This window comes from Zootoca vivipara, chromosome 16 (assembly GCF_963506605.1).
Source record: "Zootoca vivipara chromosome 16, rZooViv1.1, whole genome shotgun sequence".
NCBI lineage: Eukaryota > Metazoa > Chordata > Lepidosauria > Squamata > Lacertidae > Zootoca > Zootoca vivipara.
In genome coordinates, this window is record NC_083291.1 from 38,843,858 (window position 1) to 38,988,036 (window position 144,179).

A 144,179-nucleotide genomic window follows, 5' to 3' on the forward strand; every position below is an offset into this window, starting at 1 on the left:
TCTAAGCAGGGAGGGGAGAAGTTTGTCTGGTTGGTCTGGGATGGGACCAGAGATGGGGCAGGGTGGGGGGGGTGGCGGAGACATGGCAAGGGCGACCTCAAGAATGGGAAACACATGAGTAGGTTACTTAATACAGGATTATATAAGCAGAGAAGGGGGGGGTGGATGCTTAGTTACTGGAGCTAACCATGGTCCTTGTGGAGAAAGCTAAAGACAAAGCTAAATTATGGAGGAAGCTAACTTTCCAAGGCTGGAAAATTCCTGGAGGTCATTAAGCTCTCCCTTAAAACAGCATCTATCATAAGTACAAGGTCTAAGTAGAGAAGATGGATGCGACACAGATTTCCCCACATTTTAACAGTGAAGAGCGATGGGGTTCCCTGCAGATCTGAAGGAGATTCCACACACCATATAATTTGCTGTGTCGAAGATAGATGTGTGTAGAAAATAACAAGCATGAGGAACATTCAAGATGGCTGGATGAATGAACCCAGGCACAGCTCCGTGGGCACCACAGACCCGTGTGAGCAGGTGAGGGGAAATAGATGGATCGGCTAAGAAGAGCTGTGTAAATATTGTGAAGTGTGGGTACATGGTTGGATAAGCAGAATTTCTGAAAGCGAGTTATACACAGTGTCAATGACAGAAGCAAAGAAGAAGATAGATATATATAGCAAGGAGGAGAAAGGCAGCAAATAGAGGCTGACTTGCACGCCGACTGAACTGACGGAGGAGACTCCAGCCCACCAAAGCTGCTGCCACATTAAATTTCTCAGCCTCCCAGGGGCCATTTGACTCTGCTGCAGCAAACTCAGTTACATCTCTGGAAGTTGTCACCAGGCTGACTATCACTCCTCTCCACCACACAAGCATAAAATTGGTGTGTGTGTGGGGGGGGGTGTATTCATATGTCCAACTTGTTTGAGGGTGTTGTTTGTGCATTGCGAGAGTTGGGTCTCCCCCTGGAACACCCAACATATGTGGGGTTGAGGGGACCCTGCTTTTTCCCACCAAACAAGAAGGGATGCCTGCCTGGGAAGGGCATGAACCAAGGGAGAGTAAGGCAAGGCCGCTTTTAGGCCGTAGTAGTGGACATCACCCTTCCAAAATCCAGGACTCACTTTAAACTGCGCCGTGGGATCCATGCTTTTTTTATCTTACATAGTTACGGCACTGTAAGCTTTACTTGCTCGGATATTTTCTCTCTTCCCTTCTTTTGTCCTATTTCTCTGCCAGGCTTTCTCCTTCTCTTTATCTATTTTCTCTTTCCCTTTCTTTCTCATGTTTTACTCTTTCCCTCCTCATCTCCAAGAGATGGTTATGGCACCATCTTGCCCAAACATCCTCTTTCCCACAGTGGCAATACAGACACCTCGGGGAAGCAGAGCACAGGCGACCCTTGGATCCTTCGTTGCTTGTTCTCACAACATATGGTACCCAAAGGTATTCTGCTTCTGAACGTGGAGGCTGCAACCTAGCTACAAGCCACTGGGAGACCTCTCATCCTTCGTGCCTTTGTCCAACCCCCTTCTGCAGCCACCTTAGCAGCAGCCAGGGGCAGGGCCCCATACATCTTGTGCGGGTAGCGAATTCCACCAGTTCATCCTGCACAGAGTGCAGAAGTGCCAGTCACTCCGTTTCACGGAGGGGTCGTGAAGTCCTGGCAGCAGAGGCAGAAGGAGGGAGACAAGTGGATGAACCTCAAAGGAAAGGAGTTCCCTCCCCAAACCGGGAAGGAAAGGCAAAGGCCAGGGAGGACTGCAGGGGGCATCCCGGTCTTGCCCACCTTCCTGCCGCCCCCGCCCCCATTTGCCACCTGCTGCCGGGCCCAGAGATTCCTGCGCTTCCGCCCCCCGCGTGGGAGCCCACAGCCCAGCCCCTTCCCCGCCAATGCCCCCTCGCCCTGCCCGCCCCGCCTCCGCCAGACTCCCCCCCCCACGCGCTGCCAATCAGGCCTGCTCGGCCAATCAGAAACAGAGAAAGCCAGCCCCGGCAGCCTGTGGAGCCCGCCCCCTCCCCTGCAGTTGCCTTGAAAAAAGCAAGCGCCGGAGCGCGCCCGCCTTGCCATCCCGAGCAATGCGCCAAAGGAGAGCGCGGAGAAGGCGCTCGCTCGGTGCCCTTGGCGAGCTGCCGGAGGACTCGGCGGCCGCGCAGGCAGGCTCTCCTCCCCCACCCCGTCTCCTTCCAAAGGCTCTCCTCCACCGCCCCGTCTCCTTCCAAAGACGTCCTTCTCCGGGGCCGTCCGCCCTCGCAACGAGCGGGGGTCGCCCTGAGGCCCATTTGATGGCCCGAGAGAAGGCGAAGAAAGACAGGGAGCCTCCAGGACAAGAAGCGGTGTATCTCGATGGGAGAAACCCCAAAGGGATGCTCACATCCCCTTGCATCCTTACAGCCCCGCTTTTGCGCTACCATGGGGTGTCTGGCTAGGCTGGCTCGCCTCTCCCGGGACCGGACCGAAGGGACCTTGGAGCTGAGCGAGATCAGCCGGGCTCTGAGATGGAATACCCCGCAGAATACCTCGCCTTAACACCCCCTCCCCCAATTCATCTCCCTGCTGTCTCGGGCCTTTCTCGATCCATCCCCGCGTACTTCACCCCCCACCTTTGCCCTCGGTTTTGTCTCTCGCCATCCCGCCAAGTGATATAGCGATCATTTTTTCCCCTTTCTTCGTTCGCAGTCTCCCTATCCAATCCCTCGGCCTTTCATTATCCAGCCATCCATCTACGGCCCAAGCCACTGAAAGAAGCTACCCCCAAAGGATACCGAGAGATTCGTTCCCACATTCACATGTTCTTCCATCAACCAATACATTTGGGAGGGAGAAGGAGCAAGAGGAGGAGTATTCCCCTCCCCCACATACGACAGCAGGGATGGGGGAGGCTGGGAGCTGTCAGAAGCTTAAGTGGCTCCCCCCCCCTCCTGCCCTCTGTTTAATGCAGGTACATCGCTGCAGTGGGTGGGTGGGTGGGAGATCCCTATTGGGTTTGAAGTACGCCCCCACCCACACCCCCTTTGCTGATCTGGCCAGGTACGTCACCGGCGCTGCCTCCTCTCTCGCGTTCCCTTTTCGCTCCGTGTGTGTGTGCGCGCGCAGCGCTCTCTCTCTCTCTCTCTCTCTCTCTCTCTCTCTCTCTCTCTCTCTCTCTCTCTCACACACACACACACACACACACACACACACACACACGGTCACCCCAGAAACACGTCTCTGTCACCTTGAGATGCAGGCAGGCATTGCAAGGTGCACCGGCGGAAAAATAGACGCCAAGGCGAAAACGATGGGAAGGAGCAGTAGAGGAGGTGGGAGCCGGGCCACGCGCAAGACACAGGACGCTCTCCCCCCCCCCGCCCTCCCCATCATGCTCATTTTTGCCACTTCTCCCTCTCTAAAGCTAGAGCCGCTTTCGAATTCCTCCTCCTCCTCCTCCTCCTCCTCCTCCTCCTCCTCCTCCTCCTCCTCCTCCTCCTCCTCCAGGTCTTCTGCTCAACGCCTCTCCTCTCCTCCCTCATCCCTAAATTAAAGGTTGCAGGGAAAGTCTAGTAAGGTTTTTTTAATATATATAAATCCCACCCGACTACTCAGCCTTCTTTTCTGCAGTGACTTGTCCGCACGCCATCCCGACCGCATTGCCCTCCCTCCCCGCGCACCCACCCCCAGCTCCGCGCATCTCTGCATTACAGATGACGGAGGCTGCCCGGATTCCCCTCTGCAAAAGGAGGAAGGGGGCGTCTTTCATTGATATCCCCCCTCCGAAAAAAACAACCCAGGCTCTTTTATTTTATTTTTTTTGACCGACCGTCTTTTCTATCTCTCTTTATTCCCTCAACTCCCCTCCAAAATAGAAAGTCTCCTCAAGAGGAGGTACTTACCAGGCCATGCTAGAACCGAGGGGAGATTGACGTGAGGAGCAGGGAGGCAGGTGAGGGAATCCGCTGCGGGGAGAAGATGAAGCGTGGGGTGGAACTGCGGCGCTCTCTCTCTCTCTCTCTCTCTCTCTCTCTCTCGGCCCGGATCCAGTCGAGAGGAGGAGAAGGAGGGGGAGCTTCCTCGGCCTGATTTGCCCCCCTCAAGAGGGGATCGGAGGGAAGGGGAGGGTCAGGGCAAGGGTGGGGGGAGCCGGTTGTCTACAGCCCCGGGGATGCTGCGGCTGGCATCGCAGCGGCTACATCCTGCAAGGATGGAGAGAGCTCGCTGAGCGCTGGTCCAGCTGCAAATCTCAGCAGAGCGGGGAGGGGGAGACGAGGGGGAGGAGGGGAACTGTGGTGCAAGCGGGAAGGGGAGGGAGATGTGACTGGAGGCCGAGAACCAATCGCAGATCTCAGCCTCCTGCACTCCCCTCCCCCACTTCACGCAGCCAGGTCCATCCCCCCAACTCCTCCTTGTTCTCTACACCTCCCCAAATCAAGAGACACCCATAGATGTATGCTGGAACTCACAGATGGCTGCTTCCTCCCCCCCACTCCAGTCCCGGTGATGGTACGTTCCAAGCAGCCTATCCGTCACTGATGGAAATGATGCAGGGATGCAGCGATGGAAGGACCATCTGCTTGGTGCAGATCGTACCTGCCCCTGTAGCATCCCAGCAGCCACAGCCACAGAGTCATTGGCCAAGTGGGCAGCTCCGGATACATGAGTGGTGCTGCTGGTGGTGGATGGGCTGAGAATGAGTGACTTTCCCAAGGCCATCCACTGAGTTTCATAGCCAAGTGGTGATTTGAACTTGGGCCTGCCACAGCCAAGCCTCAAACTCTTAACCATTAACCATTCTAGCGACACAGACACAGAGTGGGAGGACCTAAGGGTGCCACACACAACAGAAGACAGGGCTTTTTCAGCCATTTCGGCAGGGTGCTGTGGAGAATCGGGGAAAACTATCACTACTATGATAGAGGGTAAAAAGGAGGAGCCCTTTGCCCCTTTCCTCTACTCAGAGCCTATTGCACTTGCGCCTGATGCTTATGCTGGATCCTGCAGCTATCAAACAGAAAGACACCTGGGTGAATTTGGCTCAATCTAGCTGATCTCCTGTGCCTATCTTCTTTCTATCCTCTTGTCTGTGCAGTGCTATAATCCCTGCCAGGTTTTGGATCATTACAACTGTCTGTGATCTCTCTTCCACTCAACTATTCTCATTTTTTTTTCCTCCTCCTGACTGCTGGAAACTTCATGAACAGGGCCACAATCCACCTCAGTGCTTGGTTACGCATGTTCAAGCCCATCTAAATAATGAAGTGGCTGAAAACAAACATTCCTGATGTTCAGCTGCCTTTCCGTACTGCCTGATGAAGCATTCTGTAACTTGAAGCTCGCATACTCTGATGACAGAATAAACTAGTCAGCCAGATTACATCTGTCACTAAAACTAATTTGTGTTAGAACTGAACAGAAATGTATCAGAAGACTAATCCCATCCTTTTCTCTTACTGTCCCCTAGAAAAAGTAGGCCACACTGTTTCTCGTGTGTGTGTGTGTGTGTGTGTGGTGCCATTGCACCCTCCTCAATGCCCTGGAAGGACTCCAAGTCGGTGTATTGAGAAGAATGCAAAAGAGTGACCAGGTACACAGTTGCTGCTGTTGGCACTTGCAAGAGCTACAATAACCAATCACAGGGTGGGCCGGGGGGGGGGGGGATAAAGCTATGCTACTGTCACTGCCTGTAATAGGTCTCACCTCTGAGAAACTGCAAGAGAATTTCACCCCACCTAGGAAGAATTTGGTGAAATGGTCTTCAGCTTCCACCTCCAATTTCTTTGTCCACAAATAAGAGGTGATTCCCTTCACCAGGCACACAGATTTGCCCCCAAAATTGACACTCTGAGCAGCTATCTTCTGCAAAACAGAAATCTAAGAGATCAACATTTGCTACCCTAGAAATATTACTGTCCTTCGTTTTGTACAAGTTTATGTTGCCACACCTAGCATGTTATGACCCATTGAGATGAACACAGGTCTTTCAGATGCTTGAGAAACAGGTCCCTATCCTGAGTGTTGCTGTTACGGTTTATGGAGCAGTTTGCAGTTCTAGGCCGGTAATGAAAACAGGAGGTTTATCAAGTTCTTCTTCATGGACACTCATACGGTACAAAGCAATTGGTTTGGTGGGTGTGGTGGTGTAAACATTGCACTTACCAAGGGTTACTGTGGAGCTATTGATGAAGGCTGCAACTGATGCAATTCTTTTATTTAATAAACTTTATTAAGATTAAAATACTAAAACAGAAATACAAAAATATACAAAAATACAAAAAGAAAAAAACAGAAATAAAAAGAAAAAATACAATATACAAAAAGTACAAGAATACAAAAAAACCTAATAATACAAAAGGAAATAGTAATAATAGTAACAATAATAATATATTGCCATAAAGATAATAAGCAAACTGAATTATAAATTAGAACTTCAACTCAGATCTTAAATCCTATCATTAAAAATGTAAATCAAAATCTCAATCAAAAATAAGTCAAAATCAAAACATAATCAAAACTTAAATAAACCCAAGTTGCTATCTCCTATATCTTTCTGTATTGCCTGTATTTCGTGAACACTAGATTCGTAATCAATAAATTCCTATATATACATTCTTCCTTTACAGACCGACTTCCCCTTGTCTTTGTTCATTCCAGGTGGCTCCATGGTTTTAAGCTTGCTAATGAGTTGCAATTCAGCAACTTCTCTTTCCAGTCTGTTTCTGAAATTTTTCTGTAATAAAACAGGAATGAACAAAGACATAGGATTCTTATCTCATTATACATGATCAAGCTTTCCTTAGCACCTCAGCCCTTGCTTCCCCCCCCCCCCCGAAAGACCAATTGCAGTCATTAACAGTCGTTAACAGTCATCAACAGGTTTACCACTCCTATCAGCCCATCACCCATTCCCATCACCCCCACCCTCTGAATATACATAAGGGTCTGGTGGTTTCTGTTTCAGTGTATCTGACGAAGTGTGCATGCACACGAAAGCTCATACCAAAATAAAAACTTAGTTAGTCTTTAAGGTGCTACTGAAGGATTTTTTTTATTTTGTTTCGACTCAGACCAACACGGCTACCTACCTGTAACCAAACATGGGGTTTGTACTTAACATTGACTATGAACCCTAAAATTTGAGGTCCCCTCCAAACCTTCCTACAAACTGTTGCCTGGTGATGGTGTTGGCATATAAATACATAGAGCCCATATTTTCATTCCTTTGAGACAACCAGTGGTCTCAGGCTGGACATCACGACAGCCTTTCTAGCCACACACCCAAGGAAAGTCCAAAAATGCAGACAGATATGTTGATCTGCGTATTTGGATCAGGTTCGAAATCTATCATACTCCAGCATCCTGTTCCCACTGTGACCAGCCAGGTGCCAGTGGGAAGTGTGCAAGCAGACCAGAGTGCAACAGCGCTCTGCACTTCTGCTACCCAGCAGCTGCTGTTCAGAGGGATGCTCAAACCCCTTCATCAACTTGGTTACTCTTTTCTTATCCCCCACCCCACCCAGCTTTCTGAGAACCTTATTGAGATGAGGCACCCAGAACTGTACTCAGTGCCCAGCTTCAGTCTCACCACAGATTTGTATTATGACATTATAATATTGACACTTTTATTTTCAATGCTTTTCCTAGGGATTCCTAACATGGAATTTGCTTTTTTCACAACTGCTCAATTCCTGCTCAGTCACTGTCAGTTCAGACCCCTAGCTATGGGAAGTTGTATATTTTTGCCCTGATGTACTTTACTTTAAACTTGTTTACACCGAATTCCATCTGTCATATTACTGTCTATTTACCCAATTTGGAGAGGTCCTTTTGGCGTTCTTTGCAATCCCGCTTTGTTTTTATCTACCCTGCAGAGGTTGGCATCATCTGCAAACTTTGCTATCTCACTGGTTACCTCTAGATCTAGAAAATTAATAAACAAGTTAAAAATTGCTGGCTCCAGCACTGATCCTTGGTGGACTCTGCTTTCCACAGCCCTTTGAAATACTGTCCATTTCTCCTCTCTGCATAGCTGCCAAGTTATCCCTTTTTTAAGGGATTTTCCCTTATGCTGAATAGGCTTCCTTGCGAGGAAAGGGAAAACTTGGCAGCTATGCCTCTCTGCTTCCTGTTTCTTAACCAGGACCTCTCCTCTTCTCCCATGACTGTTAAGTTTAATCACGAGTCTTCAGTGAGGTACTTTATTAAAAGTGTTTTGAAAGCTGAAGTACACATTGTCAGCTGGATTGGTTGTGTGGATGCCATTCAGACCCAGTAATTTGACAATCTTCAATTCTCGATGAGGCCTAGAAATTCATCACTTGTCACTATTTGTTGTTGTTTAGTCGTTTAGTCGTGTCCGACTTCGTGACCCCATGGACCAGAGCACACCAGGCACTCCTGTCTTCCACTGCCTCCCGCAGTTTGGTCAAACTCATGTTCGTAGCTTCGAGAACACTGTCCAACCATCTTGTCCTCTGTCGTCCCCTTCTCCTTGTGCCCTCCATCTTTCCAACATCAGGGTCTTTTCCAGGGAGTCTTCTCTTCTCATGAGGTGGCCAAAGTATTGGAGCCTCAGCTTCAGGATCTGTCCTTCCAGTGAGCACTCAGGGCTGATTTCCTTAAGAATGGATAGGTTTGATCTTCTTGCAGTCCATGGGACTCTCAAGAGTCTCCTTCAGCACCATAATTCAAAAGCAGCACTTCTTCGGCGATCAGCCTTCTTTATGGTCCGCCTCTCACTTCCATACATCACTACTGGGAAAACCATAGCTTTAACTCTACTATAAGGTGATGTCTCTGCAGACTTCAAAGGTTCAACTTTCAAAGCATATGGAGCTTTCCTTACCGAAGGATCTTCAGTGAGTTGAAATGCAGCCTTTTGCTTTTAATTCAAAAGGCAAGCAATCTTGTAAAGAAGTGTTACCTTCAAAATTGCCTCAAAGAAAAGGAAAGAAGTATCCAGACTCTGCTTTATTTACTTTCCTGATTATCTGACTTCTACTGTGCTAATCTTTTAGAAACAAACTGGAAAGACTCATTATCCTCTCATTCAAGACTTGCCAGAGCCAAGAAAGGTTAGTCAGTTATCCCTTCACTCTGCAAAGAATTTGTCTTTTCCTTCCTTCCTTCCTTCCTTCCTTCCTTCCTTCCTTCCTTCCTTCCTTCCTTCCTTCCTTCCTTCCTTCCTCCTTCCTCCACACCAGTTAATAATTTTTCTGCAATTCCATTGTGATGTCTACGGGCTCTTGAGAGAACCTTGTGTGTGTTAGCAAAGTCAAAGGAAGGTGCATTCTAGGTGCTATTTCCCCAAACTAAAAAGCCCCCCCCCCCGCTATGGAGATCCACCCAATGGAGCCCCCCCCCGGTTAATGTAATAAGAAAAGTCACCCTGAGCATGGAAATCAAATTGTCATTTTTGTCCTAAAAGATGGCCTTAAAATGTCTAAATAAACATATAATTAAAATAATATATTAATGTCTATCCCGTGTTTCAGCTTAAAAATTGCCCCCAAAGGTGACTAACAAAATCACATAAACCATTAAAGTCATTAGCCTGTATTATCAAGTAGACATTCACACCACATGTCTGAAACACATTGAAAATGCCAGGAAACTGTGTTTTCTTATGGGTGCTGGGAATTGTAGGTTTGTAAGGGAGTGAACTACAGTTCCCATGATTCTTTGGGTAGGTGCACCGTGCAATGCGCTTTAAATGTTGCATGTGTCTTGCAGGGGAGGTCATTCTTTAACACACCGGCCACCACAAGTGGCAAGCAAACTTCCACATAGCATTAATATAAAGGCAAACGTAAAGGGACCCCTGACCATTAGGTCCAGTCGTGACCGACTCTGGGGTTGTGCGCTCATCTTGCATTATTGGCCGAGGGAGCCGGCGTATAGCTTCCAGGTCATGTGGCCAGCATGACAAAGCCACTTCTGGAGAACCAGAGCAGCACACAGAAACGCCATTTACCTTCCTGCTGTAGCAGTTCCTACTTATCTACTTGCATTTTGACGTGCTTTCGAACTGCTAGGTTGGCAGGAGCTGGGACCGAGCAACGGCAGCTCACCCCGTCACAGGGATTCGAACCGCCGACCTTCTGATCAGCAAGCCCTAGGCTCAGTGGTATAACCCACAGCGCCACCTGGGTCCCTAGCACTGATATAGGCTTAGGTAAATGAGAGAAGGCGGCCAGCAGTCTCTAGCTTACCTGATGATAGATAGATGATAGATGATAGATAGATAGATAGATAGATAGATAGATAGATAGATAGATAGATAGATAGATATAGATAGATGATAGATAGATGATAGATAGATGATAGATAGATAGATAGATAGATAGATAGATAGATAGATAGATAGATAGATAGATAGATAGATGGATACTTTGGGCAGCTCCACACGACGTCCCTCAAAGCAGGCTGGCAAGTGCTCAAGCAGGAGTGCTTCCTCCAGCCCCCAAAGCATAATGATTTATTAATTTTTTGCCTTGCCAAGCAGGTTGTTTTGAGCAAAGCTATCAGCTAATGGGCACTGCTGGCCAGCTGGCAAGGCAAGCATGATCCCTGCTCCAAGAGCCCACCGTCAGCAGCACTTACTTGCGCCATGAATTATGCATGCGCCCCTGGTTTCCGCTCTTTGGAGTTCCCAACCGGCAGAGACCACACTTGTCTTCGCCAGCCTTCCCCAACCTCGTGCCCTCCAGATGTTTTGAACGACAACTGCTGCCAGCCCCACCCAGTGCAGCCAGCAGCTGGGGATGATGGGAGTTGTGCTCCAACAATGTTTGGGGGCACCATGTTGGGAAAGGTTTGACTCAGAATACTTTTCCAGCAGCAGAGCAGAGACAAAGCAGCTGGAGGGGGCACTGCAATGGATGGGGGTGTTTGCTGGAAGCTCAGAAAATGGCACTTTCTCACCTGTCAGCCAATGCCTCAGGATGGCACAAGGCAGGCCTACAGCTAAGTAGGGAGTGGGGTGGGTAACTGCCTTCCTGGGTACATTTAATTCCCACCCCCGTGTAAAAATAAGGTGTGCATGATTCTGCCTGCATATGTTTCTTAGTTTGAGGTTTTTGTGGTTGCGTGGAAACTCTCAAGGAGTAGTACAATGTCTGTCAAATATGTATCTTGCTTTTTCCTCAATTAAGGAAAAAAGCACTTTAGAAAAGCCTTTTGATTGAGTAGAGGTTTTTTTTAATCCCAAGTGCCAATGAAGACAAATACAGTTGTGCCCCTTATTGCCAGCCTGCTCTGCCTCCCCCTTGCTGATATCCTAGCAACGGCCCTGACACAAGTTACTGGTAGGGAGCAGTATGGAACTTCAGTGTGAGATGTGTGTGTGTGTTTCAATTTAGTCTTGAAACATATATAAGAGCAGGCCTTTAACCTTTGCTGTGAAGCTCAGCCCCGAGATCACCTTTTCCTACCCCCCCCCAATAAATTGGATCATAAACTGAGTTGCCACCTGTCTGGGTTTCACCTGCTCCAAATGCTTAAAATCTGGGAATTGCCTCATCTCCAAGCACCTTCTCTCACACATAAACACAGCAAGTCCTGTGCTCTTGAGGGCCTGGGAGATGACAAGAGAGGTGGCTCTGGAAGAAGGGAATAGATTGGTTTAGGTCAGGCATCCCCAAACTTCGGCCCTCCAGATGTTTTGGACTACAATTCCCATCATCCCTGACCACTGGTCCTGTTAGCTAGGGATCATGGGAGTTGTAGGCCAAAACATCTGGAGGGCCGCAGTTTGGGGATCCCTGGTTTAGGTTCTCCCTGCCTTCTGCCATCAATTGGGTCATTTTTACGCTGTTGCACACGGGAGTTTAGATCACATCCACATCATACTCTTAAAGAGCACTGCTTTTCCCAAAGAAACCTGGAAACCGTAGTTTGTTGAGGGTGCTGTAAATTGTACAGTAGCTCTGTGAGTGGGTAAACTACAGTTCCAAGGGCTGTTTGGAGAGAGCCTTGCCTGTTAAGGTGGTATAAATGTGATTTAAAGGTGTGCGCTAGATGTGACTTTAGATCTGTCGAGAGCAAGGAAAAGATGAGCCATGCCGGCGCAAACCCTGTGACTCAAGTCACACCCACACCAAACAATTAAAGCACTCTTGTGCTACTTTAACAGTCAAAGAATCCTGAGAACCGTAGTCTGCCTAGGATGCAGAGAGTTGGTAAGAGGACCCCCCCCAACAGAGCTGTGGTTTCAGCACCCTTAACAAACTACAGTTCCCAGGATTCTTTGGGGGAAAGCGTGACTCTTAAACAGCTGCCTTCCCCAGACAAGTCTACCCCTTCTTCAGGATTGGTGGAAGGTTAAGAATAAGGAATGAGTCCTGCTAGGTCAGACCAAAGAGTCAGAATAAGGTGAGTCCTGCTAGGTCAGACCAAAGAGCCACCTAGACATGAGCGAAGCCAAGGGGGGGGGAGCTGCCCCCCATAATCAATAAAAGCAATACAAGTCTGAGGTTCTGCACCCCCTAACAAAAGCCTGCCCCCTAATAAGAATCCTGGCTATGCTCATGCATTGCAGACGACAGCAAATTGGAAGCGGTGGCTAATACCCCAGAGGACAGGATCACACTTCAAAATGACCTTAACAGATTAGACAACTGGGCCAAAGCAAACAAGATGAATTTTAACAAGTGGAAATGTAAGGTACTACACTTGGGCAAAAAAAAAAATGAAAGGCACAAATACGGGATGGGAGACACCTGGCTTGAGAGCAGTACATGTGAAAAGGATCTAGGAGTCTTGGTAGACCACAAACTTGACATGAGTCAGCAGTGTGATGCAGCAGCTAAAAAAGCCAAAGCAATTCTGGGCTGCATCAATAGGAGTATAGCATCTAGATCTAGGGAAGCCACTAATCAAAACAAGATCAACAACATTGTCAATCTTTCACAGCAAACACTCAGCCCAGCTGAGGAATCCGTCCTCTCACGGGGTCTATCATTCTGCCCTGCTAAATCCCCACACATGATTCAGTTCTGCGGGGACCTGGAAGCATTTTTCCGCCGTTTACGCCTGAAGGAGTATTTTCACCACAAACAAGAACAAGACAAAGTAGAACAAACTACATCCCCACAACACAACACCTCTCAACTTACTGGGGAACAACCATCACCCTCCAAACGCATTAATGAACAGAACATCGACCACCAACCACCACCGAAAAGATGTTACACAAAAAGGGACTCCACGTGGACCCCTCCTGATGGACGCAATACCACACTAGATCTGTACATCGACTGCTTCCGCCACAGAATCCAAACGGATGTGACCAGAAAACACCATCACTTACAACAAAATCTAAACCATGCTGAAAGGAGAGCCATAGAAAATCTCAGGAACAACCCAGACATTATAATTAAAGAGGCAGACAAGGGTGGAGCTGTCGTCATCATGAACAAAACTGATTACATCCAGGAGGCCCACAGACAACTTTCCAATACTGCCTTTTACATGAAATTGGACTCAGACCCCACACAAGCATACAAAAAAGAACTGAACAAGATTGTCAAGGAGCTACCCCTACACATCCAAGAACAGATCCTCACAAACACACCAGCGGAACCTCGACCAGGAACTTTCTAACTTCTACCTAAAATACACAAACCAGGAAATCCAGGACGCCCCATCATCTCAGGTATTGGCACCATTACAGTGGGTGTTTTCCGGCTATCCGGGTGTTCTGAAACCATATGCTATCAGTGCTCCCAGCTACGTACGTGACACCACAGATTTTCTGAGGAAAATACAATCTTTGAACAATCTTCCTAACAATACTATACTAGCCACTATGGATGTGGAATCTCTATACACCAACATCCCACACAATGATGGTTTACAAGCCATAAGGAACACCATTTCAGATAAAACCACAGTGGACTTTGCTACCAAACTCTGCCACTTTGTCCTTACCCACAACCACTTCAAATTTGGTGATGACCTGTTCCTCCAGATCAGCGGCACAGCCATGGGCACCCGCATGGCCCCACAGTATGCCAACATCTTCATGGCAGACTTAGAACATCGTTTCCTAGACTCCTACCCACTCAAACCTCTCTTGTACCTACGATACATTGACGATATCTTTATTATCTGGACACATGGACAACAGACCCTGGAAACCTTCCACCAGACATTCAATGACTTTCACCCCACCATCAACCTAACAATGAACCAATCTATGCAAGAAATACATTTTTTGGACACTACTATAAAAATACAGGATGGACGTATAGACACCACCTTATACAGAAAACCAACTGACCGACAAACATATCTACATGCTTCTAGCTACCATCCCAAACATACCAAACAATCCATCGTATACAGCCAGGCCCTACGTTACAACCGTATCTGTTCCAACTCTACAGACAGAGAATCTCACCTAAGAGATCTACAGCAAACCTTTTTAGAACTAAAATATCCACCTGATGAAGTTAAACAACAGATCAACAGAGCCAGACTGATACCTAGGGAGAACCTGCTGCAAGACAGACCCAAAAAAGAAAATAACAGAACACCACTAGTCATCACATACAGCTCCCAAGTTAAAACAGTACAACGCATCATCAGAGATCTACAGCCTCTCCTGGACAATGACAGCTCCCTTTCTCAAGCTCTGGGAGGAAGACCTTTCATTGCCTACAGACAGCCACCCAATCTTAAACAACTCCTCACCCACAATAATACAACCACCAGACTTAACATGGACACTGGTACCAGAGCCTGCAATAAACCCAGATGCCAACTTTGCTGCCACATACACCCGGACAACATCATTACTGGCCCCAACAACATCCAACATACCATCTCAGGACTATTTAATTGCTCATCTTCTCACATTGTGTATGCCATCAAATGCCAACGGTGCCCTTCATCTCTCTATATTGGACAAACAGGCCAAACCCTACGCCAAAGGATAAATGGACATAAATCTGACATCAGGAACCATAAGACTGAAAAACCAGTAGGAGAACACTTCAATCTCCCAGGACATTCTATACAAGATCTCAAAGCAGCTGTTTTATTACAGAGAAATTTCAGGAACAGACTGGAAAGGGAAGTTGCTGAATTGGAAATCATTACCAAGCTTAAAACCATGGAAGCACCTGGGATGAATAGAGATATCGGATTCTTATCTCATTATGCATGATCAAGCTTTCTTTAGCACCTCAGCCCAGGACTAATTGCAGCCATCAGCAGCCATTAACACCCATCTACAGGTTTACCACTCCCATCAGCCCATCTCCCATTCCCACCCACCCCCACCACCCTCTGTATATATATAGGGTCTGACACTTCTGTTTCTAGTGTATCTGAAGAAGTGTGCATGCACACGAAAGCTCATACCAAAATGTAAACTTGGTTGGTCTTTGAGGTGCTACTGAAGGAATTTTTTTATTTTGCTTCGACTCAGACCAACACGGCTACCTACCTGTAACTAGATCTAGGGAAGTAATAGTACCACTGTATTCTGCTCTGGTCAGACCTCACCTGGAGTACTGTGTCCAGTTCTGGGCACCACAGTTCAAGAAGGATACTGACAAGCTGGAACGTGTCCAGAAGAGGGCAACCAAAATGGTCAAAGGCCTGGAAACGATGCCTTATGAGGAACGGCTTAGGGAGCTGGGTATGTTTAGCCTGGAGAAGAGAAGGTTAAGGGGTGATATGATAGCCATGTTCAAATATATGAAAGGATGTCATATGGAGGAGGGAGAAAGATTGTTTTCTGCTGCTCCAGAGAAGCGGACACGGAGCAATGGATTCAAACTTCAAGAAAGAAGATTCCACCTAAACATTAGGAAGAACTTCCTGACAGTAAGAGCTGTTCGGCAGTGGAATTTGCTGCCAAGGAGTGTGGTGGAGTCTCCTTCTTTGGAGATCTTTAAGAAGAGGCTTGACAGCCATGTCAAGAATGCTTTGATGGTGTTTCCTGCTTGGCAGGGGGTTGGACTAGATGGCCCTTGTGGTCTCTTCCAACTCTATGATTCTATGATTCTATGAAATGAGGCTTCTTGTAATGTAAAGGCAGGTGAACGAAGCTATTCTTTGTCTAATGTTGAGCTAACTCCATACCAAACCTTTACCAGGTTGTGCAGTGCGTATAACAACAGTTTCAGTTAGCAGGTGCTCTATGGAGGCCTGCGTTCTCTGCAGAGGACAATATTTGGACAAATGAGTGAGATTATGCTGATGCTCGATGACACTGATGTGCTAAAAGCGGCAGAGACTCAGTACAAGTTGCATCGTGACAAGACTGGCAGTACCTTTCTCGAGCACTTAATCCAGGATTACTTGGGGCAGCTTTCTCAAACACACACATAATATGTATATACATTCAAATACAAATGTTATGGAACAAAGACTGTAAAATGACGGGGCAACTTGACATTTTAAAAATTTATTCAAAGGTAAGGGGACCCCTGGCCGTTAAGTCCAAGGGCAGACGACTCTGGGGTTGCGACACTCATCTCGCTTTACTGGCCGAGGGAACCAGCGTTTGTCCGCAGACAATTTTTCCAGGTCACGTGGCCAGCATGACAAAGCCGCATCTGGCAAACCAGAGCAGCGCACGGATATGCCGTTTATCTTCTTGCCAGAGCGGTACCTATTTCTCTGCTTGCACTTTGATGTGCTTTCGAACTGCTAGGTTAGCAGGAGCAGGGACCGAGCAACGGGAGCTCACCCCGTCGCAGGGATTCGAACCACCAACCTTCTGATTGGCAAGCCCTAGGCACTATGGTTTAGACCACAGCGCCACCCGCGTCCCTTATTTATTTATTTACTGGCTATTTAAAAAACCATCCTCCAGATGACTGGAGGAAAATATTGCGAGTGAAGGTGTAGAGCGGGCACGTCCAACAGGTAGATCACGATCTACCTGTAGATCACTGGACGTTTGAGATCACTGGCTCCCCCCCCCAAAGAAGCTCAACAAGTTTGTCTCCCCTAAAAAAAAAGCTCAACATTTTTGTCCTGAACCCCGAAAAGGGGGGTAGATCACTGCCAGTCTAACTCTGTGAGTAGATCGCAGTCTACTGAGAGTTGGCCATCCCTGGTGTATAGGAAGAAAGGAAGCTGGAAGGAAAATTGATTTCCAGGACAGGGCAACTCCCTCCTCTGCCTCTCCAACAGCACCCAGCTGTCACTCAGCACGCAGCTCCCATTCACACAACCTGTTTTCTGCTAGCCTCGTTGTGCTTGACCAAAGTTGTGGGCCGAAGGGAGGAGGAGAGTGTCTTCCTGCATTAGCTAATCCCATTGCTTTGCAACATTCTCCCTCCACCCGCTGCCACACCTTCACTCCTGGCTTCTGCACCCTGCTGAGGGGAAGCTGGCTCTTGAAATCTGTTCTGTGCCTACACTTGTTTTCATTTTAAATGCATGACACCCCAGTCGACCCTGGGCATGCTTTTGAAAGGTCTTTGCATGTGACCAGTCGTGCCACATGTAACATGTGGGTGGGGACCGACTGCTGGGATATGCATGCAGAAATGCACGTCCCATTTAAAAAACACAGTGCAGGCCTGCAGCATTTGCAGCACTTGGGTGCACATCCAGGTTTTTATGCTCATGGCTCCTGATCACCACTTAGGTGCATTCATTGGGGTGGATGGCTGGGAAGGCCTGGCCACAAATACATGTACATGCATTTGAAAAATATATAAATGTGTCATTACAGAGATTTAAGGTGGCACCCCAAAATGAAGCTTATCTTGGGAGTGGGGAAGCTCCACCGCTGTTGCTGTTAAAATCGTTGAACCTGGAACGATGCAGATCTGTGAAATCCACACTCAACCACAAAGCTCCCTGGATAATGTGATCTTGGGCGATTCACAAGGCACTTGGGCTAATGGACCTCCCAGGGTTGTTCCAATAAAAAATGGGATAAGCCCACATAAGTCCAGCAGGAGTTCCTTGGAGGAAGGTCAAGATAATAATAAAAAGTGATAAATAAATTACGATTTTCAAGTGCTTAAAATGCTACTAAGTGTTGTACAGAGAATGAAACACAGACAGGTCCCTGCCAGGATGGGGGGTGATTTATTACCATTAATCTAATGGCAGTGAGCAGGCCCGGCTCTAGGTAGACCCCCGGTGGCGCAGGGCACCATGGCGCCGGCCTGCCAGAAAGGCGCCGCGAGCTGCGCCTGCCCGCTGGCCGGCCGGTCCGCCGGTCCGCAACGCAGCTGCGCCTGTGGGAGCCGTGCTGCGCGCTGCGCCCACCCGCCCACCACACTGGGAAACGGGGCGGGAGGGCGCCAGAGAGATCACGCTGTGCCTGCCCGCCCGCCGCTGCGCCCACCCGCCCACCGCGCTGGGAAACGGGGCGGGAGGGCACCGGAGAGATCTGGCGCACCACAGCGGCAGGGGCGTTTAAGACGGCCCTGGCAGTGAGACACACTATGTGCTCAGTCAAAAAAAATGTCCAGTATGAAATATGCTTTTGTGCAATTGACTATATGGGATTTAATGAAGAACTAGGTACATTCTAAAAAAGAAATGAATGAGAAATGATAAAAGAAATAGAAAATGAAGATGAGTACAACTTCATAACCATTTATATTATGGGATTGATTACTTTATTAGGTAAAGGGGCCCCTGACCATCAGGTCCAGTCGTGTCCGACTCTGGGGTTGCGGCGCTCATCTTGCTCTATAGGCCGAGGGAGCCAGCGTTTGTCCACAGACAGCTTCCGGGTCATGTGGCCAGCATGACAAAGCCGCGGAAACGCCGTTTACCTTCCCACCAGAGTGGTCCCTATTTATCTACTTGCATTTTGATGTGCTTTCGAACTGCTAGGTGGGCAGGAGCTGGGACCGAGCAACAGGAGCTCACCCCGTTGCAGGGATTCGAACCGCCGACCTTCTGACCAGCAAGCTCTAGACTCTGTGGTTTAACCCACAGCGCCACAAAGAAACACAGAACAGAAGATCACACAGTTGTGCCATTGTGCCTCCTCTCACATTATGATGAGCACATTCACATTTCTTCTGTTTCAAAACGGTCAGATTGCCACGATCTGGGTCTGGGTGTTATGGGCAGTTTTGCTTGCAAGCCTCTTGGGGGGGGGGAAACCCCTTAAACCACACCTGCTCTCTTAAATGTGTCTTTGGTTTTGTGCTTTGTGCTTTTGTGTTTTGCAATTTTTTTATTGAAACTTTTTAATATGTTAAAACTTTTCAACATACAATGCAATAAAAAACAAAGAAATCTAAATAAGAAAAAAGAAAAAAGAAAACAAAAGAGAAAGAGGGGAAAAGGGAAAAAAAGAAGGAAAAAAATACAAAGCCCCCCCCCATCAGAGGTAATCTTAACTCTTGTCTCACACAAAAGTGGATAAACCCTTTCAGTTCTCACCTTTCTTCCTCTAGCCTCCAACCCTGGAAGATCTTCCCTGCCTCTCACACAGGGTCCTTCAGCAACCATCCATCACCTCCTGTGCTTACCCTCATTAACCCAGAACAGAGAACATCAAAAAACAAAACATAGGCAAGAGTAAAGTGAATAGAAGAAGAAAGAAAAAGAGGAAAACAGGAAATAAAGATAATAAAAAGTAAGAGAGACTTCCAATTCTCCGTCTGTCAATTATGTATACTGTATAAAGATGATTCAAAATATTCAGTGTTCACTCTAGGGTGGTATCCAGCTATATTCCAGGGTAATACCGTAGCCAGCTGTTCCTCAAAATGCTAAATGGTGTTTTTTTCCAAATCTTAAACCCCAGATATCTCAAGAGTTTTGTTCTTTTCCACACGAAAGGTCCAAAAGGGGCTCTTCAATTGTTATTATCAGTAAATGTCAAGAATAGTTTTTCTCTGGTCTGGTATAGCAACTTTATCTCCAGGGAATTCCAACATCCATTATTAGAATTGATCCAGTGTTTACTTGTTGTATATCCATTAATTCATTCCCAGCTCCATATCTTATGATCCCATTTCCTGTTGTCCATGATTTTCCATCCAAATTTAGAAAGGAAGTTTCTTCCATTTCTGCTTCTTACATTCTTTCCCCAGAAGAATCACTAGGGACTTGGTGGCTTTCCCCTCTGAATTCACTCCAACTTGTAAACAGGATCATTTATCTCTCACCTCCATCTCTGCCATCTCAATATGTTTCTTAATGTCTCCATCAATGGTTTCATTCCACTCCTCCAACATCACAACTCCATCATTTGTCTGTTTCACTCCTCCAGGCACCTGTGTAGAAGTCTTCTCCATTCCATCATCTGTTGCCTCCCGCTTTACCGTTCCACTCTCATATTCAGGCAGATCTTGAAGAGTATTTCCCCCAAAAGTTCCTGTGTATTCTTTGGTTTGATCTTTCTTTGATCCATTTTTATTCACCATTTTACATCTCTCAGTTTATGTATCTCCTTTAATTGCTCATTCAATAATTGCTGCTTGATACCAACTGCCAGTGGGGTGTTCAGCAGTGCCTTTGCCGTATTGGGTTCTGTTAGTCTCCCCCTTAACAGTCTCTGCCTTGAGTAAGTCTGTCGCTTTAAGAAAAAAGTGCATTCCTTTCCCAGTTTCATTTTAAAGCCAGCACTTCTCAAGCATGGTGGAGAGTTAAAAGTAATTAATGAAGATTCTTAACAACCAGAGCGTTCTTATCTTATCCATAACCTTTCTTAATCACAAGTAACTAAGATACACTTTTTAAAAATTCTTTATTCTTCAGTCTTGCTTTATTCTTCAGTCTGTTAGTTAATGCTTCTTCTGCTGCCAGCAATCAATTTGCATTCTAGGTGAAAATTAATTGGCAGACAGAGCACATGAATTGTAATTCGTCCCAATCTTAAAAGTAATTAAAATAAGGGCGGTTTAGCTGACCTGATGTCCTAAGGGCAAACCTTCAGGGCTATTATGTGGGCATGATGGCAGTTCCTCACTCCAAGACGCCCCTCTGGTATGAAGAGCATTTGAGATTAATTCATTGATCTTTCTGTCTTCAAAAAGAGAGTGTAACAACCAAGATTTACATCTTGACTATCATTAATCACCGCACAGTTATCTCTGTTGATGGAGTTTCAGCAGTCAATGGTTATCCAACTATCTTTCCTTCCAGAAGTTTTGTGCTCTCATTTTTTAAAAAAATCATTGATGCCTTAGAATTCTGTACAATGCATTATGACACATAGTGATAGTTATATATGTATTTCTTTTGTGAATCAACTGAGAATCTGTTTCTGTTAACTGACTTCACGGTGATGCTTGTGCTGATGGGGCTCAGCTGCCAGAAGACAACCATACACATTGTGACCTTTCTGTATACATCAGATAATGCAAGAAAGTAAACCAAAAGGGGTGATATCATATTGTGAACATCACTAATGTTGTCAAGCTGAAGTATCCCCCTATTATCTTCCTGTGGCCTCTACTGGATCTCCAGACCAGGACCTGCCAGCTGCTGTGCTAGGAGGACAAGGGCCAGGACCCTGGGCAGACAGTCAGCACTGGAAACACCTGCTGCTCCAGCCAGGCATGCACCAGTTGCTGGGGCAGCTCTATAAAGCCTGCCTGCCCTAAGGGTGGGATCTCCCCTTTGAGAGTGGTACTCTTGGGGGTGGAACAAGGATGTGGGCCATCCCCCTTGTGCTAAAATTATGGTTTGAATGAGGATGGGGTTTTAACTTGGGTGAGAGTTGCTTCTTTGTGAGGTGTGTGGGGTTGTTTTAAATTGTTCTGAAGTGTCATATGTTAATTTGTATTTTGTATTTGTATCCTTGGCTTTATAAGGCTGATTAATATTCTACAGCCTTTTAAATGTGTTTGTGGTGGGGGGGGAGTTATTGTTTTGTTGTTTTTGTTTTAACTATTGTATTTTTACCTTGTATTTTTATCCTGTGAACCACCCTGATATCTTGTGATGAAGTGCAGTATACAATTCTAATTGATAATAATATAATCTAGAGAAAGTTCTGTCGGATCAAGGTCTGCATCTAGCACCTTGTGAACCTCTTCCAGGTTTACTGAAGTTTGCAAAGTGGCAAAAGGCTTCATAGGCTGAACAACAGTTCAGCATCAACTTCAAAATGTTGATTCAAGAACTCAACAGGAGTCAACCACTTCATTACAGGCAACACCAACACCTCTCCTTTCAGATACCTACTGGTGGTGTCCCTTGCATTAGTTTGTTTGTTTTCTCAGGAGCTGAATTCCTTGAAGCATTGAGCATTTTCTCATGAGCTTCATCATTGAAAGCATTGATCCAGCAACTGTTCTTTCAGTGCTGAGAGCTTTGATTTTACTGATGTAGCTTCTCTGTATCAAGGATGGTGATCCCATCTCCTTGTAGATGCTTCTGGTACCTACTAAAGATCACAAGTAGAAAAGACCTAAGTATGAGCTTTTCCTAATGCCTTTGACTGGACTTTACCATCCAGAGGTCCTTTACCTAATCAAAGACAAATGCAAGAAACCCACTTGCTGCCTCCTCCCCAGACTTCTTTAAGAATGATAAAAATGCCCAGGCTCTAGTACTGAACTCACTAGAGAGAAGGAAACCTGTCAGGAGTATGGGCAGGATACCTGTAGTGCTGGGGCCTGTAGTGCTTTGCAGGACTGGGGCCTGCCTCAGCTGGTGCTGGAGAAGCAAGGAGTGGCCACTCAGGTGAGGCCACTTGATAACTCACTGCACCTGTGGGCAAGAGCTGGGAGGGATAAAAGCTCAGCATTTCCCTTCAGCTCTTTGCCACAGCAACGCGATCCCTGCCTTGTTGCATCTGGCCTCCTGTTCCTTGATCCTTCGCCTTGCTCCTTGGACCTTCGCCTTGCCGACGCCTTGCTCCTCAACTCCCAGACCTTCGCCTCTGCCTTGCTCCTTGACCCTCGGGCCCTTGCCTCTGTGACGCCCTGCTTCCCAACCTTTGGTTCCTTGACCCTGCGACTGCTTGCTGCTGGACCTTCAGCCCTGCACCATCCGGACCCTGTTCCTGCTTCCACACCATCATCTTGCCCCTGGTCCTGACGTCCTCAGGCGGGCCTGCTACCTCCCGCCAACCAGACCATGACAAAACCTCCACCCACCTGACCTTTAAAAGCTTCGGGAATACAGTGGGAGGGCAGTGGCTGGCTTCTGCAAGGTCTTGATGGTCTCTGGACCTGAGGGCTGATGTGCTCAGCCCTACAAGCTGCTGGAGCATGTACTCGGCTTCACTGGCTGAGATGTGTTCATCGCTATGTAAGATTAGATCTGTGGACTCCACATCAGATCGTCAACAGGGGGACAGAAAATTATTGATCATCACCCCTGATTTTGGAGAGGAAGATAACTCTCACCTGACTTTTCTCCCACATTGATGGATGCTCTGTCTGTGACCAAGGACGATGCATGCATGAAGATACTGCAGATCCAACTGTCTTGCTGTAGGGATCTTTGGCCACCCCCAGCATTCATTTTGCACCATGGCTGCAGGGTTCATTGGCACATAGAAAGTACAGCTTCTCATCATCAGAGTTTGTGATGAGTTTTGCCATTACATAAATGGTATAATTTCTGGTTTGCTCCACACTATCACATCTCGTGGACAATGCCAAAGTGCCAGCAATTAAGTGCACTGCATAAATTCTTTGTGGGCAGCTAGAGTCAAGTACTGAAAGTCCATCTTGGGCCCACATACTGACTGTGTGTTGTTTAAAGAAAAATAATATGCTACTTTATTCAAAACCACTATTGCAGGAAATGAGCAGGCACTCACAGTCCGCTTCTTTGCATCTGCATCTGCAGAGGCTGTGAACTTTGCAGAGTTTTCATTTGCCTTGGATATTGCTTTTCCCATAGAAGAAGTCAGCAGTTTCCACAGTTTGTCAGTCAAAGTTCTCTAATACTTTCATAGCATCATAGAATCATAAAATTGTAGTTTTGGAAGGGACTCCAAGAGTCCCTAGTAGTCCAACCCCCTGCAATGCAGGAATATCAACTTAAAGTACTGTATTTCACCACATAATGGTCACCACTGCATAATAGTTGCACCCCCTTTCTACGGTCCTTAAAACCAGTCCCAAAGCATTCACCACAAAGTAATCGCAGGCATTCTCTGTACCAGATGAATGGCCATCCCACCTCTGCTTAAAAACCGCCAAGGAAGGAGAGTCCACCACCTTCTGATGGAATCCATTCCACTGTCAAACAGCTCTTACTCTTAGAAGATTCTTCCTGTTGTTTAGTTGGAATCTCCTTTCTTGTAACTTGAAGCCATTGGTTTGAGTCCTACCCTCCAGAACAGGAGAAAACAAGCTTGCTCCATTTTCCTTGTGGGAGCCCCTTAGATATTGGAAGATGGCTATTATATCTCCTCTCAGTTCACTCCCTCAGCTGTTCCTCATAAGGCTTGGTTTCCAGACTCTTGATCATTTTGGTCTCCCTCCTTTGCACATGTTCCAGCTTGTCAATATTCTTCTTAAATTGTGGTGCCCAGAACTGGACACAGTATTTCAGGTGTATAATAGAGTGGGACACTATACTTCTGCTGATGCAGCCTAGAACAGCTTTAGCATTTTCATCCCTTCCACCCCACATCACAATGTTGGTGCATTTTCAGCTTGTGGTCTACTAAGACCTCTAGATCCTTTTCATATGTGCTAATGGCAAGCCAGGTGCCGCCCCCCCCCCCCGGTCTTATATTTGTGCAGCTGGTTCTTCTTGCCTATTTGCAGAATCTTACATTTGCCCTATTGAAATTCATTTTGTTCTCCAATCTCTTAAGGTCATTTTGAATCCTGATTCTGTCTTCTGCAGCATTAGCTACCAGTCCTAGTTTGGTGTCATCTGCAAAATTGTTGAGCACCCCCTCAATACCTTCATCCAAGTCATTTATAAAGACATTGAACAACAACAGGCCCAGGACAGTACAGGATGGCACCCCACTTGTCACTTTTCCCCGGGATGACAAGGAACCAGCTACAAATTCACCCAACAACTACCTCATCCAGCCCCTATTTCACCAGCTTCTCTACAATAATATAATGGGGGACTTCGTCAAAAGTCTTACTGAAATCAAGATACACCATGTCCACAGCATCTCACCTGATCCAGCAAGCTTGCAATGCTATCAAAAAAAGAGATCAAAGTTTTCTAGCATGACTTGTTTTTGAGAAACCTAGGCTGGGTCTTAGTAAACCACAGCATCCTTTTCTAAGTGCTCACAGACTGACTGTTCAAGTATCTGTTCTAGGACCTTTCCTGGTATCAATGTCAAGCTGACCGGTTGGTAGTTGCCTGGGTCTTCTTCTCTCTCTCCCCCCCCCCCCTTGAAGCTGGATACATCTGCCCACCTCCAGTCTGCAAGGACCTCATCTCTTCTTCAAGAATTCTCATATATTATAGACAGAGGCTCCGAGTACACCCACGAGCTCCATTAGCCCCCTTGGGTGCAGCTCATCAGGCCCTGGAGATTTGAATTCAATTAAAGTAGCTAAGTGATCCCTTACCACCTCTTTTTCTATCCTGGGCTGCAGCTTGCTCCTTGCATCATTTATTCTATTATCACAAGGCTGGGCATTGAAGGCAGAGGCAAAGTAGGTGTTGAGTAGTTCCCCCAATAGCATGTCTACAGTGAAAGGATTGCTCCAAATGCGTCTCATTTGGCTTTTTCCAGTAAATAGTTCTACATTCTTTTGCCGTAGGGGGCACTTTAGTAATAGCTGAAAATATCCTGGAAACATAAAACATGCTCTACGTTTAACATATTGTCAGCCATTTTGATGAAAATGTTCTAAGTCGTTGTCATTTGGGTCATGGTTTATGAACTTGGAAGCAACTTTCATAAAGTCCTGATGTCCTGATGTTCTACCAGATGTGGTTGACTTGGACATAGTGCTTTCAGTGTCTTCAACTTCCTCCCGATTGCTGATGGGGGAAGACTCATATTTGATCATTAGTGGTGCAACAATAGATTCTTTAGCAGGTGCAGATGATAACATAGCTGCAAATATTGTGTTAGCAGCTTGTACATGATATACATTGGTGAGCGCAACCACTGTAGGTGGCGGTAGTGAATTAGAATCATAGAATCATAGAATTGTTGAATGCTACTAGCCAGTGCTGCAGGAGAGTTGGCAAAGTGAACTTTTAGGTTGAAATGATTTACAAAAGACACAGAGACACCAGCACTGGTGTACACAGTCCTTGCCTAGCCAGCCTGCTGGAAAGGAGTGTCTGTTTGCTCGCCCAGTCTGGAGACTGTAGCCACTTGCCACACTAAATGCTGTGCCCAACCCATGCTTCAAAAGGAAGGTGCACGGAGGGAAGGCTTGTTAGTTCTAAACTTGTACCTCGCCATACCTTTGACCTCTCATGTAACTGCTGATCCTTGCAACCAGTGACTTGCCTTATATACCATTCCAATCTGGCAGACAATAAAAGCCTTTGGCAAAACTGGAGTCATGAGTTCTACTTCCTCACTGGACAGGGAGAGCCTGGACACAAAGGGATCCAGAACCACGGGTGTACAACATGACCAGACATTTTAAGCTGTGTGGTGAAGGGTAGCATACTTCTTGTTAATGAATTGCCTCCCAGGAGAAATATGCATATGTCCCTGATATGCATATGTCCTAATGGGTCCATTGCCTAATGTTGCACCACATTCCTTTGCCTACTGCTGTGACTTTGAAGGGCACTTGCGAGGATGGCTCAGATTTAGCACTGTTTTAATTCTGCACCAATATCTGTGCACTCCGTGAGAGATCCTGTTGAGCTATGACATCTATACTCTTTGCTTTAGCATGTGTCAGCTTTGCTCAAGTTTTGAGTCTTGTTTCGTGTGTGTGTGTGTGTGTGTGTGTGTGTAGAATTTGGGATATTGTTCTGGCAAATATAGGATGGTAACAGGAAGGACAGTGACGTGGGTGGCGCTGTGGGTTAAATCACAGAGCCTAGGGCTTGCCGATCAGAAGGTCAGCGGTTCAAATCCCCGTGACGGGGTGAGCTCCCGTTGCTCGGTCCCTGCTCCTGCCAACCTAGCACGTCAAAGTGCAAGTAGATAAATAGGTACAGCTCCAGCAGGAAGGTAAACGGCGTTTCTGTGCGCTGCTCTGGTTAGTCAAAAGCGGCTTAGTCATGCTGGCCACATGACCTGAAAGCTGTTTGCGGACAAACACTGGCTCCCTTGGCCAATAAAGTGAGATGAGCACCACAACCTCAGAGTCATCCGCGACTGGACTTACGGTCAGGGTCCCTTTGCCTTTACCTAACAGGAAGGACAGTAGTGTCAAATGATGAGTAGTAGAGTTGTGTGCACTTGGATTCATATTCTGGGGCCACAAGGAAGAGACTGGTAGTTATAGGGATCCATAAATGTTTTTGCCTGAACACTGAAGCCTTTTCCCGACACTATTAGCATTTTAGCTTTAAATGGCCTCCCCATCAAATAAGAGGGCCAGCAAGAGGGCCCCCCCCACTGTATATAAAATATGATACACATGCAATTTAAAGTCTGAAGAATCAATGTTTTGTACTAGGTATATTGTTCCACATGGCTTCTGCATGAATTGCATTGCACACAGATCACAGTTAGGTGAAGAGAAGGCCATCCTGTCCACATATCACTAGTGTGCAAGAGTTGCAAATGGTCCAGAAAACAATAGCATGCCCTGCTCTTGTGCTTTTAGACAGCAGTGTTTAAGTGCAGAAAGCAGCGAGCAACCCTTTTCACATCGTGAAGAGGAACACCTCTTGCTAATGTTTGCAGCTTCTGTCAAAGGCCCAGTTACAGAAGAAAACAGGGACATGGGAACCTGTCCTATTGCTCTATCGCCCCACCTAGTCCAGTGTTGCCTGCCACAGTGGCTGCCTCTCCAGGGTTTTGGGAGAGGGTCTTTCTTAGCCCTACCTGGAGATGCTGGGGATTGAACCTTGGACCTTTTGCATGTGAGCTACAGCTGTTCCTTCTTAGGGTAGCTGCCCTACCCTTCTCAGTAGCAAAGGCACAAGCAGCCACCCCAGCAGAACCTGACGGCCTCTCATGTTCGCTCTGCTTGCTGCACTGTGTCAGAGGGGGCAGGGAAGCAGGGAGACACGCACATCTAAATTTAAAACAGCTCCTAAGGCAGATGGAGACTTGAGTAGTTGGGTCACGTTGCCATGGCAACGAAAGTTTTCTAGTTTGGGATGGTGGGATGGACTGGAGAGATAAGTGATGAAGAGAGAAAGAAAGACAGGAAGGAGGCTGATGTGGCACCAAGGAAGCTTATCACAAACTTATCACCAGGGCTGTGTGGATGCTGTGATTCTGTGAGAGGCTCAGATTTCCTTCCTTTGTCAGATGGGGAAGATGGTAAAATTGTTGCAGGTCAAATGGTTCTTAAAAGCACAGCTAAAGGGACCAGTTCAAAAGTTTGACAACCCAGTGCAGATGACTGTGGTTATTCCTTAAGAACATTATTCGTATAGCCATCACAAGACTTTGCACACCGAGAGATATTGTAAGAAGTGTTTACATGCTTATAGATACAGTTTCATTTCCTTTCTAATAAAGTAAGTAGTTGGTTCTATGTTGATGGCAGCGCTTCAGTTTTTATTTTATTTATTTATTTGTCACCATCCTAAGTTTGTCTTTTTGCAATTAGCCTATCTTGAATGTGGAAGCAGACCTTTGAACCTTGCTGAGTGTCTTGCTCTGAGCCCCTTTATGTGCAGCGTGAAGAAGCACTTTCTGGTCTGTCCTGAATCTCCTGCCTACCACCCTCAGGGATGCCACACAAGCATCTCTCTTCTAGCCACTTTACTCAAACCATGCCTCGTTTTATACACACCACATACACACTGACTCCCACTCCCCCACTATAATAACTGAAACACCGTAGCCTTCCTAATAGGGTGGTTGCTCAAAAAGCCTTTTTACATTTTGTTGCCCCGTCTCCCTTCTCACATGCCTGGTGGCCTGATGACCTGGAGAAAAAGGTGTCTGGTGTCACCTGCGGCACTGAGACTTCCCAGGCAGTCTCCTTTCCAGGGACCTGCTTGGATTGCCAGATCAGGCAGGATGGGGTCCACTCAGAGCTGCAGGTGCTAGAGAATGGACCTCCTCCTGTCACAAAGGTCAGTGGACCAAGTCACATCCCTTGACCTTGACCTTTATATTTGCCTGCCTCTAGGGAACTCGTGATGCCCTTCTTCAAGCTCCCAAAATCAAAAGGAATTCTGGAACAGGTGTTTTTTGGGGGGAAATAATGTGCTTTTACTGTTTGGTATGGATTCAGCCTAAGTCCTCCTATCTCTCTCTAAAGAAACGTTGGAGAATCTTTTGCCCTCTAGATGTTGTTGGACTCCAACTCACATTAACCCCAGCAAACATGTCCAATGGTCAGGAATGATGGGAGTTGTAGTTCTGGAGGGCCACATGGCCTCCCCCCCATGATGTAAGGTAAAGGGGCCCCTGACCATCAGGTCCAGTCGTGTCCGACTCTGGGGTTGCAGCGCTCATCTCGCTCTATAGGCCAAGGGAGCCAGCATTTGTCCGCAGACAGCTTCCGGGTCATGTGGCCAGCATGGCAAAGCTGCTTCTGGCGAACCAGAGCAGCGTACGGAAATGCCGTTTACCTTCCCACCGGAGCAGTCCCTATTTATCTACTTGCACTTTTGATGTGCTTTCGAACTGCTTGGTGGGCAGGAGCAGGGACCGAACAACGGGAGCTCACCCCGTTGCAGGGATTCGAACCGCCGACCTTCTGATCAGCAAGCCCTAGACTCTGTGGTTTAACCCGCAGCACCACCTGGGTCCCCACAATACCTTTCTTTGTTCTTCATCCTGTGAGTGGGCATATCAACACTTACCTTTCCTCTCACGTTACAGGCACAGTCTGTGCTTTAAAGCACCCTTTTATTTTGCTCCCAAAATGTTGTTTAAAGAGCAGGTTTTCCAGGGCAAAAAGAGTGCTCAGACATGAAGCTTTAAAGCATGGATCCAAGGCCGGATTTTGGGAGTGACGGTGGTTCCCTTGCACAGGATGCTGAGTTGAGGGGGTGCAAAATTGTGAAGATCCAGTTTGGGGCAGCAAATTTTGTCCTCACTCAGGGTGCCACACTACCAAAGATTACGAAAGTCTGTCCCTGGTAAGAGCAGAGCAGAAGGTAGGTGTGAATTAATGGCTCGGGAATTGCCAAAATAACCTTGATGCTTCTTCTTAATGCCCCTGGGGAGTTTCCTGCAGAGGTGGAGCCTGAGCGCTTATTCCCCCCCCCCTCCCCGCTTCCTCTTCTCCTGATGTGCTCAATTGGAGCAAGTGGAAACTGGGTTTTCTGCTGCCTCTTTTTAGGAGACTGCTTCCTCGTGTATTTGAAAATTATAAAGGCAGCATGATTAAATAAACGGCAAGCCCTCTCTCTCCTCCCTCTCATATCCAAACTGTAGCCTTCTCCCTGGAACATTTCACCGCTCAGAGAAGTGGGCAGTGTGTACTGAAATTCTGCGATGCCCTTTGAAAACTGAGATGCTGCAGTGATAATAAGTCCTGCAGCTTGGCTGCCCCCTCTCCTCTGCACAGAATTCACACAAGGCATTAGAGGTCCTGTTCCACACCCTTGCTGTAATTTTACACACACACACACACACACACACACACACACACACACACACACACACACCCTCCTGAATGGCGTCCTGGACCCACATTCCTCCCACCGCTTCATGTCAACATCACCACCAGCTCCATCACTTACTGCTGCTGCTGCTGTCTTTCTTGGTGAAGCTGTTAGAGTCAGTTTGAGTCCAGGGAGGGGGAGGGGAAAAAACAATTATCCTCTCTCTATCCTAGAATGGACTGCTCCCAACAATGCTTTCCCCTTTGGCAGGCAATAAAAATTCCCTTCCCCACATAGCTGCCAAGTTATCCCCTTTTTAAAGGGATTTTCCCTTATGCTGAATAGGCTTCCTCGCGAGAAAAGGGGAAACTTGGCAGCTATGCTTCCCCAGGCCTGTGAAGGCCTTGGCTCAAATCCTTCCACTTGCTTCTGTCTAAAAAGCACCCTGGAAGGCATTATCTACATGTTTTAAATTATAGACTCCTCTTCTCGTAAAAGGGAATGTTGGACCAAGTGGACTCACACCGGCAAATTCAGGTTGCAATATTCTAGTGGACTGTAAAGACTAGAGATATTTCTCGTGTGCAAATGTATCTTCAGTCTCTGAGTCTGCCCCCTTGTGACAGACACTACCCAAGCTTTTTGTCTCTTAGGGCCTGAGCCCCAGGATACTAGGCAATAATTCAAGCCTTATCCCATCCTAGTCTAGCTAATTTCCCTATCGCAGCTGACATAGCAGAGGCTTTCCTAACTGGGAGCAAGAAAGAGCCAACCTATAGGGCGTGCTGGCACATTCTCTTGCACAAACCCCACTGGAACAAAAGAGGAGCTGAGCAGATCAAGAGCCCTGCTGTGGACTCTAGTCTTTGATAATGCCAGGGCCAGCCCAAGACATTTTGGCTCCTGAGGCAAACCACAAAATGGTACCTTCCTCCCTGCCAGGGAAGAAGGGATGAGCAAACCCTCCAACATTTATTCGATGGAAATAGGGATGCCCCCATTACATAATGATAATTTTTCTATTTATACCCCACACATCTTACTGGGTTGCCCCAGCCACTCTAGGCAGCTTCTAACATACATAAAATATAATAAAACATGGGCATTGCCATTCAAATAGTGTGCACGCACTGTGTCATGTGATTGATTATGCCGGGCAGGGCTTACCTGCCACCCTCGCCTCCAATTTTATTCAGCTTGGCACCCCTGCCTGGAAATCATTTGTTAGGCAATTGTTCACATAACGAGTTGACAATTTCCATTGATTCCTATGGGGAAATTTCTAATGCGTTTCTGACTGTGGCATTTTGACCCTGACAAGTCTTCCCAACCCAAGAAAACTCAGGGGGGGAAATGCTCATTTGTCCAATCCCTCCCTCCATTCCTCAACCAACCAGCAAAAAGCAAATAAGAAAGGAAAATAATGCTCTCTGTTTGCATATCTGAATCTATGGTTAGTACCCTGAGGTTTGGGTACTAATTCCTCATGTTTGGATAGGTGAATTTTTGCATAGAAAAAGTTTGTAAAGAGGGACCTGTGTGTACAAAAGAAGCAGGTGTAACAGATTTGCTTCTAATAAGGAAATGAATACACATATACACATTTTTATAAGAAAACGCTTAAATATTTGATATTGAGATTTTAGTAATAATTTGTACATTTATGGAAGAAAATAGATTTGCACTTAGCAATAATTGTGAAGTCAAAGGTTTTCTATTACGATACCACATAAATATTGAATGGTTTCTATAATAGGAGGTGTTACATTAAACATCAGTAAGAACTTTCTGATAGTTGTTTAACAGTGGATCGGACTCCCTCAGAAGGTGGTGATCTGTACCCAATTCAGTCCAGAAGAGATGTTTCCAAGTAGGAAAGACTCTATTCGCCTCCACAAAACGATCCACAGCCATTAAAGGTTCAATGATCACTAACTTTATTGGACACCTTTACAGAAGTTAATATTGCACATGGTTTAAGAGAGCATTTAAAAAACAACAATCCAAAGAGAGCAAAGGCAGTCTTACAAAGACATTCCCTACATCCAGATAGAGAGCCAAAGGCTTAGAAGTCAAATTCACAAGAAGGCCAGAGGTTCCAGCCTCAGGATTCTGAAGGAAATGGGTACCATTATCCATTAAAACCATTTTTATTTTCTAAATAGGTCACTGTGGGAATGCAAGTTATCTGTAATAGCAACCACCTTCCCTACCTTCCAAGTTTTGTCCCCCCTCCTCACTTTAACCAAAAGGCCTTGTACTGAATGGCTAAGCAAAGCAACAGATCCACCTGCTGACAGTTTAAGAAATGCAATCAAAGGCATTGTGGTGGCGCTAAGTTAATTTTAAGGCACTAGGGAAGAAGCCACAGGGATTGCCAGGTGCTGTTTAAATGGCTGCCAAGTGGCTGTGCATAGAAGAGGCACTGCAGTACACAGGGAGAGCAAGTGGAACCAAAACTGGAGTTCCTTTAATTAAAGAGAGAATTCCACCATGCAATACTGGACTAAAGGAAGTGAGTATAAACTGGGGTTTTCATCTCCAAAATTGTTCCTCTGCAGCCCCAATCAACTGTAATCTGTCCTTCTTTGTATACACAGGCATCACTTTTGCTGGGTCATAAACAGATATAAGAAGCCATGCAAAAAAGGTAGCTGTGACATAAGTTCCTTCATTGGAGGGGCATGCATATATATATATATATATATATATATATATATATATATATATATATGCACACCCACCCCGACCTCCACCCCCTTTCCCTCCTATTCCGGAGGTGCTGGATCTTGCATTAAAATCTCACTCTTCTAAGAACATTCCTTCTATATATATTTTAAAATACAAATAGCTTCAGACAAGCTTCGTTGCAACATCCCCCTTTTTTCCAGGGGGTGTCATTTGTTCTCCCACATTGATTTCCTCCCACCCCCTGCAGAACTTGGTTGGGGAAATTCATTTGTTTTATTTGTTATCTCCAGTCGTCCCAAGCCAACTTCAGCATCATCTCCAGGGGTGCCTAGGCCATATCCGGCAGCGATTAGTGCTTGGGCCTGAAATCTGTGCTCTGTATCTGGTTTGGGGTTGCTTGGTCGTCTGAGAGTTGACTTGAAATGTCAGGGTCTCCAGCTTCCTTCTCTGGGTCTCGGGGAGAAGAGACAGTATTCAGAGAGGGAGGTGGGCTATCCCCCACCCCCTTCCCCCTTGTCCTTCAGGCTTCCCTCCTGAGGCACCAGGACTGCACAGACAAGTGCTGTTGTCCTCTCTCTGTGGCCCCAGCAAGCACTACTAGGCCTCACCTCTATCTTACCAGGCTACACCCACCTCCGTCTACCTGGCACCACCCTCTGAGCCTCAGGGAACCTAGCAACTGTCATTGGGCTTTGGGCTTTCAAGGCGATCAGCACTGCCAGCTCCTGCATTTTGGAATGGCTCAGGGAAGTTGGCCTTGGGGAGCCCCTCAGGTACCCAGGTCAGCAAAGACATGGTTGAGGAGGGGTTGGGAACTGAGGGAACACCTCCCTGCCCCCTGCCCCAGACCCTTGGGACCCTCCCCAGGCCACAGAGTCTTGGTCTGGCTGAAATGTGCCCTGGCTGTAACGGCTCTCATTTGCCTGGATGGTGGCTGGAGGATGTGTCTATAGTCTAGCCTACTATGCAAAGGAAACATTTACATTCGTTGCTTGGCCGGTTTTTGCCTCTGGCCCCGACTGGCACTGGCATGTGGCCCCCAGAATGGGAAGGCAGCCCCTGGGTTAAAAGGTTCCCTGCTCCTGCCCTATCCCACCGCAGGGGACTCCAGGGCAGCCTCCCCCTCCATGCAGAGCCTGGCCAGGTTGGAGGCAGCACATGCTGTCACTCACTTGGCTGGGCTTTCCTCATTGCAAAAGGGAGTAAAAATGGGAGCGGTGATGCTCAGCCGCTGGCTCCCAGCATCTGCCCAACCCTACCACAAATGCGGGGACAGATGTGGCAGTTAGGAGCTAGACTGGAGGAGGAGCGGCGGGTTGGAGCTGAAATGATGCTCTGTGGTCGCACGGGGTTGGGGGGCTGTGTTCACACTTGCGTTATCCTTTGAATGTTCACATAGGGCCAAGAAACCCGCAGAAGGTTTGTTCCGATCTTACCATTCTCGTACACCCGCCATTTTCAGGTGCCATGTGCACCCAGCAGAATAGCCCTACTGTAGACATTTTCCTACAATAAAGATCTCAATGGGAGCAGAATAACGGGGGTCTCGGATCAGTCTGATTTGGAAGCCAAATTGCTAGGGGCTGCCACTCAGATTAAAAATGGCTACACTACAGTCTGAAACTGATTTTATGGTCATTTCCTCTCCCCAGAATACCCTGGGAAATGTATAGGAGGAGGGAGCAGAGAATTTTCAGTTTTGCTCACCAAACTTCACTTTCCAGGATTGCGTCAGATGAAACCACCGTGACTAAGCTGGTATAAAATTGGTATACATTTGTAACGCCAGCATTGTTTCCCTCTTCTTTCTTTTTTAATACACAGAGGCTGCTTTTGAATTTTGAGCAAATGCCGTAAAAGATATGCAGAATTCACATAGGCACTCAGTTTTCAGCACTTCCTATAATGTGCAAGGCTGCCCAGATCTAGAGGTTGGAGTCTGGAAAATGGCATCCCCTCTGGAAACTGGATGGTACAACTGCTTTACAGGGGCGGGGAATATTCTCACGTAGATATTTGCCAAGAGCACCCACAGCCATTTGGGTAGTCGGCAAAGGACTAAATCTGTGCATGAAATTCAGGCATCATTCCCATGTTACATTATTGTGCACATACAGGCCTACACTTGCAAGTTGAGATGCATGCACCTCTGTAATGTAGGAATGGATGTAGTGGATTGGGAAAGGTTCACCTAAATGTATGGGGTGTGGGGAATGCACTGATGTGGCCATTGTCTTGTTTACCATGGACTCATGGACTTGAGCGTAAAAAGCAGTAATTTGTGAATCTTCCTTAAGAGCGTCTGATAGAAAGAAGCACAGGAAAGTGCCATATACCGAACCAGACCACTGATCCATCTAGCCAGTGTTGTCTGCACTGACTGGCAGTGGCTCTCCAGTATTTCAGACAGGGGACATGCCTAAACCTACATGGAAGTGCCAGGGATTGAACCAGGGGTCTTCTGGACACAGAGCATGGGCCCTAAAACCAAGCTGCAGCCCTTCTCCAATGACGGCAACTTCTGGTAGTGGAGAATCCTCACATCCTGCCCCACCCCAGGGCAGCAGTAGTGATCCTTCCCACAGGAACAACAAAGTTTGTCTATCACAGCGAATTCATTGAAAATGCAGTGTTATTGTATGGTCTGAAGCTGGTCAAGTTGTAAGATCTGTACCTCTTTCCCTCCACATGTCAACTCTGTGCTTCCTTCCCTTCCCATCCCATCCTTTTCTCTTCCTTGGGCATTGGCTGGTATTCTGCCAGGTCTCTTTAATTACCCCGACTGGGTCCTCCCCACTGGCTCCCTCCTCCCCAGAATGGCCTTTGCTTTTCCACATTCCCTTGCTCACCCCCCCCCCACCCCTACCCCCAGTTTTCCCATTGGCTTTCTCTGTCCCTTCATCCCACCCTCCCTCCCCATCACCCTCCTCTGACTTTTTTATTTCTTGTAGTTTCCGAACTGGATAGCCAAGCGATTCGTAGCGCAGCGGAAAGCAGCTGGTTGGACCTCCCAGTAGGGCACAGGGTTGGCAAAGAGGCTGATGCCGTGGTACGAAGCCCGCTTTACCCCAAAGCCTACGGGACAGAAGTCGTTCACACCAATGTGAGTGATGTTGTTGGAGTGAAGGTACACAACCTGTGGAGGGAGAAGTGAGACTTGGTTACGCAGAGGTGGAAGATTTGCTGAGTTTGCGTTTGTCATAGGACTGCAGACAATATGCTAAATGAGCTGTTGGCCTACATTTTTTAGCATCATGGGAATCTCTACTGTTGATTTTCTTTTCTTTTTAAAAAAGTGAATGTGTTTAACTTCAGGACAGCAAAAGCAACCCCCATTTTATTTACCTAGCCATGACGGTGCTGTGATTTACCATAAATGCAAAACTTCACATGCTCAGAAGGTGTTTTTTAAAAAATATAATTATCAGGGTTGGCAAGCTGTATTTGTTTTGAAACCTCTTGCCTTCAGGCCTACGTTAGACCCACATTTGCCTGTTCTTACCAAGCCATGCTTGCTTGCCTGACACCATTTTTACATCAGTTGTGGGGCAGGTAAAGATGCAGTTAGCCCAAAGGGAGCCCCAGTGCAGGGACTGATGATTGATCTGCAGTCCCTGTAAAGCCTTGTGCATTGCACTTAGCTGATGCGCAGCTGATGTGCAGTGCTGTGGCTTGCATAGCTCTGTACAAGACACTTTGTGCCAACTTTGTGTCTGCACGGGCAGAAATAGTTCTCCAGATGTCATTGTGAGATCAAGTGATTTAGCTGATGGGTGGCCTCGCCCACTGATCAAACTTGACCCACGGGCAGTTGGGAAGAAAAGGATCTGGCCACTTCACCCCTACTGTTAATATATCAGGAATGCAAAGCATGAAATGATGATTGGGGAGGAGAAAAATGTTAATTGTTTGTTTCACAACTCAAGCAAAACACATGCCAGCCTAAAGAGGAAGCTGCAAGATGACCTGTCTGAAACACTGATGGTCCTGGTTCTCAGTTGCTGGATACCTTCATGAATGTAGGGTCCTACCAGCTGCCCAAACTTGCCTACTCCTGGAACTGGTCCTGCATTTGTTCACCTCTGCCACAAACTACCCCTGACCCCTCTGGTACCTGCAGAAACTTGAGGCCAGGCAGTCCTGGAGGAACTCGTGACAGCTTGTTGTTATCCAAGTGCAGCTCGCGTAGGCTAGGCAGGAAAGCCAGACTGCCGTTCTCAATCATGCGGATGTTGTTGTGTCCCAGGCCCAGCCTAGCGGGACGAAAGGAAGGGGAGGTAACAAAGAAAACAAAAGGAAAACAACAGCGGCTTCCAAATATCACAAAGGTTAAGTGGATCAAAATCTGTCTCTTGGGCAGGAGTTTGATGTAGGCTGGACTCTTGAAGAGTAATGGGGGAGATGGGAGGGTGTTCTTCAGGGCTACAGCCAAAATTAGGATGGCCAGCTGCCCTCCTTTACACAGGGTGGTCCTCTTTTCTGTAGGGTTGCCAGAGGACAGTCCTCTATTTGAAAGGACCCTCTGTTTCGAGGGCTGACCTGAGTCTGTTTAAAAAATTAAGGAATCATAAAACAGGAGGGGGTGGATGGGAGTTTCTATCAACAGTTAGCAGCACCTGGTCAACAGACCAAGTAGGCGTACAATCCACCTCTTGTCATTCCCAATACGGTAAGAAGCATTGTATTTCTACTTAATAATTATTTCTAGTTTTGCATCTATACCTATAAATTACCATATGCACATTGTAGGCAAATTGATATCCTTTCTGCCCTCCTTTTTTGGTGATGCATAACTGGCCGCCCTAGCCCAAAGCCCCGTGCATCTGTGACTCAGAAGGTGGGACCCAGCAGAGTCCCATTCAAGCCTCAAAGCGTATGGCTGTGCAACACTGGGTCCCTGTGGTTGGCAGAGAGGCAGCACAAAACCTCTAGCATAGCCAGGCCTCCTTTCATTGAACAGTATCTTCCGTTTGGCGTAGGGGCCTGGGGTTGGGAAGCCCCCATTGCTAAGTCTGGATTTGCAATATGGATGCCTGTCACTCTGCCTCTTTTCTGCTTCCTTAATGCCCTTCCTCCAATTCTTTCTCTGATTGCTGGAAGCTTCACATTTCAGGTATGTGGAGAAGAGGAGAAATGTGTTGCTGATATAAAATGGGGGCTTAAACAGTTGCAGCTACAAACCATTACAGCTACATGCAGCATTCAGCCAGTGTCCACCTAACTGTAAAATAGCAGAGGACGAGGTAAAGAGGGATCAGGGAATAGCAAGCCATCTTGTTTATTGAGCATCCATCCTCTTTTGTTTGCATTTGTGGTTTAGGCCAGCAAATTCAAGGCTCAACAGTCCAGTCAGAGACAGAGTTTGCCCCTGGCAGCATTCCTTTAAGTGTGGAAGGTGGAGATAAAGCTGTCGTGGGACCTCTACAGTTCCTCCTGCCCGATCCCTCCCGCCACCTACCCTGTTCCTACGCCTGCTGTGGCAAGCAGGTCTCCAGGTGTGGTGATCAGGAGGGAAGTGGCTATAACTAGGCCAGGGCGAGAACAGACAGGAGGACGTGTGACTGCCTGGTCTCTCTTCCTGCTCTGGCCTCCACAGAGTCCTCTGACTGAGAGTGCCCCATGGGAAAGAGCCTCGGGTGCAAGGGCCTGATCTAGAGGGTCTGGTGGCTTTTGGGTAAACAGTGTGGTTCATGGAGCATCTGTTGTGTGAGAGCCACTTTCAGGATGGTAGTAGAAAAGCAGGATAGAAATGGGCTTAATAAGCAACCAACCAACCAAAAGAAGGAAGGAAGGTGTATGAGGAGCATTACATTGAAAAGTGGCCTAGGAATCAGGACTAATAAGAATGGCTCTTTCTCCCTCTACTGGCTGAGGCTTGAAATGGCAGGACTATTTAGGAGTTGATGGTTCTGAAGGCAAGTCAATGCTACAAACTCATACCAGCTTCAAACCTGCTTTACAAAAAGCTCCAGCTGCCTCTATTTTCTTTACAAAGAACTATACATGCCCTGTTTATATATTTTTTAAAAAACGGGCAAGGGTTTACATTGGGAAAGAGGTGAACCCTGTCTACTCCTCCTACTCTGTTTTTGAATGCATGAATAGGGCTCCCATTTTGTTCCTGTTCTATCTTTTGGAGGAAATATTAGATATCTGAAAGCTAAATGAGTTGGGAAAGTCATCTATCTGCATGATGTCATGAACAAAGCATTTGCCTCAGATGTTTTCTCTTGTTGATTTCTGTCCTCCTTGCATTCCCTGCCCCCCACCCCCACATTTTTTAAAAAAGAAAGCTTTGGAAACTTAACACAATAGTTGTGAAATTTCCACAGGTGCAGATGGCTTATATTATGCAGCTATTCTGGCTCCAACCTAGAAGCTCAAAAGCACCTCAAAGTGCAAGTAGATAAATAGGTAAATGCCGTTTCCGTGTGCTGCTCTGGTTTGCCAGAAGCGGCTTTGTCATGCTGGCCACGTGACCTGGAAGCTGTACGCTGGCTTCCTTGGCCAAGTAAAGCGAGATGAGCGCTGCAACCCCAGAGTCAGACACGACTGGACCTAATGGTCAGGGGTCCCTTTACCTTTACCTTTATTCTGGCTCTTAATGGTCTGTGCATGTTGTTCTAGCCAAGGAGTCATAAACATAGTGCTTACAGGGACACAGGTGCCCACACCCAGCTCTAAGACCCAGTTTGGCATACACCTCCATGCACATTTGCGTACATGCACATGGGAGCCTCCATGGTGCTCCTCTAGAGGCTTCGCCTAGGGCAAAAGAAACCCTGGCTAGCCCCCCCCCCTGTGCACCTGGTGGGGTGCATGTGATTTTTGCCAGTTTGCAAATGTGCCTGGGGGCTCAAAAAACCTGGTGACTCTATTTCCTAGGTTGCTCTAACTTTATTTCTCTATAGCCTGTTTCTCCTCTCTAGAAATCATTCTACTGGTATCACCTTTCCTAATACAGTTGCCTTTATTTTCACCACCCTCTCCCCAAAATTCAGTGGGGAAGGGAACACTCTGGACTGGGAGTGCAGTGAAGGGGGAGGGAATATTTAACAAAAAGCCCCCCCCCCATTTACACTTGCCCCCATCTAACACTTGGGGCTAAGGAAACGAGGCTATGCTGTGCTAGAAGTCTAGAAGTAGAGTTGCTATTTCACCTCCGACTTAAAGCAGAACAGCAGGCAACAGCTGCTTCCAATTGTCCACCTCTGGAAGAAGAGTAGTTTGGATTTGATATCCCGCTTTATCACTACCCGAAGGAGTCTCAAAGCGGCTAACAATCTCCTTTCCCCTCCTCCCCCACAACAGACACCCTGTGAGGTGAGTGGGGCTGAGAGACTTCAGAGAAGTGTGACTAGCCCAAGGTCACCCAGCAGCTGCATGTGGAGGAGCGGAGACACGAACCCGGTTCCCCAGATTAGGAGTCTACCGCTCTTAACCATTACACCACACTGGCTCTCTCCTTGCCTTTGGCATCCTAGGCTGGTGCCCTCCCAACCTTTGGCCCACCTTCCCTTGTTGAGTACAGTATACGAACTATTAGCTCCCTCTAGTACAAATGGCAAGGAGCAAAATACATTTTGGAAATGTTAAACTTCACTATGAATATTTCCCTGTCTTTGTGCTGCCTATAGATGCATCTTTACCCACACCTGTTGCCTCTCACAGTGCAAACTTAGCTCCAAGACAATATATTGTTGGCATCAATCCATCTTGAGAGACAATGGAGTGCACCTCCAGGGGTAGAGTCAAACTGCTGGATTAGCAGCACCAAAGTGACTTCCCTTGGGGACAGGCCTGGGCAGTGCGTATGGAGGTCCTGGGCTACCCAGATGACAAGGCCACACCTTGGCTTGCTGATGTAGCCCAAAGGAAAGCAGAGTGATATGTTTGGCATCAGCTTGGCTGCAGGAGTTGCCAGAAGGAGGCGTACAAGGTGCCATCCAACCACCTTAGGAATTCCACTCCAGATTTGCGTAGGGTTTACTCCTTAGCCATTTCTTCTCCCAAAGAAGACAGCAGAGGTTCAGGACCAGAGTTTTCCTTCTCCTAGATGGGCTACCTTCCATCTGCCCCACACTTCCCTCTTTTGGCCCCAAGGGCTGCACGTGGCAACGACTTGAGGGATACACACACATGTGTGTGCACAAACACACATGTACCTCCTGCCCCTCTCTCATGCACAGACAAAAACATACACACAGAATGTTTTTGTCTGTGCATCTTCCACCTGCTCTCTTGTCACACATGCAAACTCACGCAGCCTTCCAGGTCCCACTCACTCTTCTGGTGCATTGGGAACCCATTGTGCCTCCCCAGCTGGTTGGCGCTGGGAACAACTGGGCAGCAGGCATGTCTGTGCCCTCCTCACCTGTTCCTAGTGTCAGTCAGCTGGGGAGGGGAGTTGTGCGATGAGACTGCTGAGGAGAGCGGAGGAGCAACCTGGTCAGCACACACCTCAGCTATTCCCAGAGCAAATCATCTGGGCAGGACAGGGAAGGCTGCGAGGAGACAGCCGAGTGGCGGGATGCGATTGCTGGTTGGTGCTGGCCTTTGTGTTTCCTCCCAACCTCCAAACAGCTGTTTAGCAGACTGAGGGGGATGCAGTTGTGGCAGGGAAGAAGGTGCACAGGTACAGATGTACCAATGTGGCTTTCCATCTAAAACAGACTCCATGTAAGCCTTCATGCAGCCGTTTATCTAACTGAGGACAGAGAATTGCCAGGGTGGGGGCAGAGTGTGAATTGTTAACCTGTGACAGGCTGCAGAGAAGGCTTGTGAGGGCCACATATGTCCTGCAGGCATCTTGGTGGTCTTGGCTTGGCAATGGACTGGATGAGAGCCAACAAACTGAAGCTCAATCCAGAGAAGGCTGAGGCCCTGTTAGTGGACCAGATAGATGGGAGGCCGCTTGCTTTCCCTCTGAAGCAGTGAATACATAACTCGGGGATACTTCTGGATCCATTGCTGTCATCTGAGGTTCAGGTAACCTCAGTGGCACAGAGTGAATGCTGAATAAACTGGTTGGATGCTGAATAAACTGTCTACACAGTAAGCCTGCAAGTTGCACACATTTAACTTGTGTGCATTTGGCTTTACATGCATGGAAGAAAAGAAATAAATAAATAAAATTGGGGTGAAGTTCCGAGAAAAATTAGCGTACTTTGGCAATCTCACCCACCACTGAACCCAATCTGTTTTGGCTATCCATGGTTTTGGCTTTAGGCATGATTCCCGGAACGCAACTCTTGCGTAAGTCGTGGACCTACCATGCTGTAAACTGTCCTGTGATCCTTGGATGAAGGGTGGTATATAAATTTAATCTACATATATAAAAATGTAAACTGGCCATGTCCGTTAGTATCCATGTTTCACCAAAACCGCTTGACCGATTGCGCTCAAATTTTGACACAATGTCGCATGCGAATATGAGAGCAAAGACAGGTGTCACACCTGTGCCACGTAAACCCCCCAAAACCCTGTGTTTCAAAACACACCACTCAGACGAAAATGCATTCTGGGAAAAGAACCAGGTTGCAAACCAGCGCCCTCTAGCGACGGCTACACTGGTACTACACCTATAGAACCTACAGAACAGTGATGGGCAACCTTTTGAGCTTGGTGTGTCAAAATTCGCCAAAAACCCGAGCATAACTCGGGTGGTGTGTCACTTCGAGAGAAAAAACTGTAATTTTGCAATATTTATAGTTTTAATAACAAAAATGTATAATTGTTTCCCCTTTTAAAAAAGGAAAAGGGGGAGGGAAAAAATATTAAACTTTTTATAAAAAATTTTTTTAAAAAGGGGGGGAAAATAAGGCAACCCAGAGGTCTTTCCCAGTGGGACTCTGGGCTCAGGCCTTCCTCCAACGGGTCTGCCACTGGGGAGGTGGACTCGGGTTGGGCCTGTGCCTCCTCGTGGCCCTCTTCAGCCCACCTCTCACCTCACTCGGCTATGCTTGTGCGGCGGAAGTCCACAAGGTCCCCAGAGATGCGCCGCCTGCGGCATTCTGCCGCCTGTCGGAAGTGAGGTCTCAGCATGTGGCCACGTGTCACCAAAAATGGCTATGCGCGTCAGTGCTGACACGCATGTCATAGGTTCGCCATCACTGCTATAGAACCTTCCCTCTCAACAGCACCTCAGCTGCCATTTACATACTAGGCCGAAGCCTTTACAGACTAGGCCGAATGGAGGTACTAACTCGCCTGGATGGGGGTTGGGGGGAGGAGGGGATGGGATAGTTCAGGACACGGTGGGACCAGTCACAGGGATGACCCGGGGTGGGGGGAGGAGGGGGCGGGATCATAGCTGTCAAGTTCTCCCTTTTTTAAAGGGAAATTCCCTTATGCTGAATAGGCTTCCTCGCGAGAAAAGGGAAAACTTGACAGCTATGGGCGGGATACGTCATGGATCAACACAGGGTGGTGGCAGTCACAGGGATTAGCCATGGCAACGCGTGGCAGGGCCAGCTAGTAAATGATAAAATAAATAATAAACACAGGTCATCTGGAGGAGCCCATCATTACTTTCCAGCTCACCCTACCTGTAGACTTTGGAGTACCGGATCAGATCTTCTAATTCAATTGCCTGGATCTTGTTGTGGTCCAGATGTAGCTCATTTAGGGTTTCAGGAAGATCTGGTTGTGGAGGCGGAGAGAGATTATTTTTATATATCTATGTATTATATAGAAAGATTGATAGGATTACATTTCTGTACCACTTGCCCATCCCCACAACCAGTGCTTTTTTTCTGGGGGCGGGGGACGCAGGGGTACGCATAGCCCTAAACATTTTGTGAATCTCAGTTTGTCCTCATTGAGGGACAGTATTTAAATATGAGTAGGAAAATGAAAGTACCCCTAAACATATTTTTTTAGTAAAAAAGCACTGCCCGCAACACAAATCAATGTTTTTTAATGAAATCATGTCCTAAAGCCAGGAGTGTGCATTGGTCTTATAGAGCAATTGGCTACCAGAAAATTACATTAATAACAGCCAAGTAAAGCTGTGGCTAAGCATTGCTGTAAGGAGGTAGCTATGAGAAAGAAGTCACACACATTACCTTTAGGTACCCCCGTGAGCTTTGCTTCTGAGATCCTCAAGTAGTTCAGCTTCAGACCATCAAAGGCACCGGGTTCAAATCCACTGTTCTCCAGGGGATTCCCTCCCATCTCTGTGAGGAGAGAAAACATGTCAGCTAGAACAAGAGCGTCCCATTCTTATCAGGCCCACATTTAATGCCAACATTTAGCATATTTTTAATTGTTTTATGTCCATTTCTCTCTCTACGGTGGCCAGATGCACAGGCGTATTGTTAAGCGACCTGCTGGTAAGCTTTATGCTCACATAATCTTTTCTGATATATTTAAAAGGAATTCTTGGATTCTTAGTGTTGCATTTTAGTTATAATACAATTTTTATTTCATATGGTTGCTGTACTATTGAATGCAAACACATTATTTTCTGCTTTGAACATAAATGCATCTGTTGAAAATAAACTGATATCAACCTGGTTTGCAGGTAATGCTAAAGCCAAAACTGTGGCTTAGTGAGAACTAGTGAAAGTGCAGACTCCCAGAGGGAAGATCGTGGCCATGGTGCTCTCCCCCTGATCTGCTGGTGCTACGCTGCTTGGGCTAAGCCATGGCTTGATTTAAGAAAGAGTCTAAACCTGGGCTCGACATAAGCCTCGCCATAGCTGCCAAGTCTCCTGTTTTCTCCAGGAAATCCCTGTTTTTCCAGCTGTTCCTAGCTGAAAAAACGGATTTTTTTGTTTTTTCCCGGTTTATTCTGGCGCGGCGGCCATTTTGGAACTGGGCGGAGCATGATCAGAAGCGACTTTTGATGCTGCTCTGCCCAGTTCCAAAATGGCTGCAGTGTGATTTCTGGCGCGGCAGCCATTTTGGAACTGGGCAAAGCAGCATCAAAAGTCGCTTCTGAGCATGCTCCGCCCAGTTCCAAAATGGCGGCAGCGCTACTTCCGGTCTGCTATTTCCGGCCCGGTCCCTTATTTCTCTGACAGCAACTTGGCAGGTATGTGCCTTGCTCCTCTATACAAACCATGAACTGTAACTAGGGATGGGGGAGAAATCCATTTCAGATCACATGTAAAGGCACATGTATCCAATCCACACTTTCCAAAACAGTATGAGAACCTAAACCCAGCCAACCTTCAACATTTGCACTTATCTGAATTTTGCAATGTAGTTCTCTAACCAACCAATCAACCATCCCACCAACCAACCAGTGTTTACAAAAATGCACATATCAGGGGAAAGTGTGTGTAAAAATGAATATATTGATGAAAACAGCATTAAAATGCACCCTATTAGCAGAAACAGCTTGCAAAAATGTGTACATTGGTAAAAACTGCATACAGAATATATTTATCAAGAGAAATTTGTACTAAAATGCTGGCAAATTTTCATGAGGATAAAATAAAATGAAACTGCAAATTGCTGCAGAAACATAGAATCATAGAGTTGGAAGAGACCACAAGGGCCATCCAGTCCAACCCCCTGCCGAGCAGGAAACACCATCAAAGCATTCTTGACATATGCCTGTCAAGCCTCTGCTTAAAGACCTCCAAAGAAGGAGACTCTACCACACTTCTTGGCAGCAAATTCCACTGTCGAACAGCTCTTACTGTCAGGAAGTTCCTCCTAATGTTTAGGTGGAATCTTCTTTCTTGTAAGAAAGAAGTAACATGGAGGATTGAATTTAAGATTGGGAAAAGAACAAGAACCTGGTAGAGTCAGGTACTTCCATCCCTAGCAGTAACCACTGCTTATTCTGACCAGCTTCTGACGTTCCTCAGAAAACTCATGGAATGGGACAGCTCACAAAGCATGTCTAGGGAGGAACGGCCCAGTGGGCATCAGTCTAGTAGAGCACCCATGTCTCACCAATGCAATTCATGTTGTTGAGCCCATTGAAGACATCCTTGGAGACCTTCTTGATCTTGTTATCATGGATGCGGAGTTCAACCAAGGAGCTGGGCAGGTTAGGAGGGATCTCCACCAGGTTGTTCTTGGAGATGTAGAGTTTCTGCAGCTTGTGCAGCGGGCTAAAGGCCTTTGGGTGTATCTTGGAGATCTTATTGTTCACCAGGACCAAGGCCTGCATCCACAGAAAGAAACTGCATGAGGGACAGGGTGGGTGGGTGGGTGGGCATAGAACAGGGAATGGAATCCATCCTCCAGGTAACTTTGCCAGTGGCCATGAACGGGGCAGTGAGAAAGGAAGAAACCTTCCACCATTTCAGTCCAGAAAGGGGTGTATTAGGGAAGGGAAACCCGGACTTAGAAATCATAGAAACATAGAGTTGAAAGAGACCACAAGGGCCATCCAGTCCAACCCCCTGCCAAGCAGGAAACACCATCAAAGCATTCCTGACAGATGGCTGTCAAGCCTCTGCTTAAAGATCTCCAAAGAAGGAGACTCCTCCACACTCCTTGGAAGGAAATTTCACTGCTGAACAGCTCTTACTGTCAGGAAGTTCTTCCTACTGTTTAGGTGGAATCTTCTTTTTTGTCGTTTGAATCCATTGCTCCGTGTCCGCTTCTCTGGAGCAGCAGGAAACAACCTTTCTCCCTCCTCTATATGACATCCTGTTATATATTTGAACATGGCTATCATATCACCCCTTAACCTTCTCTTCTCCAGGCTAAACATACCCAGCTCCCTAAGCCGTTCCTCATAAGGCATCGTTTCCAGGCCTTTGACCATTTTGGTTGCCCTCCTCTGGACACGTTCCAACTCGTCAGTATCCTTCTTGAACTGTGGTGCCCAGAACTGGACACAGTACTCCAGGTGAGGTCTGACCAGAGCAGAATACAGTGGTACTATTACTTCCCTTGATCTAGACGCTATACTGCTATTGATGCAGCCCAGAATTGCATTGGCTTTTTTAGCTGCTGCATCACACTGTTGACTCATGTCAAGTTTGACATGGCTTGCATATCAGAAGTTCCAGTCTCAATCCCTTGAATTTCACGTTCAAAAATCTTGGGGAAGGGTCCTTGCCTGAGACCTTGGAGAATGGTTACCAGTCAAAATAAACAGTACTAGTGGCCCAGGGGACTTGCTCAGTGCAAGGCAGCTTTTTATATCCTTAAGAGTGGGTGCTTATGTGAGGAGATCCTGACTTCGATTCTCACAATGAGGGATAAATGCAGGAGGATTGCAATAGTACTACTGACCTGTTTGTTGAGCATTCATCCTGATTTATTTGTGGGGAAGATAGATTATGTTGCATTGAAGCAAGTGTTGTCCCACACTTTCTAGTGCATTTCCCCACCAGCACTTTCCCACACTTACCTTTCCTCCGCTTTTCCCAGGCACACATCCACACTTTAAAGCTTCGTGTCCGAGTGCCCTTTTATTTCCTCCAGAGCTTCCCTTGCAAAAACCTACTTCTTTAAAGCTGAATTTAAAACTGGAATTGCTGTTAGCTCTGATTCAGCTTTAAAGAGCAGATTTTTGTGAGGAAAGCTCCGGAGGAAAAACCAAAAAAGGGGGTTTGGACAAGCGCAAACCATGCTTGGAAAGAGTGGAGGAGTGTAAGTGTGGCTAAGCCCCGTGTTGACAAGGGTGAAAAAATGCAGGTGCACACCCTAATTCTACCAGCAGAGGGTAGTGCACAGATAAGGTGAGGAGGAGGAGATGGGGGATCCATTGTATCTCTTTTAATATGTGCTTTAAGGCAGAGCAGAGACAGGGGCTCAAAGCCTCTTTTACAATAAAGGCTGAGGTAATAGGTTGAGGAGAGGAAGCTTTTGCCATACTTACATACAAGTGATGCAGCCCCTTAAAGTCATCTTTGCGTAGCTCAGTAATGTGGTTGTTCTGCAGATCCAGCAATTTTGTATCTGGCGAGATCTCCCTAGGCACTTCCTTAAGACCTGGATGAAGCAGGTGAAGAGGGATGGATAGAGGGGTTAAGAAAATTTAACAGGGCAGGTTAAATCATTGTGGCAGTTGCTAAGCAGCCCAGAAAGACAGAGCCAGGACTGGCTCAAGATAATTTACTGCCCAAAGGGATAGAGAGTGGTGCAAACCAAACAGGCATGTCCCAGAATGCTTTGCACTGTTGCAGAGGATTCTGGGAGTGAAACTCTTGCACCACAGAGATAAATTAATGACCAATTTAAAGGTAAAGTTGAAGGGACTCATGACAGTTAAGTCCAGTCACAGACGACTCTGGGGTTGCAGCGCTCATCTCGCTTTACATGCTGAGGGAGCCAGCGTTTGTCTGCTCTGCAGACAGTTTCTCCAGGTCATGTGGCTAGCATGACTAAGCCACTTCTGGCTCAACAGAACACTGACACCAGAGCAGCGCACGGAAACGCTGTTTACCTTCCCGCCGGAGTGGTACCTATTTATCTACTGGCACTTTGACATGCTTTCGAACTGGTGGGTTGGCAGAAGCTGGGACCAAGCAACGGGAGCTCACCCCATCATGGGGATTCGAACCACCAACCCTCTGATCGGCAAGCCCAAGGCTCAGTGGTTTAGACCACAGCACCTCCCGTGTCCCATTATGACCAAGCAAAAGCAAGAGCGATGCCATCTTTGCAGCAAACAGGATTCTGAGGTGTGTTGCCACTGCAGGAGGGGAACTGACTAGTCTGGATGCATGTGCTACCTCTCATCTAGCCACACCCTCCCCTTGAAGTAAAAATGCAACGTCCCCTCGTGCTGCGCTGCCAGCTCCTCCTACTAAGACGGCATGCTTTTATAAGCATTGCTGGACTGGGAGATGAGGGAGCCACAGTTTCTCCTCCTCTCTTTCACCTGCCATGCAAAACACCTGTAGAACATCTATGGAGTGTGGGATGGGAGGTTGACAAAAGAGCCATTGTATGTGTATAGAAGGTGGGAGGAACTGCCTCATATTTCAATTCAGTGGCAGATTTGAGAGTGTGGGCTGATCTCCAGGCCTGCAGAACCATGCCCAGAATCTGTTGAGCTATCAGAGCCACTAATCCTTTGAGGTATGTGGGGTTCCAGAAGGCTGTGCAGGGTGAGGATGCTGTGTCCACCCATCATGTCCTGCCTGGAAACCCAACAATACCTAGAACCACTTTTGGGTTAAACATGAGTTTGTTAGGCATGGATTGGGAACGCTGCTCTAACTTGTATCCTCCTTCCTGTCACTTCTGCCAACCTAGCAGTTCAAAAGCACGCCAATGCAAGTAGATAAATAGGTACAGCTGCAGCGGGAAGATAAATGGCATTTCTGTGCGCTTTGGCTTCCTTTACGATGTTCCGTTGCGCCAGAAGCAGTTTACTCATGCTGGCCACATGACCCGGAAAGCTGTCTGCGGACAAACGCCAGCTCCCTCAGCCTGAAGCGAGATGAGTGCTGCAACCCCATAGTTGCCTTTGACTGGACTTAACCGCTCAGCGGTCCTTTACCTTTTACCTTCACCTCCTTCCTGTTAAAACGCACATGGAGTTTCAAACACACACACACACACTGGTGCTCTCCAGGTTTGCACCAATATGGGTTGCTAGAAATAATCTGGACCAAAGCCAAGCGCATAGGTCTCTCTCAAGCATATAATACTGTCATATTCTGACACACAAGTTTGAGAAGAACCCTCAAGTCCAAAACCATAGTCACTCCTGATAAATGGGGCCATCAACACACAGCTTCCAAACAATGTCAGCTCAGTTCCTTTTTTCTTTTCTTTTTTTCCACAATGATTGATCAGTTAAAAAGGATATCTTTATTTACCTTTATTTTATATGTCTTTTTTATACAAGACCTTGCATTTTACTCTTAGTTGGCCTCCTAACTGCTATTTTGCATAACAACCAACAGAGGGGGATAGAGCACCATTAAGGCCAGGCATGTATTGCAAAATATAGGGGTCGCCTAAGAGGGTGGAAGCGAAGACTGCAAAGTGGGGGCAGGCAGAAAACCTGTGGCCCTTCAGTATGGTGTAGTGGAATAAGATCTGGGAAACCAGAGTTAAAATCCCTACTCAGCCATGAAGCTCACTGGACCAGTCACTGCTTCTCAGCCTAACCTACCTCTCAGGGTTATTGTGGGGGTTGAATGAGGAGCCAGAGAAGCACATATGCCTCCTTCAGCTCATTGGAAGAAAAGGTGGGCTTTTAAATGCAATGAATGAGTAAAATACAATACAATTTGACCACAACGCACACCATCCCTGACCATGCTAGCCGGGGCTGATGGAAGTTGGAGTCCAATGGGATTTGTTGACGCTCCTTTCCTTGTGTATAAGAGGCAGTTGGGCCCTGAGTGTGTGATTGAAACTTGGGCCGTGATAGCGGGCTCCATGCACTTCAAGTTCCCCAACACTAGTTTTCAGAGTAATATGTTGAGCCCTTTTGTTAGCTCTGTCTACCTCATCCAGTGGCACACCACCCACTCCCTGTTTGCAACAGAACTGAGGCCCCCAGAATCCTTGGCCGCTGTTTTGCTCCCATGCGCCAACTCACCCAGGTCAGAGCATTGCACCACCCTGAGGTGGCAGTGGCATCCGAAGGGGCAGAGGCCTGGATAGAAGGGCACGGTGTCCTCAGCCTCAGCCCCTCCTGACGTAGGGAAGATGCCCGATGCCTCTTCCTCTTCTTGGACATTAGGATCATCCATGGAAAAGTCCCAGAAGCCTCTCTGCACAAACGGCAAGTCACCGCTCACCAGACCCAAGAGGGGCATCAGCAGAAGGAGGTGTTCCATGGTGGGAGCTGCTAGGCAAGAATATGAGAGAGAGAGAGAGAGAATGACAGGAGTCAGATTGTGCTGTGAGGGACTGAAGATGTGAGATCCACAAGACCTTTAGAATCACAGAGCGCCTTAGTGTTCATAATCGGCAGGGCCAGAATGGCATTGTCTGGCACCTGCTGTTCACTTACCTCATTGCCCACTGCAATTCTGCCCCTCCCTCCTGAAACTCTGGCCCTCTGTCACCTCAGACTGGGCTTCCCCCATTTTCTGTCTGGCCCAGAGAGTCTCTGTTAATGACTTTCTTAATGGGTTAATGGCTTGGCCATTCCCGTCATGGTTCTTCTGTCAGGCGGTTTCCAGGACACAGGAAAACTGGCTTAAAATCCAACCCCCACTAGACTCATGAATTGAGGGGTTTGCTTAAATTCCTACCCTTTACTGAATCAAGATATTTTAGGGGAGCCTTGCCTCCCCAACTTATAATAATATTGTCCTCCATATAACTGTCCTTAAACTATGTCAACATGTGGAGAGCTGTGCCCTCGCCTGCCTTATCTCCCTTTGGTCTTTTGTACAGGCACTTCCTGTTCTGGTACTGGAAGTGAGAGGGGCAGGGGATGTCTCAAGAAGTAACAGATGGTATGGATGCAAAGATGAGAGAGAACGGGCTCATCAAGACTTTCTTTTGTGCCGCGTTTCTAGGCACAGCTCCATGCTTGAAAGTTCTGGGTCCGAGCCGTGGAAAACCTGAATTGCCTAGAAAGCGCGGAGTATGGATGTGCCCAGAAAAGAGCATTCAGCTCCTCTCCTGTTTGCATAGGATGTAAGTCAACCTCCTGCTCTGTTTTACATGGAAGCAGCACATCACATCTACGTAAATTTGGCCATTTCCTAACCTACTTTACAAGGTTGTGGTGAAGATAAAAACGTAGAAAGTACTACTGTACATATCAACCTGCAAACTGCTTGGAGGAAGGATGGGATGTATACAGGCCCGCCCTAGCCATAGAGGCTAGTGGCGCGGAGAACCACGGCACCGGGCGCTGGAAGGGCGCCAAGTGAGCGCAGGGTTCCGGCGATCTGGCCAGGACTGCGCTCCACGAGCTGAGAGGCTGTGTCGCGTCTCTCTCCTTCTCCGAGGACTCCACACTGGGTTCCGCTCAGTCGAGCTTCGCCACCAGTGCGCACACAGCGCCTAAGCAGCTCTTGCTGGCCCCGCGGTGCGCACGCTGGTGGCGAAGCCTGACTGAGCAGAACCCAGTGCTGGGGAAACGAGAAGGAGGCGCAGCGCGGAGTCCTCGGAGGTGGCCTCCCGCTGCTGCTGCGGTCCACTTGGCACTCCCGGGTCCTTGGAGAGGCTCTGGAGCCAGGTCTGGCCGCTCAGGAGCTGGTTTGGGCAGCAAGGCGGGAGGGGGCTGCCTGTAGCCCACCAGCTCATAGAAGGGTGGCTGCCTCAGCATGATCGCTTTGGTGCTGCACTTTCAGAGGGGGGCGCTGGAGGGATCTTAGCGCCAGGGCGCTGGATGGGCTTAAGACGGCGCTGGATGTATACATGTCTGTATACATGTGTGTGTACGTGGGTGTGGGTGTGTTCATGCCTGCATGTCTGTGTTTCCAGATGGGGGTGTGTATATATATATATATATGTATATATATATATATATGTATATATATATATATATGTATATATATATATATATATATATATATATATATATATATATATGTATGTAGGCATTGCGCGCGTAGATGTAACAACCTTTCTCCGTAACTCCTGAACCGTAATGTAACAAATTTGGCCACAACGTTCCATGCCCATCAGTGAGGGATCTGGCATAATTTTCCCCCCCAAAAAGCAAACCTTTAATACATAAAATAATGATTAAACACAAAAAGTGGCGCCCAAATTAGACGTCACCAGCAGAAGCTCGGAAGACTCCAGCAGCATCCAATAGAAAGGCAGATTGCCCACTGCTGCCTCAAAAGCTGCGCCAACAGATGGCATCTTAAAATTCCACAGCAACTGTCAGGGGGTTTCCTTACAGAGAGCCCCCACCCATCATTTTCACCAGCTCATCACCCAGCGTCAGCACCAGTAGCGAGTCAGAGGAGAGGAATAAGGGAGTGAGCGGAGTGGAGAGAGGGCTCTCGTATGCTACAGCTAGGGGAGGAGGAGCTGAGACAGCCACAGGGCATCCGTTTTCCCCGACACCTGAATTGAGACGTGCTAGCACCTGTAGGGCGAGGGGGGGGCGTTTTGGGGTCCCCAAGCTCTTATGCTGGGTGAAGGCCAGGAAGAAGCCGTTGCGAGGTTCTGATATGGACTGAGCAGTCATGTTTCCCGATACTCTTGCACTGTAAATAGCATGCACAATAAAACTCTGAAAGAAACGACGGAGTGGAGCGTCTTTACTCATGAGTAGCTGCAACCCTCTCTTACAGCAACCAACTAAAAGCAGGCCTTTTGCAGCAACAAGGCCCAACATTGCCAAGTGGAGGTAGGGGCCTGCCTGTGGGGGGATGGGGGCGAATAGGGGGCAGGGATAGGTAATGGATCAGAACAGGGTGGGGGGGGGAACACAGGGATGAAACCTGCCCTCTCTACAGTATCTCACCTCGGCTTTGCAGACTAGGCTGAGTGGATTTAGGGGCCTGCCTGGGCGGGGGATGGGGGGCGAATAGGCCGCAGCATAGAATAACTGAATATGGGCCTTTTACACGTGGGTAGGGGAGTCAGGGTTGGGACAGGGCAAAATTTTACAGAACACGCGCAATGGGGAAATGATTGTGTGCAAAATGAATGGGTCACAGGGATAACCGGGGGGGGGGGGTTGGACAGAGGAGAGGAGGGAAATCACAGGGGTAAGACAGGGAGGTTAGGGGAGGAGAGGGGGGAGATCACAGGGATAAGCCGAGGTAGGGGGAAGAGGGGCATAATAGGTCATGGATCAGGACAGAGTTGGGGGATTCACAGGGATGAGGGGGGAATCACAGGTATAAGCCGGGGGGGTGAGGGGAGGAGTGGGAGAATCACAGGGATACGTCATGGATCAGCACAGGGTAGGGGAAATCACACAAATAACCCACAGCAATGCGTGGCAGGGCCAGCTAGTTAATATATAATGTACTTCAAAGTGAGGCCTCAGTACTGTAAACTTGTTGCTGCAACATTGCAAATGGATACAGTAGAGTGAGAAAAAAATACAGACTTGCATTTTGGTGGCAATGACGTCATGTAGATGCTGCAACAAATTGCATGCATGAGAAGCACCACAATAAAAGCACCCTGTTTCTATTTTTGTGGCCCTCTTGTTCCACACCCTCCCTGCACATGGTAGGAGATTATGCTCTAGACAAAACTAGGCTGTATGGTAAATAACAGTGCTTGCTTATATATATATATATATATATATATATATATATATATATATATATATATATGTGTGTGTGTGTGTGTGTGTGTGTGTGTGTGTGTGTGTGTGTAAAAGGGCATGTGGGTGGGTATTGACTTTTCTCTGAAACCGCTTGACTGATTGCGTTCTAATTTTGACACACCATCCCATTCTACTGTGAGAGGAAGCATATACCATTTGCGTAGACAGATGTCACACCTGGGCCACGTAAAAACCCCAAAACCACATGTTCCAGAACTCACAACTCACCCTAAAGTGCATGCTGGGAAAAAGAACAGAGAAGCAGCGTCTCCATTGGCTGCAGACAATCAGTGACATCACAAAATTCCACAGCAACCAACTGAAAACAGGCCTTTTGCAGCAACAAGGCCCAGCATTGCCCAGCAGACTGAATAGGCCGCAGCACTGCCCAGCCGAGAGAACTGACTAGGCCGCAGCATTGCCCAGCCGGGAAAATTGACTAAGCCGCACAATTGCCCAGCCGGGAGAACTGACTAGGCCGCAGGCCACAACCAACTGAATACGGGCCTTTTACAGGGCTGTGACTTTGGGTGAGATAAATTTGTCAGGGCAGGGTGGGGAGATTTCACAGAACACGTGTGGGTAGGGGAGTCAGGGTTGGGATAGGGCAAAATTTTACAGAACACACGTATTGGGGGAATGATTGTGTGCAAAATGAAGGGGGACTCTGAAGGTGAGGGGACTCTGAAGAGAGACTCTGAAGGTCCATTTAACATAAAAAGGTCCATTTAACACAAAAAGCCACCGCAATGCGTGGCAGGGCCAGCTAGTGAATATATAACGATATAAATGCAGTAAGTAAATGGTTGAGGGAGACATGAATTGAACGAGGCACTTCCTAGTGACTTGGCTATGTCAGGAATTGAAAAACAGGGTGGGGGTTGCCTGAACCATGAGAGATTGATGAGGGAGCCATGAGTAAGTATTCACAGGAAGGAAGTGTGTATGCAATAGTGTAGCCAGTGTAGCCAGTTGCGACACAACTGACTGTGCACAAATATCTCTTGAATCTGCCCACAGGGGCTGCATTCACAGCGTGGGTCCTGGCCTGTGGTCCTGGCCCACCAGGACTGTGTCTGTGTGTGTCAGACCCTGCAGTTTGCAGCTGCATTTTGTTGCCCTCTATTCAGTCTGTGACTTGGAACAGGGCAGCACGCAGCTGTAACATTGCTCCTCTGAGGATGCCAACTGGTTTCTGCCAAGACTCATTTGGAAACATCAGTAGAGAGGGTTGGCCTGGTTTTTAAAAATATTTTTATTCATTTTATAAGATTAATAACAGAAACAAAGACAATAATCAATAACAAAAAAAGAGAAAAACAACACATGACTGTTGTTGAACTACAACTCCCAACAGCCTCAACTAGCACAGCCATGCTGTCTGCAGCTGATGGGAACTGTAGCTCAACAACATCTGCAGAGCACCAAGTTGCTGAAGGACGTTCCACCCTGAGATTCTTCCATAGCGCCAGTTGTTTCTCTGTGCTTTTGGAGACCCCTTGCTTCAAGTCTTCCACTCCCCACCTCAGGTTTGTGGTCATAGAAAAAGGCAATGTCTTCTGCAAATACGTTGCCCCCCCCCTTCTGCACACATGGGGTGGGGAGTGGGGCTATTGGTTTGCTTGTTTGTTTTTCTCGTTTTTGTTTTGCACTTGTTCTTACTGAAGGCAGTTTGTTGCCATGTGGTTTACTACTGGGCTACCTTTTTTCTCTTCTCTAAGAGTCTTGCATCATCAGGGGTTTTGCCTCAGCAGAACAATATTTGCAGTTCACTTCTCCCACCTCCAAGCAACCTTTAAACAGATTTTTCCTCTCTGTGGTGGCTACCATACTGGGGTGACCTAATCTCACATCTGGTCTATGACATCTGTATCTATCATCTGCCTTGGTGGCCTTCCCTCTGCAGTCTGCTCAGGAAGCTAAACTAATATTTCTTATTCTTCAACTGTCATCATGTTATGTCTTTCCTTCAATCCTTACGCTCGCTGCCAGTCAACTTCAGGAGTCCAGTCCTCAGGGTGACGGTGCCAAAAATGTGGGTTGCACCCAGGGGTTTTTTTCAGCTGGAACTGAACTCCGGCACTTCTCAGGTGGGCACCGTTGCCTTTATAAGAAAACAAGGGAGGCCCCTCTTTTCCTAGAAAAATAGCACTAGTTGCACCACATCCCTTCCTCTTCTGCCCTCTCCTCTCTTTATTTTTAGAGCATTTCTACAGAGGTTTTCACTTTGATTCTGCTTACCTTCAGATATGTTATACACCTTTGCAGTGATAAACTATAGAATGAGAGAAAGGAAGGCACTGAACAAAGGGGGAAATTGTAGTACTTTAAAGCTCAGTAACATTTGTGTTTCAAATCTTAATAAACCTGTAAGAGAAAAATATTCTAGTCCTCACATTTACTTTTTTTTTTTAACCCCTTTCTCTGTCCCTGAGAATAGTTGTCTCCAGTGCTTTCTTTTCTAGAAAAATAGGTGCCGGTACTCACCATTAAGTTTAGTTACAGAAAGTGTCACGCTTTTTAACAACAACAAAAAGAGTACTGCTGGTACTGCATACCCTTGAGTACCCCTGGGGGGGGGAGAAGGTGCACTGCTTGTCTCCATGCTAAAGCCCTTGGGCACTCACTACTGAGACATTGCTTCTCTTTAATCAGAGGGAAATGAAATTAGGACAGAGGCTGCTTCCAGACAACCTGCTTATTGAGTGTTCATCCTGATTTGTTTATACAGAGTTTGTGAAGAGGTAAGATGACACTGGTGCTTATTGAGCATCCTTTCCAATATATTTCCCCATCATTTTCCATATTGCAAGAAGTCTGTTTTTTGTTTTGGAGGAGGAAGCATTTTTTGTGCATGCAAGAATTCTGAATCAACTTTAATTGGTTTGCATTGTGTTCTTAAATTTTGTGTGGTTGCATGCCTGCTCAGAGTGCCTTTTGGCAAGCAGATGGAGTATAAATGGCTGAAATCACCCAGCCCTTCATTTGCCATTCAACTCTCCCCTCACTGTTGTCAATTATTGAAAATTGTTCTTTATCCAAGGCATGGAGGACAAGATGGTTGGACAGTGTTCTCGAAGCTACGAACATGAGTTTGACCAAACTGCGGGAGGCAGTGCAAGACAGGAGTGCCTGGCGTGCTATGGTCCATGGGGTCACGAAGAGTCGGACACGACTAAACGACTAAACAACAACATGGGGGGCCCACCCAAGACATTTTGTTGACTGAGGCAGAAAAATCCTGAAATGGCAGCACATGCCCTTTCTTCTATTTAATAGGGGACCTGGTCCATCAGGAAGGTCCCCTGCACAAACTCTGTCAATGATTAGGAGCAGCACAAGAGCTTTCCTGTTTAATTTCAAAGAGGTTTTGCTGAGATAATAGAATCACAGAATTGTAGCGTTGGCAGGGACCACAAGGGTCATCTGGTCCAACCCCCTGCAATGCAGGAAACATTTGCCCAACATGGGGCTCAAACCTACAACTCTGAGATTAAGTATCTCATGATCTACTGACTAAGCTACCCCAGCCATTGAATAGTGTGCCCCATGGGTCAGACTTGTCTTGTCTCCCACTGCACCACTCTTAATTCCACCTGGTTGCATTAAAGCAGGAGGTAAAAATAGAAGATCTTTTCCATTGGCTCAGGTGTTAACATTTGCTCCTTTCCTACCAGAGCTATCTCCACCAGAAACCACTCAATCTGGTACTTAGAGAAGCATTACCTAGCATCATATACTGTAAACCAGAGGTGACTGACTTGCAGCTTCTGCTCCATGGATAGGCAAACTAAAGCCCGAGGGCCGGATCCAGCCCAATCGCCTTCTCAATCTGGCCCACGGACAGTCCCTGGAATCAGCGTGTTTTTACATGAGTAGAATGTGTGCTTTTATTTAAAATGCATCTCTGGGTTATTTGTGAGGCATACGATTTTGTTCATTTATTTATTTTTTTCAAAAGATAGTCCGGCCCTACACAAGGTCTGAGGGACAGTGGACTGGCCCCCTGCTGAAAAAGTTTGCTGACCCCTGTAAATCTACTCTTTCGTGTATGTGTGTGCTCAAAATGTCTTAGAATCCTTGTGGTTCACCAATGTGCTGTAAATGTACGAAGCAAAAATGTACACCTTTTGAAGATGAGAGGCAAAGTGCAGACAGATAAAGGTTTTTTCCATATGTGTGGCTGTTCCTATATGCATGTTTGGCAACTTAGCTTCCACACATCCCCAGCCCTGTGTTTGCTACCAGTACCAAGCACAGTGATCCCCACCCCATCCTCCAAGTACATATAAGCACCATGTGCCTATTCTGCATGGCAGGTGCACTTCCAGACAGATGAATGGTGGGCAAGGCATCCATGTTTAGGGTCACCATTGCCAAAAAAAAAAGAGGGTGCAAATGTGCACATGGTCATTTAGAAATATTTAGAAATAATAAACACATCTGGAAAGGATTGCTGTCATTGAAATAGAAACACATCTCACCAAGGTAGAGAAGATGTCACGCAACTGATATGCCTGCTCCCTCTGCTGACCAGGTGCTGCTAACTGTTGATAAGAAGTTTCAAGGCTCCCTTTCTATTGCTCCTTATCTTTCCAACCAGACTTGGGACAGGACAGCCCTCCCAAGGGAGGACACCTTCAAAGAGAGGCCTGTCCTCTGGCAGCCCTTCAGAATGGAGGGTTGTCTTCTGTAAAGCAGCACACACAAGACACCCTGTCCGCATTTCCCATTGAATATAGTTTCCTATAGCAAGCCAAATCAGCTCTGTTTATAGCTATGGAAGTTTATAGACACCCGGTCCTTAAAAAGGAGAGTTCCTTTGCCTAGGTTGTGGCGTCCTGTAATTCCCTGGGGCTGAGAATAGCAGGACTGTAATTTAGCAGTTATTTTTGCCTGCCTCCTGGCCTGTAGTGGTCAGAAAGAGACACATCCCTTGCTTCCCTACCCCCACCCCCCAAGATGGGAGCCTGCCATAGATTTAGTTGCCCCCCCCTCTCTCTCCACACCCCATTCCCTACCCATTCCCCCAGGTCTTTAGATGTGGAAAATTATAGCAAGTCATCATGGGTTTCCAGATGGCAATGCCTGCTGAGAGGTGAGATCATTGTGACTCGCTTGTACAGGTCCCACGCCCGCTCTCTTACTGTAAGGAAGTAGGACTCAAAGAGCTGATGTCATGCAGTGAGTGTGCTGTGCAAAGTCTCTCCACTGGCAAAGCCCAGGCTTGCCTGATTTTCATTTCATATGTATATGTTTTAAGCCCGGATTGGTGGACTATTTCTATTGCAGGTGTGAGCCAGGGGGGCAGCCAATGTGGCACTCTCCAGATGTTGCTGTACTCCAACTCCCATCAGCCCCTCCTTGCAGGGCCAATGGTCAGGGATGATGGAAACTGTAGCCCAGCAGCATCTGGCTCCCCCCCTCCCAGCTGATTATGTTTCTTTTTCATTTTGTTTTGTTTGCCAAAAAAAAAGGTACAAAAAGATACAGTTTCCCATTTTTTATGTCAAGATCTTTGACTCTTACTGTATAGGCAGCAGTGTATTCGGTCAAAGTCCAGGTCCCACAGTTCAGGAAGTTGGGGGCACCAAGAGTGGGGGAAGGGGGGCCTGTCCATAGTTACAGGTGCTCATTTTATTATTTTTCCTTCTAAAATGCACAACATTTTGTGCACAACAATTGTGCTTATTCTTAAGGAAGCATGTTTAGCAGGAGGGCAGCGGAAGCCAACCCCATTTTATTCACATAGCCATGATGGTAGTATGATTTAAGTGAATTTAAAATGCAAAAACTGCACATGCTCACAGTATTTTTTAAAAACAACCAGGGTTGCCATATTTCAAACAGTGGAAATCCGGACATATTTTCAAATGACAGTGGAGACGTTGAGTGCTTCCCTTCAGTACTGGAGACTAAGATGCAAGAAGTTCTTTCAGTGACGACGACCACCAATCTTAAAAGCCATGTTCATGGAGTATCTTTTCCAGACCTTGGTGATTACCAGATTTGGAGACTTCAAGCACAAGGTCATTAATTCTTCCCAGCCCAGGGTCCTAGATTTCACCAGGTGGAGCCTCCCTATTATTACTCTGTGTCGTGGACATGTCTGTGTGAATGCTGCAATTGTGCAGGGGTGCAGAAAAAGTAGAGTATGTGGTAGTTGGCAGACTAAGATTCCCAGCAGCCAACAGTGCCCCGCTTAACTCTTTGATCCTCACCATTGCAGTGAACACATTATGGGAAAAGAAGGAAGTTTGCAACATGATGTCAGGTGACTGGCAGGTTTGGCCCATGGATCCTTGGTCACCTTCAGATCTAGCTCTCATACCAAAAGTGATTCCTCACCTTTGTTTTAAGAACTGGTGGCAGGTTACTCATTTTCTTCCTCTGCTCCCATCCCCTTTTTCTTTTGTGTAGTGTCTTTTACATTGTAAGCTTGAAGGTAGGGACTCTCTTGTTTGTTATGTAAGCCACTGTGGGAAGTTTTTCAGCTGCAAAATGGGGTACAAGTGCTTTAAAGAAATAAACCCAGAAGTAAGTAGCAAAAGTGAGGAGGGAGATTTTGTCTCAGTCCCTGGATTCTTGTATAGTAAGAGAAAGCATGGTTTGCTCAGGGCTGCAATTCCCAGTTAGGGCCTCTGTCTGTCTCACGATGCTTCCTTTCCGACTGCTGAAGGGTCAGGAGCCAACAGTGGAGACCTAGCCAAAGGTACGCCTGGAAACAGCAAATCCTGAACCGGCGTCTGAAATTAGCAGAAAGTCTGAGCAAGGAGCTGTTACCTTTGGAGAGGAGGTTGTGCTAACACGCACTGTTCTGCTGATAGATCCCTTTTTTCCTTGGACAGATTGTGTTTCCTTTATGCAGAGTGTGTTTTTATTTTCTCCACCCCCCCTTAAAAATAATAATAACACTGTTTAAAGGTTTACAACATTACTACAGGTTCCAGAGACAGGGAATTTTCTGTACAGGGCAGGGCAATGCATGCCAGAGGCTCAAAGTTTCCTGGATGTCATACCCTCAAAGCTGGAAGCTCTTTTCCCTAAACCTAAATGTATGGGGAATTTGGGTTGTGAGATTGCTCTGTGCTTAAAGGGACTCTTTTCTTTACCTGGGCTGTGCCCTAACCCTTTTCTCCTAATCCTAAATCTAAACCTTGGCTCCCACAGAGAGTGACCAGCTGTGCAGGTTAGCAGATTTAAGGCACCTGCACCTTAACTCAAGGACGGGGAACTAGATGGTCCTCTTGCACACAGGCTTCATCATTTTGAGTTTTTAGAGGACAGTGTAACAGAATAATAATAATAATAATAATAATAATAATAATAATAATAATAATATTTTATAATTCATACCCCGCCCACTCTGGGCGGCTTACAACAGAAACATTAAAATACACTGATTTTAACACACTTCTGAAGAAGTGTGCATGCACACGAAAGGTCATACCAAAATAAAAACTTAGTTGGTCTTTAAGGTGCTACTGGAGGAATTTTTTTATTTTACTTCGACCCAGACCAACACAGCTACCTACCTGTAATTAAAATACACTAATTTCTTAAACATTAAAAGCCTCCCTAAACAGGGCTGCTGGTGCACCTTCCCATTCTAAGAAAATCTTCAAATCAGAGCAATATCCTCAGCTTCAAGACTGGGCAGAGATATGTGGCTATGTGCACTTTTTGTTTCTAGCAACCTTCACTAAACTGGCACTGTTTCCCATCAGCTGAAGTCCAAAAGATCTGGAGGGTACCACGTTAGTGAAAGGTGGTTTCCCATATTAAATATTGCTACTGCCGATATTTGGTGTCCCTAAATTATGCCTTCAGTTTTTCTTAGAACTGAAAACTCTTATTCTAGAAACAAAATGCCAATTGTCTCTTTTTTTGGTTTCTGGCTCAAACTCATGTCTATGCCAGGAAGGTAGATTATCCAAACTCTCAGCAGGTTTGGGACTGAGGCTACCATGAAGCAGGCTGCTTCAGGATTTAGGAGGATATATGATGGCAGGAAATGCTGTCTGAATGGTGTAGCACAGGCATCCCCAAACTGCAGCCCTCCAGATGTTTTGGCCTACAACCCCCATGATCCCTAGTTAACAGGACCAGTGGTTGGGGAAGATGGGAATTGTAGTCCAAAACATCTGGAGGGCCGAAGCTTGGGGATGCCTGGTGTAGCAAGACATTTGAAAGCAGTAGTTTGAACTTTAGGCTGGCAGGGTCTGGCTTGTTTTTTTTCCCCTGGGGCCCAAGGCCCAACAAATGGAGCAGAGGACAAAATTTCCCTATGGAGAAATGTGCTGGGTATTAAGAATTAAAGAAAATAGAACCTCTGAGCACATATGCAGGCCAGGAATTTGTGATCAGTATCAGAACCAAACTCACATCCTTCCACATCAAGTTCCACTCCTTTCCAACCAAGCATTCTTTTTCAATAATCAGTCTTTTTAACTGATATTGTTGGAAAATTGGAAGACAGAAATACTTGTCAATCTACTGCAAATCACCCAGAGTTCTGCCAGTAGATCCCAATCTGTGTTCTTGCCACCCCCGATTTAAAATGTTGGCTCTAGAATAGAGGGGGGGTGCCATTTGGGTTCTGCTTGGGCAGCAAAAAGTCTTGGTCAAGCACAGCTTTGATATTTTGCAGAACAGAATGGTTTGGCTGATCCATTCTTACAGCTTCTATGGAGTCAAAAGGTCTTTTGCCAAACTAGAATTTAAGAGCAAGCTGAAGGAAGTCTATAAACAGTATTGTTCCCTGGTACACCCCAACTAAATGTCAGCACAGCCTGAAAAATTATTTCATAGCTTTGCCAACAAATTCCCTTTGAGGAAAGCTTATACCCTCTTTTAGTTAACATAATCTGCTGTTTTAGATGGAAGATTTACCAACAGAATAATAGAATTGTAGAGTTGGAAGGAACCCTGAGTTTTATCTAGCCCAACTCCCTGCAATGCAGGAATCTCAGCAGAGAATCAGGAGGGCTGCAACTGCAGAACAGGATAAATCAAGTCGGTAATCACAGAATTATTTCATTGTCCTATTGGTAAGGATTATGAATAAATTCTTCCCCAAAGTGCTGGAGAAGTGAGAGTTTGGGTCCAATTTGCAGAAAATTGATTTTCTGTTTTCAAATAGAAACAGAAAATTGATTTTTCTGTTTTCAAGAGATTGTCAACAAAGTGGCTAATTTTGTGTTAGCCTTGATGAAACCAAAAGGAACATTTAACGGCTATACCTCTATCCTTGTTTATACTTTGGATCAATTATATTTTGGTTTGTGCAGTTATGGATCTGTTCAATTTTATCTCGCCTGCTTTATTTTAGTATGATTTCTGTCAAAACACCTTTCTAAATATAAAATATCACAGGAAACTGAGCAGCTTCCAAATTTAATGGATAATAATAATAATAATAATAATAATAATAATAATAATTTATTATTTATACCCCGCCCATCTGGCCGGGTTCCCCCAGCCACTCTGGGCGGCTTCGAACAAAACATTAAAATACAGAAATTCATCAAACATTAAAAGCTTCCCTAAATATATAACTCAGAATACAGGGTTTGGAGGCATGTGAAAACAGAGCTGATCTGAATGTACTTTGGGAAACATACGTATTTGGCTTGAACATGGGGATGGGGAACATCTTCTGTTCTGCCCTGTATTCGTTGCATGCAGCACGCTTCTGTTCTGTTACAGTTTGTCTTCCACCAAAAACTATGTTATTTGACTTGCTGTCTACTGTGCCAAAATAACTTAACTTATGATGCAATTTACATAATTGCATAAGTAACATTGTCATCACATTATTCTATCTCATTCATTTCAATGCAAAGAAAATGCAACACAAATGGGGAAGAAAACATATTCAGTTATTTATCATTTTCAGACCAAAGGCAACAAGAGCAGTGAATCCCAATTGTATTCGCTGGATTGATTTAGGTTCTGGACATAGGAGAAAAAAGTGAATGTTGGCAATTTCCACTCCCTTTTCTGTTCTTTTCAGAATTATCCCGCATCCCTACTGCCGGGCAACTCTTAACCGGCCCAAATGCTTGTTCTAATTACACATTGATGGTATCCAGACACTCCTCCTCTCTCATTTGTGCAAAGAAGGCATGCAGGGAGGGGGAAGGTCTTGCAAGGGCAGCAAAAGCAAATCCTGTCCTGTACTACCCGTGTGTCAGGAGGGGACCATGCACCCCTGTCTGCAAATTTAGCACACAGAAGCATATATTTGATCCCTTTATAAGAACCCTTCTGTTGACACTCATCATGAGCCCCACCTACCCTGCTCACCCGGTCCACTAAGGAGGGCCTTCGTGCATGCCCCAACTTGATCCATCTCCTCCTCAGTGATGTGCTCAGACATGGAAAGTTAACACTGCCACCTCCCATTCGCAGACATGTCTAGTACAAATTATTTCCCCATTATAACTCAGAGCTTTAAATAGTAGGCCAGCTACCTCATTTTTACTTGTAACTAGCTGTATCCAGCCATGCGTTGCTGTGGCTCATCCCTGTGACTCCCCCCACCCCATCCGACCCATGACCCATCCCGAACCCATCCTGCCCCCTCTGACCCAGGCAAGCCCCCACCTCCATTCAGCACAGTCTGCTGTTTCGCCCTTCCCTGCAAACCCGAGCTGAGCTGTTTTGGAGAGGGAAGCTTTTCTAGCTGCAGTACCAGTGGAGTCACCGCTAGAGGGCGATATTGTGCAACCTCTCGTGTTCCTGTTTTTCTGGTTTTTCCAAAAAACCATGTTTTTGTTTTTACCTGTGATAGGTGTGGTATCTGTATAATCAAAGTTTATACAAACACTAGCCTATTCTCAGGTGATGTTGTGTCCAAATTTCAACACAATCGGTCAAGCGGTTTCAGAGAAAAGTGGAATATAACAAACATGGGCAGCTTACATTTTTATGGTATATATATATAGATGGCATTGGCATATTAAAAGCAAGCAGGCATGCCAGATAAATTGTACACAGAATGACAAAGAAGATGTGGGTGGTGCTACCCTCAAAAGTGTCATCAAATGTCATATTTCAAAGGTCACGTGTACATGCATGAGATGTCTTGGGCTGCTTTTGGGGAAACTGTCACAGCTCTCAAAGTAATGTACCTTTGGAAATGCTATACACCAGAGGTGGAGAAGTTGTGTGGTCTTCCAGTTGTTGGACTACAACTTCCACCATCTATGACAGTTAGCCATGCTGATTGAGACTGCTGGGAGTTGGAGCCTAACAACATCTGGAGAGCCACAATTTCCCCATCCTCACAATACACAAATAAAGTGGCCACATTCAAACATCACAACAAACTAGAGTCAAGCCACTGTCATCAGCTTGTCCGCCGTTGCTAATTTTTTCATCACGGTTAATTGAAATAATGACCCATTTTTAAAATCTTTTGAAGAAAATCCAAGATTTCCCTGGAACACTATTTGAAAACTATTGTTCTAAGTTCTAAGTTTTCTAAGAAAAGTTGTTCTAAAACTAAGTTTGTGGGTTGGAAATTATGATGGCCCACTTTTTCTTGGATCAGCAGAAGCTGCAGAGGGGGTGAGCCTGTGTGCTAAAGACTCCCTTCTCCTGCTGGTAGACTTACTAGGTTGCTATTGGTGTCCTTCTTCCAGGGTTTGTGGCTGGTTGGATCAGTCAGGTACTAGGGCCTGACAGGACTGACCTGCCCCTGCCATTCCTCTCTGCCTCTGGGTGCAGTAAGAAGAAAAAAGGCACAAGCAGCATGTTCTAGCAGAGGGCAAGGTCCTTAGATGTTTTGCAGGCCCAGCAAAAAATTGTGAAGGCTCTCCCAATGAGCAGGGTGATCTGAAGCCTCACAGCACAATTGTCACCTCCTGCCCCTTAGAAACTCAAGCACACACTCAGCCTTTCGCTATTCCACACTTGGGATGAACAATTAGTCATAGGAAGGTTCTATTTGTAAGCTGGTTATTGTTTTGTTTTGCTGTTCAGAGCTGTTTTTGTTTGTTTGAAATTCATGGTATTTAATTCTTTGCATTTTGTTACAGGCTACCTCAATCTCTGCCGAAACATGCATGGAATTCCAGGGGTCCTGACCCTCAACCCGGGTGTGTGCTCCTTTTGAAAATTAAAGATGCGGTGGAGGCTGTTGTAGCTTTAAGAAATATGATTTATTCGCATATTTACACCTTCAGACTGCATGGAGGGAGTCTAGATCTTACAGCATGGTCATCTCGAGAGGGGCTTGTTCCCCACAGCACTGCAGCATCTCTCGCAGCCTGCCTTCAGCCAGCCTGCCAAGATGGTTCTGCCCTTTGTTCTCAGCTACTCCAAGGCTCCTGCCAAAGGCCCCCCAACTCTTCCTGTGACAACTCACCCTGTTATCCTGGCAACCTTCTGAATCCCCCGTCTCTGTTCACATCTCAGGACAGGGAAGGAGGACAATTTCCTGCATTGCCAATGGCCCTGTACTGGTTCTCAACGGCCAGAGCTTGCCAGGTCGTCTTCCTTAGGCTAGCCAAGGAATCCCTCTGCAGCTGGTATTTTCCCTTCATATCTCAGATAATCAAAATCCTAATATTTATTAATTTCTAAGGTTTAGGAGGGGCCCCCAAGACCTATAAGAATTTTATCATACACCATCTTGAGCACAGTTACAGGTAGGTAGCCGTGTTGGTCTGAGTCGAAGCAAAATAAAAAAAATCCTTCAGTAGCACCTTAAAGACCAACTAAGTTTTTATTTTGGTATGAGCTTTCGTGTGCATGCACACTTCGGTGTATCTGAAGAAGTGTGCATGCACACGAAAGCTCATACCAAAATAAAAACTTAGTTGGTCTTTAAGGTGCTACTGAAGGATTTTTTTCATCTTGAGCACAGTTCTCTTTGGTCAGTTGAATGGTGGGACGTGGTTGGCACTGTGGCCTAAACCACCGAGACTCTTGGGCTTGTCGGTCATAAGTTCAGCAGTTGGAATCCGTGCAACAGGGGGAGCTCCTGTTGCTTTGTCCCAGCTCCTACCAACCTAGCAGTTTGAAAGCATACCAGCATGAGTAGATAAATGCCATATTTACTCAAGTCATAAAAAGTATTTGCTAGCGAATGTAAGTGTGCCATCGAATCTAATGTGCACCTTTTCGCAACGTAATTTGGCCAAAAAAGGTGAGCATTAGATTTGAGTAAATACAGTAGGTACCACTGTAGTGGGAAGGTAAACAGCGTTTCCATGCGCTCTATCACTCGTCACAGTGTTCCATGTGCCAAAAGCAGTTTAGTCATGCTGGCCACATGACCCAGAAAAGCTGTCTGTGGAAAACAATGGCTCCCTCGGCCTGAAAAGCAGAGATGAGTGCCACACCCCATAGTTGAATTTGACTGGACTCAACCACCCAGGGGTCCTTTACCTTTACCTTTAGTTGAATGGCATGTTAGAAAAAGAGAACTTTAAAAGCCATGCTTTTTATTTATACACATAAGGATTTGAACATCTTAAGTGTGTGCACATACACACACCATGAGCCCACAATGTGTGGAGTGGCCATTAGATATGGATGAACCTTTAATCCCTTCCAGTTATGAATCTACAGTAAGCAGTGGAGGTGAGGGGCTTATATGTGAGTCGTCTGCCTTGGGAATTAAAATGTCTTGGGCCATCCCTATTCTCAGTTTATTTTTATTATTAATTTGTATCCTGCTTCTCCAAAATGGTTGGAGGTGACTTTCTAGAAGTTATAACTTTAGAAAGACGCCTTCTCTCTGTTAGCCTCCCTCGCTCGCCCACTTGTAATTTTGCAAAAGCGTGATGAGACTTAAGATTCAAACTGGTTGTGCTGAAGAGTGCCCCTCAGGATGTTGGGACTCAACATAATAGTATTTTGCACACCTGCAAATTCCTTTCCTTCTTTTACCTGGAAGGACCCACTATTCTTCTATGCTCTCAACAGCAGCCTGCCATGCAGCTCAAGTACGCTTCCCACCCCCACCCCCATTTTATCTTCATGCCGCGAAAGGTGGCTTGATTTTTTATTTCTTTTAAGTCATGCTACTGTTGTGGGCACAGGAGCAAGGCATGGGGGGAAAGGTGGCCACGCACTCAGCACAGCAAATTGTCTCTCTTGGAGCAGCCCAGAATTTGAATTATGGCCTTTCCTTGTAAGAAAAGAGCTGCTTCCAGTAAAAGCTGCTCTCCACACAGGCCACAGCCAACAATTACAGGAGGCTGGCGTCTCTGCCGAAGCGCTTCACATCCCTTCCAAATCCACAGCCCCCTCAGAGCCCACAATAGAAGCCTTTATATCCCAAGATCCGAATGTTTGCGATTACAGGCGGGGTCACACCCAGTTCTCCGTTCCAGTTTTGGAGCAGACGCCAGGATGGTGGAAAACTCTCCCTCCCTGGCATCTGGGTCCGCTCATGCAGCACTAGGCAGAGACAAAACACAAGCAGGACTGACCAGTGGAGTTTGGGAATGTGGGGGGGGGATACTAGGTGAGGGAGCAGGCTGGCCCAGATGCCTTGGTGACGGCAGCAGAAAACCCCAATGCCATCATCTCTCTTCCATTCATTAACATGGGGCAGGATTGGTCAGGAAGTTCTCCTATGCAAGCCTGACTGAAATGGGGAGTGTCATGACAGCATTATTTAGTTATTTGTACAGAGTTAGAAAACCTGTGCAGATATACTCAACTTGCATAATTTACACAAATCAAAGATTTCAGCTACAATTTGAGTCCACCAGTCAGGGCCATCCCTAGGCCCGGGCTGGGTGGCACAAGGCGCCAGGGTGCCTGACCATCAGGGGCGCCGAACGCTGGTTTCTGCCTCTGCGCCTCTCAGTTTTTGAGCGGCTTCAGGCAGCTCTCCAGAGGCACACGGGGAGCGCTGGCCTGGGGCCGCCTGAACAGCTGAGAGGCGCAGCGTGGCGGCCCCAGGCTTACGCTCCCCACGCGCCTCCGGAGCTTCGTGCGGGGAGCGGGAGCCTGGGGCTGCCTCCTCCGCGCCTCTCAGTTTTTGAGCGGCTTCAGGCTGCTCTCCGGAGGCGCGCAGGGAGCGCAAGCCTGGGGCTGCCTCCTCCGCGCCTCTCAACTCCTCACGTGCCCTTCCTGCCCGCCTCACTCACAGGGGGCGCCGGAAGGATCTTGGCACCAGGGCGCCAGATATGGTTAAGACGGCCCTGCCACCAGTAAACAAACACAAAAATTATGAATATGCTTGTTATTATTGTTAAGCATTTACTTGACACTTGAAAAATGCAGAGCACCCTTCGCCTGTTGTTACAACAGACCCAAGAAGTAGAAATTAATTAATATTCTTGTTTTACAGATAAGCAATTTAGTTATAGAGAAACTTACTTTTTGCCAGGGATCAGAGGTTGTGAAGGGAGTTGAGCAATGGCCTTAGTAGAGCTCAACTGAATGAATTGTTCTTCTTCTATTTAACCTACAAGGGGCTCACTTTGAACCATACAGCTATGATATCCTGTGGCTTCACTGTTGTGCACCAAATATGTTTCCTTTTAGAACAGGGGTAGGCAACCTAAGGCCCGTGTGCCGGATGCGGCCCAATCACCTTCTCAATCCGGCCCACAGATGATCCAGGAATCAGCGTGTTTTTACATGAGCTGAATGTGTCCTTTTATTTAAAATGCATCTCTGGGTTATTTGTGGGGCCTGCCTGGTCTTTTTACATGAGTGAAATGTGTGCTTTTATTTAAAATGCATCTCTGGGTTATTTGTGGGGCATAGGAATTCGTTCATTATTTTTTTCAAAATATAGTCCGGCCCACCACATGGTCTGAGGGACAGTGGACCGGCCCACGGCTGAAAAAGGTTGCTGACCCCTGTCTTAGAAGGTACCCAGATCTTGCCCTGAGCCAATGTGGCCTTTCTCTGCTAGGTTTGCAAAATGTGTTGCGGGGAGGGGCATTGACCTGCCCCAGTCCCTTTCACATTCCGAGGTGTTAACTTTTAAGCCCATTAAGATTTTATTGGCATACATATAACATGGTGCTTTTTTTTGCATGTTAAGCTGCTGTTAAAGGCACGGGAGCAGCCAAAATGTTGGATGCCTTTCTCCAAGCTAATACTCCCATCTGTCACCTCAGGTCTTTGCTGTAACGTAGATGTGTCTGCAGTCGAGACCACTGGCAGTAATTTGTGAAGTAAATGTCTGTGGCTTTCTCAGAATGCTACAAGCACTGAGCTGAAGATGCTGGCAAACAATTACTCATTTTTTTTTAGTCTTGGTCAGTTTTAGTCTTGGTTCGGAAAGACAAACTCAAGCTGTCCACTGTTAGCACTCATCCGTCCCAAGAGGCAACTGCTACATTAGCAACACCAAAGTGACCTCCCCGGGGACACAAGCATGGGCAGTGTGTATGGGGTGTTAGGGGAGGGGATAGTACCTCTGGTGGAGAACAGGTCATGCTCCTTCTGCTGTACAGTGGTACCTCTACTTACGAATAACTCTACTTACGAATGTTTCTACTTACGAATGGAGCTCCGTCCGCCATCTTGGATGTGGTTTAGATAGGATTTTTTTCTACTGACGAATTTTTAGATAGGGTTGCTTTGACTTACGAATTTTTACTCCCAATGCATTCCTACGGGATTCGACTTACAATTTTTTTCGACTTACAAATGTGCGTTCGGAACGCATTAAATTCGTAAGTAGAGGCACCACTGTAGTTTGTCCACCTTTAGTCCCCACTCTCACCTCAGCTCTCACCTGTGGTGCCTAGAAGCTGCCAGCATGTGACAGTGGCCAAATCCCAGGTGAGGATAGCCATACGAAGACAGCCTCCGGCAGATTGAGTCCAGGAGACCAATAGGGGGTCAAGAAGGCAGTTTCTATGCTGTGTACACACTATACAATTAAAGCGCATTTGATGCAGGGTTCCCCCCCCCCCCTGAAAAAACTCTGATTGACGTTTGCTCCAATTCTGCAGTAAACAGTGGGTTTTCCCAGGGGCAAGTGGAAGTATGGGTGGGGCCTTGCTTCTACAGTGGTGATGGGATGGTGTCCTCCACAGTGGGGTGGAGGGCCATCGCCTCGGGCACAGTTTTTTCGGGGGGGGGGGGGGTTGCCCCTTCATGACCAGTTGTGTCCTTGGCTCCCTCCAGCCGGAGGGCAGGTGAGAGGCATGCCCCCCTGGCCTATGAGCCCAGCACTGCTTTTTCGAGGGGCTTGGGCTGTTGCGTCTTTCTCACGGTGCCCTTTGACCTCTGCCTTGCCAACGCCTTGATCCTCGACCCTTGGACCTTTGCCTTGCTAACGCCTTGCTCCTTGACTCCCAGACCTTCACCTCTGCCTTGCTCCTTGACCCTGCGACTGTCTGCTGCTGGACCCTCAGCCCTGCACCTGTTCCTGCTTCTACACCACCATCTTGCCTCTGGTCCTGACGTCCTCAGCCAGGGCTTCAACCGCCCGCCGACTGGACCGTGACACTGGTCTTCCATTGCATTTGAGGCAACAGGTTGGCTTAGAGTGCAGAGGACTGGCCATGTGGCATGCTCAACTCTGCCTTCCAACAGAGGGGAACGGCTGGGGTGGAACAGCCAGGGGGTTGCCACGGCTACTCTGCCATCTGCTGCTTGAAATGGCCTCCTCGATCTGCCTTATGAGGTTGTGCAATTCACATCCCCACAGAGGCCTGGCTAGAGTCCAGGCCTGAGCACCTTTTGGAAGAGTCAGAAGCACTTCCTGCATTTTGAGGCTGGTTTTGGGGGGATCAGGGGCTTATGCTGACAGGTGATGGGAGACTTTCCAGGCATTTTGATGTGATTATATTTTATTCCGTCTTGTTGGGAGGTATGCTTTTGTTACCCACCAGGATGTGGTAAATAAGCTTTAAACCCAAACAAACTTCTAAAAAGACCGACTCCAGTTGGGACTGAAGCCAGTCTGCCTCTTATGCCCTCCAGCAACCTAATAATCCTAGAAATGTAGAACTTTGATCCAGGGCCAGGGCTTTTTTTCATCCGGAACACGTCGGAACTGTGTCCCAGCACCTCTCTCTATGCGACGCCTCTGGCAAGAAGCGTCTCCCTGGAGCGCAAAGAGGACATCCTCTATGGGCACTGGAGAGGGTCTTCTCGTGAGCCAAAGGTGCACCGAGGCTTTAATGAGGCTCTTCCCGGGCTAAAGCTTCCCCTGCCTCTGCTCTGTAAGATGCTGTGGCAAGTTACACCAGTAAAGGGTCCCCGGACGTTTGACGGTCTATTGACTCTATACCTCCCTCGCCTATTTCTTCCCTTTTGCTGCCACCAACCAGTATATCTGTGTACTGGTACACAATTGATTTGAACTCAGTCAGTTGATCAGTGAACAAAACAATTAAGTTTATTTATTGTGCAGATCTTACAAGCATCTAAATTCTTATTGGTTTCTCAGTTATGTTTACATTAAGCTTAACTGTTAGTCTTAGTTCTCCCCCTGATCTCCCTGACTGAAACTCTCTTCTTAACTCTTATAGATTCTGCCCCATCGCTCACCTCTAGCTTCTCTAACCCTCTATTTCAAAATCCTTTCTACCTCTCTCATCAAATCCACCTCAGCTCAACTCCTCTTATCTCCATCTAACTCTATTTATCTCCATCTAACTCCTCCTGTCTGCCTGCTTCTCCTTATATATCCCCTGCTTCTGCCTGGAGAGCTCCCATTGGCCGTTTACCTCCCTGGCAACTTAACTCTTTCTGGACCCACTAGAGGTGAAATGCCACAGATGCCCTGTCTCTCTGGCTTGTGCAAGTGAGCAGAAGGTACAGGGCACCTTGCAGGGCAGACATGCAGGGGGAAAGGGGGAAAGCTTCTATGCACATTAGCTTGTGTTGTTCATAGAGCAGCCCTCCTTCTTCCACTGGCCAGAAACTGGAGGGACAGGGCAGCGTTCCTGCACCTTTTTTTCTAGATAAAAAGCACTAGCCATAACAAAGCATAACAGAAATTAGGGCTCACCTGCCCCAGTCTGTTTTCAGTGCCAGAACTTTCAGCCCTGCAACTTATTTATTATTTTATTTATGGAATACATTGGCATCTTTTCTCTAAGGAGCTCAAGGCAGCATACATGGGTCTCCCTCCCTCCCATTTTATCCTCACAACCACTTGTGAAGATTAGGCTGAGGCAGTGACTAGTCCAAGGTCATCCAGGGAGCAAGCACATAACAAGGGAGGAGCGGTGGGGGCGGGGCGCCCTGGGCAGCACTCTGGCGGGGGGCAGCGCCCCCGGTCCCTCCACCGCCGACAGCTGCCACGGTGTGACCGCCATCGTGTAGACGACCCGATGTCGCGCTGGCAACCTGCTCAGTAGCACGCTCTGCTTCTTCCTGCTCGGGCAGAAGCGAGGGGCGGGCCGGAGAGGGACGTCAGCCGCTGACGCCCCTCCCTGGCCCGCCCCTCGCCTCCTCTGCCCAAGCAGGAAGAAGCAGAGCACGCCGGCCAAGCAGAGCAGTAGCACCAACCCGGACGAACTGTGCATGTGCGGACATGCGCAGTCCATCCAGGCTAACGCTGCTGCTCCCGCGGCAACTTGTAAGGCTGCCATGTGCGAAAAGCAGCACGGGTGGGACAGCCTTATGTTTGTAAGGTTGCTGCGGGAGCAGCAGTGCCAGCCTGGATGGACTGCGCATGCACACTAGGTCCTGGTGTGTGCTGTGCATCAGGACGCATGCGCGCTGCAGAGCGATGCTCTGCCCCCAGGGGGTGCCGCCCCAGGCAGCCAAGCGGCACCGTTCGCCACTGCCAGGGAGCAGTAGGGATTCCTATGTTCAAAAAGACTGATCTTTTGGAGGAAGCAGATTTATTGTGCAAGAGCACCCAATCAGCTATAACAGTGCCACGTGAACTTGCCAGTATGTGATTGCATCCTACCCAAAAATAGTCTGGAAGAGCCCTGGGTTCCCCAGTCCTAATCTGGCAATGCAGCTACTACATCACACTGCTCCAAGATGGGGCAGGAGGAAGTGGTTTCATGACATCACAGGCTCTAACCAATCAGGACAGCCCCCAGTTGGCTCATGCTGCAAGCATGCTCACTTGGTTTTCTCTGAACTCAGTCCTGAAGAGGAGAAAGTGCATGTGATACACTGTGCTTTGATGTGCTTCCACAGCACCCCCATTGTTCATCATATTTATATCATATTTGTATACACTCTGGAATGAGAGTGGGGCAGTGTTATCAGAGGAATTAGGTTCTGGGTAGGATATAACCACTGGCTGCAAGTAACTAGAAGTGAAGGAAAGGCACTCTACACATGCTCAGGGGCCACTCTGCTTATAGGGTTGCCAGACTCAATAGTGGACAGGACTTCTGTGCCTTTAATTGCCCTGCTCTCTTTTGAGTCTGGAAACCTTAAAGAGAAACCAGCAGACCCTTTGTTTAATTTCCAAGCAAAGGGTCTGCTGGTTTCTCTTTAAGGTTTCCAGACTCAAAAGAGAGCAGGGCAATTAAAGGCACAGAAGTCCTGTCCACTATTGAGTCTGGCAACCCTATCTGCTTATTTTTTTCAATATCACCTATCCCTGTTAGCCACAAAACTTTCCAGTTCTACCATCCACAGCACTCTGCAACTCTTAATTTATCTACCTTTTGCAGTGTTGCTTTTCTGCTCCCCAGTTTTTCTTCCCCAATCTGCTCAGTGTTTATTTTGGCCTTGAAATTTCCTGGGTGCTACCATTCAGCAGTTAAGGGTTTGAAGCAGCTGCATTCGTCTAGAAACTCCTTGCAATAACTCAGCTGGTCTGTGAATTAGCTAACAAACCATACTGTTGAGTATGTTGAGAATATACATTTGACATCCATAAAATCGAAGTGAAACCAAGTAAGATCTGAAACTTCTTTTCAGCCTTGATGACTGTCAATATAAAATTCTCCACATTTTTGCTTGCTTTACTTCTGACCTTAAAAGTAATATGGATGAATGTTAAAAGAATGTGCTGTGAAGAAATGTGAATTAAGTTTCTCTGACTTTTAACTTGGGCTAAGAGAGAGACCTAACTCACAGCCTGCAATCTAACCCCGTTAATTTTCCACGGCAGTGCCCTTTCACAGCTCCATTGCATTCCAGTGAGACTTGCTCTGCAGAACTTCTCAATGGGTTGTGCCCTCATGGTAAACCGACAAGCGGGTGACACATGGGAAGCCTGCAAACAGGACCCCAGCAAAAGCACACTCCCCTCCTGCGGTTTAAAGCAACTGGTACGCAGAACCGTATCGTCTCTGACCATGGAGGCACAGCATAACTCTCGTGGCAAGATTTAGATTTCTTGCCACAAAAAATTACTGAGCCAGCCCTGATCGTGCTCCTATCCTGGCACTTTTACAGTTACCCGAGATGTAACTGCACACAGCTCCCTCTGTGTTACAGCATTCTCCCAGGCGCTGGGATCCAGCCAGATTTTGCTGTTTATGAAACAAACGCAGGAGACCAGGCTTTCAGTCATCTGTACTACTTTCAGCTCACCAAACTGCACTCCCCTTTACCAAAGAGAGACATCAAAACTCCAGTCCTTACATTTGTCTCTAAACTGCGAGTAATTTGGCTTCTGTCCAAACATGTATCCATTTGGGGACGGGATTATATTTTTAACAGCAATGCCAACGAGAGGACATTGTGCAACATAAGCCTGCAATCAAGCAACCCTCTAGATCCCAAGAGCAGTTCTGAGTGATTCTGTCTACAATAGAGTCCCAAATATTCCAGCTTTCAATATTTTCAAAAGTAGGTTTCCAGCCCTCCTGGTTGGAAAGGTAGGAGGTGATGTCTAAAAGCTATCAAAGAAAGCCCAAGTCAAGTTTGCTATTTCAGATCTCCTGAATCAAATTTCTTTTATAAGGGGAGGAATCTAATTAATCAGAGTGCAGATAAATGTTTCATGATCACATAAATTTCAGATTTAAGAGCCAATAGCCACGTTTTCACACACAGCAAAACTAAGCCAAACTATGACCTAGGGCTTGTCCACACTTCAGCTTATCCTGCTCTTTACTGCTGAATCAGAGCAAATGTCAGATTGAAGTTTGCCTGATTCTGCAGTAAAGAGTAGGTTTTCTTGGGGCAATGGCAAATGGAAAACCTATTGGACATGCCTGGAAGGCACAGGGCAAGTGGGAAGCCACCCAGAGCTGTGCTTTCTAGGCACAGGGCAAACAAAGAGTGGGTGAGCCCTTAACGGAATGTGCTGGAGGAGCATAGCAAGCTAAGTAAGCCAAGGCTTGCTTAGCATGTCATCGGAGCTTCAGGTCACGGTTAAGCTCTTTCCTTGTTAACCACCATTTATAGCCAAGGCTTATTCTTGGCTGCAGACAATGCTTAAGGAACCTTGGTTTAGCTGCTGCGCTGCAAGCTCCCTGATGGGAGCCAGCATGTTTGAACATTTCCAGTAAACCATAGTTAGCCGTACTGTGCTACTGAACATTTCCAGTAAACCATAGTTAGCCGTACTGTGCTACTGAACATTTCCAGTAAACCATAGTTAGCCGTACTGTGCTACTGAACATTTCCAGTAAACCATAGTTAGCCGTACTGTGCTACTGAACATTTCCAGTAAACCATAGTTAGCCGTACTGTGCTACTGAACATTTCCAGTAAACCATAGTTAGCCGTACTGTGCTACTGAACATTTCCAGTAAACCATAGTTAGCCGTACTGTGCTACTGAACATTTCCAGTAAACCATAGTTAGCCGTACTGTGCTACTGAACATTTCCAGTAAACCATAGTTAGCCGTACTGTGCTACTGAACATTTCCAGTAAACCATAGTTAGCCGTACTGTGCTACATGAACCTGGCCACTGTGATGTAGCACAATGGGGAGTGACTGTAGGGCACATGTTTTGCATGTAGAAGGTGCTAGATTCATTTCCTGGTATCTCCAGTTTTAAAATGAACAGGAGATACTTCTGCTAGAGCTCTACTGGCGCTCTGACCATTTTCCACTTTACTATTTCACATTTTAACTTTTGGGCAATTTCTGCACACATTTGAGAAGATGCCATTATATACACTTTGGTGAACTGCTATAGCTCAAAGTGTACACTTTTATATACACTTTGAGCTATAGCAGTTCACCTTCCTAATCCACTACAAAGGAAGTGAGTACACTGCAATAAATAACAATGACTAAATTGTACTCTTGACAACAAATCTGCTTCCTGATCCTATAAGTACAATGGAAAGTAGTTTGATAGTGACATTGCATAACCTCCAATATTGTGAAAAATCAGTATGACTGCTCAGTATGGGGGGGGGGTTCAGTTTTGTTTGCCTTTTAAAAAGAAACTACCTAATCTGCATTTCTTGAAATGATAGGTGACCGACTCTGGGGTTGCGGCGCTCATCTCGTGTTATTGCCCAAAGGAGCCGATGTACAGCTTCCGGGTCATGTGGCCAGCATGACAAAGCCGCTTCTGGCAAACCAGAGCAGCGCACGGAAACACCATTTACCTTCCCACTGTAGCAGTACAGTACCTATTTATCTACTTGCACTTTGATGTGCTTTCGAACTGCTAGGTTGACAGGAGCAGGGACCAAGCAACGGGAGCTCACCCCTTCGCGGGGATTCAAACCGCCGACCTTCTGATTGGCAAGTCCTAGGCTCTGTGGTTTAACCCACAGCACCACCCGTGTCCCTACCTTCAAGCATTACTTAGCTGTTAATCCACTTTTCCCACATTCAAATTAGACCAAAGTTGTCCACACCCTCACATATTAAAATTGGTATATTTGAATTTGTATAGCCTTTCCCCTTTCATGCCAGTAGGCTTTCCCTTTTGTGTTTGTCCCTGTCTTCTAATTAGATTCTATTGTGCCAATTAAGTACCAAGAGGGCATGTACATAGGGAGCTGCAGATGTGCCCTGTTGTTGTTGGTTTTTATATACAGTGGTGCCTCGCTTAACAAACGCCCCGTAAGACAAAATTTTCGCTTAAAGAAAGGATTTTTCTAGCGGAGGTTGCCTCGCTAGACGAATTCGCTTTACGAAAAATTTGTCTAGCGAATTACGGTTTCCCATAGGAATGCATTGAAATTCAATTAATGCGTTCCTATGGGCAAAAAAAAATCAAAAAAATTCAATGCATTCCTATGGGATTCGCTAGACAAATTTTTCGTTATAAGAATAGACCCGTGGAACGAATTAAATTCGTCTAGCGAGGCACCACTGTATATATAAAAACCCACCCAAGAAGCAGGCAAAAGCACACAGCTGCAAATTTGCTTGTGCAATTTTCTGGTTTTGTGCAAATCTGATGGATCAAAATAAAATTATTCCTCCATTCAATAGCACCACTGAAATAGTTACAAGCACAGCCAAAAAAGAAATGAAAGCATTGAGGAAGGCGTGGGCGTGGAAAGGGGAATAGCAGAAAGTGACAATTGAGCCTTTCACCCCAAAAGCCTGGAAACAAATAATCTCCAACCCTAAGTGATGTGGTTTGGAGCCTGTTTTTCCCCAGTTTATTGGATTATCCCCATATCAGCTAAACCCCAATGTTCAGGTGGAAAGCATGAGAATGGTGTTGTCTGAGAGTAACAGCATGTGGACTGTGGGGTTCCTACAGGTATTCTGCCTCTTTGGGGGCAGGTGGAGAGTTGTGATGCTAATGAAAGCAGCCATCAAGGCACTGTCTCTGCTTTTAGGGGCAGTCACATACCAACAAATTCGGGTTGCACAATTACAGTTGATTGGGAGGTCTCATTCAATAAGCCTACTTCCCCAAAAGATCAAACATTTTGCAATATGAAAAGTGACAGGAAAATGCTGGGAAGTGTGGGGTAACATATGCTTTGATGCGACGTCATGTGACTTTCCCACAAACAAATCAAAATGGACGCTCTTTAAAAAGCAATGTTGTCTAATCTCCCTGCAGACAAATCAGGATGACGCTCAATCAGCAGGTTGTCTGAACCTGTGTGATAGAGATGGAAAGGGATTGCACACGTGGTATTGGTAGAACCCAGACAAAGCTTTCGCCAGCAGCGTGCCATATGTCTAAGGGAGGGTTAAGAAGCATTTGAGCTCAGCTCAGAGATGGGATGGTGTGGAGAGGTTGTTTCTGAATGCCATGTTCCGTGGCTGGGAGCAGCCTGTGGGTCTTGGTAATCTGTGGCTATGTGGAGCCAAGCTGGTGATTCTGTGGCAGGCAGTGTGCCATACCTGCCAGCTCAGCAGCCAGCGTGCCAATAAATCTCTGCACACTCCACAGGCAGGGGCTGGCACAAGGAGGTAGAGTTGATGAGCATGTGTGGGTTTTTCTCCCAGCCCTTCCTGCCCTAGCCTGCTGGACCTCCCCTCTCACATATGAAGTTAGGAACCATGCCTGCCTCTCATTTACATTGACTACTTAACCCTTTCCATTGCCTCCACCATGCCATGCAAAATTCTGACCTCCAGTGCCATTTTCCTTCGCTCGATGATAGCCACCAACTCTCTCATAATACCGTTTAGTTGGATGCCTCTCCCTATAGAGATAGTATAAGCCTTTGATAACCCAGCTTCCTCCTCTTTTTTGCATTTAGCATCTTCTCTTTTGCAGGACTCTTTGAAAGGATCAAGGAGGCTTTGCTGAAACCAGCTGGTTTTTGTGGTTTCCTATCCCCCTTGGGGCCTCCCCATATAATTGCTTCCAAGGGTGGGATTGGATGCTCCCGGAGACGTTGCAGGATTTGCTGTCCTGGTTTGCAAACATTTATGCTGGCTTTGAATGAAAAGCTCTTCCAGTCTGCTATGCTCATGTTTCATTCTCACTTTGGACAAACAAGCCAACCGAGTACCTTATGCCATCCATAACTAACAGCTTTGCTCAGATAAAAATAAAATAAAATAAATGCAATGCTGGCTTGCTAGGCCACAGGCACAGATTTCAGTGGGCACCAGATCCAATCTAACGAGGAACTTGAGGGTCTTTGAGGTTAGCAAACTGAGAAGAGGGGTGGGAATTGGGGGTGGGCTATAAATGCCGCAGGATTCTATCTCTAGCTAGGGGAGAGAGGTGGATTCCCCGTAGTCAACAACAAGGGAAATAGGAGAATGAAAGCTTCTAAAAGAGGAGGTAGCATCTAGTATGGGATGGGGAAATGGGGCACAGTACTGGGACAAAAGACAATGCAAAAAAACTGATAGGCGGTAGGTTCAGAATGGGCAGAACAAAAAGTACTTTTTTGCACAACCTCTGGTTAACATAAGGAATTTGCTTCCATGAGGTGTGGTGATGATGGCTCAGCCAGCTTTACAAGGGGGGTTAAACAAATGCATGATGTAGGGTACTAGTGGCAATGAGCCACAAGAGCTGAGTAAAACCTCCACATCCAGAGGCAACATACTTCTGAATATGAGATATGGACTTCATGTGGGATGTGGCTGACCACAGGATGCTAGATTAGATCCACCCAGTCTGAGCCAGCAGGAGTCGGTTTATGATGATCTTCTGTGATACTAGGTTGATGCTGAGGATGTCAATGAGGAGGGCTGTGTGTGTGCCACAATTCCATGGAGCAGAGGGATGGGGGGCTGGTGGCATTGAGCTTCCTAAGAATCTCTTGACCTTTGCTTCTCCTTTTTTTAACCCCAATATTTTTTAATTTGTGGTGGGCAGGAGTAGAAGTGCACCGAGCCATCTGTTAGGGACATGCACTCAATAAACATTTTCCTCTCTGCCCACTAGCAGGTTCAGGTTTCCTTGGGCACACGCGACATGCAACAAATTAATTAGGTGTACGCAGTCCACCAGCACCCCTGCTACAGTTCCCATGCTGCCAAATGCTGTGACCAAGAGCATTGCCCATTATCACCCAGTTAGCAGATTTACATTTGTCCTCCTGACAAAGATGTACCTAGGGACCCTAAGGAATATTCACAGGACTGGCACAGTTGCTGGCAAAAGATCCAAACACACACAAACACATACAGCCCTCCTTTATGACCTCCAAGGACCCTTCTGACTCTGCAACATTGCCCAACCCACTATTGTGTTCCTGCACCACCAGTGTTTCCTTCAGTGGGGCTTTGTGCAAGAGAACTCTCCAGTGGATTGGGCCCTGCATCTTGGATCTCATTCCACCAGCCTTAATGATGGGGAAATCCACTGTGTGAGGTTCCCCCCCATGCCTCATGGTGGCAGGACCCCCTCCGCATATCGAGCAAAGAGAAGACCGAAGGAACCACCCCTTCAAAGGAGTTTGGAGACCCTGGTAATGGTGCAAGAATAACAGGAGGCTTCAATGGATTGTTATGGCTGAGGTCAGAATGTGGCCCCAGCATCTATAAATTTTGCTACCAAGGAGAAGAAAGCCAGCAGCAACAGCCTGGGGACCCTGAAGATTGTTCGAGGGAGCGAGAGCAAAAACCAAGAAATCCCGTCTTGTTCCAGGGTTAGGCAGCTGCCAAGCAGATGAAAGTAACAAGCGGAAACCTGAGAACTACAGAGTTTAAGAGCAAGCTGTTAACAGCCCAATTCTCATCAGCTTGTGGGGAAGGGGAGCAGAATTGAGGGAAGTGGCAGCGACAGGCAGCAGATAAGAATTCCACTGTAGATAGATAGGCAGACAGATACACACAAACACGCTACAGTGGAATTCATATCTATATTAGTTAGAGGCTCAGGGCAGAGGGAGGGTGCCAAGTAGACTTCTCCCGTGGTTCTCCCAGGACTCCTGGATTCTGTTCCCCATCACTAGAAAGAAACTAGTACAGTATAAGGTTTTAGGGCTTTAGAGAGGGGTAAATGAAGTACAGTACAGTACAGTACCGTAATAGTAAATATGGTAAGGGTAGACTCAGAAGGCAACATTCCTAGGGGAGAATGGGATTTCATGAGTTAAGTTCTAATGGTTGGAGCAAGGGGTTCCTGGAAGTTAAGGTTTAGTTAGAGCAAGGGAGTCCAGAGCACAAGTTCATGGCTTTCATTCCCCTGACTGCAATCCCTGTGTGGTCCATTCATTAACTCAACCACCACAGGGACAGTCCATGTGAAAAAAACTTGATGCAGAATGAAAAGAAACGGTACCTTTGGGTCAGAATTTGGTCCTGGGTGTCGCAACCTGGGGCAGACTTTCTTCTCTAGCCAAATGCCTGCTTCCTTCTGCCTTTAAATCCCCTTCTTCTTCTTCTTTTTCCCTCTTTCCTGACTCTGTGGGTTTTGCTTTTTCTTCTTTGCTGCAGACGGGAGCTGTGTGTGTGTCAAGCCCTTCTCCCGGGGCTGGAGGAGACTGCGCTGCACTGGAGGAATGGAGAGGAGTTGACTTTCCTTGTAGGCAAGCTGGTTTCAATGAGGTACAGCGCTCTCTCTACGCACACAAACACTCCCTCCCCAAAAAATGACTTCAGGGGCTGAACCGTCATGTGGTTTCCATCAACCACCTGCCAAAAGGGTGGGGGGGGAATTAAAAGAGAGTGAAAACCACCCAGCCTCAAGGATGGAAGTTTTCAGCCGCCCCCTCCTCTTGTCCAAAATGGCAGGCTTTCTTGTCAGTTCTTATTTTCAGAGTAGCCACAGGAGTGAGTGGGCTAGGAGAGTGGTGAGGAAACAGAACTGACACCCCACCCCCCCTAAAAAATAATAATAATAATGGGGGCAGGGTAGGATTTGGTCACCAAACTCTGACTCTGTGGCGCCAGAGAGGATGGGCTTTTGTGTTGCTTTAAGGCCATGCAAAATATTTGTCTTCCCCTGAGTGGAAGAGACTGTCCAGCGATAAAGGTGAAAGGGAGGAAGCCATTTTGTTGGTAAGGAATTGGGCATATGCTGTTTTAGGCCTCTGAACAAACAATGGGCAGAAGGGAACACACGGTAAGACAAAGAGACGGGGAAACAAGATTGTGATACGAGGGGATAAAGGAGATCAATAAACATGGGGAGAAGGGGGAATGCTCTTCAGTGACATAGCCCGTGGATGAATGGCTTTAGAGGGAGACAGAGAGAAGGTGAGACAAGAATGGTTGGATCAGTTTGCAGAACTGTCTAATCCCAGAGATGGGAAATTTATGGCCTTCTAGATATTGTTGGACAGCAACTCCTGCCAGTCCCAGCCAGCATGGCCAATCGTTAGGGGAGATGGGAGCTATATTCCCAACAGTATCTGTAGGGCCAGTGTCATCCCTTTTCCAGTTGTGGACAGTTGGAGGATCTGGAAGTTCATAAGCAGAGCAGTGGAAGAGACTCCCTTGGAAGGTGGTGGGTTGTCCTTCGTGGGAGGTTTTTAAACAGGGGTTGGATGGCCCTCTGTCAGGGATACTTTGGCTGTGAATCCTGCATTGCAAGGGGTTGGACTAGATGCTCCTTGGGGTCCCTTGCGACTCTACGATTCTGTGATTCTGAGAAGGCTGACTAAATCAAAGAATGGAACACACTGGACAGGGAAAGCTGTAGAATCAGGGGGTTTAAAGGTTTTTCCTGCCCTGTTCATATCATACCACATTGCTGCCCCCACAGAGTACAATTGCAAGTTGCCCACATCTTGGACAATTGCCTATTTTCAGTCTCTTGCCCCATCCTTAGGAGGAGGAGGTCTTCCCACACGTGTGCTCTTGCACAGCTCCCATTTGTTTCAATGGGGCTTACACAGGAGAGCCTTTTGCTGGGTTGTGTCCATCACAGGTAAAATGGCACTGTACAACTACAATTCTGTACATCAGGCCATTTGGCTGATGTCTGGGTGAAAGAGCAGTGTGGTGTAGTGGTTAAGAGCAGTGGACTCAATCTGGGGAACCGTGTTTGCTTCCCCGCCCCTCCACATGCAGCTGCTGGGTGACCTTGGGCTAGTCACACTTCTCTGAATTCTCTCAGCCTCACTCACCTCTCAGAGTGTCTGTTGTGGGGGAGGAAGGGAAAGGAGAATGTTAGCTGCTTTGAGACTCCTTAGGGTAGTGATAAAGCGGGATATAATTATAATTATAATTTTTTATTATTATTATTATTATTATTATTATTATTATTATTATTATTATTGTTATTATTATTTATACCCCGCCCATCTGGCTGGCTTTCCCCAGCCACTCTGGGTGGCTTCCAACAGAAAAATAAAATACAATAATCTGTTAAACATTAAAAACCTCCCTAAACAGGGCTGCCTTCAGATGTCTTCTAAAAATCTGGTAGTTGTTTTCCTCTTTGACATCTGATGGGAGGGCGTTCCACAGGGCGGGTGCCACTACTGAGAAGGCCCTCTGCCTGGTCCCTGTAACTTGGCTTCTCACAATGAGGGAACCGCCAGAAGGCCCTCGACGCTGGACCTCAGTGTCTGGGCAGAACAGTGGGGGTGGAGACACTCCTTCAGGTATACTGGACCGAGGCCATTTAGGGCTTTAAAGGTCTGCACCAACACTTTGAATTGTGCTCGGAAACATGCTGGGAGCCAATGTAGGTCTTTCAAAACCGGTGTTATGTGGTCTCAGCGGCCGCTCCCAGTCACCAGTCTAGCTGCCGCATTCTGGATTAGTTGTAGTTTCCGGGTCACCTTCAAAGGTAGCCCCATATAGAGCGCAATGCAGTAGTCCAAGCGAGAGATAACTAGAGCATGCACCACTCTGGCAAGACAGTCTGCAGGCAGGTAGGGTCTCAGCCTGTGTACCAAATGGAGCTGGTAGACAGCTGCCCTGGACACAGAATTGACCTGTGCCTCCATGGACAGCTCTGAGTCCAAAATGACTTCCAGGCTGCGCACCTGGTCCTTCAGGGGCACAGTTACCCCATTCAGAACCAGGGAGTCCTCCACACCTGCCCACCTCCTGTCCCCCACAAACAGTACTTCTGTCTTGTCAGGATTCAACCTCAAATCCAAACTCTTCTTCTTCTTCTTCTTTCAGGTTACCTTTCGCTGTGGCTTGTTGTCAGGTGAAAAGGAGCAAGACAACAGGTCAATGGAAGTACTTGCATCAGATGAGGACTCCGTTTCAGAAGAACCAGGGAGGTCAGAGTGGGAGACTCTTACCTCCCCCCCCCCTTCCAGGCACAGGTCTGTGCTTAAAAGCTCTGTGTCTGAGCAGTTTTTGTTGTTGCTGCTGTTGCCACAACCCATTCCCCACAAAAATCCACTCCTTGGCAGTGCAAGACAAGAGTGCCTGGCGTGCTATGGTCCATGGGGTCACGAAGAGTCGGACACGACTAAACGACTAAACAACAACAACAGTGCTCAATCAGAGCAAATGTCAATTTGGTTTTTTTGTGGATTGCTGCTTGCTCCTATTGGTGTAAACCACTGAGCCTAGGGCTTGCCAATCGGAAGGTTGGCGGTTTGAATCCCTGCGACAGGGTGAGCTCCCATTGTTCGGTCCTAGCTCCTGCCGACCTAGCAGTTCGAAAGCATGTCAAAGTGCAAGTAGATAAATAGGTACTGCTATGGCAGGAAGGTAAACACCGTTTCCATGCACTGCTCTGGTTTTGCCAGAAGTGGCTTAGTCGTGCTGGCCACATGACCCGGAAAAACTGTCTGCGGACAAACGTCGGCTCCCTCGGCCTGTAAAGCGAGATGAGCGGCACAACCCAGAGTTGTTCGCAACTGGACTTAACTGTCAGGGGTTATTTACCTTTACCTATTGTATGTTAAAAAGCATGTCTTCATGGGGAAAACTCTGGGCAGGGGTCAGCAAACTTTTTCAGGTCCCTCAGACCTTGTGGGGGGCCGGACTATATTTTGAAAAGAAATATGAATGAATTCCTATGCCCCACAAATAATCCAGAGGTGCATTTTAAATAAAAGCACACATTCTGCTCATGTAAAAACACCAGGCAGGCCCCACAAATAACCCAGAGATGCATTTTTAATAAAAGAACACATTCTACTCATGTAAAAACATGCTGATTCCCCGACCGTCCACGGGCCGGATTTAGAAGGCGATTGTTTGGGGCCCCTTGCTCTGTGGCAACAAAAGGACACTCGGACACAGAGTTTTAAAGCACAGATCGTGCCTGGAAAGAGTGGAGGAAAGGTAAGTGTAGATAAGATCTTAGAGTGGGCTAGGCCCAGCGGGGGCAAGGCTAGCAATTAGGATACAGTTGTTGTTGTTGTTGTTGTTGTTGTTGTTGTTGTTGTTGTTGTTTCTGCTGCTGCTGCTCTGTAAGACTCATTGTCAGTTTTTTCCTGATGAACTAACCACCCCAGCTCCATGTTCCTAAAGTCTTGCCCAAAGCTCGCCTTTCCCCAGCTAGTCTGCCTTGCACCTAGCCTGGACAAAATAGATCAAGAGACCTGGGTGAGAAGGTTCAACTTAACCTGTGGCTGAAAGATATATTATGATGGAGCCAGATGCACCTGGGGGGCAGATGCTCTAGCTTGGGGGCCCCATTCAGAACGCCTTCTGGGGTCCTTAAACAAGACCAGGCATGCAACTGCTTAGAGATGCTTGCTGAGGAACTAGTTCCAGATGACAGAAGCAACCAAACCATATCACAGGTTACAGGGGAAGGCAAGTCCTCCCTGAACCCTCCCATGAGGTACAGTGGTTGAATCCCCTCAGGTAATATAAAAGGGCAGAAAATGTTATGTTTTTTGTCCCTGCTTATCCCATATAATCTAAAGCAGGGGTGGACAAACTTCAAGTCTGCAAGATCTACTTTTATTTTTCACTACAACTCCAAGATCCACCACCTGGAGCTAGTTGCAAAAGAAGTAGATTTGGTATTAAATAATCCTGAACTGTGATTTGGTATTAAATAATCCTGAACTGTGAAGATTCAAATCCTGAAGATTTGGTATTAAATAATCCTGAACTGTGGTCCATGGGGTCCACAGCTGTGGTCCATGGGGTCACGAAGAGTCGGACACGACTAAACGACTAAACAACAACAACAATCCTGAACCCAGGGATTTATTTTGAGTATCAGAACCGAAAAGATCAATTGTCTGACTTGAATATAAGGCAACTTACTACAAACCTATGAAAATCTACTCCTAGTTATCCCTACCAGCAAACATTTCAGCATTGTAATTTCTGCGATGATCATTTCGTTGTTGCCATGGTTAAACAACTGGAAGTCAGAAATCCCAAACTACCTTCTGCCCACTCCTGAATTACAGTGGTACCTTGGTTTATGAACACAATTGGTTCCGGAAGTCTGTTCATAAACTGAAGCGTTCATAAACTGAAGCGAACTTTCCCATTGAAAGTAATGGAAAGTGAATTAATCCGTTCCAGATGGGTACGCGGCGTTCGTAAACTGAAAATTCGTAAACCGAGGTGTTCATAAACCGAGGTTCCACTGTACAGGCTGTGTATATACCATAGACTTAAAGCACACTCACGCCTGCAATGAATCCTGGAAATTGTAGTTTACCCCTCACAGACCTACAATTCCCAGGACCCTTAACCTACAGTTCCCAGAATTCTTTGCAGGGGTTTCTGCTATAAATGGATGGTATGTAGGCAGCCATAGTCTGTGGAACAGTTTACATGCAGATAGAAGGTATTATCCACCGGGGGGGAGGGCAGCTGTTTAGGTTTCCATACTGGTCCCGAGAGAAGATTAGAAAAGCAATTTTGTACATTTTGATGCTAAATTCCCAAATTCCTTAATGTGCCATGCCAGATTTGCTGAAAACATTTTCTCTTGCCTAATAAAGTACACACCAAACAACAAAAGAATGGATTGTGTGTGTGTGTGTGTGTGTGTGTGTGTGTGTGTGTGTGTGTGTGTGTAAAATGCCGTGGGGGTGGGAATATCTGCCACCAAATGTCAAGTACAAAGAGAGAGAGGTTTACGTAAGTGATTTTTGCCCAGTGACCCTTCTCCTGTTCAGCTGATGTTCTTACACTGTTTATATATAATTTAAATCCTCACTGGGTCTTCCGAGATGCTGTGGACATGACTTTTTCACAAAGCAGCTCTTCACCCCACTGAGAACATTTCCCCCTAATTTTGTGACTTTGTTTATAGTTCATTTTTATTTGTGGAAAGAGGGCATTCCTAGAACAGCCGTTTGCCTGGGAGTTCAGGACTCTTTTGGTCAAGAGCTTTTGATCTCTGGAAGCCCTGGGCTGAGTGGTTCAGAGGCAAGGTGAGGGGGTCTGGGAAATGGGGATTTGGGAAGGTTTTGGATTTGTTGATGGCTTTGCGGTTTTTTAATGCATCCCCATTAACATCTCCCTTTGCAATCTTCTAAATCATGCGTATGTGTGTGCTGCTGCCCATACATATTGTTACCCCCCCCCCTTATCTCCGAGATTCCGGGCTAGTGTTTCCTTGGGGAATGAGGCACAATGGGGGCTATGGTGTCTTTATGATATATGGTTTTATTTACATATATAGAACTTGAACCTACCTATGGATGGGTTCACAGCAGCAGCAGTAGTAGTAGTAGCAGCAGCAGCAGCCCAAAGGGTGCCAGCATATTCCAGAATCACATCAGCATCCCTTCTCTGCAGCCGCTTACTCTACACAGGGCACATCCAATTCTTCCTCTCTGCTTCCTGTTTACATCACTGCCACTCCCCTTCCCTAAATTGCTCTCTTTATCTACAGAGGAAGGAACTAGAGCAGGGGTCAGCAAACCTTTCCAGCCAGGGGCCAGTCCACTGTCCCTCAGACCTTGTGGGGGCCCAGTCTATATATATTTTTTGGGGGGGATGAACGAATTCCTATGCCCCACAAATAACCCAGAGATGCATTTTAAATAAAAGGACACATTCTACTCATGTAAAAACACGCTGATTCCCAGACTGTCCGTGGGCTGGATTTAGAAGGCGATTGGGCCAGATCCGGCCCCTGGGCCTTAGTTTGCCTACCCATGAACTAGAGGGCTTCATTCATTTGCATCCTGACACCTTTTTCCTTTGTCCTCCAAACAGTTAATCCGCCCAGGCGGTCACCTCACAAATAAGTTTGCTTGACTTATTAACGCATGTTGATTTGGCTAGGATTACCATGCCCAATACACAACCCAGTAAATGTGCCTTATGTAATTATCTTTTACATGTGCTAATTAGGTAAAGGACCCCTGGACAGTTAAGTCCAGTCAAAGGCGACTATGGGGTTGCGGCGCTCATCTCGCTTTTCAGGCCGAGGTAGTTGGTGTTTGTCCACAGACAGCTTTCCGGGTCATGTGGCCCCCATGACTAAACCACTTCTGGTGCAATGGGACACCATAAAGAGTGCCAGAGCACACAGAAATGCCATTTACCTTCCCACTGCAGCAGTACCTATTTATCTACTTGCACTTTGACGTGCTTTTGAACTGCTAGGTTGGCAGGAGCTGGGGCCGAGCAACAGGAGCTCACTCCATCTTGGGGATTCAAGCTGCCGACCCTCCAATCAGCAAGCCCAAGAGGCTCAGTAGCTTCCTTAGATTCTAACCCCTGGATAGTATGACATATAGCTTTATAACCCCCAAACTAGTTTTAATATAAGCTCACAATATTTTCTGGCCCTTGCATACATTGTGGTGGCCTCTTCTTCTTCTTCTTTTTCTTCTTCACTGCAGGAGCTGGTTCCAGCTGCGTTTGGATAGCAGCTGCAGGAATGTAGGCCAGATTGGACATGACGCCAGCAGGAACATTCCTGATGTGATCTTTGATCCCTGCAGGGTTTTTTGCTTTATTCCCCAGGAATCTCATATTCTTATGAAGATATTCTCTATCCCTCTTGCCTTGCCTCTCCTGAACATCCCTCATGAATCTACTGCTGTTTTGAGTTGAGCAGACTAACAACAGGGCTGGGGTGCCTCAAGGCCAAACAAAACGTGATGGTGGCAGCCACGCTTGCCCCTCACGTGTCTGCCTTCTCTGGGTATAAAGGGCTGGGGGGTCTATTTTTAATTTCAAAAGGGGCATAAAGGAAAGTAACCACCCACACCCCTTCCTTACATCCTCGGCTTGTCTTCCCTAAGGTAAAAGGTAAAGGGACCCCTGACCATTAGGTCCAGTCGTGACCGACTCTGGGGTTGCGCGCTCATCTCGCATTATTGGCCGAGGGAGCCGGCGTATAGCTTCCAGGTCATGTGGCCAGCATGACAAAGCCGCTTCTGGCAAACCAGAGCAGCACATGGAAACGCCGTTTACCTTCCCGCTATAGCGGTTCCTATTTATCTACTTGCATTTTGATGTGCTTTCAAACTGCTAGCTTGGCAGGAGCTGGGACTGAGCAACAGGAGCTCAACCCGTCACAGGGATTCGAACCGCCGACCTTCTGATCAGCAAGCCCTAGGCTCAGTGGTTTAACCACAGCGCCACCTGGGTCCCTACCCAGCCCCATTTGGTAGGCATGGTGCTCTTAGAACAGGGGTTCCCGTATAGTTTCTTTATACATCCCTACGAACTTATATTTATACAAAACAAGGGTCAGTCTAGTTCTGCCAAAAGGTTTCCTTTTATACCATAATTTTTTTAAGTATTCTTTAAAAATTCTCCAATCCTTATAGACTTTTTGTTTTGTTTGTCCTCTTATCCTTCCTGTCACCTTTGCCAGCTGCAGGTATTCTACCTTTAAGGTCCTCAGCAATCAGCAATTTTCAACCGGTCTATTGGGGGGGGGGAGAGAGTTCGGGTCATAGAGAAAAGCCTGTAGCCTGCCAATATCATTCCACTCAGAGTTAAAAATCACAGGCACCGTAAAGTGTGTGCATGTCCAATTGCAAATAATGATTTACAAAATACAGATTGAAATCTGAAATGACTGATTCTGAATTGATTTAATACAAATGAAAATTCAACAAAAGTACAAAATTATGCAAACAATTTAAATCTAAAAAATGAAAGACAAAATAAAGATCCCCCCCCCGGGCATCCACCCCATATGAGCCTGCATGAACCCTATCCTGCTTATGCAACAGGACTTTCCTCCTCTCCTTCCCCCATGCATACCCCACATTCTCTCAAATATTCTCTCCATAAGTTTGGGGAAAACCCTAGAATGGATTTAGAGAGCATGAGTAGGGAGAAGAGGGGGAGAATGTTGCATTGCACAAGCAGAAGTCCTTGTGGAAATGCAATCCGTAGAATCTATTCCTGGGCTTTCGAAATCGAATGGGGTGGGAACCTGGGAGTTTGCTCTCCAATTTTATTTAGGTTAGGAACAGTCTACAGTATAACCATCCCAATGAAAAGGAAATGCAAGAAAGCAAAGTGACTGTCCAATGAGGCCTTACAAATAGCAGGGGGGGGGGGAAGGCAGGCAAAATGCGAGGGAAATAGTGAAAGATACAGGAAATTGAATGCAGATTTCAAAAAAAAAATAGCAAGGAGAGACAAGAGGGCCTTCTTAAACGAGCAATGCAAAGAAATAGAGGAAAACAAAAGAATGGGAAAAAGCAGAGATCTGTTCAAGAGGAGATATGAAAGGAACATTTCATACAAAGATTACCATAAGGTAAAGGTAAAGGGACCCCTGACCATTAGGTCCAGTCATGACCGACTCTGAGGTTGCGGCGCTCATCTCGCGTTATTGGCTGAGGGAGCCAGCGTACAGCTTCCGGGTCATGTGGCCAGCATGACAAAGCCGCTTCTGGCGAACCAGAGCAGCACACGGAAACACTGTTTACCTTCCCGCTGTAGCGATACCTATTTATTTACTTGCACTTTGATGTGCTTTCAAACTGCTAGGTTGGCAGGAGCAGGGACTGAGCAACGGGAGCTCACCCCGTCATGGGTATTCGAATCACCGACCTTCTGATCAGCAAGCCCTAGGCTCTGTGGTTTAACCCACAGCGCCACCCGCGTCCTAGGATTACCATAATAAAGGACAAAAGTGGAAAGGACCTAACAGAAGCAGAAGACATCAAGAAGAGGTGGCAAGAATACACAGAGGAATTATACCAGAAAGATATGGTGGTCTCATATACCCCAGGTAGTGTGGTTGCTGACCTTGAGCCAGACATCCTGGAAAGTGAAGTCAAATGGGCCTTAGAAAGCACTGCTAATAACAAGGCCAGTGGAAGTGATGATATTCCAGCTGAACTATTTAAAATTTTAAAATATGATGCTGTTAAGGTGCTACACCAGGCATGCTCAACCTCCGGCCCTCCAGATGTTTTGGCCTACAACTCCCATGATCCATAGCTAACAGGACCAGTGGTCAGGGATGATGGGAATTGTAGTCCAAAACCTCTGGAGGGCCAGAGGTAGGGCATGCCTGTGCTACACTCAATATGCCAGCAAGTCTGGAAAACTCAGCAGTAGCCAGAGGACTGGAGAAGATCAGTCTACATCCCAATCCCAAAGAAGGGCTGTGCCAAAGAATGCTCCAACTACCGCATAATTGCGCTCATTTCACACGCTAGCAAGGTTATGCTTAAAATTCTACAAGGCAGACTTAAGCAGTACTGTATGCGGACCGAGAACTCCCAGAAGTGCAAGCTGGATTTCGAAGAGGCAGAGGAACCAGAGACCAAATTGCAAACATGCGCTGGATTATGGAGAAAGCTAGTTCCAGAAAAACGTCTACTTCTGTTTCATTGACTATGCAAAAGCATTTGACTGTGTCGACCACAGCAAACTATGGCAAGTTCTTAAAGAAATGGGAGTGCCTGATCATCTCATCTGTCTTCTGAGAAATCCCTATGTGGGACAAGAAGCTACAATTAGAACTGGATATGGAACAACTGATTGGTTCAAAATTGGGAAAGGAGTACGACAAGGCTGTATATTGTCTCCCTGCTTATTTAACTTATATGCAGAATTCATCATGCGAAAGGCTGGACTGGATGAATCCCAAACTGGAATTAAGATTGCCGGAAGAAATATCAACAACCTCAGATATGCTGATGACACAACCTTGATGGCAGAAAGTGAGGAGGAATTAAAGAACCTTTTAATGAGGGTGAAAGAGGAGTATAAGGGTATAAACCTGGCCTTCCTGTTCTCTCAGGCAAACTAATGACACAGCGCCCCCCCCATCCCCATGTCCCACATGAAATGTTCATACCTTTTCCTCTCCTCAGAATTCCTCAGATGTTTTCTTTAATTAAGAACTTCCCAATTCTCCCTTGAAATTTCATTATAAGTGAAATTCACTGGCAACTCTGAAGCACCCTGTAGGGGGATTGTGTGGAATAAAATGACACCTACCTGTAGTCGCTTGACTTCTTGTCACCTGAGATGGCACAACGATTGGATACTGGGGCTGAGCCCTATTGGTAAAGAGTTAACCATTATGGTGGCAAGCGATGGGAGTTTGGTTTGAGGTTACAAATGAACTCCTCCTCCTCCTCCCGAGTCACCCAGATGCCTTCCCATGTGGTTCTGCTCCACGTCTATCTCAGCAACAGCAACAGCTCTGCATTCTTTGCATTCTGGGAGTGCTCAACCTCTCCCCTGACTCTTTTTTTCTTAGCCTCACCAGCTTCCTCCAAATTAGTTCTCTTGCTTTTTTCCTGCTTTTTTTTTCCTGCTGGAGGCACAAATCTAAGAGCTGCATTCGGGTGGGTTAACACAGCCTTGGTCCGAGCTGAAAAAACAGATTTTTTGTTTTCCCCCGGTTTATTCTGGCGTGACGGCCATTTTGGAACTGGGCGGAGCATGCTCAGAAGCGACTTTTGATGCAGCTCTACCCAGTTCCAAAATGGCTCCAGTGCGGCTTCTGGCGCGGCGGCCATTTTTGAACTGGGCAAAGCAGCACCAAAAGTCGCTTCTGAGCATGCTCCACCCAGTTCCAAAATGGCGGCAGTTCTACTTCCGGTCTGCTACTTCCGGTCCGATCCCTTATTTCTCCGACAGGAACTTGGCAGGTATGATCTGGGTTAAAGATTTGGGAGCAGCTCGTTGCAATTTCAACAGACTAAACCAGAGGCCATCACCTTTTTAAGGCCTGTGGCTCATTTCCAAACAGGGGAACTGTTGTGGGCATCACACACACAAAATGTTTTGTATCCAATGCTAATTAACTCCACTGAAGTTAATGGGCATGCCTAACTTAGGTTCACTGTTTTCAATTAATCTACTTAGAGCTTAACTCAATACAACCCACAACCGGTTCTGTTGGCTTTTTTTGAGCCTAATTTCAGAGAGGGAGGGGACCCAGTGGGTGCCAAGGAAAACCCACACACACTGCATTGGCAACCCCTTGGCTAGACAGTTTTTGATAATGCTTTTTTTATAATGTTTTAAAGGAAACTTTTAAAAGCAAACAACAACAACAACAACAACCCCACATATATTGCTCCAATAATGTTAAGCAATGTTAAGCAACAACTTGCCATTCTCATTATCTTCACATCTTGGCTGCTACCCAAAGAGCTACGGTACTTTAGGCTGCCTCGGGGCATTCCCTGTGCTCAGTGGGATTTTCTATCTTTGATGAGTAGATTTTCCTTCCCCCAACCCCCCCCCAACTAATTTGGAAACTCACTCAAATATACAGTAAAAGCAATCTGCTGGGCAATGTTGGAAGAGCAGCGGGGGGGGGGGGGAGCGGCTATTGTTCAGTAAACACAAACTCATTGCATGGTCCATCCTTCCTTCATCCCCCCCCCACCTCAGCCCTAAGCCCCAAGGATAGGATCTTGTGGCCCTCTGGGTGTTCTTGGACTCCTCTTCCCAGAAGCCCCCAAAGCCAGCATGGCCAATGGTGAGGGCTGGTTGGAGCTGTAGTCCAACAAGATCTGAAGGGCCTCGGATTCACCTCCCCTGCCCTAAAGCATCTATCTTTGGGGATGTTGGGGAATTGTGTATTCCATAGAAGTACACATTCTTCTCCTTTCCACCTTGCCTCCATTTTCTAATTCTCTCCCCTTCCTCAGTTGTTTTCCCTCATAGCTGCCAAGTATCCCGTTTTCGCCGGGAAACCCCCTTTTTTCCTACCGTTTCCCGGCGGTCTCCCGTAAAGGTTATTCTCCTGTTATTCTCCCTTAAATCCGCTTCTGCCGGCGGCCATTTTTCTGGTGCCGCTTTGCCCTTCTATGGGCACCAGAAAATGGTGGCGCCGGCGCCAGAGGTTGCTTCTACGCGTGTCCGGAAACGCGTAGATGCAACTTCCGGTTGCGCTTTGCCCTTCTATGGGCACCAGAATATGGCGGTGCTGGTGCTGGAAGTCACTTTTACATGTTTCCCGGTCATGCGTAGAAGTGACTTCCGGTGCTGGCGCCGCCATTTTCTGGTGCTCATAGAAGGGCAAAGCGCCACCGGAAGTTGCGCCTACGCAACTTCCGGTGTCGCACGGCTGCCGATCCCGGATTTTTTCGTCCAGGACTTGGCAGGTATGGTTTTCCCTGTGTTGAATTCTAGATTGCAAGCCCCCTCTGCAGCAGGGACCCACCCTCTGTCATTGGATCTGGCACCAACAGCTGCTGGCCTCCCTGCCTTCCTTCCTTCCTACTGGTCCCAAGGAACACCACCAGCCGCCGCCACCACCTAGTATACATTTGTAAATAAAAAGACCCTACTAATGTGCAACGAGTCTCCAGTGCTCCTGCCTCCCTCACAAGGAAGTGAGAAGTGCAAAACACTCCTGCGCTGGAAGGGCAAAACATCTCCTCAGCTACGTTTGCTGGGAATCCCCTGGGCTCTGGTCAGGGGGCTTCTGAGACTCCGTGCTTGTGATCAAGGGCCTTTTACACAAGTAGAAGAGTAGGAAGGAGAGGCTTTTAGCTTCCACCCAAATCCTGAGCTGTGAAGAGGACAATGGGTGTGGGAGGCACCAAAGGGGGGGAGGCTGGCACTGCTGCTGCCCCCAACAAGACCTTTGCAGTAATAGTGTCCAGATGTGCCTCAAAGTGCCTTTGCTCAGGCTGGGGGTCTTTCTGCTGTTGAGTGTGGGCCTCTCTGCCAAGGACACAGACCTGCCTGGTGAGTCCGGGATGCAGCTGTGTGTGGCCCTCGTTTTGATTGCACTCAAAGGCAACCCAAAGGGAGCTGTGAAGGACACCTGCGCGAGAGATGGATGAATGGATGGATTGGAGAAGAAGGGAAATGATTGGGGGGAGGAATTGCTGCTTGAAAGGATGCATTTGAAAAGTCAGCACTTTAAATCAAACATTCCCATGCTGGAGATTAAAGCTGTATTTCAAAGCTTAGAATAAACGCGATGGGCTTATATTAGAGTTCAGCTCCAGTGCACACCCACTGCTGGTGTTTGAAGCCAAAAACACAAAACGTTAGCCACAATCCACATGTTGCCTGTAGTTTCTGGAGAAATACTGCTGCTTGATGCGTTTTCTCTCAAACCAGCTTCCATCTGATTTGAAACCGTCAGCTGCAGTTACACTCAGGTGTATACCTTTCAGACCTCCATTGCACATGCACAGTTAGCAGCACAGACACAGATAATGGCTTCATTGAAAGGGAGCTGGGGGGGGGGTTGCAGCTGCAGGGAAACTAACCAGGTAATGCACATCTCCCCGCCCCTTCTCTGGTGTGTACAGCAATGGAAAACATGCCTTGAAACACAGCTGTGCTGGCAGTAGCTTTCCATCCACTGCAGTGCTGGGCCATTTGAAAGCTCTGAACAGCTTAGGTCCAGGATACCTTCAGTAGGGCCTTACCCTGTATGTCCTGGGTCAAACACCGTCTTCATTGGGGGAGTACTCTTGGTAGTCCCTATCTGGACTTGTAGCACAACTCATGTCACTGAGGGGCCATGCCTTCAGAATAGTGGGTCCCAGTAGAAAGCTGGCAGGCTCTGTCCTTGAATGCTAAAGGTAAAGGTAAAGGGACCCCTGACCATTAGGTCCAGTCGTGACCGACTCTGGGGTTGCGCGCTCATCTCGCATTATTGGCCGAGGGAGCCAGCGTATAGCTTCCAGGTCATGTGGCCAGCATGACAAAGCCGCTTCTGGCAAACCAGAGCAGCACATGGAAACGCCGTTTACCTTCCCGCTATAGCGGTTCCTTTTTATCTACAGTGGTGCCTCGCTTAACAAACGCCCCGTAAGACAAAATTTTCGCTTAAAGAAAGGATTTTTCTAGCGAAGGTTGCCTCGCTAGACAAATTCGTTTTACGAAAAATTCGTCTAGCGAATCGCGGTTTCCCATAGGAATGCATTGAAATTCAATTAATGCGTTCCTATGGGCAAATTTTAATTTAAAAAAATATTCATTTTTTTATATTATATTTTATTGATTTTATACATAACAAAAACAAAAACAAAAAATACTACATTACATGTTTACCACTGGCTTCCACCCACCCTCCCAAGGCCCTCTTCTCCCACCAGAGGGACCCCCGAAAGGCAGGCAGCCGGCAGTGTTTCCTTTTATGGCTGGGTTTCTCCCCCACCCCTCCCTCCCCCCCCCCAGAATCCCCCCCTGCCACCGGGAGACTCCAAGAGAGGGAACGAAGAGGGGGGCATCCGTCCAGCCAATTTCCAAACAGAAAAAAGAAAAACAAAAGAAAGAAGAAGAAAAAGGAAAAATGAAAGAAAAATGACTTCCCCAACCTCCCCCCTATCCCGATTTCCATTTTCGATTCTTATTTAACAATATTCTTATTCTTATTCCCATTCTATTTCTACAAAAAAAATTTAACCTTATATTATAAAAAAACTGTCCCACTTTTTAAATCCTCTTTAATCAAACTAGCTTGATCTTTCTAAATCTTTTTCATAAACAAATCTGCTCGTTACTTTTATTTTTGACCTGCCTATTTTTTTATCCTCCAAAGCTCCTCTTTATTATTCTTATTTGCACAAATTAAAAATCATGATTTTCCCCCTCCCCGCCCCGATCACGGCCTTTCCCTTCCAGTCCAGTAAGTTCCAAAGTCGTCAGTCCAGTTGTCAGTCCTTTTTATCTGTCCTCAATAATTGATATTCAGTCTTCCTTCAACCCACCCCCTTCCTAACCTGTTTCAAAAACCAACCCCCTCTGTCTCCCCATCCCCAGTCTTCTTTTCTTCTTTGCTGGCCATTTTTCTCATGGGTATTCTGTCTCTCCTGTAGCTCTTGCATTATTGACTCCTCTGATCCATCTTTGTTCTTTAAATTTTCCTTTTTCCCATCGCTCAGTTCATACGGCCACTCGTCGTCTTGTGCCTTTTTTTCGGTTGAAACCTTTTCCTGTAATTCTTGTGTTCCTTCTTTAATCAAGTCCTCTTTTTGCCAATCTTGCTCCTTTTCCTCTGGTAAGTCCCGTTCTCTGAGCTCCTGTAGATCTTGATTTATTTCCAACAATTGTTGCTGAGTCTTGTACGTTTCTGTTCTAAGTTCCCATAAGAGTTTTATCACTCTGTCCTTGAACGCAGATGTGCAGTCTTTTGTTGCCATAGTTCCAGCTTGCTGAGGATGGCGCAAGGCTTGAGAGCCAGGGGGTGTTTACAAAAGAGATATATTGTTGCAAAATCCAAACTGGAAACTGTGTATTGTCCGTAGTATCTAACTTCAACTTTAAATTTGTTTCAAACATTCAATCAAAAAGTTTTTAAGCATCAAATCCTTATTGACATCCATCTTCACAATCAGCTTACCGTCCTCTCCGGGCTGCCGATTTCAGGGCAGGGAGAAGCTCTCCCTTTCCTAAGGTGCAGGGGATATCAGCTTTAAAATAAGTCTCTCTCCTTCACCCTGCCACCGGAGGTAATTCTTTAAATTTAGTCTCTGAAGGAGTTCATATAATAAGCTGCTTTTCGCTTAGACTGGTCGTCATTTCAATTGCACTGCTTCTTGCATCAATCAGTGGGAGAAGGTGACTTCCGTTCTTTTCCCCTTACTCCCGATTATCGAATTACAGTCCAATATTATATATTCAAACTTTACTCACGGGTTTTTCCAAATCAAAAATTTAGAAGAATCTGCCGCTCACCACCACCGGACTCGAAGCTTCACTTCGCTGAGGTAACGCTGTTCTCCAAAATGGCCCCCGCGACTGCAACCCTTTCTCTCCGGGACTCTTATTAGAGCTCACCAGAGGATCGGGGAGTCGCTAAAAAATGGGGCACCGCCGGAGCTTTGTTTCCAGAACTCTCGATCTGGAACTCTTTTGGGGCGCTGCGGCGCTTTCGCAGCCTTCCCCCCCCCCTCAGCGAAGCCGGGTTGTCTCGGAGCTCGAGACAAACCCCGCCGGCCAGATCGGGCGACAAACCGGAAGTGTTAATTTAAAAAAAAATTCAATGCATTCCTATGGGATTCGCTAGACAAATTTTTCGTTAGAAGAATAGACCCGTGGAACGAATTAAATTCGTCTAGTGAAGCACCACTGTACTTGCATTTTGATGTGCTTTCGAACTGCTAGGTTGGCAGGATCTGGGACCAAGCAACGGGAGCTCACCCCATCACAGGGATTCGAACCGCCGACCTTCTGATCAGCAAGCCCTAGGCTCAGTGGTTTAGCCCACAGCGCCACCTGGGTCCCTACCTGGACTTGTAGCACAACTCATGTCACTGAGGGGGCCATGCCTTCAGAACAGTGGGTCCCAGTAGAAAGCTGGCAGGCTCTGTCCTTGAATGCTACTGTGATGTTTTAATATTCTAGTATTAAATCACTCTGGGACTTTCATGACAAGTGTAAATGAATACTCACAGAGCCCGCTGTATGATGTGGAGCTGCCGGGGAAGGCTTTGGCACTGGAGAGCCCTTCTGAGGCCCTGGCAACTGCCCTAGGATGCCAGGTGCAGATGCAAGAGAATTGGGAGAATGTATTTGAGTAAAGCCGCCATTGACAACCTTGTGCCCTCTAGACCAGGGGTTCCCAACAAAATTTTCTCGAGGACCCCTCATCGAGCCACTATTGTGACAAGGACCCCCATTAATTCCTAATCCTAAAATTAAAAAGTGAGAGCCAAATTAAGAGTTTTTATATTTTATATTTATACGTTTTTTTCAGTTGCTTGAACATCAAATGCATTATCTTCCTCTTCATCTGTAGGCCTTTGTCGTTTTAACGAACCACTTTTTAACCAACGGTCCATTTTTAACTACGCAAACTGTAGCTTCCGCGAAAAACAACGCTTTGTTTACAAACACTACTGTTTTGCAAAGAGGCAGCGCGCGCCAGGGAGGAGGGAGGGGAATGGAGAAGACAGGGTACCTGCGCAGTAGCGCACAAATGAAGCCGACGCACGCAAAGCATCTTGGGGAAGATCTACGTCAGGGACAAGGTGGAAGATAAATATCTCCATCAGGATTTACTGCCCTTGTGGAACCTGCCGCCTGAGGCAGTCGCTTCACCTTGCCCCATGGGTGGGCTGGCCCACTTTGCAGCTGTTGATTAATTGAGGTCTTAAAGTTCTTCTGCATGTCATTGTATAAGCATTTGAATAATTTTGTATATATTCAATTCAAGATTTTCCATAACTTAGAACTTGATGGGTGTCCGCCATTGGTACCTAGTCTGTATTGTATTGTATTGTTTTTGTTTTATAAAAACATCTGCTGTCTTTTGTGGGGTTTTTTATTGTACAAGCAATGGCCAATTGACCATGCACGAACCAGTAAATGACTTTAAAAATGGTCCGAAAACAATGCTCAGCAATCCCACGAGCCTTTGCAAGTGCAATGCCAGGAGCTCTGGGTTGGAGGGAGCAATTGTGGTGGAGTTTGGTGTCTGGAAGTGCTGCTGATTTTTCAAAGGATTTTTCAAGGGTTTGCAGAGGTTTAGAGGGCATTGGCAAGCTTCTCCAAAGGTGTTTCAAGTATATATGATTTCACGTAAGTGTATGGTGCCTTGGAACGTATCCCCCATGTAAATGGAGAGTTGCCTGTCATTGTACAACACAGAAGGGCTGACTCACCCCCCACCTTGAAGGAAATGCAGCTTAGCATCTAACAAGGGTCACCCCCCTCCCTGCAGTAACACTATTCAGGACCTAACTGCACCATTGCGAGAGATCCCACCTGCAGTCGGCAGTGTCACAGTCCAGACAGGTCTACCTCCTCATTGGCTGTTTATGAGAACCAAGCCTCAGAGGGAATGAGTTTAGAGAGGGAGAAAGCAATTCATGGCAGTGACAAAAAAAGAGCCCTATACACCCCCTTGTGCCCCAGCTTCACTTCCCTCTTCTACCTGGCTGAGCAGCTGAGGCTGATAAGATTAGCATCCAGTGTGAGACAGTGTACCTGAGGCTAGATGGGGGGGGGGGAATAGGATGTAAGGGGACTCCGCCCTTTGTGCTGCTTGCAAGGGTTTGCAGGAAGGAGGGAGAGGCTCAGCCATCCAGTTATATAACAGGCTACTTTTTGAGGGGGGGTTGTTTTTACTAAGTCCAGTTGGGTGGGGTCATAGATGGCCAGGAACAGAGATGAGCAAAGGCCCGCTAGGTTACAACCAGCCTCCCATCCTCCTAGCATTTCTCCCTCCCCACAGCTCTCCTCTCTCTTTTTCTCTGGCCAGCCTAGCAAGCTGCACTGTTTTCACAGCTGCAGCCCTCCTGTGCCTTGGAAACGGCATTACCTTACTGCTTCCCCCTCCCCGGCCATCATCGCCCACTCTGCCCCAGTACGTGAGTGGCAGGAATGGTAAGCGCTGTTGTGAGACACAACCCAGAGACTGCTGCTTTCTAGGTGTTGTTGTTTAGTCGTTTAGTTGTGCCCGACTCTTTGTGACCCCATTGACCAGAGCACGCCAGGCACTCCTGTCTTGCACTGCCTCCCGCAGTTTGGTCAAACTCATGTTGGTAGCTTCGAGAACACTGTCCAACCATCTCGTCCTCTGTCGTCCCCTTCTCCTAGTGCCCTCCATCTTTCCCAACATCAGGGTCTTTTCCAGGGAGTCTTCTCTTCTCATGAGGTGGCCAAAGTATTGGAGCCTCAGCTTCAGGATCTGTCCTTCCAGTGAGCACTCAGGGTTGATTTCCTTAAGAATGGATAGGTTTGATCTTCTTGCAGTCCATGGGACTCTCAAGAGTCCCCTCCAGCACCATATTCAAAAGCATCACTTCTTCGGCGATCAGCCTTCTTCATGGTCCAGCTCTCACCTCCATACATCACTACTGGGAAAACCATAGCTTTAACTATATGGACCTTTGTCAGCAAGGTGATGTCTCTGCTTTTTAACTGGTTTGCCAGTTCCTTCTCCAGGTGGATCACATTTAGTCTAAACTTTCAGCTATGACTTGTCCATCTTGGGTGGCCCTGCACGGCATCGCTCATAGCTTCTCTGAGTTATTCAAGCCCCTTCGCCACGACAAGGCAGTGATCCATGAAGGAGGCTTTCTGGGTAACAAGAATCAAGTCAAGGCAGACCAGAGGAAGACGGTGGCTCCGAGGACCGGCTCCACTCTGAGCAACCAACAACAAGCAGTCAGAAACAACTCTCTTGCTTTTGTCTCTTCCCAACCCTTGCTGCCTTCCAGCGCCCTCTCTCCATGAACTGTCTGTTCTCAGCATTATCAATAATTGTATAACTGGGGTGGCGAATGTCAAGCCCAGGGGCCAGATGTGCCACCTCAGGCCTCACCCCTCACTGGCCTGCTTCGCACCCTGAAAACTTTTGCCCTCGAACCCCAATGATGCCTGTTGCCAGTCTGGGTGAAGGATAAGAGAGCATGCGTAGAAATTAGCACATGGTCCAAAAGCAAATTTTATATTTGTTTCTTTGTGCACTCTTGCCTCTGGCCCTGCCTGCCACTGGCATGTGGTCCCCAAAAAGTCTCCGAGGAGGAAATGGAAGGGGGAAGAGATACCAACAGTGCAGGATTGGCAAGTAAAAATAATAGAATTTATGAATTTAGCCAAAATGACTGCAGCTAGCTATAAGGAATATCCCCAAACAAAAAATTCAAAACGAGTGGAAATTGGTAGAGGACTACCTGAAGAAAGAAGGTATTAAAACTGACCTGGTGATTTGCTTAAGTTAAGTAACGTATAAAGAGAGATACTTGTTAGATAAAAGAAGATGGTACACCTGTGGTAGTTGGTTTAATTAAAGGAATTTAAGAAAGCCAGTTAAGAGGGATGAAAGTTAGAGGAAGCGCTATGTGAACAATTGGAAGTATTTTAAATTTTTATGTTCCTTTCTTTTCTTCTTTTCTTTTCAAAATTTTCATATTTCGATTTCATCTTGATTTAAACCTTTTATACATCATTTGATATGTATTGTGTGAGTATAAGTTTAGATGAAACTTTATTTTGAGCATTTATTTTCATGTTTTGTTTTTGGTACTCTCATATCTTTTTCTGTTGTTTTTTTTTACATTCTGTAAATCCTTTCTTTTTGTTATATTTTGTAATGTTTTAGAATCGAAATAAAGATCTTTTTAAACATTTTTTTTAAAGTCTCTGAGGAGGAAATGCAGGCCCTGGGCCCTGTTGCATAACCCATACCCTCCAACATCTCTCCGATGAAAATAGGGACATCCGATAACTTATTTTGGTGTAAGGGATATTTATACTGTACAACCCTTTCGTGATGTGTTATGGTTGGCCCCTAAGATTGTTTAACCAAGCCTGAATACTTTTTAAAATTTGCCTTCCCCCCCCCCCCAGGCGGACTGACCAGCTCCTTGTTTTTCGTGTTCCTCGGCAGCCCCCCCGCATCAGGAACAGCCGCCTCTTGGAGACAGGTGAGGGCCTGCACCACAAGGCTTTTCCTTGGCGTCTGCAGTGTGATGCAAAAAACCCCACGTAACACTGAAAACCTGTATGGGCCCCATGAGCTGTGTGCTTCTAGGAGGGGCAGACAGCCCAGCCATTTTTTCCATGTTCCATTTGGGGCCTCTGGCTGGTAGCAAAGTTTTGGAGCCAAGTTGTCATTGGCCTCCTGCTCTCACAGTGCTGCTGTCTTTTTGGCTGTGAGGCCTGGATTAAGGATGACGCCGGTGTTTCCAAACCTCCCCCCTCCCGCCCCCTCCCACCCCACTTCTCCACCTCTTCAGTTTTCCCAGCCAGCACCATGACTAAGAGTCCAATTTTGCACAGGTCTGCTGTGCACTGGCATATCCTCCAACATTTCTCCGATTAAAATAGAGACGTCCCATTCCAAAATGATCATTTTACTATTTATACCCCACACATCTTACTGGGTTGCCCCAGCCACTCTAGGCAGCTTCCAACATATGTAAAAACATAATAAAACATTAAACATTGAATTAACTTCCCTATACAAGATTGCCAGTCAGACGGTTCGGTCCATAGCTGCCAAGTTTTCCCTTTTCTCGTGAGGAAGCCTATTTAGCATAAGGGAAAATCCCTTAAAAAAGGGATAACTTGGCAGCTATGGTTCGGTCGGATAACTCCATACCTTCCAACATTTCTCCAATGAAAACAGAGACATCCTAAGGAAAAGTGGGACATTCTGGGATCAAATCTGAATCTGGAATGGTTTCTCTCTCTCTCTCTCTCTCTCTCTCTCTCTCTCTCTCTCTCTAATTGATATTTATTTTTATTTGCGTTCTGATACAATTCTATTTCAAAGAAATGAACAGAAATAATGCAAAGGACACAAAAAAGAAAATTCTGAAATAGAAAAGAAGATCTAACCATTTCCTCCATTGTATCCCACTCAAGTAGTAAGTTATACATTTTAATAATATTTTGACCCTGGATCCTAATACCACTTTTTCAACTGTGAACTCTGTCCCGCAAATCCATATTTTTGGTCTAACTTAAAAGTTGCATGCAATTGATGGTAACTTAACCAATCTGCCACTTGATCTTTTACCTCTCCTTATGTTTCAATTTATATTCCGCCCTGGTAACAGTTAGCAAGTCTCTATATGTACTCCAATTTGTATTAATTTTTTTCCCTTGCCAGAGCTTCCATTGGTCACAACCACATCTGTGTTTTTCTTTCTAATAGGTTTTTGTATTTTTCCCATGCCCTATAAAGATTTTTTCTGATTATGTGATTTGAGAAGCTCTTATATATTCTAGCCTTCCCGTACCACAGGCATGCATACCATCCAAATTTAGGTCATGCCCTTCCAGATCCAACAAATAACTGTTCTGTAGTAAAATCCATTATCTCAACCAACATAAACATGATGTTTCAAAATATAACTGTAAGTCAGGGAAGGCGAAACCACCTCTCCCTTTCCTATCGATCACAATCTTGTGTGTTACCCTGGGTTTTCTCCCCTGCCAAATAAGCTTAGATAGATCTTTCTGCCATTCTTTAGTTTCATATAGACTATAGGGACTGTCTGAAACAGAAATAGCATCTTTGGGAGTATATTCATTATTCAACATCTTTATCAATGACTTGGATGATGGGCTTGAGGGCATCCTGGTCAAGTTTGCAGATGACACCAAATTGGGAGGGGTGGCTAATACCCCAGAGGACAGGATCACACTTCAAAATGACCTTAACAGATTAGACAACTGGGCCAAAGCAAACAAGATGAATTTTAACAGGGAGAAATGTAAAGTACTACACTTGGGCAAAAAAAAAATGAAAGGCACAAATACAGAATGGGGGACACCTGGCTTGAGAGCAGTACATGTGAAAAGGATCTAGGAGTCTTGGTAGACCACAAACTTGACATGAGACAACAGTGTGATCCAGCAGCTTAAAAAGCCAATGCAATTCTGGGCTGCATCAATAGGAGTATAGCATCTAGATCAAGGGAAGTAATAGTACCACTGTATTCTGCTCTGGTCAGACCTTACCTGGAGTTCTGGGCACCACAGTTCAAGAAGGATACTGACAAGCTGGAACGTGTCCAGAAGAGGGCAACCAAAATGGTCAAAGGCCTGGAAACGATGCCTTATGAGGAACGGCTTAGGGAGCTGGGTATGTTTAGCCTGGAGGTTAAGGGGTAATATGATAGCCATGTTCAAATATATAAAAGGATGTCATATAGAGGAGGGAGAAAGGTTGTTTTCTGCTGCTCCAGAGAAGCGGACACGGAGCAATGGATTCAAACTACAAGAAAGAAGATTCCACCTAAACATTAGGAAGAACTTCCTGACAGTAAGAGCTGTTCGGCAGTGGAATTTGCTCCCAAGGAGTGTAGTGGAGTCTCCTTCTTTGGAGATCTTTAAGCAGAGGCTTGACAGCCATCTGTCAGGAATGCTTTGATGGTGTTTTCTGCTTGGCAGGGGGTTGGACTGGATGGCCCTTGTGGTCTCTTCCAACTCTATGATTCTATGATTCTAATAACCAAGATTTTACTCAACAGTGACAATTGCATTCTACTCCAAATTTGCAGACCTTTTAAAATTTCTTTCCAGACCTTTGTGTAGTTATCATTTTAAATGATTATTGGCCCAGGGCGGCTTTTCTAAATCAGGGATGTCCCTGGAAAATAGGGACACTTGGAGGGTCTGTACGTGGTGTGGTTTGACTTTCACTTAACATTAAAAGGCAACTGCTATAGAAAATGTCCTTTTCACTCTTATCACTCATGTCTTCACTAAGTTTGCTGTGCTGTGGAGCAACTTCTTCTTTAAAAATCTCCCCTTCAAACTAGATGACCTTTTAGTCCAGCTAATTAACCAGTCCTACGGTAAAATAATTACAGGAGGGAAGGGGAGCCCGATTTGTACAAGGAAGGCAGCATATGGGGAGGCTTATCTCTTCACTCCCCCCACTGCAGCTGGAATGAGGGTACCCTCCCCATTGCTTGGCTAGGAGCCTTGGCAGGGGGCAGGAGTCTCCAACAGCTGTTTTCGGATCTTGGACAAAATTGGACTACATGCCAGGAAAGTGTCTTAATTAAATGCCTAGACAGAAGAACAAGCCCTGCGTCCCCCAACCACAGCTGTATGGCTGCATAGCTGCCAAGTCTCCCGTTTTCCCCGGGAAACCCCCGTTTTTAAAGCCATTTCCCGCTGTCATCCCGAATGGCGAAATATCCTGCAATTCTCCCAGATTTCTTCTGCTGCCACTCTGCCCATATCTGGGCACCGGAAATCGGGCAGCGCCGGCACCGGAAGTTGCTTCTACGCATGTCTGGACATGCGTAGAAGCGACTTCCGGTGCCAGCGCTGCTGATCCCATATTTTTCTAACGGGGACTTGGCAGCTATGGTATGGGTGTTGGGTATGAGTGCTCAAAAATACTTAACAGGCACTCTGCACATGCTTCCAAGCACTCTTGTCATTGCTTGAACACAACGATACCATTACATATTTCAGTGAGGGGTGTGAGCAAGGTTCTCAGCAAAGGTTGGAAGCCTTTTCTTGAATATATTCAAAATGAAAATGCTTCCTGCCCAGAGCTGTATATATTTTAAGTGCATTTGTTGTGGTTACCTTTTTATATTTCATATAATCTCTAGAGCACTGTTATGAACACCAGTAGCACAGTCTGCCCCCACCCCCCACCCTCCCCGCCGAAATGGATCTGGGCTTTTGGCATGCATATTTGGGGCTGAGGCCCAGATGCAGCTTGATCCTGTGCATCTTTTCTTGGAACAAACTTTCCATACGTTCCCTGTAGCCTAATCCTACATAAAGTCGGTGCCTTAACATGTTTATAACTATGGATACGTAGATGTGTAGAATCTGTGTACTGGTCAGAAATACAGATGCTCCATGGGAATAACTGCATGTTCTCTGAGGTGCAGAGAAGGCCGAGTGCCCATTCTGGCGCTTGACGCAATTTCTGATTCAGCTGAAGCACAGCTGGACTGCAGTTTATGAAACCTGTTGAAACCTGTTGTCCTTTAAATTAGAGCTGCCTGGGCAAGGCCTGAGATGCAGCCAGCTGTGATCCGTGCCATTTGTCTCCTGTTGTTCGTCATGCTGAAAAATATGTGTGGCATATGTATACACAGACAGGCACACATATAGTTGAGAAAGCACTTTATATTATCAAATATAAAGTGGGTTGTGGAAGGGCTGGAAGAGGACGCTTTAGGTTTGGGCTGGGCGATTAGGCCTCACTAAAAGCTGAGTGATGGGGTGTGTGGTCATTTAAATGAGCGTAATTTGATTGGCGGGAGGGCCCCTTCTTATTATTAGTTTCTTTCGCTTTCTGGTCACTCGTGCTTTGGCGTCTGAATCTCCCTCCCACCTGCCTCTTTCTTTTATAGGTTTAGTTTGACCTTGCTTTGCCTTTTACGGGGTCGCCTGTTAAAGGCGCCCAGTAGGAATTTTGCAATTTGGCTGATTGGCTTTGCCACTTGGTTTTTGCCTAAAGGTAAAGGTAAAGGGGCCCCTGACCATCAGGTCCAGTCGTGTCCGACTCTGGGGTTGCGGCGCTCATCTCGCTCTATAGGCCAAGGGAGCCGGCGTTTGTCCGCAGACAGCTTCAGGGTCATGTGGCCAGCATGACAAAGCCGCTTCTGGCGAACCAGAGGAGCGCACGGAAACACCGTTTACCTTCCCGCCGGAGCGGTCCCTATTTATCTACTTGCACTTTGATGTGCTTTCGAACTGCTAGGTGGGCAGGAGCTGGGACCGAGCAACGGGAGCTCACCCCGTTGCAGGGATTCGAACCGCCGACCTTCTGATCAGCAAGCCCTAGACTCTGTGGTTTAACCCACAGCGCCACCTGGTTTTTGCCTACTGGTTAGCAAATCGTCACAACTTGTTAGGTTGGCGGTTAGGCTTTTGGTTATTGATTGGCTGGAAGAGAGGTGGGGCATCCAGATGCCCACCTCCTTCTTAATGTTGCTCCACATAGAAGTATTCCATTAAAGGAATCTCGGGGCTTTTGCTCTAGTCCTTACATCCCCGCCATAGGTGGGGCTTGGTGGGCCATTTATGGAGTACGAGCCTTGGGGAACATTCTTGGCTGAGAGGGGAGAATGTCTGGACACAGCTACCTCCTCTCCCAGGGGTGTTTACTTGACTTCCCTATACGCTTGGGGAAGTCGGAGCTGTTACTGTCCCAAGTGGACAGATGAATTGAGTCCTGTCCCACGTGGACAGATGAATATGGTCCTTCCTAGAGAAGTTTGGACATGCTCTGGAAGTTTGGACATGCTTCAGTCTTCCTGGGGTACTTGATGACTAGGAGGGGTCTCACCCGCTCCGTACATTTAAAGCGTTTTTACGGCACTTTAAGAATCCTGGGAACTGTAGTTTGTTAAGGGTGCTGATCTCACAGAACTACAGTTCCAGCACCTGTGACAAACCCAGTCACCACCAGCTACAGCAGGCATCCTCAAACTTCGGCCCTCCAGATGTTTTGGACTACAGTTCCCATCATCCCTGACCACTGGTCCTCTTAGCTAGGGATCATGGGAGTTGTAGGCCAAAACACCTGGAGGGCCACAGTTTGGGGATGCCTGAGCTAGAGGAATAAAGGTTGTGGAGAAGTTGCACTTGCAACCCACTTCTCCCAGTGTTATGTACTGAGCTGAATCCTAGAACAATAGGATTCAGAATCAGCGGGAGCTACCCAATCCAACTCCAGGTGGAAGTGAATCCTCAACCTGATTGGCCTGCTGGAGCAGCCAATCAGGCGGCTGGCAGAAGTGAATCTGCTACCTGATTGGCCTGTAGGAGCAGCCAATCAGGCTGCAGGCAGAAGTCAATCCACAATATAATTGGCCCACAGGTGTAGCCCTGAAGTAGCCAATCACGCAAGGCCCATTGTGTAAATAATGTATATAAGCAGACGGTTTGGGGAAAAGAGCCATTCGTCTTCTCTTCTCCTCCTTGATGACTATGAGCTGAATAAAGAGCATGAAATTCACTCTTGACTCCGAGTATATTTCACTGGCGACGAAGGTGGGATCTTGCTGAGCTGACCGCCACCACGCACTGCACCGCAGCACCGCCACCTGCTGCACCGCTGCATCGCACCGTGCATCCAGGCTTCAGCTCCAGGACCCAAGGAACCCAGAATGGCAACCGACAGCAGCTTCTCGCCATTCAAACCAGCATCAGGAGACTGGGAAGGGTACGCCGCCCGTTTCAACTTCCTCCTGCAAGCGAAAGAAGTCACCAACGATGCCATGAAGAGGGCAACATTCTTCAGCGTCTGTGGAGAGGAGACGTTTGAAATCGCCCGGGCTCTCCTTGCACCTAGAGATGTCGCTACCGTCTCTTACAAAACAATAATGGAACGGCTGAAGGAGCACTTCTCACCACAGCCCTCGGTGGTAGCTTGCCGAAATGCCTTCTACGCAAAGCGGCAAGCCCCGGGGGAAACCATAACTGGGTTTGTGACCTCCCTCCGCCAAGCCGCCCGGTTATGCAACTTCTCAGAATTGGAGAACATGCTTCGTGACCGCCTCGTCGGTGGCCTGAGGGACGAGATGTTGCAACGACGCCTCTACGCCAAAAAAGACCTCACGTTCCAGATTGCTCTGGAGGAAGCCCTGGCAACCGAAGCCGCCGAGAGGTCAACGCAAGAGGCACGACCGTCCCCGCCATCCCAACCGAGGGTCTACCACGAAGACCTCACCGACGAATCCGAATCTGACATGGAGGAAGTACACCGAGTACAGCGGCGCACTCAAGCAGCACACACACCACAGCAGCCTCGACGAGAAGGAGGGAACTGTGCAAGCTGCGGGGAGAACCACGAGAGGAGGACCTGTCGTTTCCGCAACGCAGAGTGCAGGCAGTGCAGAAAATTGGGACACATCGCCCGGGTGTGTCGGGCTCGACTCACCCGTCGACAAGCATCAGATGACCGACCCAGGAGCCCCAGGTCACACGGCACCATGCACCAAGGCAATTCGACGGAGATCACGGACTACCAGGTATTCCAGTTGCCCCATCCCAGCACAGAGAAAATTTATATAGAGGTACAGATAGAGGGAGCCCCATGCCGCATTGAGCTGGACACGGGTTCAACTCTATCCATAATCTCGGCCCGAACATTAAGGGAACTGTGCCCTAATGGGGGTCCCAAACTAAGGCCGGCCCCATTCACCCTCCGGGACTTCCAGAAACGTAAGGTCCCTACTATGGGGGTGGGGACCTTCAGGGTGCAATATCGAGGGCGAAAGCAACAATTGGACTTGCTGGTAGTTAAGGGCCCCTACGTTAGCTTACTGGGACTGGCATGGTTTGGACCTCTGGGGCTAGCCGTTACCGGGGTGAACCGCACTAGCTTACAAGTGGACGTGGACGCCATATGCAAAGAGTTTCCAGGGGTTTTCGATGGGGCATTGGGACGATATACAGGACCCCCCATTGCCCTACAGCTAGACCCCGCTGTACGACCCATCAGGCACAAGGCCCGCCGGGTCCCGTTCGCCCTGAAACCCCGCATAGACGAGGAATTGGACCGGCTCGTGGAGCAAGGAGTGCTGGAGCCGGTGCCCAACGCCCCCTGGGAAACTCCAATTGTCACACCCGTCAAGCCTAACGGTTCGGTCCGCATCTGTGCAGACTACAAATGCACCATAAACAAGGCTCTCACGGCCCATGCATACCCAGTGCCAGTGGTCAGCCATGTCCTCGCCACCCTGGCTGGGTCAAAAATCTTTGGCAAACTGGACTTGGCCCAAGCGTATCAACAGTTGCCTGTGGACGAAGCCACAGCAGAGGCTCAGACGATTGTGACGCACAGAGGGGCATTCAGAGTTAAGCGGCTGCAATTTGGCGTTAGCGTGGCACCAGGCATATTCCAGAATCTAATGGACTCTCTCCTTAAAGGGATTCCTGGCGTCACCCCCTTCTTCGATGATGTACTGATCGCCGGGCCCACACCAGAGGAATTTGAGGACCGCCTCCGCTCCGTCCTGCACCGTTTCCAGACGGCGGGCCTCAAGGTGAAGCGGGAAAAGTGTTTACTGGGAGTGCCGCAGGTGGACTTTCTGGGATTTAAGGTGGACGCAGAAGGGGTCCATCCAACCGGTGACAAGGTACGGGCCATTTGTGAGGCCCCAGCGCCCAAGAGCAAGCCCGAACTTCAATCATTCTTGGGACTATTGAACTTTTACCATGCCTTCCTTCCCCATAAGGCAGCGGTAGCGGAGCCCCTACACAGACTCCTAGATAAAAGGGCCCCTTGGGTGTGGGGCCAGCGACAAAGGGCCGCATTCCAGGCAGTCAAGGACTTGCTCGTCTCGAACTCGGTCTTAGCACACTTCGACGAGAGGCTGCCAGTGGTGCTGGCATGCGACGCCTCTCCCTATGGCATCGGCGCTGTCCTGGGACACCAACTCCCGGATGGAAGAGAGGTGCCGGTGGCATACTTCTCCCAGACGCTTGCTGCAGCCGAACGAAACTACTCACAGATTGACAAGGAGGGTCTGGCAATCGTGAAGGGCGTAAAAAAATTCCATGATTTCTTGTACGGGCGGCCCTTTACCATAGTGACTGACCACAAGCCGTTGCTTGGCCTGTTTGCTCCTGAGAAGCAGACCCCCCAAGTGTTGTCTCCACGTGTCCTCAGGTGGTCAATTTTCCTTGCCGGCTACCAGTATGCACTAATCCACCGCCCTGGGAAGGCGATGGGCCACGCAGACGCCCTCAGCAGGCTACCACTACCAGAAACAGGCCCCGACCCAGCGCCTGCGCAAGAGGTTATGACCCTGGAGTTGCTTCCCGACCGACCCATTCAGGCACAAGAAGTTGCGCACCATTCCACAAAAGATAGGGTCATCTCCCGGGTCCTGGACTGGGTGTGGCGAGGATGGCCCAGCAGCAGCCCCGGGCCAGAATTCGCTGGCTACACAAACCGCAAACATGAACTGTCGGCCCACAAGGGGTGCCTGTTATGGGGAAGCAGGGTTGTTGTTCCCCAGCCCCTCCGCAAAAGGGTCCTCACAGCCCTACACGAGACACACCCAGGGGTAGTGAGGATGAAGGCCCTTGCCAGGAGTTATGTGTGGTGGCCGGGGATTGACAGAGAGATAGAGGCCTGGGTCCAACACTGCCAGACCTGCCAAGAATCCCGCCCGGATCCCCCAAGGGCCCCAGTCCAGCCCTGGGAGTCCGCCCGACATCCATGGTCACGCTTGCACGTGGACTTCGCTGGCCCCTTCCAGGAAAAAACATTCTTCATAGTGGTGGATTCCTACACCAAATGGCTGGAGGTCGCACTGGTACCATCCACTTCTACGGCGGCGGCCATCCGGGTACTACGTAAGCTGTTTGCGACCCACGGGCTCCCTGACACCCTCGTCTCGGACAATGGAACCGCATTCACGTCAGAGGAGTTCCAGACCTTCACAGCACAGAACGCCATCCGCCACATCCGCTCAGCACCATTCCACCCTGCCACCAATGGCCAAGCGGAGCGCATGGTGCGGACCACCAAGGACAGCCTCCGCCGCATGACACAAGGGGACTGGGAATACCGCCTTGCCGCATTTCTTCTAGCACAGCACAGCACCCCAAGCACAACGACGGGCCGGAGCCCAGCTGAATTACTAATGGGCCGGCGCCTTGCAACTAGACTGGACCGACTTCACCCCGACAGAGCTCAGGATGAGGTAGTGGTGGGGAAAGGCAGGAACCCCCGGACATTTGTGGCCCAGGACCCAGTGTATGCAAAGAATTTTGGGGCAGGCCCAGCATGGGTACCCGCCACAGTCACCAAGGTGACCGGTCCCGTGTCGTACGAGGTACTAACGGAAGGGGGGCAATGTTGGCGCCGCCACTGCGACCAGCTACGGCGACGATTCCCAGGAGGAACCCGGGAGGAGAGCGGGACAGAGGGGTCCCAAGGGGACAGCAGGGCAGTGAGGCCTGTAGAGCGAGAGGGGTGGGCAGGGGAAGCAGAAGCAGTAGGCACAGAGGGGCGCCCCGAGGCTGGAAGGACACCGGAACCAGAGCTACAACCTAGTGGTTCAGTGGCGCCAGACCAGACAGCCCTGGCACAGCCAGCAGCCTCGGAACACGAGCCAGAACCAGAACCCCTGACCAAGGAACACCCCAGGCCACAACGCACACGGAGGCGGCCAGCAGACCTTGGGGACTACGAATGCAACTTCCCGGGCAGGACTGGAACTTAGAGGGGAGGGGTGTTATGTACTGAGCTGAATCCTAGAACAATAGGATTCAGAATCAGCGGGAGCTACCCAATCCAACTCCAGGTGGAAGTGAATCCTCAACCTGATTGGCCTGCTGGAGCAGCCAATCAGGCGGCTGGCAGAAGTGAATCTGCTACCTGATTGGCCTGTAGGAGCAGCCAATCAGGCTGCAGGCAGAAGTCAATCCACAATATAATTGGCCCACAGGTGTAGCCCTGAAGTAGCCAATCACGCAAGGCCCATTGTGTAAATAATGTATATAAGCAGACGGTTTGGGGGAAAGAGCCATTCGTCTTCTCTTCTCCTCCTTGATGACTATGAGCTGAATAAAGAGCATGAAATTCACTCTTGACTCCGAGTATATTTCACCCAGTAAGAAATTCTGAGCTTTGGGGATTCAGAAACTCCAAACCTTTAGGATGTAATTTTGAAAGTATGAATAAAGTCATCCACAAAGGACACAGGCCCTCACAGTGGGATGCAGCAGCAGAAACCCACCACACTCAAGGCAGCGCCCCTTTTTTTGTCCAGGATCAATACACATCTCTCTCCTTCCTACTAAATGCTTCAGGCAGGGTGTGGGAGGGGTGTGGGTATCTGTGTCTGTGTATATACCTTGTTGACCCCATTGGGCAGGCAGGTGAGAGGCAGAACAAAGGATTGTATCCAACCTAGTGTTTCGTGAACTTTCTGCTTGCACAATGATTTCTGCTTGCACAACTGAACATTTCCCTTCTCTTCCTGCTCCTCCTAAATCTTTTCTAGGGGTTTCTCCAACCCTCTATAGCATATTCAGGCAGGGTATAGTGTGGGGCGGTGGGGTATGAAGTGGTCCTGTTGCCTGGGCGGAAATACCTGCACTGACAGTATGGGTTGGTTACCTTCCAAAAATCTTTAAAATCAAGCTAGAGGAGCCATTCTTCCAAAAGAACGGTAGATTTATAACAAATGTGATGAATGGTTTACAACAAAAAGTCACACACACACATACACACACACACACACGTGTGTGTAAATGCTCCACTCTGTCACAAGACATTCATTTTTGTCTCCCTGACCCCAAGTAAGTTTTTAGAATAACAATTCAAATATTTTACTGCGCTTGGATATTAAATATTCTGAAGGCATCCAGTTGCATAACACTCTAAGCTGGTTTTCCTGGTAAAGAACAGAGGCAATTCCTGTGCTGTCTTAGGTAATCTTCTACTCAGACTGCAGCTGCAGCGATTTGGGGTGAGATTGTCCCATCAGATTCTCAGCTTTCACATTTGCTCACTTTTAGATTCATGTGACATTTTGCTTGTGTTCTTACTATGACTGCAAAGCAGGAAGGACTGAACATGGAAGTTTCTGTATTGCAAATCATGTGCTCATTTTCCTGCATTCATTTCTGCGGAGCTTCTGTGGGAGAACTTACCTGCAAAGTGTTCCCCATTATCCAACCTATCTCCTGTTACAATTCTGATACCCTTACTGGGACCCAACATCCATTATCTGGGAGCCAAACTACATATGACATCACTGGTTATCGGTGTGCCGTGTTGCTGGGAATTGCAGGTGGGGAGAGTGCTGTTGTGCTTTCAGACTTCCCATAGGCACCTGGACAGCCACTGCGAGACTAGGATGTTGGACTAGATGGGTCTTTGGCCAGATCCAGTAGAGCCTTCCTTATGTCCCAATGAAAATCGCCCTCCCTGATCTTCTGCTATTTGCGTCTGGTCCCCTTGACACCAGTGGAAACTCCCCTGCCCTGGAGCTAATAGCAGCTTAATGGGGGCAGAATGGTAGTCAGAAACATCTTCCCCGGCCACTGGTCCTGTTAGCTAAGGATCATGGGAGTTGTAGGCCAAAACATCTGGAGGGCCGAAGTTTGGGGATGCCTGGCTTAACTCCTTTCCCCATGTGCTGCTGTGCCAATCCTGCTGCCTTCAATTATTCCCTCCCTCCCTTTCTCTCTCCCTCTCTCTCTCTCTCTCTGTGTGTGTGTGAATAGACAGATAAATAGAGCTAGAAATATATTATGAACATAAATTGCTCACAGTAACTCTATCAGGTCCAGATCCCAGTAACTGGGGGGGGGGCAATTGCCCAAATCAAATATGGTAAGGGACAAGGAAGTGGGGGGGGGGGTAATTGCCTGGGTTGGCACATATCCCTTCGCTTCAATAAACAAGTAAATAGTTATTGCGAAATATTAAAAAGCAGCTCCAAGCAGTGCTCTGAAAAAACTCTGCATTTCTCTCTCTGCCATTTAATATTGTTTATATCCAAGAGCAGGCCTTTAAGCCTTCCTGGGATCTTGAAATCAGGAATGGCACTCTCAGGAAACAGACACATCTAATCTGACTGTGGCAAAACAGGGCCAGGCTAACTTCAGTCGCTTGTGTGGTCTACTGTTTCCTTCACTAAAATCCCCTATGGCCCACCAATCTGTTTTTAATGTACAAAAAAGAGTGCATCTGTAGGATATCCTAAGGCATGGCTAGTTTATATTAAATGATCCTGAGAATGCACTCCTAGTCAATATTGGAACGGACTCCGTCAAGAGGGGGTGGACTCTCCTTCCTCGGAGGTTTTTAAGGTGAGGTTGGATGGCCAATTGTCAGGGGTGCTTTAGTGGAGATTCCTGCATTGCAGGGGGTTGGACTATATGACTCTCGAGATCCCTTACTGTGATTCTATGATTCTGCCCACCCCCAGTTTAAAGCCCCTGAGTCCATCTTCCCTGCTAACTCCCCCCCTATGTTGTCTGGCACACATGCACACACATGCGAAAGGGTCTTGGCACAAAATTAGCTTTAGCTGTCTCGTGGGGTGGTTCCTCCTTTGTGGGCTGTTGACCAACCGGTGAACCAGCCTTCAGTGCTGCATCGCATCTTATCTGTGGTAACAGGCAAAGCAGCAGCAACAGCAGGTGCTGGAACAGGCCTCTCCCTGCTGCTCCAGCACTCCTTGCCCTGGAGCAGCAGGTGGGCAGGAAGCCCGAGGAAAGAGGAGCAGCTTCTGTCGGTGATGCTAATAGGGGCAGACAAGGCTTTGGCTGGTCACATCAGGCACCGCAGCACGTGGCAGGAAGCGAAGGCACTGGGAAGGGAGGAACATGTTGAGAAGGGGGGGGCACTCATTCCCTCCGCAATTACAGCAGAACCCCACCTGTTCTTTTGCTATCATCTCACTAGAGTACAGCCAATCATGTAATTTCTTTAACAAGTATTTGGTATATACTGTACATCCAATAAACTAATAGGGCAATCATTGGCTGGTTTGCTAGGATCGCCTTTCTTAAATATAGGAATGACTATACTAATATTCCGCTGAGCAAGGAAGTGACCACTATTATCCATTTCTGTAGCAGAGCTGCAGGGATAGAGGCCCAGAAATGGCAGGCTGCTTTCTACACTTCTCCAATGATCCCATCTTCCCCAGGCACCTTCCCATTTTTTAGATTTCACTAGGAGTCACAGAAACCCACACTGGAAGGCTTTCCTCTGTATTAACAGTAGGGAGGTTACTATCTGAACAGGGTTTCAGAACAAGGCCTTGGGGAATGGAATGTTGAATAGCTCTCAAACATGTGAGGGAATGGGACCCAGGTGGCGCTGTGGTTAAACCACTGAGCCTAGGGCTTGCTGATCAGAAGGTCGGCGGTTCGAATCCCTGTGACGGGCTGAGCTCCCGTTGCTTGGTCCCAGCTCCTGCCAACCTAGCAGTTCAAAAGCACGTCAAAATGCAAGTAGATAAATAGGAACCGCTACAGCGGGAAGGTAAACGGCGTTTCCATGTGCTGTTCTGGTTTGCCAGAAACGGCTTTGTCATGCTGGCCACATGACCTGGAAGCTGTACGCCGGCTCCCTCGGCCAATAATGTGATATGAGCGCCACAACCCCAGAGTCGGTCACGACTGGACCTAATGGTCAGGGGTCCCTTTACCTTTACGTTTACCTTTTTATGTGAGGGAATATTTGTCTGCCTCAATGTGCCCCTTGGCATGCCAAGCTACCCATTAAGACCCCTCTCCCTCAATAGATAACCAGCATCACAAATGTCAAATGAAGAAAAACCTTTACAGCTCTATGGCTCCAGTCCATGCACTCAACCATAGCTGGACAGATGTCTTCACCAGATCCTCTATGAAGAGAGAGTTTGCCCATGTGAAAGCACTTGCTTATTTGTCCCATCTACAAGGACTAAGCAGCAGACTTGTTGAAAGATTTAACTCTCCCAGTAGGGAGATTGATTGGGTATTTGATTAACTTTTTATTAGGGGACAGGTAATTAGACCCCTGACCGTTAGGTCCAGTCGCGGACGACACTGGGGTTGTGGCGCTCATCTCGCTTTACTGGCTGAGGGAGCCGGAGTACAGCTTCCGGATCATGTGGCCAGAATGACAAAGCCGCTTCTGGTGAACCAGAGCAGCACACGGAAACGCCATTTACCTTCCTGCTTGGAGCGGTACCTATTTAACTACTTGCACTTTGATGTGCTTTTGAACTGCTAGGTTGGCAGGTGCAGGGACCAAGCAACAGGAGCTCACCCCGTTGCGGGGACTTGAACCGCCAACCTTCTGATCGGCAAGCCCTAGGCTCAGTGGTTTAACCCACAGCACTACCCAAGTCCCCTCTTAAAAGTGGGCTGCCTTGCCTTTAGAATGGCAATTCTAAGGAAAAAAGCTTGTGGGGATCATAAGTTCAACTCTTATCTGATAAAATGTCTGGTTTTAATAACTTTTTAAACTGTGTAATGTATTTTTTCCTGTTTTGTGTATTTTATCTTTTGTAATGGCTTTGGCTAAACAAACAAACAATAATTGCATTGCATTTGTATTTCCTCAGCATTGAGTGGATTGTTCTAGCTGCCCTGCTGTCTTTTCCCTTCTCACCATCCTTTCATCCATGATTTGCCTTTGCTGTGATGAGGAATATGCCGCAGTGTTATTGGAGCGTGGAGGGAGGCTTTATATTTGACAGAGGATCTGTCTGCATCCCACTGGCAGAGTGTGGCCCTCCAGGTCTCTATCTCTGGCCCTTGTTAGGACTCTACCCAAGCCATGCCTCTCCCCCCCCTAGGCCATGCCCCTCTCTCCCCACCCCACACACAGACTCTTCTGTCTTCTCCATGTTCTCCTTGGGTGATTTCCCCTGCCCGTAATGTGTCCTTGAACTTTGATAGTGCTTCTGGTTTGTGGAGACAGAGAAAAGAGTGTGTGTGTGTGTGTGTGTGTGTGTGTGTGTGTGTGTGTGTGTTGCAAAACCTCTGTTCATATCCCAAGTGGCAAGGGGGATCCTCACCCCTCTACCCTTGCCCCATGTTCTTCAGTCCCCCAATACAGCATTTCTTCACTCAGCTGACGGTGCTCCTCTCGCTTCCCCACAGCTGGGCCCCACGAGGGACCCATCAAGAGCAGGGAACAGTTAATGCCCAGCTTGCAGCTACAATCTCCTCCTGATCTGGATCACAACAAAGGCACTTCCTGTTTGGGGAAGGTCAGAGGGGCCAGCAGCAAATGCTGCCTTTGGCTCAGGTCCCCACGCCGGGTTGACCTAACAAATTGACCTCGCAAATTGGAACCAGCTTGGGAGGTTGCATCATCAGAGTCACGCCCCTGCTCCCACCCCCACCCTGGACCATTTACTACACAGACCAAACAAGGCTGTGCGGTCAGGATAGGCCTCAATGTGTCCTGCCCACTGAGAGGCTACAGCTGCTGCTCTTATGTGGCAGTGATGCCTCTGAGGGAAAGGCAGTGGTTCTTCAAGGAGGCCTCCTTCTGAATCCATAGGGGTCCGTGCATTATGAAGTGGCAGGCTGGAGGTTTAACAGATGTTGGCACTCCTTTCTCTCTTTTGGTTTAAAGCAGCTGAGGTGAATTTGAATTAGGGCTGCTGGCCCAGAGCCTGAGGCCCAGAGCAGGTTCCCATCTCCCTTTCCCTAACTCGATTTCCAGCTCAGTGATTCTGTGACGTCCCTCTTGCCAGCAACTTGCTACCTTCTCTCTTGGAATCAAGGGCAAAACCTCCCTCCTCCATCCCTGGGTGTCCACTGTGCTGTCCTGCTCTCTGATCCCTCTTTCCTCCTCTTCTGTCCAGATCCTGATGGAGCCAAGGGATCCATGCCCATGGCTTACCCAAAACGGGTTTGAGGGTCAAACGGATTATGTCTGAGGGGCAGAGTTTCCGCACCTCTTGCCATTGAGCAAGTTGAAACAAAGCTCAGTCAGTAGAGCATGAGACTCTTAATCTCAGGGCTGTGGGTTTGAGCCTTGTGGGCCTTGGCTTAACAAAAACAGGGCCAAGTGCAGATGTGTTGCCATACAAATGACATTGCTGGGGGAATGTCTATCTCTGCTCCCACTTCCCTGGTTGGAAGCGTTGTCATCAAGGTGTCTGTGAAAGGGGACAGAAGAGGCCTTATTTACTCTCTGTGAGAAGGTAATGCTATGGGAAATCTCTGTGTCTATTGGAATGTTAATGCTGTGAATCTTCCATTTTGTGCTCAGTCTGTATATGTGTAAATTTAACCTTCTAATCACAGAAATGTCATCAGTCTGGTGACCTTCATTCTAAGGAAACCAAATTTGGGAGACATGTTGGAACTCCTGAAACCTTTTCCTGCTCAGAGATTGGGGTGCATGTAACGGTACACAACGTTTTGCAAAGGATGATGCAGAAGTTTCAGCAGCTTCTTCATCGTCCACTGCTTGACTGGAAATCATTTATAAACAAGCATAGTGTGGCCTTTCACACAGGAGCATCCAGCATCTTTGTTGTTCATGAGCTGCAGCCAAGTTGACTTTTTTTACTCTTCATGAGGCCTATCAGTGTTTTGAACTTCGGGTCAAAAGCATTTGTTTCGTCATATGGTTTGCAAACAACAAGCTCATCCGCTCCCTCTCAAAGGAGTCAGGGTTAACTTTAAACTTTGAGATATATCCTGCGCCACTGTTAGGAATGATTCAGTAAGGTACAGCAGAAAACAGAACATTTGAATTAACATGTTTTAAACAATTTTTTTATTTTATTTAAAGGAGGTTTTTAAATTCACAAATTGAAAGAGCAAAAACAGTTATACATAAAACAATGGTGAGAGATTTCAACATACATGAAGAAATACAGAAAGTATATAGCACCAAACATATTAATAACATTTACCACATAAAACAGAAGTGGGATAAGAGCACTGAGCTGTCTGATAGAATTTGTGTTCATTTGTTGTTGTTGTTGTTTTAAAAAAACTTTTTGTCAAACAGAGAGAAAATGCTATCATATTGTGAGTTTTTGCTGTGGAAAGTCAAAAGAGAGAGAGTCTGGAATGCACCCCCCTCACTCTTTATATGTAGCAGAATTTGGAGGGTTATGAGGTGGTAAAAGCCTCGGGTGCTGACTACAATGGTTAGGGTAGGGAGAGTAGAGACAACGTCCTTGGAGATGTTGTCAGTACCACACAGATGACAAAACACAAGACCATCCACAACAAAACCTATCTACCTTCTGGTGCCAGATAGAAAATCTCAATCAGGGATGTGGAATCGGGTGGCCTTCCAGGTGGCTTTGGACTCCCATTTCCCACCAGCCTGAGCATAGCATAGCATGGCCAATGGTCAGGGATGATGGGGGTTGTAGTCCAGCAACATCTGACGGGCCACAGGCTTCTCCACGCCTGCGCTAAAGGAACTTCTCTCAAGGCTTTTTCATAATTGCTTTGCTAAAGGTTCCTGCTAAGGGCCTTTGCTTAACCGGTGGCAACAAGCTGTCATCTCCACCTGCTTGAAGAAGAGCTAAAGAGACAGTCTGGTGCTGCAACAGAGTCAGCAAAGGAAACGGAAGCCTTGAGTTTTTTAGCAGGATGACAAGAGAGGTTCAAAGGTATGCTGCTGCTTTTGGGGCACCGGGTGTCTGTGTAGAATGACGTCTGCCTAGGTATTTGCCTGGTCACCTGTGCTCACCATTGTACATTTGTAATGTTTCCAGTACTCTCTCATCACAAAAAACCAAAAAACCTGACTCCTTAAAAGACTGCCCCTAGTGGGGAGCATGAAACAAGTTACAGAGAAGAGACAGGTACCTGTTTCCTTGCCCCTGCCGCACTGTGATGTCTTGAAGAGCAATATCTCTCCCCATGCCCCCCAGGTTGGGACAGTGTTTGGTCCCATAGCTTGTGTGCCCACCTCACAGCTGTTGTGAGTGATCTGCAAGGCACCTTTAGTAGTCGTCCTCTTCATTCTGTTGCGGCCGCAACACTACACTGTGGTAGGCCTTGATGCAGGAGAAGGCCGTGGGCGGGATCCGGTGGCGGTCAATCAAGTTGTTTTCCAGGTGCATCGACACAATGTTCGAGTCCTCTGCCACCCGCGTGTCACAGACAGAGTTCAGGGGGACATGCCTGCCAGGAAGAGAGACTAAGAACCCTCAGCATATGCAGGGCTTCACATACAGTACCTTCTCTCTGCAGTACAAACAACGACCCTGTAAGGCGGGCTGAGCATGATCCCCATGTTACAAATTTGGTCAGGAGAGGTGCTGACTGGCTTACCCAAGACAATATAGTGGTGAGTTCATGGATAATACGAGAATGAGATTAAAACTTCTTGGCTCACATAAGTCATCTTTAAAATGAGGGTGAGAGTAGCGAGGCTAGGGATTTGATTTCCCGTGTTTTATCCCAGGAGCAAAATACAACCTTAAGATACCAGGTATTTAAAATAGTTGCCTGCGGAGCCTGGCAATAGCTGTTCTGTTGTGTGCTGGGCTGCCTGTGTGCTTGCTTGCTAATCGGCATATTTATATACATTCAGATATTACACAAATGGCGCCAGTCCCTACAGCACTGTTTCCTCCAAACAGACTGACTGTAATGCCCTAGGATTTCTCATCGCTTGTGGATGCAAAAAGCACAAAGGAGCAGAGTGGGCTCTCTCTTGGAGATGGAGAACCTGTGCCTTTCTCAGTACTGATGGACTCCCACAAGCCCCAGCCAGCATGGCCAATGGTCAGGAATGGTGCAAAGTGGAGTCCAATCACTATGCAAAGGGACACTGTCTCCCCATCCCTGCTTTACCTGATGCGGTTGTGGCTCAGTCTCAGAACCTGCAGCCCCTTTAAGTTCAGGATGCCACGGGGAATGGCTTGGAGCTGGTTGTTGTCCAAGAGCAGCTCAGCAAGGGAGCGGTAGAGCCCCAGGAAGGAGACGGCATGGATGCCATCGTCCCGCAGTGCATTGTGTGACAGATGCAGAAACTCCAGGCCAGGCTTCATATGGGCAAAGACGTAGCCAGGGATGCGCTCAATGCGGTTGTGATGAAGGGTCAGCTGCTTCAGGTGCCGGGGTAGAAATGAAGGCACATGCACTAGGCGGTTGTGAGACAGGTCCAAGGCCTCCAGCTTCCTGAGGAGGAAAAAGACACACACAGTCCTTGGGGATTCCTGAGTTCCCAACAGTGGTGTCCTGGATTTCCTTTTATAGACATGAATTTCTGCCGTTCCGTTCCTTGGGAAAAGCATTGCACTTGGGGGCCTATTATAGTTTAATATGGACAATAAACTTCCTGTATCTGTTTTCACTGTTGTCCATATGACAGTTACCTCCAGCCAGACCTATGACTTTATTATGAGGCATCTTGTCTTTGCTGGCTAAAGGAGTGGTTAGTATTGAAAAATACACAGGTGTTAGTCTTGGAAGGACATGGCAATAAGTTTGGCTGGCATTCATATTTATGGTACGATAAAGTTAAAATGCATAAAGGTTTCATGAATCATGTTATTAGGACGAATTAATATACAGTATGAGATAAATATAAAAAATCTGTTAGAGAAATCTGTTAGAGACACTCTTGTGGCTTTCTCCCATAGAAGCTATATCAGTGAAAAAATGAAATATGAAAAACGAGTGGGCAACATGTAGAGATTTCTTAATGGATATAGATGGAGATGTTAAAATAAAAAGGTCTGGAGAAGATAAAGGTGTAGTAACAGGCTGATTACAATATCATCAACCTAATGAATTGTTCAAATTACCATAGATTAAAAAAAAATGTAATGACAGTCACCTCCAAATCACTGCCTTCCCACACTTTTCCCTTCCTCAATCTGGATTTTCTCATACCCTCTCCTTTTTGGAGTATCACTGGTATGAGAAAACAATGCTAAGGTACTCACGGAAGGTTTATCCAGGCACGTGGAGCAATGCGATCTTCCTGCAATTTGTTGTTGCTCAGAACCAGCACAGTTAGGTTCAGGGTTTTGTTGAGGACACTCTCGGTCACCTCCTCAATGCGATTAGAGTCGAGGTGCAGCTCCTGCAAGGGTGGGAAACTGTTGATTTTAAATTTGTCTTTTAATATGACTCCAGCTTTCCCTCACCCACACACCACACAGTTGATTCCAGCATCCTCCCTCCACCACCTCTTCCTTGGTTCCAGTTCTGCTCAGTCCCTGTCCAGCTTTGTGTGGCAAACAAATCCAGTACCTACCTCACACAACCCATCCACCTCTAAAACAACAACATACAGAAGAACTCCAGAATGAGACAAGTTAAATGGGGCTGGACTGGAGACAGACAGTCATTTTTAAAGAGAGATGAAGGTGGTATCACAGGAGCATAGGGGAATCACCTTGCTGGACCAGCCCTAGTTCAGCATCCTGTTTCACACAATGGCCAACCAGGTGACTCTGGGAAGTCCACAAGGGCAACATACACCCCCCTCCCATGGTTGCAGTGTTAGAAACGGAGAAATGAAAGCTAGGAGATAATTGGCATCCTTAAACCTAGGTTATGGGCGCAACAATGGAATGTCTAGGCACACTTTTTTATAACAAGAATACAAAGGTGAAAATGAATGAACTGCAGCTAAAATATTGTGTTCATTTTTCACATGGTCTTCTAGTCCTTCCCCTGCCCACCCCCTGTTATTCTTAAGAGGGTCTCTTCTCCAGTCTTCAGAGAGTAGCTGGAAGTGGGGAGGCAGAAAAAGGTCCTCCTTTCCTTCCACTCTGCAGTTTTCATCTTAGGTGCAGTACTGTGCCCAGTATTTCCCTGATTTGGACGGTGCTGCTGCTGCCCTGAGCAGACAATGCAGACATCACTGGCCCACTTCAGAGCTTCTTTCTCTATCCTGGCTGCTGCCCAGAGGAGAAGCGGCACCCGGTGAGAGCTCCGCAGTGCACTCCACTAGCCCGGCTAGTGACCTTCTGGGGTGGAGCGGGTAGAAGAGACTAACAGAGAGACCAGCTTGTCCCAGAGGGGGTCTAAAATAAGCAGAGCTTTAAACACACGTGTTAGGGGTAGTGGTGGGAAGAGTATGTTTAAGTTGAAGAATGACAACGGGTAGATCAGGCATAGGCAAACTCAGCCCTCCAGATGTTTTGGGACTACAACTTCCATCATCCTAAGCTAACAGGACCAGTGGTCAGGGATGATGGGAATTGTAGTCTCAAAACATCTGGAGGGCCGGGTTTGCCTATGCCTGGGGTAGATCACTGCCTGTTTTTGATACTGGGTGGTAGATCACAGCCTATTTGGAGTTGGACATGCCTGCTGTACGGTATTCCTTTCAAAACAGAAAATAATACAGTGGTGCAACTGGCTTTCGGGGTTGGTGTGTTGTGCGACAAGCACACAGAGTGCAATGAGTGTTTGTGGGGGGGAGGGAGGTTAATTTCATTGTACACAGGTTGTACATCGACAATAAAGGTATTATCATTAAATCTCATACATTACTTTATACCCCTTGACCTACCAGGTTTGGCTCCTGGTTCAGCTGACAGCCCCCCCCCCCCCCCGACTAGGATCTGGTCCTGTTACAAAGAACAACCCCTGCTGTGCTCACCTGCAAAGAGGCAGGCAAACCTGACGGGATGGCTCGAAAGTGGTTCCGATCCAGTCGCAGGTAGATGAGTCTGCTCAGGGGCTTGAAAGTGGTGGGGGGCACGTTCCCATCATGCAGCTGGTTTGCCTCCAGCTCCAGGGTGAGCAGCTTGAATAGACCTGTGCAGAGGAGAGATGAATCCATGAATGCCCTCTGACCACTTGCAGCAAACCTGCTTATTGAGCTTATTCATCCTCATGATGTTCGTCACAAAGTTCGTGGGAACATTATATGGTGGCAGCTATTTTTTAAGCATTGGTTCTTATTTCTTTGCAGGAAGGTTATATGATGTTGCATCAAGCATATACCACACTTTCCAGGACATTTCCCCATCCTATCTATCTATCTCTCTCTCTCTCTCTATCTATCTATCTATCTATCTATCTATCTATCTATCTATCTATCTATCTATCTTTAATGGATTTTTAATGGATTTTGATTGATTTTCAAAATATAAAACAGCAAGTTCCCCTCGCACCTAGAATAAAGAAACTTCTCTGTTCCTTCCCATCATGTTTCCTTGCTGCAGAAAGCCAAGGTTTTTGCGGGGGGGGCAGTTTTGTTGCACAAGACCACTGAAGCCGTTTGAATTGTGCAGTATACATTTGCTGCTATGCCATTTAATTCTACCTGCAAAAATAGCAACAGTCTGGATGTGCTATCACAGCGCTGTGGAGGAATTAATTCTTTGAAGGCTCATGTATGAGATGAGAAGCGGGGCTCCCCAAATGAAATTGCATTCAGAAATCAGTCCAGTGCTGGAATTATACTGGGACAGGCAGAGCACCCCTTAAGGAAATCCACTAATCTCACTCCCAAATCATGCCCTCCATAGCCTTTGAAAAACAGCTGCAAAGGAGGACCTCACAGGAGCTAAGAACCCCCCCCAACTGAAATACACAATACAGGACTGATATGCAGGTTAATATACATTTGAATATGGGTCAAATATTCCCCTCTCTGCCCACCCCCACCCTGCCTCCCATTACCAGCCTTGCTCATATGCTCGTTGTCTTTTCGCTGACATGGAGGGATTTAGCAAAGAATGGAGGAAGCTTCACCTGCCAAATTTCTGCCTCCCCAAGGGTGCTTGGAAAGACACAGGGGCAACAACAGTTTAACAGGGGAGAAATATTTTGGCAACACAGCTATCAGAATCCCCCAATTGTTAAGAAACAAAAATTTCAAATTATATAAAATTGATACACGTAAGCATATCAGCCCAGTTTTTACATTTCCTTTCAGTTTCCACCGCTGGAACACTCTCAGGATGGACAGGGTGGAAACAAGGGGCCTCTGTTAGCCGCAGAACGTGCTCCCAGGAGGCCTAGTGTGTATCCCAGCTTCCTGTTTAGCCCCCATTTATCAGCTGCTAACAAACTTCTCAGGAACCAACCCACACACATCCAGCACTGGGCAGTTATAGAAGCAGAAAGAAGCTAGACCAGTAATAGCAGGCTTCCTGGCTTCCAAACTGATGGAAGATCTTCACACCGATACTGGAAATAGCAAAACGTGTCTGCATGAACACGGTGCATTGTATTCAGTAGAGCGCTGACTTTGTCAAAGGACAGTGGAGGGGAAACATATCTAGATTTGCCTTTGTAGTAGCGCTCCATGAGATTTGTTTGTGGGGGGGGGGTCCTCTTTTTGCTACTGTTGTCTACTTTCAATGTGTCTGGGCAATAGTTTCAGGTCATTTAGACACATGGATGCTGTTAGCAAAATGAGGTCACTTCAAATCGCCGTGTATCCCATTCTGTAATTGTTATACTGTGCATCTTGATAACGTGTGTGTGCAGCAGACACCATTATCTGCAATGTAATTTGCCCATAAAGGTTTACAATGCAAGCCTATGCATCTCTCCTCAGAAGTTGTCATCTTTCTGTCTTGGGAGACAATGGAGTGTGCCTCGGCCGGGGGGGGGGGAGGCAAACTGCTGGAGAATCCCATTGCCTGAAGTGACCTCCCTGGGGGGTGCAAGCCTGGTCAGTGTGTCTAGAGGTCTTGGGCTGCCCAGATGACAAGCCCCCCCCCCTTCTTGGCCTCACCAAAGGAAAGCAGAGAAATGAGTTTGGCACCAGCTTGGGTTCAGAAACAACATGTACAAAACGGCATCCAACTGTCTTAGAAACTCCACTCCAGATTTGTGTAGGATTTGTTCCTTAGCCTTTTCTTCCCCTGAATATGTTCCACAAGGCAGCAGTGGGGCAAAGGGAAATACAAATGTGCCCTAGGACTCTGGAGACTAGGGTTCAAATTCCCACACAGCCACAGAATTCATGTTGGGCAGTCACTATCATTCAGCCTAACCTACTTCGCAGGGTTGTTGTGAAGCTAAAATGGGTGGGTTCCTTGACGGCAAGGTGGTCTATACGTGTAGTAAATAGTAAGCAAAGGAATGAATTCTTAATATCTTATTAAGCAGTTGCCATAGCTCTAGTCCTGCCTAAAATGTGGAGATCATAAAACAGAGTGGTTGTAATCGCCACCACAATCTTAAATATTAACAGTGGCTATTCTACAGAAAAGCCCACAAGCAACCTTCTCCAAGAGACCTTTGGCCACTTAAACTAGCTATCTGTGGCCTTTTAAGTGGTGTATATGGGGTATCATTTTCATTTGTTACTCTGGTATGTATTTTTGTGTTTTTATATTGTAAGCTACCCTGTGACCTTCAGATTAAGGGCAGTATGGAAATTTAAGAAATAATAATATAATAATGCTATAATTTCCATGTCTCAGTGCAGTTCTCTTTTCTATGGAAAATGTAAGATTTCCCCCCTAATGACGAAGGGCTTCTCCATTCATCCCATGCCTAGAAACCATGGGGGTCTGAGCAGTTTTCCGCTTGCCCCACTCCTTCCCCAGGGAAAACCTGAACTTTAGTGCTAAATCGGAGGAAACTTCAATCCTAAGAAAACCTGAATTACTGTTTGTTCCGATTGAGTGTTAAAGAGCACCTTTCCCTGAGGATAGAAGCAGGACACAAAGGAGGCAAGAACCAAGCGAAGGACATGTTAAATGGGGGGACAAGAGAAAGAGGAAACTGGAGTGGGGTCGGCAGAGGGGCTGTTGGAGAGAGGAAGCTGGGCTGGAGTGGTCGAGAGATTTAATGTAATTAAGGGACGGATTAAATGGTTTGAAACTGGACTGTATATAAGAGCTGGGGGGGAGTCATCTGGTTGAGGAGAGGGGATTTAGAATTTATTTGATAAAGGTGAGATGCTAGAATTGTTAGAGTGTATAAGTTAGAATATTTTTAGTGAAAATTAATAGGCTAAAGGGAATAATTAGAGGAATAAGTAGTATATTATGTGGTTTAAAGAATTTTATATAAGGTATTATTTTAAGATTTAAATTGATGGTTTTGGAATCATTTAATTATGAAAATTGCTAATATGGGATATAACTAGACTCGGGAAGGGAGGAACGGGGAAGTCGAAGTTATGACAGAGTTATTAACACAAGATTGGTTTTTTGTCTTTTTGTTTTTTCTTTTTGTAATTTTCTTTTTCTTTTTTTCTTTTTTCTCTTTTTTCTTATGCTCCTTTTTATAGGGTATTATGATGTAATATGATGATGTGAATGAAATCTTAAGTTGAAAATGCTAATAAATATTTTTTAATAAAAAAAAAGGAAAGAAGCAGGACAGTAGGAAGTATACGGTAGATGAGCCCTTAGGTATGTATGCCAGAGTTTCACAAATCTATAGGGAATGTGACTTAATAGGGTGCCGCCTTGTGTTTACAAAAATCCTGGCACCTAGGAATGAGGGCCTCTGATCATATGCAGAGTACACACACACATCCAAGGAAGGACTTTTTATAAAGTGACCCCTACCTCGGAAGTTGTGTCTCTGCAGTCCTTCTAAATTATTGTCATTCATCTTTAGCTCTTGTAGTGAACTGGGCAAAGCTGGGACTGCAGACAGCCCGTTCCCATCCAGATTTAGGCGCTTCAGCTTGGTGAGATTCTGCATGGAAGAAGAAAGGTACTGGCGGGATTGTGATCATGTTCAATAGTCATCAAGAAATCATTCAAGTATTATTGTCTTGCAAATGGGCAAATTATAGAGCAATGGCCCAACACATTCTTTGCATGTACAGTCCTAGTTTCAGGTTCTCCTTTAATTGAAGAAGTTAGGAGTAATTGATTCCCAAAGGTGCCTGTGATAATCTATTTTCCCCTCAGTCATCGGCCCCCAAATAAATTGACTTCCCTCTTTGCTTCTGAACCTCCCTCCATAGCAAAAGGTCTTTCCCGTCTCCACTCACCTTGAAAGCTTCTGGGTGCAGGCCTGCAGAATCCAGCTTGTTCTTGCTGAGATCCAGCCATTCTAGATTGGGCAGCCCCAAGAAAATCCCAGCTGGGATATGTGTGATCTCATTCTCTGGGAAGCAGGAAGGCAGGAAGGAAGGAAGGACGGAAGGTGAGAGGTGCAAAAGCAGTTACAGGGAAGATCACGCTCTGGGCCTTGTAATGGCAACTCTAAAAGCCCAGCTCAGACATCTCATTCTGTTTCTCCAATCCTTTTTTAAAAAATAAATTTTATTAAAGGTTTTCAAACTAATATATATATATATATATATATATATATATATATATATATATAATATAAATATAAATATAAATATAAATGTAAACTGGGTATGTTCCTTCATCTCCAATGTTCAACAAAACCGCTTGACCAATTGAGGTGAAATTTTGACACAACATCACATGTGAATGTCCGAAGGCTATAGGAAAGTTTGCTAAGACATATATCACACCTGTGCAACGTAAAAAACCCCAAACCCCGTGCTCCAAACCTACCCACTCAGATGAAAATGTATGCTGGGAAAAGAACCAGGTTGCAAACCAGCACCCTCTCGTGGCGGCTACACGGGTACTGCACCTATAAAACCTTCCCTCTCAACAGCACCTCGGCTCCCGTTTACATACTAGACTGAAGCCTTTCCAGACTAGGCTGAATGGAGGTACTGACTTGCCTGGGTGGGGGTTGGGGGGAGGAGGGGACGGGATAGGTCAGGACATGGTGGGACCAGTCACAGGGATAAGCCGGTGGGTGGGGGGAGGAGGGGGCGGGATACGTCATGGATCGGCACAGGGTAGGGGGAGTCACAGGGATGCGCCACAGCAACGCGTGGCATGGCCAGCTAGTATTCTATAAAATTCCAACTAAAGAGAATAATAGAAAACAATTTATCAAACAGAAACAACTAAAGAGAAAGAGAAAATGAAACACATTAATAATCCTCATATGATCCTTATAAACACAAAGTTATGCATACAGGTATTTCTATATAGCCCTCAGTCACCCTTTTACAGTATTTTGATCTTCACACACTGATTCCTCCCACCTGGGAGAACTTCAACTTCTTCAGTCTTCCACTCTGAGAAAAAACACTCTGACCTGCCTTTTTCTGCCAGCTCCCTGTACATATCTTCATTTATCACAGATATAAAATTTTAGATGTTGATATATACATCTAGTTAATGCTACTCGAGAGGCACCCAAAATCAAAGATCATACAAGAGACTCAATCCAAAAGAAAAGAGAGTGAAAGAGAAGAAAAAAGAGAGATGCTTCCTTTTCCCTATCTGCCAATTGTGAATATATAACCATTATTCAAAGTACCGTATCTAACATATATACTCCTATTTTTTTTTCATTCTGCATGATTGTGTTTTCTCAAAATTCCCTCCCATACCTCCAACCATCATATTTTGCCATTCAAGAGATCCTCATAACCATTTTTTTTCTTTTTAATTATCTTCTAGTTTCCTAAATCAGTATTTCACTGGCTCCTTGTGATATGTTTTTCTTTAGGGGTTCCATCAAATCTCAGTAACATATTTGTCCATGTTAGTCTACGGTTATGTTTCTGTTAAATCATCCTTCTGTTCCATCCTCATAGTCTCTTTCCTTCTTTTCCCTCCCCATAACCATGGTTTGAATGACCTGAAACCTGTGCTCCCACTTCCTGTGCACCAATTCCCTCCTCCAGTCTCTGCTTCCCAGCACCACAAGTTTGCAGGCAAACTATGGTTAGTGCTAACCTCCAAACCGCTGTGATACATTGATTGGACCCTAAAGAGTTTGTCCATACTGTATTTGGGTTCCTGTCAGAGCAAGAGTCATGACATTGATCCCAGCAGCACACAAACCTTTTGGGAATTCCAGCTCTAGCTGGCTTCTATCCACCACACAGACCTTTGGAAAATGGGGAGATGGGCCCTTCCAAACTGGTGTTTGGATGCAAGTGCATTCTGCAACATGTCCTCACACAATTATAGTGGTGGATTTTTTCTGCTTTATTTTTTGTTCTGTGATGCTTCCCCAATGCTACCACATGATTGCTCTCCGGAGGGGCTACAGTGGAGCAAAAGCAAGAGGAAAAAACACCCCAAAACATTTGTGGAATGAAAAGTTAAAAGGATTTCAGCACTGATTGGAAATTAAACAGTCTGATCACCTCAAAACTTTGCAGGCACAAATAGTATTGAAAGCAGAATCATTAATAATGAGCACACTGCAGAGTACCGACTGAACAAGGCTGCAATCCTATACACCTTTACCTGGGAGTAAGTCCTACTGAGCTCAGTGGGGTTTACTTCTGAGTAGACATGTACAGGGTCGTCTTAAGCGCCCCTGTCGCCATGGTGCGCCGGATCTCTCCGGCGCCCTTCCACCCCGTTTCCCAGCGCCATGGTGCCCTGCGCCACCGGGGGTCTACGTAGAGCCGGCCCTGGACATGTATAGGTTTGCGCAATAAGCCAGAAGAGTGTTTACACTATGAATGAGGTGAGGAAAGAGAAGGTGGTGAGGCACAGGTGGGTGAAGAAGAAAGACCCCTTTCCTGCCTCAGATATTCACCTGCCAGGTAGAGGGTCCGGAGCGCAGTGTCACTCAGCCTGGGCACGTGTTTCAGGCGAGCATTGCCACAAGCGATGGCATGTTCAGAAAGCAAGCAGGTCACAGGCAAGGATGGCATTATGGGCACCTCTCTTTCCTTTGGCACGGCAGGTTGCCGTTTTGGTGTGCCTCCTGCTCTGAAGACATTTTTATGAGATACGTTTTGTTCTTTCACAGCCTCAGTTTGGGTGACATTTCTGAAGGAGACACCAGGCACATTTCTTGCTCGTGCCTGTCCACCTTTCCTGTGCAGTATGCCATGTTCTGCCCCTGCCAGTGACCGACTGATATTTCTGCGGGAAGAACTGGAGTCTTTCCTTGGCAATGGCCAACTGGCATTCTGGTGAGAAGGTCTGTGCTCCTTGTTGACCTCTGCCCGACTGATATTCCTTTGCTGGGAGCCAGCCTGCTTCCCTGGCAATGCCTGGCTTGCATTCCTGTGAGAAAATCTGGGTTTTTCCTGTGGCACAGCCTGGCTGACATTCTTATGGGTAAGGGTGGGCTCCTTCCTGACCTCAACCCAGCTGGTATTCCTATTTGGGGTAGTGAGTCTTTTCCCTGACAGTGCCTGACTATCATTTATGTGAACAACTCTGAGCCACTTATTCATCTGTGCCTGGCTGGCATTTCTCTGTGAGATGCCTTGCTTTTGCCGTGTCAGTGACCAACTGGTGTTTGCCGATGGAATGCCATGTTCTTTCTCTGGTGGTGCCTTGCTGGCCTTTTTTGGGAGAAGCCTGGGCTCTTTCGCTCCCTGGGCCTGAGTGCCATTCCTAGTGAGGGCACTATACTCTTTCCGCATGAGGGTGTGACTGGCATTTCTGAAGAGGGGGCCATGCTCCTTTCTTGATGCTGGCCTGCTGGTATTCCTGTGAGGAGAGACGTTCTCCTTTTGCAGCAGTGCCCGGCTGGCATTGCTTTGGAGCGTTCTGGGCTCCTTTCCTTCTTTTACCTTGCCAGTATTTTTGTGGGTAGGACTAGAGAGTGCCTGGCTTCCATTTCCATGCCAAGGGCCTGACACTTTTCCTATCTGTATCCGAGTACTATTCCTATATGTGAGGGTGTATTCCTTTCCTGCCTTTGCCTTCCGTGGGCCAACAGGTTCCCTCACTGGCGTTTTCTCTACATGGATCAAACCTGTCAAGACAAAAGATACACAATGAAAGGCAAAGCAGACTAAGACATTTTGGCACCTACATGACCCATCTCCACTCCACCCCCCACCTAACAGGGGGCCCAATACCTAATTAACAGTCCTTGATTAACCTGGGGCACCATTGACCAGGAAATTGCCCTGCACAAAGACCGCATGGCTGACTTTCTCTCTTGCCCAGCTGTTCATTCAAACGGGGAGCCATGGGTCTTCCACTCAGCCACATGTTGAACTCCACTTTCAGATGCAGGTGCCTTGCGCTTAGAGCCAAGTCTGTTGGAAGAGGCCTTCTGCATGCCACCATTTTACATTTCCCACAGCGCCCCTTGGCAACGCTATGTTGATGGTAGCTAAAAATGGCACCTTGCAGCTCCCCACAACTTGTTACCAAATAAACACCATTGATATAGGAAGAGTCCCAATGGAGTGCACTTCTCTGGGGGTCCCAACAGCCTGGGCATCAACTCTACTGTATTAACTGTACAGCTAATGTTCGTTAGTCTGCAACATGTTTTAGTGACTAAAAGAAACACCCACCTGTATTGTATATTTAATCTGAAACTGCAAGTACACTAAGTAAAAGTCAAATGTTCTTTAAACTTTAAAAGAGAATGTATTGCAAGGTTTTTATAGGAGGGAAAAGAGAACTAAAGCCCAGGGCTGCCTTCTGCATACTCTGCAAATGGGAGCTACAGTTAAACCACAGAGCCTAGGGCTTGCTGATCAGAAGGTCGGCGGTTCGAATCCCTGTGATGGGGTGAGCTCCCGTTGCTCGGTCCCAGCTCCTGCCAACCTAGCAGTTCAAAAGCATGTCAAAATACAAGTAGATAAATAGGAACCACTACAGCGGGAAGGTAAACGGCGTTTCCATGTGCTGCTCTGGTTTGCCAGAAGCGGCTTTGTCATGCTGGCCACATGACCTGGAAGCTATACGCCGGCTCCCTCGGCCAATAATGCGAGATGAGCGTGCAACCCCAGAGTCGGTCACGACTGGACCTAATGGTCAGGGGTCCCTTTACCTTTACCTAGTTTGTTAAGGGCACTAGGTATAGTAGCCCTTAACAGTTCCCAAGACTCTTTGCAGGGTGTGTGTGCTCTAAATGTATGCTGCACACACAGCCTTACTCAGAAGTGAGGCCCACTGAGTTTAGCAGGAATTACTTCCTAGTATACATGCTTGGAATTGCAGCCTAAAACTGGGAGGCAAGCTTAAAAATGAAACTAGTCCAAGCTTATTCACAGGCTGGCCTTCATCCCTCTTCTTCATACCTTTCTGAGGGTGCATGCTGCCCGCCTGGGCCAGGCTGAGGTTTGTCGCAGGGGCAGCGGATTCTGGTTTGGCACCCATGCTGCTGCCGGCAGCCTCTGCTCTCTTTGCGCCCAATTCCTTCTTTCCAAATTTGGACAACTTCTTTGGCACACCTCCCTGCCCCACATTTTGGCCATTCAGGTAGTTGGGGAGTGCTGCCTCCTTCCTCCTCAAGACACTGTTCTTCAGGATCGAAGGCTTTTCCCCTTTCTGGCGCAAGCCCTTTCCACCTGCAACACTCTCCACATCGGCTGCAGATTTGAGGGTCTCTGCAAAGTCGAAAGGGGAAACAGAAACCACGATACCTCGGTTATTTACTTAGGATTTTAAAAATGCACATCCTGCCTACCTATGCTTCTAAAATTATGCCTCATCAGAGTGACCAGGAAACAGGACCTAAGTATGCATATTGTGCTAATTAAGCAGATCGGATCAGATTTGCTCCCTAAGGCCTGGGATCATTGGGGGCAAGAAGCAGGTCAAGGTGCTGCATCTTGTGGTGTCCCTGGGGGCATTTCCTTTCTCTTCCCATGTATGTCAGTGGCTGCCAATAAGTCCTACCAGAAAAATCAATGCACTTCCCTTGGGAGTACTGCAGCAGGATGGTAAAACCTGACCCTGGGTTCTAATGTGATGAGGGGCACGGGGCTCATCCAGACTTCCTTTGGCACCCTGCTTTCCAGCCACAGGTCCAGGCTTTAGAGTTCCCTGACCAAGCAGTTTTGTGTTTGCCCCACGGCTTTCCCTAGGAAAGCCCATGTTTTTCTGCTGAATTGGAGCAAATGGCCACCTGTGGAAAACCCAATTACCATTTGTGCCGATTCAGTGGTAAAATGCAGGTTTTCCCGGGGGAAACAAAATGCTTGGCCATGAAGCTTTAAAGCCTGGACCTGTTCCTAGGAACTCTGCACAAAAGGAAGTCTGTGGGAGCAAGTCCCCAGAGAAAAGATTTTCTCTCTGGGCACTTCCAGGTGGCCGATTGTTTTGGGTGGGATTCAGTGACGCACTGGCCAACCACACATTTACAAACAAACCCACTTCCCCAAAAGATCATAATTTCTTTGATAAGGAATATGCAGACAGGACACTGGTCTCAACTTCCAGCATGGCTGCTAAGATGTGTCTAGTACTTAGTAGCCAGCAGCTATCACAAACCATAAATGCTAATTTAAGCAAGTATCCTCTAGGAGTCAGTGCCCCTTTTAATAACATTCCCATTACAATACTTTTATGTCCACTTCCCCCTACACTGCACACCTCAATGCTGTCCTTAAATTTTATTTTGGAAACTTCAGCTGGTGTAGAATTCTGCAACCCAGTTGCTTACTGGGGCCAGGTGCAAGGACATATTACTCCAGTTTTTGCTCATCTGCACTGGCATCTTGCTTCCTTTGGGGCACAATCAGGACCAGCCTTATCAAATGGATTAGAAAGGTCCATATATTGTTAATTTCTTCTGTACTCTCTTTTTTTAAAAAAACATATTTTTATTAATTTTCCAATTAAAACCAATTATATCACATTCGTTATTTCAAATTATACACATATATATCAATCAAACCGAATATTATGCCAAATCATCTAAAAAAATTTTTGGGGGTTCCCATGCTTCAAGAAATTGGGGATTCCTCGCAACCGTCCACTGCCGTCTTTTTTCTAAAGTTCAAATCGTCTCTCCAAGTTCATAATAATCCGAATCTTTCCCTTACAATCACATAGATGTTTTCCACTTTCAACCGATTGTTTCCCAGCTGCTGAGATAAATATCAAACAAGGTTTCACAAATGTTCTTTCTCCTGTGGGTTAATCAGTCCAGCCTCCCAATTTCTTCTGTACTCTCAATGGAGCTACTGCAGTCTGGATCAAGTCGATCCTGGGTGAAGCATAGCATGATGAATGCTGTGACTTTGTTTGCTATGCACATCAACAGAATATTTTCTGCTGATTTGGGGGCTATCCATAAAAAAATCTGGGTCAGCCCTTGCCAGAGGACACATACACAAGACCACACTTTTTTTGACTTTGAATGAATGACTGCTGAATCACAACTGCTCTTTAAGGCTGTTTTCTAAGTTGAATTGCTGCTGGAGTCCTTTAGAACTGCTAACTGCCAAGAATTGTCTTTCCATATTAACTGGAAGTGGAATTAAAGCAGAATTTCTGCATAGCATTATATTGGTATTAGTTTGTGGGGCCTTGACTCCCCTAAACTCCTGGGTCTGGTGGGTCTTGGAGTTTGATCAGTGCTTGGAGTATTAAGATGGGCTGCCAGGTGCTGAATTGAGCAGAAAATACAGGCCAGCCTGATGATGGCCTCTAAATATGAGTCATTGAGAACAAGGACAGGGGGGATAAGCCCATAGCTGCCAAGTTTTCCCTTTTCTCACGAGGAAGCCTATTCAGCATGAGGGAATTTCCCTTAAAAAAAGGGATAACTTGGCAGCTATGGATAAGCCATCAGCCAGCAAATGGGTGGAACCCTGTCCTGGGCTCTGGGTAGTTAGCAGAAGACAATACCAGAGTTTTAAGGAGGAAGAAGTTTCAGGATTGCAGTTGGGTATGATGTAAGCCAAGATCATGGCCACTGGTCCCATCACCTCCTGGCAAATAGAAGGGGAAGAAATGGAGGCAGTGAGAGATTTTACTTTCTTGGGCTCCATGATCACTGCAGATGGTGACAGCAGTCATGAAATTAAAAGACACCTGCTTCTTGGGAGAAAAGCAATGACAAACATAGACAGCATCTTAAAAAGCAGAGACATCACCTTGCCGACAAACAGGGCAGTCTCGAGCAGGTTGGCCACCCTGGCGCTGAGGGGTGGAGATCGCTCCAGCACCCCCGCCCTCACAGGGCGCAGCATGGTTTCCATGCAGCTTTGCCGTGTGGTGCCCTGCCTACCGGCCCGCCGCCCTGACGCACCGCGCCACCGGGGGTCTACCTAGAGCCGGCCCTGCCGACAAAGGTCCGTATAGTTAAAGCTATGGTTTTCCCAGTAGTGATGTATGGAAGTGAGAGCTGGACCATAAAGAAGGCTGATCGCCAAAGAATTGATGCTTTTGAATTATGGTGCTGGAGGAGACTCTTGAGAGTCCCATGGACTGCAAGAAGATCAAACCTATCCATTCTGAAGGAAATCAGCTCTGAGTGCTCACTGGAAGGACAGATCCTGAAGCTGAGGCTCCAATACTTTGGCCACCTCATGAGAAGAGAAGACTCCCTGGAAAAGACCCTGATGTTGGGAAAGATTGAGGGCACTAGGAGAAGGGGATGACAGAGGATGAGATGGTTGCTGGGAGCCCCTCCATCAGAGGCTCAGACTGTATATGTGAGTAAATAAACCCTATCTCATAAAGACATCACAGCCTCTGCTGCGATAAGCACCTGGAGCCTGAAATCTAACTCTGCTCAGAGGTTGGGGTGGCATGTAACAATATTATACCATTGTTAAACAATATACCATAGCTAAACTCTTTCTATAATCTTTGCTTGCAAACAAGTTTTAGTCAGAAAAAGTCCTTGGCCTTGTAAAATGAAAATCCTGCCTATGTTATTTCCTTCCAATGGAGGATTGTTGGTGATTTAATAACCTCCATTAATTGTCCCTGTTGCCATTTCTCTTCCTGTTTGATAGAGAGGCTTTGATTACTGGTTTTCATAGCTGCCAAGTTATCCCTTTTTTAAAGGGATTTTCCATTATGCTGAATAGGCTTCCTCGCGAGAAAAGGGAAAACTTGGCAGCTATGCTGGTTTTCTTGCTCTTTTACTTTTTTATGTTTTATACTAAACAGTGTTATTTTACTATTATATTTTTTAAAAAAACAAAAACCAAGTACTTAAAGACGACCACCACATCCATGAATAGAACACGACACTGGGCAATTAACAGACTAAACCTATTTACTTTGATGTCCATCTTATAGAGTCTAAAGCATGTGTCGGATTGCAGCCTAGGAGATGTTATTCATCAGTAACCCTCCAGACGGAATAAACTGGAAGCAATAATATGGGGAGGACCTGCAAACAGGAACTTTAAAGCTGCAGTAGTCCTGCAAAGCTTCAACAGTCTGTGGAGACAACCCCCCAAAACGCACACATATATCAAGCCTGCAAATTACAGGAGATAACACAGAAACCAATGGACTACAATGATTTGACAACAACCTAATTTCTTTTCTCCATTAAAAGTATGTGAACAAAGGGTGGCAATTTCAGATACCAGTGTGGAAGTAACCATAAATGTTGAGCAGAGGCTAGCTCCATGCATAAGTGTATACTGAAAAAATGTGGGGAAACTTGCGTCCTTTTACCCCAGGAAAAACAACGGATGGCTTAAGGAACATATTTGTCCCCAGATGTTTGTTATGTGGGCCAAATCATTTTCGTTTGCCTGGAGCTCATTAGCATAGCCATAGCAAAGAGGCCAATGCTCACATGCAGTTTTGCCAAGTGGCTGCCATACACCACTTGCTAAGGGGCTCATTCTCACATGGCAGCGCAATGTACACACATTCAAATTCATGGTTCACAGCATCATTTATAGCGTATGCAATACTACAAATGGCACACCACCAATCCCTCTACCTCTCCATCCAGTGTGTGCATTTGTGCAGCCACGCTCCAAGCAAAAGCAGCTTGTGGGAACGTTTTCTTTTGGTTTTGCACCCTCCACTTCTGGCAACGGGGTAAGATTCTAGATGAACCTGCCTGCAAAATCCCAGCTGCATGTGGGACAGCTCTTAGAATCATAGAATCGTAGAGTTGGAAGAGACCACAAGGGCCATCCAGTCCAACCCCCTGCCAAGCAGGAAACAGCATCAAAGCATTCCTGACAGATGGCTGTCAAGCCTCTGCTTAAAGACCTCCAAAGAAGGAGACTCCACCACACTCCTTGGGAGCAAATTCCACTGCCGAACAGCTCTTACTGTCAGGAAGTTCTTCCTAATGTTTAGGTGGAATCTTCTTTCTTGTCGTTTGAATCCATTGCTCCGTGTCCGCTTCTCTGGTGCAGCAGAAAACAACCTTTCTCCCTCCTCTATATGACATCCTTTTATATATTTGAACATGGCTATCATATCACCCCTTAACCTTCTCTTCTCTAGCTCTTATTCTTCAATGTGGGCTGACACACTGCAGGACAGACGGGGCTAGACAAACAGGGCACAAAGTATTGAAGCTGACCTTCCCTTCTTCACAGTTGCCTTTTTTTCTGCAAGTGTCCACAGGGGTGAGAGACTGTATCAGTTTGGTACATTTCACTATTTTGTGGTAGTCTGCACGGCTGCCCGCTTTCTGTCCCCACTCTTTCACTTTTCAACCACGCCCCTTTGGAAGCCCCTCCCTTACGCAGTTCCATCACCCACACAGCCTTCCCCCTGACTCACCTTCCGCCACACCCTTCCCCAGGATGAGCTCGCTTGCTGCCTGCTGCTTTCGTCGCTTCCCGGGATGGGCTGCTGGCACATCGAGGGCAGGAGAGGATGAGGAGCTCAAGCCCTTGCTTGGGCTTTCAGATTTTTTCCGGGCAGCCCAGCCAAGGGGAGCCCACAGAGCCAAGGCAAAGAGAGCAGGGAGAAGGAGCTTCATGCTTGCTCTGCCTTCCAGACTGCAAGCCTGCTGAGCTCCAGGCTGGTTTCACCACTTGACACATATTCCTGTACAGGGAGAGGTTTATATTCTTCATCCCCACAACTCTGACGATGGGGAGGAAGAGGGAGGGAGGGAGGGAGGGGAAAAGCGGGGCTTTGACTGGAGCAAATGGAGGGAAAGCTCTGGCAGGACCAAGGGGGCTCTGGCAGTTAATGTCCGTTGGGGGAGCCGGCTCACCTAAGACAGGGGAGTTTGTCTATTAGCACCTGGCCAGGCTCCGAGGTCTCACTCCAATGAATGGCACTTCTGTGCATGCACACAACCAGCTACTGTGAAGAAACCGTGAGCTGCTCTTGTTAGAGAAGGAGATTTGACGCCTCCAGGGCCTAAGCTGGCCCATCCCAGCACACTGCCAGGTCTGTGACTACAGAAACCAGCATCCGTCTGGTGGAGGGGCAGGGGGTTTTGCTGGCTGATGATTCAGCAGGGGTCCAATATGGTCTCAGGGATTTGGGCAGGTTGTGAAGCTTCCCTTGAATGAGCCCATTGTTTGGGGGCACATAACGCTCAGAATTGCCACTGTGTCTTCTCAAAGCAATAGCTTCCAAGCTGCCTTCTCTGGGGTATCTCGGAGGTTCCTCCTCTGAAGCTTACTAGTCTCACCACATTTAGAATCATAGAATCATAGAGTTGGAAGAGACCACAAGGGCCATCCAGTCCAACCCCCTCCCAAGCAGGAAACACCATCAACGCATTCCTGACAGATGGCTGTCAAGCCTCTGCTTAGAGACCTCCAAAGAAGGAGACTCCACCACACTCCTTGGTAGCAAATTCCACTGCCGAACAGCTCTTACTGTCAGGAAGTTCTTCCTAATGTTTAGGTGGAATCTTCTTTCTTGAAGTTTGAATCCATTGCTCCATGTCTGTTTCTCTGGAGCAGCAGAAAACAACCTTTCTCCCTCCTCTATATGACATCCTTTTATATATTGGAACATGGCTATCATATCACCCCTTAACCTTCTCTTCTCCAGGCTAAACATACCCAGCTCCCTAAGCCGCTCCTCACAAGGCATCGTTTCCAGGCCTTTGACCATTTTTGTTGCCCTCTTCTGGACACGTTCCAGCTTATCAGTATCCTTCTTGAACTGTGGTGCCCAGAACTGGACACAGTACTCCAGGTGAGGTCTGACCAGAGCTCATTTACAAACTGACAAGTTTACCACAGCCTGCTCAGGTCAGCAATACTTTCCCTGAAATACCTAGTCCTGACGGTTTTTCAACCACTGATCTTCAGAAGATTCCAGGGTGGTGTACAGAACTGTTAATAAAACTGTTCATACAACAAAGGAATACAATCTTATTTATTTTTTTAAAAAAACCCACGTAACAACAACAACAACAACAACAACAACAACAACAACAACATCAATTACTATATAATTTGGTAAATGTTTGTCCAGTATTGTTGCCAAACTCAGCACAAAGGTTCCCAAGGCAGGGCCTTGTGTGGATGTCAGGTGCCATTTTGAGTCAAGATGGTGGACAAAAACATCACTTTGGTGCAACATTGCCTGTTTTTTGGCATAGGTTTGGCCACATCTCGAGATACCATTTCCAATTTCGGCATGTGGGTTCCTGAGGAGGAGGCGGCAGCAGTCTTTGTCAGTGTTTGGATACTGGGCAGTTGTCCTCTCTTTCTCCACACTGAATAGCTGCCAATCTGCTTTCATGAAGATCAATGCTTTCCAGTGTGTATATGTATATGTATATGTGCATCTTTTTCCAACTCTGGTTGCCATTTTAAAAAAAAATTACTACAGATTTTTTGATCCTATGAGTCACCGTAGCACTGAAGGAGCCGTGCCTTTCTCAGATCTTTGGAAGAGATGGTGACAGGTCTGGCCACAGCTCCATGTGTGCACTGGTTGGTAAAGGTAAAGGGACCCCTGACCATTAGGTCCAGTCGTGACCGACTCTGGGGTTGCGCGCTCATCTCGCATTATTGGCCGAGGGAGCCGGCGTACACCTTCCAGGTCATGTGGCCAGCATGACAAAGCCACTTCTGGCAAACCAGAGCAGCACACGGAAATGCCGTTTACCTTCCTGCTGTAGCGGTTCCTATTTATCTACTTGCATTTTGACGTGCTTTCGAACTGCTAGGTTGGCAGGAGCTGGGACCAAGGAACAGGAGCTTACCCCGTCACAGGGATTTGAACTGCCGACCTTCTGATCAGCAAGCCCTAGGCTCAGTGGTTTAACCCACAGTGCCAACTGGGTCCACGCACTGGTTGGTATGCAACGGCTAATCATTATCTGCCCCTAGCGACCAGGATTAGGATGGCGCTGGAGTTATGGTGATGCACATCACGGCTTGCTCATTTCTGCTGAAACTGCTTCATAGGCACAGCCATTAAAAGTATGAAGTTGCAATGTGGAAATGCATTGAATGCTCATTTAAAAAGAGATCTTCCAGATCTGCTCCTCTAATTAAAGAGAAGATTGAAATATGCCTGCAGTGAGTGTGTGTGCTGTAGAATCCAGCCTTCAGAAGACAAAGATTGAAAAAGGTCAAAATCATAATTAGGCCCGTGCTACAATTCCACAGGAATCCAGAAAAATGCACAGAAATCATATTCCCAATAATTTTAGATTTCTTGTTTGAAAAAGCATCTTTCTTGTCCTTATGCTTGAAATGCAGTTATCTGCTAAAGCCTTTGAAACAGGAGAGTGGCTGAAAAAGCCTGTATACACATCACCAGTTTAAAACACAGCTGCTGCTGCTGCTGCTGCTGCTGCTGCTGCTGCTGCTGCTGTTGTTGTTGTTTAATCATTTAGTTGTGTCCGACTCTTTGTGACCCCATGGACCAGAGCATGCCAGGCACTCCTGTCTTGCACTGCCTCCCGCAGTTTGGTCAAACTCATGTTCGTAGCTTCAAGAACACTGTCCAACCATCTCGTCCTCTGTTGTCCCCTTCTCCTAGTGCCCTGCTGGAGCATGGATAGATTCTGCAAGTGAATGAGATGATAATGAGGCTTTCAAAAGTCCTTAATGTTAGCGGCAGATTATAGGGTAGTGAGAGACTGTTCAATTCTTTCCTTTGATGGGGTTTCCACTTCATGCTAGCAGTTATAATGTTGTTGTTTAGTCATGTCCGAGCAGTTATAATGTTGTTGTTTAGTCGTTTAGTCGTGTCCGACTCTTTGTGACCCCATGGACCAGAGCACGCCAGGCACTCCTGTCTTCCACTGCCTCCCACAGTTTGGTCAGACTCATGTTGGTAGCTTCAAGAACACTGTCCAACCATCTCATCCTCTGTCGTCCCCTTCTCCTTGTGCCCTCCATCTTTCCCAACATCAGGGTCTTTTCCAGGGAGTTTTCTCTTCTCATGAGGTGGCCAA

At 47.0% G+C, this 144,179-nt stretch overlaps 2 protein-coding genes across 2 annotated transcripts; both read right to left on the bottom strand.

Annotated features, from left to right (window-relative positions):
- Positions 1–36,123: 36,123 nt before the first annotated feature.
- On the bottom strand, positions 36,124–82,728 carry BGN (biglycan). Its single transcript, XM_035141001.2, has 8 exons — positions 82,339–82,728; positions 50,682–50,930; positions 48,000–48,112; positions 46,115–46,328; positions 44,272–44,382; positions 43,753–43,846; positions 37,320–37,458; positions 36,124–36,341 (listed from the first exon to the last, which is right to left on the bottom strand). Exons 2-8 carry the CDS (start codon positions 50,920–50,922, stop codon positions 36,144–36,146), a joined length of 1,110 nt encoding a protein of 369 aa, XP_034996892.1. The 5' UTR covers positions 50,923–50,930; positions 82,339–82,728; the 3' UTR covers positions 36,124–36,143.
- A 39,297-nt stretch (positions 82,729–122,025) lies between these two features.
- LOC118075416 (extracellular matrix protein 2-like) lies at positions 122,026–133,615 on the bottom strand. Its single transcript, XM_035097377.2, has 7 exons — positions 132,693–133,615; positions 130,090–130,205; positions 129,656–129,788; positions 125,773–125,930; positions 124,103–124,242; positions 123,006–123,332; positions 122,026–122,330 (listed from the first exon to the last, which is right to left on the bottom strand). The coding sequence occupies exons 1-7, from the start codon at positions 133,531–133,533 to the stop codon at positions 122,150–122,152; spliced, it is 1,896 nt and encodes a 631-aa protein (XP_034953268.1). The 5' UTR covers positions 133,534–133,615; the 3' UTR covers positions 122,026–122,149.
- Between the last annotated feature and the right edge of the window lie 10,564 nt (positions 133,616–144,179).

What these genes read in the sequence shown, in the direction of transcription:
- BGN (XM_035141001.2), bottom strand. Translation starts at nt 50,922, where the DNA reads ATGGAACACCTCCTTCTGCTGATGCCCCTCTTGGGTCTGGTGAGCGGT. An exon ending in AGGGGCTGCATCACTTGTAT is followed by an intron (nt 46,329 to 47,999) that starts GTAAGTATGGCA and finishes CTGTGGATGCAG; the next exon opens with GCCTTGGTCCTGGTGAACAA. An exon ending in CGGTACTCCAAAGTCTACAG is followed by an intron (nt 37,459 to 43,752) that starts GTAGGGTGAGCT and finishes TCGTCCCGCTAG; the next exon opens with GCTGGGCCTGGGACACAACA.
- LOC118075416 (XM_035097377.2), bottom strand. Translation starts at nt 133,533, where the DNA reads ATGCGGAAAGAGTATAGTGCCCTCACTAGGAATGGCACTCAGGCCCAG. An exon ending in CCGGACCCTCTACCTGGCAG is followed by an intron (nt 130,206 to 132,692) that starts GTGAATATCTGA and finishes CCTGCTTCCCAG; the next exon opens with AGAATGAGATCACACATATC. An exon ending in CGTGCCTGGATAAACCTTCC is followed by an intron (nt 123,333 to 124,102) that starts GTGAGTACCTTA and finishes TTTCCTCCTCAG; the next exon opens with GAAGCTGGAGGCCTTGGACC.